Source organism: Lutjanus erythropterus, chromosome 13, assembly GCF_056507025.1.
Source record: "Lutjanus erythropterus isolate fLutEry1 chromosome 13, fLutEry1.hap2, whole genome shotgun sequence".
In the NCBI taxonomy this organism is placed as follows: domain Eukaryota; kingdom Metazoa; phylum Chordata; class Actinopteri; order Lutjaniformes; family Lutjanidae; genus Lutjanus; species Lutjanus erythropterus.
In genome coordinates this window covers 3,410,568-3,554,746 of record NC_139329.1, presented here as the reverse complement: position 1 = coordinate 3,554,746, position 144,179 = coordinate 3,410,568, and the positions used below count along the sequence as shown (strand labels likewise).

The window sequence follows — 144,179 nt, the reverse complement described above, 5'->3', positions numbered from 1 at the left end:
GATGGATTGTTGTTTGGACAAGATTTGCCATGTTGTCTGCTTAATGGACATATTTATGCACACAGTTTTGCTTATGTGGGTGGTGTATGTGCATTGTGATAAATGTGACACAAACAACAGCTGTGCCGCTGACTCAAGTTTATCTTGTTGTAGCAGAGTGACAAGATTTACTGAGGCCTTCCAATATAATGACAATCAAAAATATTTTATCACCTACCACCTGGAGGTGTGTAATATAGATAAGTGGGCAGTGTTGTTCTGCAACAATTACCATCGACACCAAAAACAGTTTAGTGGACATAGTTCACGTTGATGTTAAAGGGCCCTGATCATCAGGGTTATTTTGAGCTTGGGCTTGAAGAAAATTATAACAGAACATCTGCATTACAAACTCAGGGCATGAAGTTAGAAATACCTGAATACCAGGCAGGAATGTAACAGTGGATCATGGGAAGTGTAGGAACCAGCTTTTTTTGAGCTTGTGTCATATAAGGGCTATAAGGGTCTAACTCTTGGGATGCACACTGTGGGTTTAAGTCATTCTACTGGTCGCTTGCTTCAAGCGGCATCACAGCATCCGCTATCTATGTTTTCAAAGTCCCTGGGAAACGAGATCAACCTTCTATTTGCAACCTACACGCTGAAAATGGCTAATTAGCACCTGGGACGCTAATGGTATGAACTATGAGCTAACAGCTGCTAGCTTTTCTTTCTTAGTGATGTAGTCATTTTAATGCCAGGGCTTGCCTCCCAACGTGCACATGTTCCACCAAAACAAGTTCCCTCTCAATACTATTTTGCAGCAGTACCATTGTTGCATTCTGGGCGCCACCCAAGATGTTTGTGATTGGTTTAAAGAAATGCAAACAAAGCAGGATGTTTTTTTCCCCTATAGCAGAATGTGTATGTGTGGAGTTGGACCTTTCCCCAGCACTGAGTGCTGTGGAGAGAGGTCTGGTTACGTGAGACTAGTAAGAACTAGAGTTGTCACAATACCAGAATTTAAAACTTTGATACTAGCCAGATTTCAGTCTGGACGATAAAGGCTGAACTAGAGCTGCAATGATTAGTCAATTGGGGGAAAAAAGTGCATTGCCAACTGTTTTGATAATCAATTAATTGTTTAAATCATTTTTCAAGAAAATGTCAAACATCTGCTGCGTCCAGAGTTGCAGAGTCTTTGAGAATCTTTGGGTTTTGGACAGTTGATTGGACACAAGAAGCAATCTGGACCCTGGGAAATTGTGATCAGCATTCCTCACATTATTTTGGCATTTTATAAACTAAACAATCAATCGTGAAAGTAATCAGCAGATTAATCAATAATGAAAATAACTGTTAGTTGCAGTCCTGGACTGAACTGAACTGAGGTCTTGAATGATGCACCTCCATACATTTTTATAGCTTCTGTACTTTTAATATGAGAAATGAGAAAACTTACCATCTGTGTACATGTCAGATAAGAGATGGGCCAACTTGTAATGGTAACATTGTTTATAGAACGCAGACTGGGGAAACTTCTGTTATCACCATCAGGTCAGGGTGTCACAAAGTACCAAGAGAGCCCAGGGGTTTATCGAGGCAGGCGTACTCACGGAGTTTGCATCAGGGCTGAATTCCAAAGCTGTGTCATCCCCGCCTGCCTGTGTTTGGATGGATCGTCTCTGCAGCAGTAGCAGCTGGCACTGGGCCTCAGGACGAAGGACTCTCCTCCTCGTCTTCCCTTTTGTATTCCTCTCGCCTCTCTCAGGACTGAAGACTAATGGAAAGAAAAAGGGAGGGAGGGTAGTGGAGGAAAAGCCCAGAGACACTAGCAGGGCCGGCAGGGAGACTAGAGGGAAGAGAGACAAGTGGTTGGTTCATGCTTTCTGTGTGGTGAAAAATGAAAGAGCACAGTGCAAACGCAGACGTGCCATCTGTGTACGTTGGCAGTGCTGTTTCTTGGACAACCTGTGACTGAGTACCTGAAAACCTGAACAAATAGGTGCTGCTGAAAGTAATTTCAGCCCTACACTTCTCCCAGCAAATAAAAAAAAATCTTCCAGAATTGACCGTTCATTCAGCCTCAACCCCGTCAGTCACGGTTGATAGACCTGTCAAGCTTTCTCGCACACACCATTTTTACTTATTATTTGAAACTGTGGGTCTTGATTTCAGACAGTTGTAGACAAAAGCAGACTTTTAGACAGAACTGTTGTTTCTCTGGCTGAAAGTGACAACTGAGGCTGGGGGATTTCATCAGCTGTAGTTAGTTAGCTAAACAAGTTAATGTTAGCTCTGTGAGATGGTTGGAAATGTTGCCTCCGACTGGCTATTTAATGTTTAATGAGCTTCCCAGAATCTGAGGAGGAGGGGGCGGGGGAAAACCACTCACTTCAAGACTGTATATTAAATAGGACTTCAACCTATTTAATATACAGTCTATGGCTCCCACTTGCTCTTTGGACTGCTCCACTAATTTTTGCTTGTGCAGTTGCTCCATATTGCTCCTCAGCTTTTCAAAACCGCATAATGTACCTCTTTAATGTTTGAGTCTGCTGATCTCACAATGTCTGGCTGGAGAAATATTTACATAAGCAGCACAATTTGAGGGCAGTAAAAAGATGAAATGGGTCCAATGTAACAATAGAAAATCATAAAACAGTACTGGCACACCCACAGACAGAGTGGTCAGTTAGATTGGTCATACACACACATACATTGGTCAGCTGGTAGTAAATATACCAGCTCGCTAATGGTAATGCTAGCTCTGCTACCTCTACCGGTCGCACGACCTTCAACTTGGAGGTCGTGGAGTGTATCTGATGTGGCCTTTGTTCAGGAAAAGATACAAGGTCCAAACACAGGAGGGCAAAACAGGAGACAGCAGGATGACACGCGTGGGTAACAATAAACTGACAAAGAAACAGAGAAACACAGGGACTAAATTGACAAAGAGCTAATAAGACACAGGTGGACAGGACAGGTGAAACAAATAGCAATTAAAAGGGCGGGAAAAGGACAAAGACAGGAAGTAAAGACAAAACACATGAGGGAAGACTAGAACTACAAAATAAAACAGGAAATAACCAACAGAAATCTCAAACCATGACATCTAGTTACTTTTTGTTAGCCAGTCCTGGTTGGAGGATTGTTTAGGTGACTGAAGCCCAATGTTGGAACTACACAGTGGCCCCATTTTCCAGTGTGCACTGCTACTACATGCCCACGCATACATGGACGTGTGCAAGAGCACCATCAATTGCAGAGTTACTGCAAAAAAACATTCTAGTGTTACTATAACAGACAATCAACACTGTCAGAAACATTTCATAGATGCTAAATAACATCTAGCAAAAGGCTACTGTTTCAAACTCAATGGACCTAATCAGATAAAAGATAAAGTAAATAAAAAAAAAAATCACAAAATCAGTATCAGTAGTAGGACACAAGCAACATTTTTCTGATTATCCTATTCATGTCTTCAAGAGTCACACATCACATGGTAAAACCTATAACACTGAACATTTGTTAAACATTGTTTAGCAAACCTGTGCTTTTTAATTACAGAGAAATAAAAAGATGCCTTTTAAGACTTTAACAGCCTCGTATCAGGTATCAACATCACCATCTAATATTTGGAATGTAAACTAATGTGAAAAGTTCTTGAATCAAAATGAACTGAGACATTTGTTTTTACATGGACAAATGTTTGGAAATTGGAATACAGTTAGAAAATCAACATATGTTTTTACTTTATATATTTCAGGAACGTAAATGTACAGAAAATAAAATAGAACTTAAAAATGGAACCTCCCCTAAATATTGCAAAGTAGGATTTCAGGGGAGCTCGTGTCCTTTTCGGGGAGCTCAGCTCCCCCATAATGCGAACCGTGTTGAAGCCTTTTCTGTAATTTTTCAAGGTTCAGACGGTACACAATCTCATATAGGACACAACAAGTGTTGAGTGCCGTTTACATTTTCTACATAGTTTTTCTACAACAGTTTTAACTGTTTTTCATCTGAATTTTGTTAACATTTATTTCTGTTGGACATCAGGGATGTTAAGCAGTAAATGTCACAATTACTCAACAGTCATATAATATCACCAACTGGGATTTCATGCTCACAATGACATGCATTTTCTGCCTGTGTAGAAGACGGCATGAAAGCCGTGAACGAATGGAAATGATCAGTTTCGTTGTAAAGCGCATATAGGTCACGCAGCACTCACCTAAATGCAAATCACAGAGAAAATTACAGCGTGGAGCAAAGATTAAAAAGGGAGCGGGGAGGGAGAATCAGAAAAATCTTGTGTGTGACAGCAGGGGTCTGAATGATAAGAGCAAGGAAAAAGTGACGGAGAGAGAGGAGAGGTGGAGGTACGGAGACTCTGGGAGTAATGGAGGCTTAAATTTAAAACGGTATGACAGATATGACGAGGAAGTGTTAGCATGAGACTTGTGTGTGAGAGAAGTGCGTTAAAAACAAATAATTGAGATCCACAGAAACATGACAAGTGTGAAACTGATAGCATGGATCCATGCTCAGGCTAGAAGAGGTCACTCAGTACAGTGCAGATAGATGGTGAAGCACCTACTGTAATGCCACTACAACTGCCAGATGCAACCAGTAGCGATCTGCAAAGTTCCACCAACATTAGCATGACCTCCACATACATTGTCTCAGTTGTTTGTCTCCACCAACCAGTCAAGTTACAGTTTACGTCCATGTCTGTCCAGTCTCATATAATGTCTGTAGTGAAGATTTTAAAGGAATTTAATAAATGGTATTAAGTGTATTTTTTAACAAAGTGTTTTTGGAAGTTGTCACTATAAATGTGTGATTCCAGTGAATATTTTCCAGTGAGACACATGCTGTCTTCACTTAGAGGCTTAGTGGCTTAACGTCTTATTTTTTCAAATAAAACAAAGGTACAAGTTAGCAAAAAAACTATAAACAAAAACTACTGAAAAGGGAGGGGAGTTGCATGTGTGTGTGTATGTATATGCATCAAGACTTAAATCAGGTAGGGAAAATGAAGATTAATTATGCTGCAGAATGTGTAGGAGGATTTAGATGTCTTCACTATGTTAGTATGGTGATGGCAGGGCTCCATCTTTTAATATTTTTTTTTTTGAGTCTGAGGGAGTACGTTATCTGTTCCATCTGATAAATTTCCCATACCTTCTCAGTCCACGTATTATATGTTCAGGAGTCAGGTTTTAACCTTTTAATTGTGATGTATGTAATTGCTGCTGTTGTTAATAATTGTAAAAGTTTTTTTTTTTTTTTGCACTTCCATTAAGGCCCTTTGGTGTTATCTTTTGCAAGATAGGGGAGGGAGGTGACCAGGTGGCATCCTTATGAGATGCCCGAACCACCTCAACTGGCTCCTTACTATGTAAAGGAGCAGTGGTTCTACTCCGAGTCCCTCACAGAGCTTCACACCCTGTCCCTAAAGGAGATAGGGTGGGAAAAAATTAGGTAAACGTCCAAAATATGTGGGTATGGTTGCCAATTTGCATTCCACAATTTCTCCAACATTTATTTGAGTATGTTTAGATGCTATTTTTACAGAGGAGGACTGATAGAGAGCTGAACATTATGATGTCACAGTGAAGTTGACCTTTAACCTTTTGAATATAAACCTATTTTAACCTATTAGATATTTGTGTGTAATTTTGTCATAATTAGTGTATGAATTCTGGAGTTGCGGCCCAAAATGTGTTTAGTCCTCCTCCATATAGCCTAATATCATTAATGTCTCAAACACTTATCTAAACTATATATGGCAGCTGAGCAAACTCCAGTCTGGTTGTCTACAGAGAAAGACCTGACAAACCCTCATCTTGTACAGGCCTTTATTACTCAAACTGGTGGTGTGATCTCTCGCAATAATTGAGTCCTTGCCTTCTCGCAGGAGATGTAGGGAACCATCAACATCATCATGACACAGTTCAACCCTTAAAATATGCCAAAAACATTTTGGATGGGTGAAATTGGGAATCATGTATTTGGGAGACCAAATTATGTCTCTTGAGCGATTAATGAAAAAGTACAAACTCCCAAAATGAGGATTTTAGGAGGTATTTGCAGTTATGGAGTTGCATTTTGGCACACCTTAGACAACTACCACTTATATTTGGAACTGAAATACAGGACAGATTGGCACTCCAAAAGAAAAACATGTTTTTCTAACCTCTTGAGGGGCTCTCAGCCACCCACTGTTGAGTGCCTTACAAGATGCTGGGAGAGGGAAGAGATAGGGAAGAGATAACTAATGGAACATGGAGGGAAATTATTGGATCGTTGTTTAAAGTATCAAGAGAACAGCAGACACGTCTCATTAATTATAAAATGATCAATAATAGAATTTATTTTACCCCAAGCAAAATGGCACAGTTAGGACCTAGAAAATGACTTGTGCTGGAGATGTGACACCACTTGTTGCACCCTCTTATATATGTTGTACTCATGACCCACGATATATCTTCTATGATCTAAGATGATCTCCTCCATCAATACAGTGATATCCTCTGCACTCGTACAGAAACCAATGCTCTGTCTATCAGGAGTGCTGCTGAAAGGAAGTGGTCTTAATGCTTGTCACATCTCATGGTGCAGGATAGCACTGCATTCAGGATAGTGCTGTGACATTGGAAAACTACAGGAGATATATCAGTGAAGGACTGCTTTGATGAAAGAGCTAGAATTTCCTCCTATGAATGACTATGTTAAAAGCTGATGGGTAGGCAAGACATCTGCATGAAAATATTGGGGCCCTTATTCTACTGTAACTGGACGTACTGATGAGTTGCACCCCTTCTTATAATCTGAGGTGTTAGCTGGTCTACATAATATGATGTACAACTTGATATTTATAAAATGTACCATGTAGAATACACACATTGTATTGGTCTGGCATGTTTGTTGTGTTTTGTGAGGTCACAAAACACTTTTGACTTTTGATGACCAAAATTTAATTGGTTCATCTTTGAGTCCAAGTGAACGTTTTTGTCAAGTTGGAAGGAATTCACGCAAGGCGTTCTTGAGATATTGAGGTCACAAAAATGTACTGACCTGAAAACATAATACCTGTGGCCATGAACACATAAAGATATAAAAGTCGTGAAAAAGGTTTTTCAAGGATTTATAAGAATTCTGAATCACAAAAAAAGGCTGATTGATCCAGTAGTATACGAGATCAGCTCTGGACAAGTTGTAGGTCCACTCACTTATGCATGCATGTATTCACATACACACACACAAGCGATTAAAAATAAGGGGTGGGGCGGTGTAAGCGAAGCAAGAAAAGAAGGATAGACTTTTTGAGTAATTTATGATCTCTGCGGGAGCATACTTTACAACAATAACTCATCTTAAACTCATGTGATACACGGCTGACTAGAATTTCCATACAATGCTTATGAAAATCCCATTTGTTGGAGGATTTCAAATATAAAGCCTTTCCACATGGGGCGACCGAACAATGAGAGACAATAGAAGGAGAAGTAATGGCGAGATGGAAAAGGCCGAAAGTGATTTAAAAATGAAGGGATGAAGAAAAGGAAGAGGGATGGAAAAATGAAGCAGGGAGATGAGCACAGAAATAAGAGGTGATTGTTTTTAGTGATAGGCTGCTTCACCGCTACCTTTATTCAGCTGTCAGGGAAGAAATATTCTAAGTGCTCTTTAAGTGCACCCATTTTTTCCACATACAGGGTGTAACGACTCATAAATCCAAAATAGAAAGTTGAGAGAACAACTGAAGAGAGAAAGCCATGTCCTTTTACTTCAAAGTAATGACTCTGTGGTCAAGAATATAACTGAGCTGTGAGATTTAAGGTAGTACAGGAGCACCGAGATGGAGGAGGGAAGGAAATAAATGAATCAAATGACAAATACTAAAGGGAGGACTGGGATGAAAAAGAGGAAGAGAGGCAGTCAGACAAATTACAGTTGCATGAAAACTTTTGGGATTGATAGGAAGATGATTATTGATCATTGGTGATGAGAGAAGGCTGACTGTGGATTGAGAAGGGAATGAGAGGATGTGAGAGATGCACAGTAAAAAAAATTAGATAGCAATTTTTTTTAGGATTAAAAGAAGGCAAGAGCACATAATGCACATCTAATTTAATAGGTCCATGACTAACAGTGCTGATAGTCACACATATTTTTGGTTTTACACAGTCTGTTTTAAGGACTTAGTATCTCAGTATTGTTTTATGAATTATTTAAAACGTGTAACTGTTATTCAGTAAAAAGGGGCATCCATTCATTTGGCAGTAGCTGAACTTGTGGCCACATTTCTCTGCTTCTCTTCATTTGTTTCAGCTCTGTTGAACTCTCCCACTGTTAGGGAGTTACTTTACAATGAGAGCACGCAGGCTTGCAGGTGTCAGCAGGTGAACTCTGCTTAATGCCAAAAGTTGAATTAAGGTTGCAGAGCAGAGTGCTGCTGTCTAAGAGTGGACAACAACCCTTTAAACACTGCATGCACAACATGTTGTGAGACACAGTTTTTTAAATAATTATTATTGTCAGTGTTTGACATTAACCGTGGCCCAGGGGGCCACAAACGGTTGCTTTTAGGCCTTTTCTGCCAACATGGAACCAACTCCATTCCTGTTCAAGCACCTAATGGCCCTCTTCCATACACAGAGCTGGCTTGGGTAGATGCAGTTTGACTCAGCCCATCACAGCAGGGGTTTGCATTTCCATTACAACACAGCTGCCTGCTTGAAGGTGTGTCTTTTACCTGAAGACGACCTTGAGGAGGCTCGAGTCAAGTGGCTGTAAAGTGGTGGATAAACCATTCATAAATGTCTCTGGGCTAAACATGCTGTTTCTTTAAAATCTTCACAATAAGAGTCCCCTGGTGTTTCGTTCTTTAAAAGCTTTTATTATGAAGCAGCACAAACAAGAAATGTTTTCATTCTGGGGTGTCATCAGCAGAAACTTAACCCTGACACAGCTGAAAGCGAATATGAAATGGTAAAATAATGCAGATACCTGAAAGTACAAACAGCGACACAGGAGTTGGAAGCTACACAAGTACTGAGAGCTGAACATAGATAGACTTTTAAAAACATCTTTCTCTCTGCTCTCCTGCACACATGAGCTCAGTATCACATGCTTGTTTGAGGGGGAGAAAAGAAGGGTCATCTTAGTTTGGACGTGGACGGTGAAATGTCACTGCAGCCTGCTTGGAGATGGGTCGGGCTCGCTTTGGCCCCGCTTCAGAGCAGATCCATCTCAGGTGTGGCTCGGCGTAGCTCGGTGCAGCTCGGCATGATAAAAGTAGTAGTGGAAATGCAAATCAGCACAGCACGGTTTGATTTGGCATGGCCAAAAGTGCCAGTGGAAAAGCCCCATATTGTTTCAGAACCCGAAAAGGTGGTTTCCAGCTAGAACCAAAAAATAGCAGGCGTTCCTTGAGAACCAGACTAGCTACTGATATGTCAGGCTTACTCAAGTCTGGGTTTGCTAGGCTTGCTCAAACTGCTACTGTAGTGCTTACAGAAAACTAAAGCTGAAAAGACAGACAATGAAAACTTCAGGAGCAAATGGGAGCAGGAGTTTTAAGTGGCTGCCCTCAAGTGGCATCTTAGGATTTATTGAACTGCGCTGTGTGCTGCCAGTTTCCTCAGCTAGGCAACAAGTCTAGCTGGTTTGTGTCACAGTGAAGGAAGGCTGTATTAAGTCGTGTTACATTGATTTTTTTCTGTTGTTTTTACATAAGTTTACATTTGGGCCACCAAAAATGTACTTTGACCAAATTAAGTGGCTTGGTTGCCTGTGGGCTTTAGTCGTAAAACGAGGATAATATCACAGATCATATCACAATCGCAGTATCAGTCAAAATAACCCCATTTAGATATTCTTTGAAAGGTGTTCAGCCCTAGAGCCAGAGCACATTCCTCATGTGCTTTCATGGAGGTTTGCATTCAATACAAATTTTTTATTGCCATTGATGAATCACTGCCCAGGCCTACCTGTGTCTGTGCCCATTTTTTTGAAATGATCATTTGTCTTTCTGCATACCTTAATCTTTGTAACTCTGGTGTTTAGTGTCGTGTATTGTCTTAGGCACTCTGTTTTCTTTCAGTAAGGTAATAACTCAGTTTCCTCTGCCATCTCCCTGTTATGTTTGTGGTCAGCATTTCAGAACTAAGGCCTAAATTTGACTAGATTAGTCAGTTAGAGACTTAATTTGTCAACTGTCCTTTGTACTAGATGTTTAAAATGTTTTTCACCAGCTAATCACCAGAAAAGTGCTCACTGGGTTCTGGAAAACTACTGTACAAATTTGGTAGTTATGGAATATATAGGCATGGATAAGCCTGTTTGTGCCTGCTAATCTCCCCAGTGCCACTTCCCTTTAATTTTATAGTAAAGTGTTGAGCAGCAAATAATAAAAAAGGGATTGCAAGGAGTGACCGGCCGTACTTGTGTTTACTATGTGTTTATATGTCACACTTGGCCTGTATACCTGCTGCTCTCATTGTAGTGTCATCTCATTACTTCTTTTTACCAAGTTGAACTGAACTTTACGCAAAGCTCATATGTGCTGCAGGCTCAGTCCACCTATAAGATGGCAATACACAAATAAGTCAAACAGAAAGAGAGGCATGATGGAAGCAACGTGTTTGTACTTTAAAACATTATCCATTTTCTTTCCTTTGAACAGATTGCCCATCAGCTCTTTTGCTTTTAGCCGATCCATCCATCTATTATCTATATAACCATTTTTTATCATTTTAATAATAGTGCAACTGTATAATATTGCTTGAGTAATGGAAACTGATGAGCTGCAAAATAAAGAAAAGTCCATTAGTGGCTGGTTTGGTTCTAATTAGGCTCATTTGTTCGCTGAGTTTCGTTACCTTTGATGAGGCAAACCAAATGAGTCATGATGCAACCATTTATAACACTCCAACAACAAATCATTTGAAAGCAACACTTCACCTCCTAAAGCACGGGAAATTTAACATATTACTGTACTTGAATCAGCAGATAATAATTGGACCTAATTAAATTAGACAAATGGTAGAAAAGGCAGGCAAATGCCGTCAGACACAGTGCCACATATACTGCACAGGTCAGGAGAATGCTGCTGCAGCCATGAATGTTCTGTTAACTTTATTAATAGATCAGGTTCAGAGGATACTCCCAGACACACACACACACAAATCAAACCACCACTGCTGGCTTGGGGCTGGTGTCTGTTCCCAGAAAGGACTGAGCTTTGAGATGGTCAGATTTAAATGAAAGAATGTGGATTCAGCAGGGCCTCATCACTGCTGTGTGTGTGAGAGTGTCAGCCAATGAAATTCCAGTGGTGCGCCATGTGTGGTGGAGGTACTGTAAAATTAGAGTGAGATTGGGGCCCGAAGCTAAACATTCACATTTTTTGAATGAACATCTGTACCTGCAAACAAAGTGCATCCTGTGATGTTAGCCTATCCTAAGACCCTTTTACACCGCCCTTTTCAAGGCGGGAAGATGGCGCCTTTATTTCACGTCACCAGAAAAATCCTTACAGCAAAATCTCATAAATTTCACTAAATCACATATGAATTTCACATTATTTTTTTCGCATGTGAAATTCATGTTTCACATGTGTTTTTCACATGTTAAACATATTCTCTGCACATGGTAAACATGGTTTTTGAACATTTTCATGGTGTAATATGTGCAAGGGATCACAAAAGTCATGTTTCAAATCGTATCACTGTTTGAGTCACAGATCAGATCCTTTTTTTAGGTCAGCAAAAAAAGAAAAAAGAGCTGGGATTAGAGTTTAATTATTTTAAAAGTAGACTTGGTTTTGATCTAGCTCTGTCTGTAGTTATCACCAAAGTAATGTCATGTAATAATGATGATGATGATGATGATGATGATAATAAAATATATGTATTAGATATAATAAAAGCTACACTATCTGATTGGTTAGAAGTCACAAGTAATGGCCAATCAACACAGACACACTGTGTCACAGACAGACAGAGGCAAAGCTGCACTGGTGATTAAAGGGGAGTTGTGTAGAAGTTAAGACAGCAGATATCACCAAGGTTTCAATACATATCACAATATTATGATCTGTTTCTATGACGACAGCGTAGTTACACCAGTGAGAATGCCAGAAGTCATGGATTTCACTCGAGGCGGTGTGACGGCTTTTAAATCAGTCACTCTTTGCAAAGATGAGCTGCAGAGTAAAACACAGCAGCATCTGTCCAATCTCTTCACTCAGACAGCGACAGTTAAACTATGTCTCACACTATGATGGGGACATATAGTCCGTGGATCAGGTGCATGCTGAACCGTGGGGCGTGTCCATACAGGATACGGGACAATCGGGACAATCTGTTGCACCCCATGTGCAACACATGCCACATGTGGTAACGTGGAAAACATGGGAAAATAGTGTTTTTTTCTAGTAAGAGAATCTACATAAAAGGTACAGAGGCAGAATGGGCGGGGGGTCAATTTCTTTCGTCCTCTGATCCACCAAGGGAGGTAATAACAGAACCGTAACAATGCCGGTCCGATGTGATTCGTGTTAAAGGGTAAGCCAGGACAGGTCTGGATGCAGTGTGTCCATTGTTCTGGCATCAACACGGGACATGGTCGCAGAGGAAGCATCTTCTAGACAGCATGGGGTATTATTGTGGCCCAAATTAAAGCTTAGTGAGTTAATAGCTTCTGTTTTTGAGTCTTTCTGAGTTTGAATGAATTGGCTTCAGGCAGACAGCCACAGTGGTCTCTGTGCAACATATTTCCTGGCTGATAACATTGTTGCAAGTGCATAAAAGCACATAAGTTTGTTTGTTTGTATTAATTGATTTTTTAGGGCCAATTGGGGCAAAACAAAGTGTAAAAATAACAAACTGTAGGTAAAACTACTTCCTAATTGCCATATTGTGCATTATTCACATTTGTCTGAATTCTGAGTTTGTAAATTTATCCCCTGCCCTCAATTTATGCCCTCAAAAATGGAACAAAAAAGTACTGTCCATGTATTGTTCACCACTTTCTACTAACAATCCCACAAAGCAATGCTCCATATTGTATGAATGCAAAAATTAGTTAATCTACACCTCTGCACTGACTCAAAATGATGAGTGTCCAAAATCTCAGCCATTGACCATCATCTGATAGAGTTTATGTGACACATGTGCACATGCAGCAGACATGCTAACAGCATTAGTCTTCATTTGGAGTCAAGCATTCCAGCCATTTGACACATGAATTTAAATCCAATATTCACTCTTGTTTCCGTCCCATCAGGGCGTGCTCCATTAGCTGTGGAGGGCACCATAGTGTTCACCAGGCAGCTGCTAACTTTCTTCTGTCTGTCTTGCTGCTGAGCTGGTAGCTTCTAGCTGGTTTTCAGAGAAATTACAATGAAAACGGCTGCTTTCTATCACTGAAGTGACACTAATGAGAGCAATGAGACTGAACCAAAAGAATGAGCTGAAAGATGTTTAACTGCTCCACAGAGGAATTGCAGAGTTGATAAAATGTGGTTTTGTCACTACGTGTCACTACTCAGATGCTTCATGCAGCCCAAACGTTGGTGGCTTTTCCTTCAGTGTGAGCTAATGCTGGTGATGCCAGCCAAGGTCTGGTGTGTAAGATTTTGGTGGTTCTGTTGGCAGATTATGGCAGAAAGGGAAGATAATATTCATAAGTATGTCTTTAATCAATTGAAAATAAGAATATTTGTGTTTTCTTTACCTTAGAATGAGCCCTTCATATCCACAGAGGGAGTGTGTCCTCTCCATGGAGGCCGCCATGTTGCACCACCATAGCCTGATTGCTAAAGTATTACTCAATTACAAATAAAAGTACTGGTCTTAGAAATTACTTTTTAACTGTTGTTTAATGCATGTCCCTCTGTGTTCTGCTCAGTGGTCAGTCACTTCTACAAACTAGGGTTGCAAATTTTGTGCATTTCCATTAAGCATAATTAATTTAGAAGAAAGAAAACATTTGCTTTTCTCTCATTTTCAAAAATTTCTGGGGTAATTTTTTCTCATTTTAAGTTCAAGATTAAATTTCCTCATTCAACAAATGTCTCTGCCAGACGGCGTCAAATAAGGAGCAGTTACTGCCATGACTGTTGATTAAATATCCATGAATACATTTTTAATTGGTTAAATTCTTCTTCTTCTTGCTCCAAACGTGCTGCTTTAGCTTTTTGTTTTGTTTTTTGTTTGTATGTCATTGCTGCAGATTAAAGGTTTGGATATTAATTCAACTTGTACTCACAGTACTCGAATGTGTGATGCATAAGTACAGACTTGAAAATCTACTCATAAAAGTACAAGTACCCAAAAACTTACAACTACTACTAAAATGACTTAATTACAGTAATTTGAGTATTTGTAATTAGTTACTTCCACCCCTGCCTGATATTAGACTGCATTGTCAACTCGTTACACTAAACTATGCTACATTACATATTCAATCAAGTTAATGGGTGGGTTGATTCAAAGGTCTGGCCCAGGAAAGCACCGACAGACAACTTGCGCTGCCTCAGACAGTGAGATTGCTGAGCTTAATGTCCTGGCGAGTGGCCTCACAAGTCCAGAACTCTGGCTGTTAATCACTCTGTTGTTGGGCTGAACACTTAATTGAAATTTTGTGGAAATCGCAGTATGGTTGACTGCAACTTTCAAATTGCAGGAGGGGCAATATTGGATTTTTGGTTTGGAAAAAAACTGTGGTGCTGCAGAGATGTTCTGGTCTACACATCAGATTCTACAGAGTGAAGCATCTTTGTAGAGCTGCAACCAATGATTATTTTCATTATCAATTAATTTGTCGATCATTTTTATGATCAATGGATTACTTGTTTGGTCTGTAACATGTTAGAAAATGCTGATCATTGTTTCCCAAAGTCCAAGATGATGTCCTTAAATGTCCTGTTTTGTCCACAAGTCAAAGACATTCAGTTTACTGTCAGAGGGGAGTAAAGAAAGCAGAAAATACTCACATTTAAGAAGCTGAAATCAGAGAATTTGGACAATTTTCTTAAATAAAAAAGATACAGACTGGTTAATTGATTATCAAAATAGTTGCTAAGTAATTTAATAGTTGATAACTAATTAATTAATCAATTAATCAACAAGTCATTGCAGTTTGGTGCAAATTGGCTTAAAAATCAGACCTTTAGGGTTGGCCCTATGGCTCAGTTGGTAGAGCGTCCACCCCGTGTGCTGGGGCTGTTGGTCCTCTGCGGCGGCCGCTGGTTCGACTCCCGCCTGTGGCCCTTTGCTGCATGTCGTCGCCCGTCTCTTCACCCTGTTTCCTGTCTGCTCTTCAGCTGTCCTATCCAATAAAAAAAAAAAAATCAGACCATTAAAATGTTTTTCAATGAAAATCATCATTCTTGCCTACTCTGTTGTCAGTAAGAAGTTGAGTTTTGTTTCGCTAAAGGTGCTTGGTTCTGTTCAGGAATTGGTCAGTTGCCAGTTGACTCTAGGTCAAACATTTATTCTCACTTTCTTCTCTTTCTCTGTCTGTCTCAGTTATAGATAAAGTTTAAAAAAATCACTTTTATTGTGTTTTACAATAAAACATAGAAAACAAACTAACAAATATAGCCAGAATATAACACTATAAGAAATAAGACCAGCTTATAGGACACATAAACATACTGACACAATATAAGAGGCACACAAACATTCATTCACTGAAATCCTCCAGCTGAGAGATGTCTGATGTTTTAATTGGCTACTTGGGACCTTTTGGCCGGACCTTTGTCTCTCTCTCTATATATATGCATATATATATCTTTTTCTATGTTCTATCTTTTCTATCTCTATCCCTCCACCCCCACATGTAACATTCTTCCCTCTGTTTGACTCCTGATAAAAGACCAAACTGTCTGAGAACAAAGTTTCTTGATTCACACTCAGCACTGATAACACTCAGTAAGCAGAACACAATGAATTTCAATCACTCGATTCAAAATAGGTTGACATCTAAAATTAATTTCTCAGGGGAGTTTCTCTTTGACTTCCCCATTTAAATATGTCAAACGCAATATTATTTGAACCATTGTAATATTTTATCTGCAAAGCCATTTTCGCAGCACCAGAACTGACATCCATCATCACATGAACACATCAGACTGCCTTTGTTTTAAGACGAAGTAAATTGAATTTGTCTCTGCAGTATACAAGCAGATCTTTTAATAGAAGTTAGGGTTGCTTGTGGGAATTTTAAAGGGCTGTGCTCAGTGATTCCTGGGCGCTGTACGTTCAAAACTAAGCACTTGCCTGCCTGTGAGGGTGTTTGTGATGCTGAGGATGCTTCCAGAAACCTTACGGATAAAATGATAAGGAATTAATACCTCTCTGCCAAGTAATAACAATAATTAATTAATGTCAGCAGTTCAGAGGGCAACACTATTTTAGCTGTTGACTTTAATCTTCGAGAGCAATATTTTACCTAATGAACCATAGTGAATGTTCCCTTGACCCCCGTTAGAACATGTCATTGACAATGTCCTCTCCGTTCTTTAATTTCCTATGCCGGGAACATGCTGCTCCAGTGAATGAGCCTCTTCCGTTGTTCTTCAGTATGCAAATTCCCATCTGGTGTGATTATCTCTGTGACTCTTTGTCAGTTTTTTTAGACCTCTGGATGCTTTCATCTCCAACGCAAAAAAAAAAGTTTCCGACAACTTTTGTTAACCTCTAAAACCTGAATTAAACAACCCTACCAAACTGTATAATAAATTCTAATTATAAAGTATGCACGAAAAGTTTCTAAAGATTCTGAAAGTGTCAGGAAGAATATCAGAGAGTGTGCTGAAAATAATGCAGAGTTCATCCAGAATATTTATTTAGATCATTAAATTTAATATAAAGGCTTTCCTATTAAAAAAATAGTGTCTAGTGCTTCAATATTTATACATATGTATATATATATGTATATATATATATATATATATATATATATATATATATATATATATATATATATATATATATATATATATAAAATAAATAAATTATACACAATGCCAACACTCTGATTCCTTTTTTTCAAGATGTATTCTTTATAAATATATGTAATATATGATCTATAAATATATGTAATTTATGAAATGTTTTGATTCTGTTTTTAATTTCTAAACTTTCTCTCTGCCAGAAAACACCCCTGTCCCTGCAAAGAATTCACAATTTCAAACTGTGTCAAAAGCCTTCAGACTCTTAAACTAACAATAGTCACTAATAAAATGGTTATAAAAATGTGATTTAAAATCTATTTATTATGGAAATGTTGGCCCTTTAAAGTTGTGTCTAAAAAAAAACAAAAAAGAGCACGCACATCCAAAAATGTTAAGTACTGAGTGCTGGACAGAAATGCAACCAGAAACTGCTCCTTCTAGTGTTTTCAGTAGTAAATCACCACATGTGACCTGATGTGTCTGATGAAGGGCTGCATGTGTGTGCATGTGGTGATACACTATTAAAAATGCTGTAAGGAGCAGTTTCTCGTGTACGGACTTAATTTTATACCTGTAAAGTTGTGTCCCAGATTTTTATAAACTCCATCAGATTCCATGATTTAATCAGGCATGAAAAGGTTTAGCTATATGCTAAGGACCCCTGTCTCACTTCCTGGTTTGAAAAAGGTGGGAATACTGCTCAAGCACTGGTAAACTTTCCATTTTTTAACAAATTCATTATATAATATTCCTATCTGTCGTGTTTCAAACATAACATGTCAACTCTGTAGCTTCTAAATCAAAGCTAAATAAGAATTATTGCGTGTGTATTAACACTGAGCAATTTAAAAAAGGGTAGAGAGTAAGGGTAAAGAATCATATTGAGCAGCCTCATTGAAGAGCATAAGGCCATGTATGTGATACTGTCATACAATGTAGGGAAAAATCTAAATGCTGTTCTGGACAGTTTAGCTTTCCACAAAATTACTGTAGGACAGTTGTAACTGACTGCATTAGTCTGGCAGCTAAGTATGACAAATATAACATATGACATTTACAAAACTGTCATTATTATCTAAGGATTGGGTATCATTTTTGTTCATAATTTTTCAGGTCAGGAGACTTCATTCTGAACTGATCTTTCGCCACAGGAGCCAGGCTAATTATAGTCATGCTGACAGTACCAAACTGTGAAACAGCACTCGGCAGCTGCAGAAGTTCGAATTGTTCAAAACACTGCTGCTGCTGCTGCTGCTGCTGCCAGGATCTTGGCAAAGACAAAAAATAAGGGACCACATTACAGCCATCCTGTTTGACTTATACCGGCTCCTTGGGTCAGCTAGAATTTATTTGAAAGCTCTTTGAATTACCTGTAAAGATTGTAATGGGATAGTTCCTTCAATGATTTCTTACTGGCTGTGATTTGTACTTTTCTGCTCTCTGTCAGACTGTAAACCTGCAACCAGCCTGCACAAAATGATCATAGTGGAGCAGACACAGTTTAAACAGGATGTTAAAGACCTATAGTACCTTTCTGTTTTGTGCAATGTATTTGTATTTATTTGCACAATTTGGGAAGTTTGTTTTTGACAGCATGTTGGATATTCTACCAGAGGTATGTTTTACAAGATAATGAAAGTTTAAGTACTTTTATTTTGTTAAAATTATTTAGAACTTTTATTACAGCATTGAGTGCAGTAAAAGGCAGACAGCTTACCTTCTGTTTCATTAGGAACTTGTCCTTAAATAGGCTAAGCTGAAATCTTTAAGTCATTTTCTAAGCAAAATGAGGTAAATGTGATGATTCCATCTTATCTGATATGATGTTTTGCTGCTTTTATCTGTTTTAAATAATTGTAAACTGAAGAAGTTAGACATTTTAAGACATCACTTTTCACTCAAATAAACTATAGTTAGCATTTCCAGTGTTTTCAGATGTTTTCTAAACCAAACAACTTATCAAAAATTAATAGGCAGAAGAATCAGTAATAGAAATAAGTGTTATTTGCAGCCTTATAAATAGATGAGATAACACTCTCGACTCCGTTGGTGGATTTTAACTTTTAATACTGTTGAACTCCAACCTTACTCTCTTGATATTTATGTGGTACTTAGCATGTCCCTTTATTAAACAGCTGTTAAATTTCATACCCAAAATCCAAGAATTACATTTGGGATCTTTGTAAACAGGGATAGGGAATTGTTACGTTCCACTCTGCAATTAAATGAGATAACTGCATTTGCTAGATCAGTGTTTCTCAAACTTTTATCTGCCCCCAACCAGTACATTAATGTGCAAATGAAAAATTGATAAGTAAGTTAAACTGCCTAAAACTACCAGGGTGTAGACTCAAAGACAGATCTTGCTTACTATATTAATAGTAAACTCTAGACTGAGACATATTTCAGATGTCTTTTCTTCCCTGTTTAAAGTCTGTCAGTCTAGTAAAGGTTCTTCTCTCTGAACTGTGTAAATCTTAACACACTTGAATCTTGATTGCCTTGCAAGAGTGCATTTTCACTCCTGCCCCGTCCCAATCCCATGACAGAGTAAAAAATTAAAATCCTGTCCCCTCCCAGTCCCAGAGGAATGGCTTCCATCCCACAGTCACTCTCGTCACAGCCAAGCTCCTGCAAAAAAATAAAAAATAAAACCAGACCTACTGTTACTATGACTCCCCCTCATGTTGACCTTTTCTTTCCTGTCCTGTCCTGGGATTAAACTTGAAATTGACTCCCATCCAGAAAAAATGTCCGCATCTAATTGCAAGTACCTGATTGTTCATTTATGAACCAGATTCTTTCTTTTCTGCAAATCTTCAGGCTAAAATCCTCCCAGCTCTTGCGCCAGGATGTGTGTTTCTCTTCAGGTGTGTTGGCTAATGCAGTCTTGGTTGATCTACTTCAGGGGTGGGCGATTATTTTTCATGGGGGGTCACATGAGAATTGATCAGGCTGCTGTGGGTCAGACACAAATGATATAAGGTCCTAATAATGGAAAAATCTCTAATAATGGAATGATCAGAAGTGTTCTACATACAGTACCGTTGGTCTCCCTTTCTAAATTGCCAAGTGATGAAATGTGGAGTAATATTTTGTTTGCAGTGTCCAAACCTTGTTGTGTTGTGTTTTACAGTGCTGCTGCATACCGGTTGTAATGATAGTAGCAGCAAACATAGAAGAAGAACAACATAAACAACTTGGATGTACAGCACAGTGAATACAATTACAGTTTAATATAAAAGATAAAGTTCATTATCATTACCAATGAACACAGCACTGACCCCTTTCAAAATGGGTCTGATAATGGTTTAATAGTAAGCAAAATGCTGTTGACTGTCTTTGTTTTTTATTTTTTGGTATTTCCATGAAAGCCTTGCGGGCCACATGAAACCTTTCAGTGGGCCACACCCGGCACCACGGCCACATTTTGCCCAGCTCTGATCTGTAATGTGTGTCAAATGAGAGAATGTGCACTATCTATACAAACAGTAGGCTACAGACATCTCTTGGCATTTCATTCAGTTCTGTAAAGAAAACTAAAAGAAATAATTCTTAAAGTTTAGGCAGTTATTTATTTAAAACAAATCTCACAGCATAAGGACGTGGTGAAGACCTGACCACAGGCTATATTGACAGATCCTTCACTATCTGCTAAACAGTCACGTCCTGCTTTAGAAAAGTAGTTTAGTTTAGTTTTAGGTCTGAGTACACAGTTAAAACAACCAAAGAGCTGATAGCACAATGGCTAAATGTCAATCAAATTTAAAATTAAATTCTAAGAATAACTTAATAACCTTTGAAAGATACATAACATTATTCTTCTTATAAAGAGAGTTCAGTAGTAAGTTCAGTAAGTAAATTCTATATGGAGGATTTAGATTAATACTGATTATATCATAACCATCCAATGTGGACTGACCAAGAGCTCTGTGATTGTCAAATGATGGTTTATGCTCCTGTAGACGACACAAGTCCAAATTATATCAACCTTGTTCAGTCATGGAGAAGTACTACAATACTTATGTAACCTATGGTTACAAAAATGCAGATGAAAGGTTCAGATCTCAAATTGTACTCAGTACTCAATTAGCATGTTAAACAAACTAACTAGATTACACTGTGTAATGGGTAGTCAAGTACAAGTACAAGTAAGTGTACTCAGAAAAGTACAAACTCAAAAAACGACTAAATTACAGTAACTTGAGTATTTGTAATTTCACCCCTGGTCCCAGGTATCTCAGTATGATGGTACATTTACACCCTGATAGATGTTTGGAACAGAGATCCAAATGTTTGATTGCAGCAGATATGATCAGTTACTTCCTGGAAAATGACTTGAATGTTTTTCAAATGTGTCATTTCACCAGAGTCTAAGTAAATACACTGAAGACTGCAGCCTGGCCTGGAAACATTAGGATTAAGTAAAAATAAATAATCGTTCTTTAATAGAAATATTTTATCCAGAGAACAGTCAGAGGGGACATATGCACAGACGTATCCAGTTGGAGGCACATGAATTGTGAAGTTGTATAATGAAGCCTGAATTAAATTCAAAGGTCTAGCTTTTTATAGTAATTTTGTGTAATCAGAGTGGCTGTATGACACAATTAACTGAAGGCAGGAATGAAAGAATAATCTCTTTGCATAGGATACAGATAGTGGGTTTCCATGGCTACAGCCCAGTTGCAGAGCGAGGCTTTCTGCTCGCAGTTTATAAAAATGGAGACACTCGAATTCTGTGATAAATAAGCCACTATCTTCTTTTCAAATTGGCCGGTCTTTGACTGGGTCTTGGATTATTTTCTCATATTGCTTTATTTCATTTGGTGTTTTCATTGTCTTTCATTGCTGTGTCTCTTGATGTCGGTCATCACTTTCTCCCCGTGTCTCCAGATGACGAGTACCATCAGAGTCTAAGGTTTTTTGTGTCTCAGACACATCAAAGTAGAGACATAAGATCCAGGTTGTTGCTGAAAGTGGTTTTCTTAAAGACAAATCCAGGAAGGTCCTCAGGTCAAGACTTAAATATAGACAAGCTTTAAGACAGGAGGCTGTGAGAACTTCTTGGGTGTTAAAGGTGGTGAATGTGTTTTCTTTTTTACACATTTCGCCTTTCACAAAAATTGTACCTCCTACGATTTGAAAATTGCAGAAAGCCATATTGCAATTTTTAAAAAGTTTTGATTGATTGTGCAGCCTTCGATGAGATAGAGACTAAAGGCCAGGCCAAAAGATGTACTGAAGTGAATCTTGTGTGTGATCTTTTTCTCTAATCGGAGGCCAAGCTAACAAGCTTGCTAACTGACAGTAAGCAAGCAAGCAGTTAACAATGTTGTTACCTTGTTGTCTCTTTTCTTTAAAGTAAGAAGGGGGCTTTATTAGATTGAACAGGTGAAGTCATGGCAGGAAAGGTGGAGAGAGAGTGGAGAGCTGTCATGTGGCAAAGGGGCAAGGCTGGAGTTGGACCCACGGCTGCTGCAGCCTCAGTACATGGGGGACATGGTCTACCACAGTCTGAAGAGTTTGTGTCGGACTAAAGCTAGCATACAGTACAGTGCACGTAATTTACCACTGAGTTCTGGGAGTGGCCCCACGTCAATACATTTTAAGAACCAAATATTTTGCAAAGACACTTAAAAGAATTTTGCTGTGCCACTCTCTGGTGTGACCAGGGGACAGATACAGCCAGGGCAAATATGATTCAGCAGTGACAGTCCCCTAAACCAGCAAACATATGGAAGATGAAATTTAGCGAAGAAAAATACTACCTGTAGAAGACCAAGGTCAAGTTTTTGTGCATGTAATCTGTTTTTGTTAAATATTACAGCCACTAAGATAGATTCATGGCTTTGCAAAGAGTCAAATAGATTAGATTTACAGGGATTTATTGGCAGAAATGGAATGTAATAGTCATAACTATGTTTTCATTATTGTATAATCTCCTGAAAATAAGAATTGTGTGTTTTCGTCACCTTAGAATGAGCCTGTTATATCTACAGAGTATGCAGAGTCTCTTCTGGGCCACCATGTTGTACCACCATGTTTCTACAGTAGCCCAGAACAAACAAACCAAACACTGGCTCTTGGGCCTTTCATGTTTTTCACAAGTTTTGCAGCAACTGAAGGTTCTCCTGGAAGAAGAGGGTGAGGGAAGTTGCTTGCAATCTACAACCTCACCACTAGATGCCACGAAATCCTTCACACTGTTACTTTAATAATAAGATTTTTGTTAGCATACTTGGACCTGTGTTTTGGCTTTTTATATTTTGCACAGCAGTATTTTTTTCTCATCATTTGGGCTTGAAGTTTGTTGTTTGCTGAAGTGTCATGGCCTCCATGTGCAGCATGCATGAGAATACTCGAAAAGTAAGATAAAAAGGAAGAAGAAGAGAGGATTGCATAACAAAAATATCGTTCATTTTATAGAACTATACCGTGACCGACCATTGAATACTTGTTGAAGTTGGCAAAAAGTAGAGTCAAAGCAGAAGGATGGGTCAGGACGGGGTGTACTGGACACTGATAATCAAAATGGCTGTATTTTATATTTTCTGACTTGTGCCACCACCGCTGGTGATTGAAAGGGAAAGAGAGAGGGGTGATGGAGGGGAACGAAGAAAAACAATAACAAATGAGACGGCAAGGTTGGGAGAAAAATTTGGAAGAGCACAAGGAAAGAGAAATAGTGGAAAATTATGAGAACCTTTAAAAAAAAATCAGTAAGATCAACTGCTTTTGTCAGATGCTTCTACAGTGAGGGTGTGAGAGCGAACGAGATGGGAGAGATGGAGACTGTGGTGGAGGATGCGTCACACTGGTCGCTGTGCACTCATAATGTCTGCATCAATCATTCATCATCATAAACACACTCCAGTTACAGTCATGATTGGAGGAGATGGGGATGAATGAGTGGACTGGGAAATAATAGAAGCAAATAGCAACTGTGGGAGACAAAGGAAATAGGTGGCTGTTGTGTGTGTGTGTGTGGGGGGGGGGGTAGATTATCAGAGGGTGATTGGGAAAAGTAATTGAAAATGGTCGGCGCCACGATGACAGCTGCTAATGACAGATGTTTCTTCTGCAGAATTTTGCTGACGCTTTGTTTTAAACTGCGATAATGAGAGAAGAAGAGACGGAGAATGTAGATGGAGAAAAATAAGATGCGAGTCGACTGAGATGATTTGACTCATCCAGGCAGGTTAATGGCAGGCTGGCAACAATGTGCTCAGTGACAGCAACAGTTAAGACGAGTAATTAAAGTAAATGAAATATGGTAATTAAACCTTTAAGGGGAGTCATACCGGTGCAGTCATGTATATATGCACCCAGACTAAGGTTGCAGGATATGGTATAACAGTTGCGATTATGTTGACTGAAATTGCAAAAATGAGTGGGAATGATCATAGAATCGTGATGATGTGATATTTGATGGGGTCTGTACCAAAAGAACATGTCCTCTGTCATGTGGAGGACAGGATTTTTAGGCCAGTGCATCTCTGCAGCACTACAGAACTGCATTATAATGCTGTTTTCTCACACATTTTTCCTTTAACAAATTGTGATTTGGGACTGGTTCTGCAATATGGATATTGCACTAGGCCTTACTGAAATTCTGATTATATTGCAATTAATTGCACAGCCCTTAATCCAGACATACAGGCTGGCTAAAGCAGCTAATTGCTGCTAAAGTAGGAACAGGAACTAGTGTCTTCCAGGTCAGGGTCATTGCTTTGTTCCCAGGAGCCTAATGTTCCTCAGATTTAAATGGCACATAATGAGAACATGACAAGGGGTTCTATGTTCTAAGATCCTATGTTCCCAGCATCTTATGCTCCCCAGTTTTATATAGGACAGAATAGGGTTAGGGCAGTGTTTCCCAAACTGTGGGTTGGGCCCCCTTGGAGGGGTGCAGAGCCACTGCAGAGGGTCGTGGCTGATGAAGGAAGAAATATGGAGTGAAGTTAAATGAATATGACTTTATGTAGGGGAAATAATCAGGGAGTTTGCTGATGCTATCATGCCTACATTTATTTAATTAAAATTCAACTTGAAGCCTTTTTTAATTAGTTGCCTCCCCAGTGCTTGTTGATAACTGATAGTTGATAATAATTCTGGGGTGTTGACTTCTGAACGGGGGCATGCCAAAAAAGGTTGGGAACCACGGGGTTAGAGGATAGCATAGAAACTAGATTCTCAGACTGTGGTACGTGTGCCACAGGTGGTAAACAAGCTCCCTCTAGTGGTATTTGGAATAATGTAAGAAATATATTTTTAAAAATGAAAAAAATACAAAACAAAAAAACATAATACTCTCCAAATATTACAATTTTTTAAATGATTGTTCCGATATCAGCCTACTACATAGTCACAGTGATGCATGTGGCGTGTGCAGCCACATGTAAGCAGAGGTGAAATGAAGAGACTAAGAAAAATGGTTAAAAAGCTGCAGTTCTGTCTCAAAAAGGGAACTCTTATGAAGAAAAGTGCAAATCAGGACGAGAATATTTTCAGCAGCGCATGTTGAAAATGAATTGAACAACAGTGAACTAAACACACGTGCTAGTGGCTACTTATGACATGTCTACAGAACCTGCTAGCAACAAACAGTGCAAAATAATTAAGTTGTACTTGGGGAGGTGGTATGTGGTGTAGGAAGTTTGAAAAACACTGGCATAGAACATAAGAACCTGGGGACCATAGGACCCTGGAAAACATAGGACTTTGGGAACATGAGCCACATTGGTCTAAACTTTAATCAGTGTCCCTACTTGGGGGATAGAACTTAGCAAAAGTACAGGAACTTCGGGGGGTTGGGCATCTAGCGCTGAAAATTTCTGATTGGATGAGAACAGGAGTTTATTTCAGCTACCTTTTTAAAAAATCTGCCTCCACAAAACAGTTTTATTTCTTTTGTTAATTGTACTTTGACACATGAACTTGGAGTACCAGAAGAAAACATACAACAGGTAGACCGGCGTCAGGTGGTCCAGGCTTTATTGAGCGTTTATGTTGAGGACAAAGTCCTGTAGGTGTATGCAAGCTGAACGTTAGCTTTGTATGGCATTATCGTTGTTGTATAGTTGCATGCAAAAAGTTGAAAAGTTGTTCCTGGGACTAAAAGTTTTGCATTCTTTGGGTAGAAACGTGGCTGTCATGTCAGTGCTATGCTAAGCAGGCAGCCCTGCATTAAAACAGTGGAAGGGGCACTGGCGGGGTTGTGTTGATTCGGGTACCCCTGACATTTGAAATGCAATCCAGGACATTCAAAACACTGCACAGCCAGTTCTAATTGATTGTCATGGCAACAACAGTTTCATCTTTTGTGAGGTAAACAGTAGAAATATGTCGTCATGTGTTATTAGGATCATGTTGTTGTTTTTTTATGGGATTTCTTGACATTAAGAAAAATATACTTGATGATTCATCTTTTAAATGGTGTATGTGCAGGAACAATTTATATTTACATTTACATTCACAGTTTGAAGTGCCACCCCTCTCTGAAAGCATTTTATTATGTCAGAAAACTCTTTACACCCACAGCATTTATCATCTATTCATGGCATGCAGACCTGGAGCAGAAGTGTCAGTTTCCCAGAGCAGCTTTTCGGTGTCAATAATAATAATGCTGGTGCTCACTGTTCTGCAGCGGTGTGCAGAAACGCCTGCCACATACATTCCACTGTGGTGCATGTGGTTTGGGCTTTGGACTAACAAGGGCCCGAAAGCAGCTTGCATAGAGATGTACTTGCACTCGAGTTAGTCATTGTTTTGTTCAGTTATTAGAAACCCTCACCCACAGAATAAAGAGAGGAGGTGACTGAGGGCGGCGTTTACAAGATCACTCGACAGGAGGCAGCGTGAGAGAAAAGACTGAAATTTTCCCGCACCTGTTAAGAGCCTTTGTTACAGAGAGGCGGCTGGCAGAAGGGTACTGGGGGATAATTGCTAGCTGTAAAAATGTGATGGCATCAAACTTCCAGCAGTATGACAGGACAATAGGTACGCCTAAAGCAGAAAATGGAGAGAGCGAAGGTAGGGAAACGTGGGGGAAGTGATTGACAGTTTAAAGTGGTGAGTTCCTGTTAAAGTTGGACTGGAATCAATGCAAGAGAAATGTTACCATTCAGAAGGCAGGGAAGGGTACAAAAACTGGACAGAATACAAAACACAGGAGCCAAGTTTACATACTGAAGTGAAAACTGCTTCCAAGGTACATACTGTATACCTAGACTGGTGATGTATCTGGGCTGGTGAAAAAGATGTTACATTTTAGCTGCAGTATGTGAAGGACTCTGCTAACATCGGTGCAGTACAGTAACTGTGCTTTCTTGGATTTGCTCAGTGAAAACCTGATGAGATGAATCATTTGACATTACTTCATTGGACAGCTATGTGGACTCTGTGTGGACATTATGCATAACAGTGGTAAATACAGTGGAAAATACTGACAGCTGCTCCCATTAACAGCTGCCATAGAAGACAATTATCCACATTTGTCCTTCACTTCCTCAAAAATGAAAAATAAATTCAATAAAGAATGCTGTCGGTTGCATTGGGAGCATTTCTTATTAAAACCAAAGGGGCAGAGGCGAGCTTCATGCTCAAATTAATTGTATCCCTTGGCATCAATGACAAATGGAAGGAATACACAATCTGAAAAATGTGTAACTGGTGGAAAAACCAAAACCTTAAGTTCATTTTGTAAATCTGCAGCTTGTTAGGGCTCAGAAGACAGCTGTAGCAACGCCACAAGCTGTGTCAGCTACGTTTGCATGTGTGTTTGTGTTTATCAGGCTGCTGTTGCTGCACTTTTCCACCCAGAGGACATCCAGTGACAACAGTAAAGTTCTAAAAAAAAAGAAAACAGCAGGACTGCCAGGGCTGTGCCTCCAGGTGTAAATGTGTGCAACTCTCTGTCATGGATGGCATGATATATTCGGCAAATGTAGAAATATGTCATCCAGAGGAAAGCAAAGTCTGTCCTTGTTCTCTAGCATTGATTACATGGGTCAAGGTTGGGGACTCTGTGGTTTGTGTTGCCGTAACAACCCAGCATCGCTTGCTGGCTGCCATGGCGATGCATCAAAAATAGGATAGTGGAAAATAATCGCTGCTGGGTGGCTGGTTTAGGAACAAGAAAGAGAGACAGTCTCATGATGTAATTACTTATTAAATCTTTGTAGGTGATGGGGACAAAGAGCAGGATGTTACTGTGTTGAGAACAACACACAGGGTCCAAAAAAAGTCAAGTAGCTTTTGTCATTATTTACTAAAGATAAAGGTCAACTTTATTGTGATCATGTAATCATGCACAGTGAAAATATACAGTCAGATTCGGTCTCTGCTTTTAAAGATACTGTAAAGCAACAATAAATGTGTGTTCTGAGTTTGTCATCCCACAGAAACATTATTAACCACCCAGCCAAATTTGAATGCTTAAAAAATCACAAGTATATGAAATTAGGTCTCAAAATCATGAAAAAATGAGCAGTTTTCTCTGCTCTGAAATGCTGCATGTCTGCTCTGCTGTCTCAGTGTCAAACACCACTATGACCTGAAAATCCTCCATCTAGCGCCACCAGAGCCAGAGGACGGTGACAGGAGTCACCTGTACTGACTAGAGAACTGACCTAGCTTGCATGTTTTTGATGGTGAGGGGAAACTGGAGCATCAGGAGGAAGCCCACGCAAAATTGAGAAGAACAGAAAGGCCGTGTCCCAACCAGGATTCAAACAAACCACCTTCTTGTTGTGAGGCAAAAGGGCTAACCACTCTGCCATTGTGCAACTGATCCAAGGTTTTAGGCTTGCCTACAGGTTAAAAAAACAAGCTTGACACTGGAAGCTGGTTGGTTTAATCCCCAGACTGGCAGGATAAATCAAGGTAGCACTTGCCTCTCCTTCACTACCACCATTGAAGTGTCATTTTCCCCAGCTGCTTCAGAATACGACTGGTTGGGTTGGGTTTAGTTTGGCTCAACAGCAGCATGGCATGCTTTATTAGCGTCCTTTTGTTTATTTTGCAAATTACTTCATTTATGATAAAAGAAGTAATTTGGTCAAGTATATAAAGTAAAAAGTGTAACATTATCTGTGGATCTCACCTCACTGCCCAGCAGACAACTGTATAGTCTGAGCGAGCTAGCTGCAGGGTGCTAGCTGTAGTTACACAACACTGTAAATGAAATGATTTCCTGCAGTTTTCCACATCATAACACACATACACACAAAAAAACGGCAATGAGTATCACAGAGTAGAACCAACAGTACCAGCGTCCGACCCTCTGTTGTCCTTATTCAGTTGGCTTCAAATGAGGTTTAACGTTCGCACTGTTTCTTCTGACTGTCCCTCAGTATCGCAACATCAGTTCAACATCACCCCAACCTGTGGGGAGCAGCCACATTAGCCGTGCAACATGCTAATGCAGGGTTGAACAGGTTAACCAACAAATAAATAAACACTAAAACAGGATAAAACATGGCAAAACCTACAGCTTCCTAGTTTGAAGTCAGGTCAGAGACAGCCGGCATTGTTCCATCCTTGAGCTTGAACTGTTGTTGTTGCTTGTCGAGGACCTAAAAAAACATGAACATATCAGTAGTTGCGGTTGATTGTCATTCTGTGCGCGGTCTTGTCAATATATTACAAAATTGAATAAGACAAAGAAAAGCAGCACATCCTCACAGCTGAGGAGCTGAAAGTATGATTTATTTAGTCATTTTATGACTTCAAACCAACCATTGATCATCATCAAAAGAGATGATGATTATTTCTTAATAATTGATTGACTAGTTGCTTCAACTCTGCTTAATTCAGTCTATTTTCTTTTAATTAGCTCGAACAAGACAAAGGCAATACAACATCCTGTTATTTTCACATATGATTTATGCTACCTTTCTGATTTTTTCTTAGTGGTCTCCTGCATGAATTTGTGTTTTTTCTTCTGACTTTAAACAGCTTTATAGCAGGTCTACTTCAGTTTGCAGCATGATTTAATCAGCCGGTGGCTTGTTTTATTATTTTCATCTGAAATAATCAAGTCAAATGAGTCGAACAGTTTTACCAGAAATCTCCACATTGATTTTTCACATTATTCAATTGTTGACCTTTTTGTTGGGCTGATGACATTAAGTCATATTTCCTCTCATACAGCCTTCTTCTTGCAGAAGGAACACACGCTTGTAGTTCCAAAAATGTTTCCACTTCAATCAATATTCCAAGTTTAGCAATGGAAAATGCTTTGTGTTGTGCTCCATTACTTTCCAGATATGTGCATCAGAAAAGCCCAGCATCAGAGTCAGAAATCAGATGAACTTGAGCTGAGCTGATTAATAAATTCCTCGCTACATTGTAGCCTGATGATCATCTCGAACAGCAGCTACCAGATCTGGAAGGAGTTTGTATGGGAGGTGTATTTCTTTGCTTCGTATTCTGCTCTGACTCCTTCAATCTGTGTCCTGTCAGTCTGCTCCAGCATTTCCAATTCAGCATAGTGACATTTTGAAATTTATTCAGTACCAATCAACAGACACACAAACAGGACTGAGGAGAAGTTTGTTCCACGTTTGCCCTTGTCCCGTGTGATGGACAGCCAGAAAGACAAACTGAGCAAGAGGGAGTAGGGATGAAAAGAGGAATGAAAAAGAACAGATGGGAAAGGCGAAAAATGCTGCTGGAGACAAATAAAAACAGAAAAAAGCACAGTTTGAGGTGAGCTGAGTTAGACTGAGAGGGGAGAAGAGGAAATGAGAATTAAAAACAGGGGAAGCAGATCAAAGTGGGACAGGAGATGAGGATTAAAGATATCAATATGCTCAATGTGGCTAATGGCAGTAAATGACATTTTGTCTTTTATCTCTGTCTCTGTCTCCACAGGTTGTCCATGGGAACAGGAAGCCAGACCTCAGGCCAGATCAACACACACAGACATCTGATGATGAAATAAAACACTGGGAGCAGTGGTTTGTTCCTTAGGGGTCCACATTACACAGAAACACATCAAAATGAGTTGTTATTGCAGCAGAAAGGCAGCAGTGTAACTTAGATCTGTGTGTGAGTGTGTATGTGTGTGTCAGGTGAGTTAAGCAGGTGTTTATTGGGCATCAGATGAACATGGGCAGGACAGACAGCTGGCATAAAGTGGGCACTGCTGGGGTCTTACCCTTGGATTACAGTTTGGCAGATTAGAGCTAAGCAGCAGTCACCTCAAGCTCACCAGCTTCATGAAACGTACGCCGCCAGCCAACAGGGCGTGCACAAACACACACACACACACACACACACACACAGCAGCACAGCTGTAGAACACAATTAAATTAGTGCAGCTGGCAGACGTTGTGCAACCCTAGCTTAACACCATACACACATTAAATCACAGGCACAAAGACGTGCACACACACAAACACACACACACTCTGGGCAGCAGGACAGACGCTGCCCCCACCCTTCCTCCCGTCGTCCTCTCAAAGCCAGCTGGAGAGAAGATGAGATTTGGGGCTGATTGGTTTTGTCTTTTTTTCCATCGCACCCTCTGCACAACACTCCATGCACCTCTTTCACCATTCCTCGGTGCAGCTTCATTCATGGATCAACCGTCGTCATAAAAATCTCTCCATTGGAAGAACATCAGACAATCTGCTTGCAATGCTTTGATTACTTCCCCCAAAGTAATTTTTACTTTTATCTTTGTGTTTTCATCATTTTTTTCTTCTTTATGGCCACAGCGTGGAGCAATGAAAAGACTTCTTGATTAGTGTTTGGCTGTTATAGGGATTGCGGGAAATATATTAATCAGACTTGGCAGAAGAGCTCAACTGCAAAGCTGACATCTAGAAGGTGATAGTGGCAAGTGCTGTACTCTCATTGGAACTGCACCCTGAAATCTTGCACTGCTCTCTTAGTGTTTTCTACTCACCAAGATTTCACCTTTCCCCACAAAGAACTGAAACTTTTTGTCCTAACTCTGTGTCTTCAGAAAGTGTGGAGAGGGACAGCAGCAGAAGAGCGCCTTTAACTCGACACAACTGCTATTCAGCGAGAAGCTCTCAGAGCCTGAACAGGCAGACAATGGACTGAAAGGGGTGAAAGAGGAGAGGAGAGACCTTGAGACGGAGCGAGACGAGACGAGGTGAACCTCCAGAGAGAGGCAAAAAGAGGAGTAAAAAAAACAGAAGAGAGAATACTGATGGTGACAGCAGAGGAACCGAGCAGGGAAGGAGAAACGATAGGAACGGAATAGGTATTTTTTGGTCTAGGATGGCTAGAGACGTGATGGAACACCCTTCAGGCCAGACCTCCTCCAATCTACCACTCCTCCTCCTCCCTCTCCTCCTCCTCCCTTCTTCCCTCCCTCTCTCTGCTGCTCTCAACTAGTCTGCCAGCTTTCCTTTGGCTACGTCGCTTCAGTGCAACGAGAGAGGCAGGAGAAGAGAGAAAGCAGAGCGCTGGAGCCGAGCTCAACGCTCACACAGATGGCAGAGAGAGCGAAAAGGACCTGCTGCATCCATCCACACCACACACTGGATTTCACTGAAGATGGACACTGCAGTTAATCCAAAAGAAAAGAGGGAGGGAAAAGAGAGAGGTGGATATAAAAACAGTGGAAGCCAGAGGAGGGAAAGTTAGAAAGTAAAAAAAGAAGGGAATGAACAAAGGATAGAGACTGTGGTCAAGGCTGAATGAGAGATCACCTCTCATTGAAAGCAGAGGACTTCGGAAGCAGTCAGGCTACAGCTGTGTGTAATTCAGCAGCGACTTCAGTCTGTGTGTGTGTGTCGAGACATTTCTGTGTGTGAGACGAGCACATAGCTGTGAAGGAGAGAGAGAGAGAATCCAGCGGGAGACAAGAGAGAAAGCGTAGGAGCATCGCTGAGCGCACAGCTTGACTGTGAGACAAATTGACTCTGACACATTGTCTTCCATCAGTGTGTGTGTGTGCATGTGTGTGTTTTTACTCATCTGATGTACTGGGTGATCCTGTGCTAGTCAGGGGGTCGTCCCAATCACGCTGACCGGGCCTTGGTGGTCGTTGCGTGGAGACGGAGGAGGAGGTGGTAGTGGTGGGCTGGGGACAGTGGCAGGCCTAGGGGTGGGGGCATGGCCATGGGGGGGCCGCATCCCGTCCTCCACCCTGCACCGGGACAGGAGGTGGGGCTGGGGGTCCTGGGGCGGGGGCCCATCCAGGGGAGCTCCCAGACTCTCCGAGCTCAGGCCCTGGCTGAGCGGAGGGACGGCCGGGGCGGCGGGAGGCGGAGGTAGTACCGGGGCAGGAGGCGGGGCGGAGAAAGGAGGCAGGGTGAGATGTTCCCGCAGAGTCTGCGTCCTCCTTGGCTCGCTTACTCTCGTCTTCCTCACCTCGCTCTTCTTCTCTGTCTCGCTCCGTGGAGGTGTGGGCTTCAACTACCTGGAGCCGCCTGGGTGGGAGGAGTCGAGGCGAGTGAAGCTAGTGCCCAGCTATGTTGGCGCACACAGGCTGTCCCCACCTCATACCCCGCAGCAGAAGACATGTGCCTGCCCACGCTGTGTCGGAGACCCCGGTGTGTCTGATTGGTTTGACGAGAACTACGACCCAGATATCTCACCTGTTTGGACCAGAGACAACATCCAGCTGCCCTCCGATGTCTACTACTGGTGGGTGGTAAGTAACAATATGATTAACTTATATGCTAGAGTTGTGACATGATTAGTATACACTGAATTAAAGGGACAGTTAGTGCTGTTTAGCCATCTAGATTTTTTTGGTGTGAGTTGCAGAGTTTTGGAGATATCAGCTGGAGAGATGTCTGCCTTCTCTCTGATATCAGGTCATGATTTTTGGAAAGAGACTGGTTTGGAATTTTTCAAATGTATTTTTTTGGTGCTTCCCAGCACCACAAGCCAAGTGCCATTTAGTCCCGCTATATTAGAGAGAAGGCAAACATCTCTACAGCCGATATCTTCAAAATTCTGCAACTCACTCTAAAAAAATCTAGATGCATAAACAGCACTACAGACAAGGGAAAAAACATGAATTTTTGGTTCGGAGGTGAATTGTCCCTTTAAGTCATGTCTGTACATCTGTACAGGCACATCTGTAAAGTAAATATAAAGCTACAGCCAGCAGCCACTTAGCTTAGCATAAACTCTGGTATCAGGAGAAAACAACCAGCTAGTTGTTTTTTGCTATTTTTAAACAGATGAGATATAATGCATTAATTAGCAAGCTTTAGCGGTGCTGGTTGGCACATTTTTTTTACAACTTAAAACAGAGCCAGGCTAACTGCTTCCACCTGCCTCCAGTCTTTATGCTAAGCTAACCTAATTGACTCCTCACCCCAGTTCCATAAATAACATACAAAACATTTTGACCATCCAACTCTCTAACAGAAAACGAATAAGCAAATTCGCTATTCACTGAAGTTAAGGATGGCATTATTCAACAGCACACAGTACAATGCAACCAAACAGTTCATGTGCATGTTTAGTAAAATGTTACATTAAGTTTGTCACTCAGTGTGTCTAAACATATCTATACGCTCACATGTAAAAGTGTCTTTATTCTCTCGACAGAGGACATAATGTAACTCTGTGTAGATTTTTTTTAATGTCATGGTAGCACAACCCTGGGATCTTGGTGCTGTTACTTAGCTAATGTCCGTGTCTGGGGCTTCCAGGGCTTGGCATGTATGAATCCTCAAAAATGTGTGTTCAGCTGCCAGGCTAAAGGCAAAGTGTGCAAGTCAACCTGCCACCTGATGCCCGTCACTCAGCCAGCTTGCTCTGTGTGGTCCGTCACCCTTGTGCATCACAGTGTTGATGCTCTATTGGCAGCTCATCAGCAGACATTAAACACGCGGGCCATGACCTGAAACCAAAACGGTGCAGGGAAAAGACAAACACTCCAGTTCCATACTTTCCCCAAGTCGTCCCTCTTAATCAAAGTAACACCTGCTGTATGACTGGATGAGCCCGCCTCCTAGGCTGACAGCCATGCAGGACAACCAATAGAAAGACAGTGTGCTGTGATTGTTATATGATCATAGCATCTTTCATTGTAACATCAAGGGCTATGCGATATAGACAAAATTAAGTATCACAATATTTTTGACCAAATACCTCAGTGTCAATATTTATTGATATTGGGACGATATTGTAGAGATAACTCTTGATGTCAAGCCTTCCCTTCTTGCCCTGCATTTATGCAGTTGACGGTGATAACAGTGGCAGATTTAACACTGAAACTGGGAGTAATTGTTGAAACATGAAGTCTGTGATTCCTTGAAGAAGTAAGCAAAAGCAGCTTCTCATTTCTTAGCTGATGACTGTGGGTTTTCTCGGCTAAAATGATGACGCTCACAAACAGATTTCCTAAGTGTAGCTTTCTAATGTAAGGTAATGTAGACTCCTTGAGTTGGTGAGAAGTCCTTCTTCAGCTGACTTTTTTATGTTTCTGACACGTTTTAAAACAAGAACTCTATGAAAGTGTATATGTACCTTGCAGCTGCATACATAGTATAATGTTAATGCTAAAAGACTGAGCAAACTCAGCAAACCCTGGTTGGTGAAATATAGCAGGTATATCTATGTCATAGAGGATAGGAATACACTCATTAATGTGGGAAAAGGAAACACAGGGACTTGATTAGTGCAGCGGACCTTGAGACAGGTCACCCAGCGATTGCAGAAGAGAGCCGCGATAAGAGCTAAGCTAACTTGGCTTAAACCTGAGACAGTGAGCCAGAGTGAGATGCATCATCGTCGACCCACTTTAGTTCTGCATCAGCTCACATCCTCCTCCTCAAACCCCCACAGAACAAACGCAGATGCAGTGGTACCTAACAAGTTTGTCAGGAGGTAAAGTTACTGCAGCTAGTAAGCTAGCGTTAGTTACCCAGACCAGAGCTTATGTTCGAACAGATGAAGACAGAGTTTAATCCGTTCACCGCACGTGTGCTCTTGTTTATCACGTTTTTAAGAGACTACAAAAAAGACGCCACTGTCACATGTAACATGTAGAGAAATGCAAAGCTTGATGGGCCTGTGGCGCCCTAGTTGGTGATGGTTACTAAACTATGATTGGACAGTTGCTGTTTGGTGGCGGGGCTTAGCGAAGGGTCAGTTGCCCAGCCCTAGTGATAGCTTACATTTTTGTTTATAGAAAATAAGAGTAACAAACCCAATGATGATGATTTCTCTTGTTTGAATAAAGCTCCCAAACTGATCTCTTACAGGACACATTGCAAGACATTAGGACTGATGACATACAGTGAACCTGCAGACTGTTTTTCTCATTTAATATCCCTACATTTATTGACATTCGTTAAAAGCAAATAAATGCTATTCTAGTTCTATAACACTACATTATCAGTCATCATTTTTTAGTGGATGTAGCACCATCACAAATGTTCTATCTGTGTATATGGCACAGAGGGGGGAAGCCAGTTACATGGGAGATATAAGTTTATTGGGACACCAACATAAGGGAAGTAATCTCTGTCCATCCTCTTCATCTTCTCTTGTCATTGAGCCAACCAATCCCCTCTTACAAGTAGTACATGCTCCTCATGTGTCCCTGCCAGTCATGTGTCATGGTAGAAAATTACATGGTTGATTACTGTGATTTTCTTAAACCACCACTGAGTAATGTCAGAAAAACTGAAATGAATAAATCTTTGAGAGCGAGAGAGATAGACAAGATGCATATAATCAAGGAATCCTTAAATTAACACCTCTTCTCAGTGTGTGTGTGTGTGTGTGTGTGTGTGTGTGTGTGTGTGTGTGTGTTTCTGCAGCTTCTGTCTGTCCACATGAATTTCCTAATTGAGTAAATGTGTTTGTGTAACACTGTTTCCAGCGTTGTACGGTGTCCTTCAATAGCTGGTCTAGAGTCCTATTTCAGAGCTGCAGCCTCAGTCCGGCTCTGAAATGGCAGAAAACTGCAAACACAGGCCAACAGCTGCCAAGTCATTAGGTCACACTGCAACAGGGAGGTGATGAACTGGGAGAGAAAAAGGAGGAGAAATAAATGAGAGAAAGAAAAGTCAGAGACAGGGACAGTGGATAGGGAAGAATTAGAGGTGATCACATGGAACAAAGGCACAGAAAAGGGAAACATGGACAGTAGAAAAATGGGAGTGGTGCAATTACAGAAGAGAGGGGAGTGAGAGATGAAACAGATTTGTAAATAAACCAGAGAAATCGGGAGGGGAAGGAGGACAGAAAAAGAGAATGGAAGAAAGGAAAAATATGGAACATGTGGGATAAAACAATGAAACGAAGTAGAGAACAAAGAGAAGAAAAGTCTATTTGATCAGTGTTTCTTTGTTTTCTTGTCAGGGTTGCCTTGCTGTTATTCTGTATTGGACAGAACATTGCATTGCTTGCAAATATATCGTACAAAACTTCTGAAATCTCAACCAGATTTCTTCTTTCCTGTTAATCCTTGCAAATGATGGCCATTAATGCATTATATCAGTATGAAGATTTTACAGTTGTTAGTGGGTTTGACTCAAGCATTTATCAACCTTTGCTCACACTAGTGTGACAACCTTGCAGACATGGTTTTTAACTGGGAGATTGGTGGAGAAATTCTGGAATATCATGGAAAGATGGCATGGTGTTCCTCCATGGTGAGTGTGTCTCAGAATCATAGAGTACTGTAGAAGTCAGGGTGTCTTGCACAATTTCATGGAATTATGGAAAGGTCTCGGACAAATGGACACCACCACCAACCGTGACTGTCAGAGCTGGGACTTCAGTTCAGCCAGGACTTAGCAAAAATGGAGGAAAATTTTGCTAGAGTAAACGGCAGGCAGCAGGTAGTTGTGTTTCATAGTAAGGGCTGTAATAATCTATATGAATCACTCGGAGTTTCTTTTTATCATTCTTATTCTATGTTTCAGTACCACACACTTAGCAGAGATGTATTATGTCTGTCTACCAACACAGTTGTCTGTGGCGTTCTGCTGGAAGTTGCTTTAAAAAAGAAGATTCAAGCATCGAAAATTGTTTTCTAACAGACTCGGGCATGAACACAATTTTGGTCCTTCAAAATCCATCCTTTGCAGATCCTCCACTACGCTGCAAAAGTCCACTTTATAAAAGGCAACACTATCAAGTCAGCCGCCTAGCTACAGTGTCAGTCTTGACTACTTCGTCTAGGACAAGATATCACTGGTCTTCTAGAAGGCCGACGGGGATTATTTTTTGTCCCACCCACTGTAAATCAAAATGTGATTGATAATTCATCTGTCACTTCCATGACAAACACACAGGCTGTGGCCTTCTGTCCCAGTGATGAAGCCCTAACCAATGAGTGAGCCAGCTCTAACCTTTCTCTACCTAGAACCAACAACAAAAAAGTCTGATTGGATAACTCTATTTAGCTAGAATTAGAAGAGAACAGCCTAATAATTACAGTAAATTAAATAAATCAAATATGATGTATTTAAATATAACATTTGAAATTCTGATCTTAGGCCTTCTCTGAAGCCCTAGAAGACCCTCAGGGTACATGTCAACTTTGAAAGGAATAAATATACAGTAAATTGTCATTTTTTAGGGAACCAGGCCTTTATTTGTTTTTTAGTCTTATATAAGAGACAGGCCTTTGTTTCTTTATGTCCCTGTTCCCTAGTTAATACAAACTCCATGTATGTATGTTTCCTCTAGAATTATCATGTTAAAGGGACAGTTCACCCCAAAATCAAGTATTTCGCCACTGGCCTGTGGTGCTGTTAATCCATCCAAATTTTAAATGTTAGTTGCAGAGTTTTGGAGATGACAGATGTAGAGATGTATGCCTTCTCTCCAATATAATGGGACTAAATGGCACTTGGCTTGTGGTGCCATTTAGAAAGGTGCTCTGGTGCCAGAGAAATACAACTTAAAAATTTAAAGCTAGTGACTTTTTCCAAAAATCATGACCCAGTTACTCAAGATGATTCACAGACCTTGATGTGAGCAGTTTCATGTAGATTCTAAAGATGTTCCAGTCGATTTTACAGCAGAAAGAAAGTAGGAACTACTTTAAGATAATCTATTAGTATTAGTATTAATCAGAACTAGTTTCAGTAGATAGATCTACAAGAAAGAAAGTAGATCCTACATGAAACTGCTCACAACAAGGTCTGTGGATTATCTTGAGTAACCGGGTCCTGACCTGACATTTAGAAAGAGACATTGGTTTTGTGTTCAAATGTTTTTTGTGACATTTAGTGCCATTATATTGGAGAGAAGTCAGACATCTCTGTGGTTTATATCTCTTTTTTTATAACTCTGTAACTCACACCAAAAAAAAGTCTAGATGGATAAATAGCACTACAGGCCACAGGAAAATGTGTATTTTTGATTTTGGGGTGAACTGTCCCCTTTAAAAGCCATGCAACCTTCATTTTATAGGTAGATTTTTAATATGAAAAATCATCAGGAAGTCTTGAGTTTTCTTAAAAGTAGCTCAGTATCGATCAGGAGTACAGCAAAGAAGAAACATCTGGAATTAGTGAGAGTATGAAAACTCCAAGCAGCAGAGCGGTGCATGTCACATGACTCCACTGATGGAAATACTGCTTTTGAAATGAACATTATAGTAAATTTACTGTGTTAGTTGTTGTGGTAGGTTGCAGGTAATTTCAAGCCCTTGTCTGTGACCCAGCCTGCATTAGTGCTGGCCATGCCCCCCAACTATTATTTATATGAGAATTAATAGCGGATAGTCTACTCCAAAGACTGGCCCTATAATTTCTTCTTTGACATTGCAGTCAGCATATGTCGACTACGGAGGATCAATAAAACCATTTTAAGTAAACTTGAGTTAATGGATGGCTGGGTGGAGATGGAAAAAAAACAGAGAGGGATGGTCAGAGACCTCAGGAGGAATAATGCACTGGCCTCTGTGTGGTTCTAACCAATATTTGCTTTTAGGACACCATAATGTGAAGATTCAGGGGAGCTGGAGCTCTCTCTGTTGGGAGTCAGAGGGCAGAATAAGAGGTTGTTTCCTGGTAAAGAGTTTTTGTGGCAGACATCACTGATGCACAGTGAGCTGTAGCCGTCTAAGTGCTCCCCAGTCAATTACTTGCTTCTTTCTCTTCTGAGGGAAATTCTTCAGTCCAGAATAGTTTAATATGGGGAGTCGATATAACCAAACAAAATGGTGAAATAACATCTCTGCCTTTGTCTTTTCTTTTCATCGCTTGACTTGCTTTTAATCCCGCATCCAATCAACTAGTGTTAGGAAGGAAGGAAAACGAAATGATTACTTGTATGCATGATTGGAGTATATGCTCTTCAATCAAACTTAATGTGCTATTGTGCACTCCTGCCTCAGGAGAGGAAGGACTCAAGCATTAAATGAAAGAAGCATTTTAAAGAAGATGTGCAGCAAATGATGTTTTTGTTTGGTGAAACATTTCCCCATTTAAAAATCCTGTGTGTAAGATCTGACAAAATTCAATATAATATTCTACAGTAACCAGAACAGACAAACCAAACACTGGCTCTAGATAGCAGCATTATGCATTTTGTGAGAGTGAGATGAGGAGTCTGCAATCTGTAAGTTCACCGCTAGATGCCACAACATACTTTTTTTTAGGGTTGCACCATACAATTTCTTTTTAAACAATTAATGTAACAATTGTTTTTCAATTAGTTGATTAAAGTAACAAGTAACTTATCAATTAATCAAAAAAATTATTATATAACAATTTACTCAAAATAAATATCAAAACCCTTTCTCATTATTATTTCAGTATGTTATTCAATTATAATGCTGAAAAACGGATATTTTACAATCAGTCTAATATCCACCTATTTGATAGACCCTACTTGTCAGATGCTGGTCAGAAAATACTGGACCTCAAATTACAAAGGACTGCTCTGACGCATATTAATTTAATCACTGTATCAACCCTTTCCCTGATCTGGACAATCAGTATTTTTATCATCCCCGCCAGGGAATCATGCAGTGCCTTCATAATGTGAAGGCATCGAATAATGTGTTTTATTGTCATCCCGTTCTTGTGAACACGATATCTCAAAAACGCCTCCAGGGAATTTCTTCAAACTTGGAACAAATGATCTGAGGATGAGCTGATTGGATTTTAGTGGTCAAAGGTCAAGGTCACGGTGACCTCACTAAACACATTTTCAGATTTCATATACTAATTATGACAAAATTACACACAGATATCCAATAGGTTAAAATGGTGAGGTGATGACATTTTATATCCAAAAGGTCAAAGGTCAACTTCACTGTGACATCATAATGTTCAGCTCTCTATCAGTCCTCTGTCCTCCTCTGTAAAGATAGTCTCTAAGTGAAGACAGCATGTTTCTACCTGGAAATTATTCACTGGAATCACATATGTACAGTGAGAACTTCCATTTGCCAAAAACACACTTATTAAACATTAAATTCCTTCAGAGTTACAGATCAATATAGTGTTACATTCCATATTAAAGTCTTGACTACAGACATTATATAAGTGTGGACAGACAGGGATATAAACTGTAACTTGACTGGTTGGTGGAGACAAACAACTGTGAAACTTCTATTTTTTGACTACTCTGTTTTATACGACCATTGACAGCTGACTCTTAACTCTTCTTAACTGGCCACTAGGGGCCGCAAGTGATCAACAACTGCTTCAGATTGAAATTGCGTTTCAGCCAGAGACAACATTTGTGGAGTTCATGTTAATGTTGACAGAACTTTGCAAATCTCTGCTATATCTGTCAGTTGAGGTGGCATTGCAGTAGGTGCTTCACCATCTGTTGCCTGCTTTAGATCTGTGACCTCTTCTAGTTATGACATGGATTTATTTCATCAGTGGAGTAATATGTAGTAAGACAATCGTTGGCAATGTATTGTTGCAGTGTGGGGTGAGTAAAATAATTGAACCCAATCACAGAATATCCATTTCTCACTCATACATGGCCATTAAAGTAAAGTATAAAATGGCAGAATAACACTGTTAGATGACACATGGTGTAACATTACATTAGTGGCAGCAGTGCAGATGTTACTAACATGGAGCCAATGAAGAAACAATAAGAAAACAAATTATAAGAGGCTATTACTAACAGAAGCACGCTCCAGATTTTACCTCGTGTTCGTGCAGAGCACTTGTACTGCTGTGATAACGTCTTTAAGTTTGCACAGCGTATAGAGAACCATACTGTTGCATCTCTGTCTAAAACACTCCCACTGTTTAGATGATCGTAGCAAACTTTATCAGCTGCAGCTTGTTCTGCAGGTGCTTTTACCAGGAGCAGCAAATTCATTGCGACATGTCAACGCATGATATGCAAAGTAATCTATTTCCCTAATCGATAATGTTATTGAATTGCCCCAGCCCTGCTAATTTCATGTTTGCAATTTGTATAATATTCACATCTAACCTCCTGTTCAGGTTATTTAAGCCTGGCTGCAGATGTACCTGGCAGTTACTGGCTGTAAATATTTAGTTAGAACTAATCTCTGTGCAAGAAATTGTTTGTGTGGTGCAACCCTTTTAAATTTAGTAATGCATAAATCACCACTTAGTAACACTTGTTAACTAAGCGGAGATAAACGTTACAGTTAGGCTAAGTTTGGTGTTAGCACAGCTTGGCTTGGCTTGGCTCCTGGAGGTAACAGTTTTCTGCTAATGTGAAATATTAGTTTAAGTAAAAAAGATAATTTGTACTTACTTGAAAGTAGGTGCCAGGCAGCTTATACCTCAGGAGTCAGAGGACAGCTGAGAGGAAGCAAGCAAGACGGCAGTTGGCATGGCTGCCAAAAAACATCTGCCAAAAATTAGTAGCCCCTGAACAACAGCGGCGCAGCGTGCCAAGCTGGCTCTGGCATCATGCAGGGAGTCAGAGACAGAAGAAGGCAAAGGATGGAGGGATCAAGGAGAATGGCAAAACAGAGAGGGAAGGAGAAATGTGGAGAGGTAACAGCATGAGAAACAAAGTCAGGGAGAGTAAAGGAAAGATTTAGTAGTCTCTGATCAGCACTGATGAGCTGCATGGTGCACGGGCGTCCCAGAGAGACGAAGATATGAAGAAAGACAAGAGAAGGAGGAGAAACAAAGAGGGAGCGAGGGAAATTAAAGAGAAGGAATTAGACATGAGGGCAAGGAGACTGCTGGAGAGGATGTGTGAATGAAATCGTAAGTGAATGAGATCTGTGTTGGGAAAAGCGAATTAAGGCCGATGGTGGGTGAAAAGGAAGTGGAGACAAAGGAGTGTGAAAATGAAGATTGGTGTGTGGGAGACAGAGAAAGGAAAAGATGGCTCTGGAGTGGAACTGCCATGTAGCGGCTGCCAATATCCTGATGAAACTTTTGTGTGTGTGCAGTTTTGTTTTGGGGGATGTTGTTTTGTGTGTGCAGGTGCTCACTTTCTCTTTATATGCATGAATGCACATTTTCCTGTGTGGTTTGGCAGATGCTAAAAGATCTTTTTTTTTTCATCGAACAACTTCTCTTTGTCAGCCGCTGCTAGTATGTGTCATTCTCTTTACATCCCACAAGGAAGTAGTTCAAAACCATGATCCAAATAAAATAAAAGAGCCATGCATCACATTTAAATGAACAGACAAAGTAGAAATATGTTTTTACTCCAGCCTGCAAACGTGTGGCTTCAGAATATCCAATGCTTCTAAGAACACAAGTCCTGCCTTAGATTTCAAAGGATAGTTTCACCATAGAAACACTATTTTCTCTTGTTCATACTGGACATTAAAGCAGCAGACTAAATACTGAAGTAAAAGTACAAAGTATTTGTTGCAAAAACTTCTCAGAGTATTAGTTACTTTTAACTGTTGACATCTCAGTCGCCTCTCCAAACTAGGGTTGCAAATTTTGTGCATCATCTGAAAATCAATTAATCATTATTAATTTATAAGACTCAAAACACACATTTATTTCCTCATGTTCTTTTTCTTTTTCTCATTTTAGGCAAATTTAATTTTCCTTTTTTGACAAATGACTCCACCAGACAGAACATGTCAAATGAGTTGCAATTGCACATCTATTGATTAAAAATCCATGTGTAATTAATTAATTGTTTGTATGTCATTGATTTCATTGGTTCATTTGTGATCAGATCACCTGATTGGCTACAAAAATGCAGATGAAAGGTTTGGATATTAATTCAAACTGTACTCAGTACTCCACTATGATTTTAAAAGTAACTAAGTAGATTACATCTTGCAGTGCATACTTAAGTGCAGACTTGAAAATCTACCCTTAAAAGTACCCCCCAAAAAACTACTTAATTACAGTAATTTGAGTATTTGTAAGTAGTTACTTCTCCCCCTGAACATATCTTTTAATTTTAGTCAAAAAAAAAACATCCAAAATATTCCAAACAGGTCCTAGTAATTGCCATAATTAAGGCAACAGGAATAAATATTCATATATATCATTTATGTGCAGTGTTTATTTTGCCGCTGGCGTTTCCTCAGAGGTCTAATGGGATGTGCTCAGCTTAATGCTTATCATCATGAAGTTGTGGAAGCTCCGATAACTGGAAATACTGCAAATGTTTAGCATTTTTTAACACTGCTGCCAGACAGTCCAGGCCGTAGATTCTCAAACTGTGGTACGTGTACCACTGGTGGTACATGAGCCGGCTCTCGTGGTGTGCAGAGGAATGTCAGAAATATTTTTTTAATAATTAATACTCAAAATAATACTCAATAATTACTACAAAAAACAAAACAAAATAACATGGTCACAATCATTCATGTAGCACGTGCTTATACGTCATTCATGATTACCGGTAGTTACAAGCTAAACTGTGATGGCAAGATAGGAAGCGGAGGTAAAATGAGAAACACTGCAATCAGGCCTCCAAACAGGAAAAATAAAGTGCAGATCAGAAGGAGAATATTTCAACCAGCCGTGTTGAAAAATAAGTGGATGATAGGGAAGCAAGGACAAGTGCTAGTGACTACTTAAAAAAGTGTCAGTGAAGTGTCCATAGCACCTGCTAGTTTAAAAACAGTAAGGCCGTACTTGGACAGCTTAGTCATTTGTGAGGTGGTGTAAAAACAGATTGAGAAACACTGGTCCAGACCAGTCAGCTTGCAAGGTCACAGGGAACTGTCCCGGTGCTCCCGACGGCTAGTCCAGATCTGTTGAAGGGGGATTAACTTCTCAAAAATATGTTCCAGAGTTTATCTGACATTGATATGAGGCATCAGCAGTCTGAGTTTATCAAATCAAATGGGTGTCTTCCAAAGTTACACTCTTTTTAGTATTAAAGCATTATTTAATCAGGGTTTGAAAAGTTAAATAGAACCCATACTCAAAAGTATTCCAATTTTAATTTTGTAAGCTTATTTAGCAGGTTATTACTTATATTTATTTATACAAAATAAACACAAAACAGCAACTCTAAAAGACACAAAAATGAAATGAGCTGTAACACGTCTTGCCTGCATTTGGTGCATCTGTTAAAAAGAGCAAGAGTCTACATGTGACACGTGCAGGTAATTATAATATCATGTCCAGATTTGTTTAGTCTTATTTAAGGTACTGTGTGAAGCAATCTACACTTTGACTTGAACAGCCTGTGGACTGATTTAAATGGAAAGAACATTTTTTTTCCAACATAAATTTTTCTGTCTTACCTCACTTAAAGATTCTTATTTTCAGGTGATTGCACATTAATTAAAACATCCATATAAACGTTAGGTTCAATTTCTGCCATATTTTGCCAGTAAACCCTGTAAATTTTACACACCGGACCTTTAAGCTTTTTAATTCACTTTAATTAAGTGACCTGGCTTATTAACATTTTAATAGATTGTGTTCAAGTTGAACAACGTTTACGGTGTTTAATGTTTTCAAACAAGAAATCCAACAGTGCATTAAGGCCGTACTCGAGGGAGCTGAAGAGGAAGTCCTGAATTAAAGTTTTCACAGTGTTATTTATCCATGAAGTCTTTGACAGTCGGGTACTTACAGGGCAGAAACACCTACACTATCATCAGGTTTGGGGAGTAAAAAATTACATGTAACGGGATTATGTAATCTGGATACAAGAAAAGGTAACTGTACTCCATTACAGTTACAGACAATAACGGTGTAATCAGATTACAGAAGTATTTAGTAAAAATGGGGAGTATTAGTAAGATTACAGTTTTAAAATAAAGAATGATATCCTACCATGCACAGTGCACACACAGCTGCCAATTCATTACTTCACTGGTGCCTTTAAATCAATCGATCGATCAATAAATTGCACTCAATAAAGGAAAGAACAGCTGGACAAACTAATAAACCTAACAACCAACATAAAACACTGAGAAGCACCAATAAATCTATTATTAATCAACTATTAAATTAATTTGCTTCTATTTTTAGTCATTTTTTTAATTTAAAATAATTCTGATTTCAATTTCTTAAATGTGAGTTGTGGACAAAACAAGACATTTGAGAACATCATCTTGGACTTTGGGAAACACTGATCAACATTTTTCACACATTTCATGAACCAAACAACTAATTGATTAATTGAGAAAATAATCAAACGTTAATCGATTATGACATTAACATTACTTGCAGCCCTAAAAATACTATAATAGGCTTAGCAATTTCACCATATTTTATATTGAAGTAATCCAAAAGGAATGGGAAGTAATCTAGTTACATTACTTTAATATTGTGATACTTTTATTACATTACAGATTACAGTTTTGAACAGGTAATTAGTAACTGCATCGGTGGCCTCGTAACTCAGGTATTAGAGTGTTTGGAGGCTGTCAGTCCTCTGTAGTGGCTTTGGGTTACCCTCCTAACCTTGTATATCGTCGTCGTCTGTGGGACTTCTGGACATCTCCCTGTTGTCTGTCATGGACAGTGTAAAAGAAAACTTCCCTGGAAAGATACAAAGACACTTAAAGTAACATATGTTTAGGTGTAATAAACGGTTTACGTGCAGACAAGCAGATACAAGCGGTCTTAAAAAAAGCAAAAGCATTTGGTGGGAGGGAGAAGTTTACAAGGTGTTTGGATTCTCCCACACTGCTTGCTTTCTTTTTGACATTTTGCAGCTCTTCCTCCGCAGCCATCTGTTTTTGTTTTTCTCCCGTCTGCTTGTTTTTGACATGTGGACAGCGATGTCTCTGCTCCTCTGACCACAGCCCATCCAGTCTGACTGCGTCCTGTCATTCTGACACATGGCTGTTACCTTAACACACACACACACACACACACAGATGCAAACACCTGCTTATCTGCACACGAATGCTGATGACTGCATGCATACACACGTACATGGGTCCACAGAAAGTAACTAAATATACACACACGTCACAACCAATTTGTCTGCAGAGGAGAAAGGACACATCCTGACCGTAGTTTTTCTTTCTCTCTAGATGTTGCAGCCACAGTTCAAGCCCCACAGCATCCAGCAGGTGCTGCTCAGGCTGTTCCAGGTATTTTATATTATTAATTCATCTTTCCATTAACCTGCCTCTCTCAAATCAGCCAAGTCATTACTTCACACTGCTGGGCAAAGACTGAGGGGAACAGATTGTCTTTATTAGACATTAGGTCTGTCAGTGACCCAGCTCATTCCTTTTTAATGCATCTGTATATCTTTATTTTCAATCTGACTCAATGCAGTGTATTCACATAATGTTTAGATATCTCAGTCTAGCTCCCCGAGGGCAGAACAGGCCTCATGTATTTTTCATGGAGGGTCTCATAAAGTATTCAGACCCAGTATTGAGAGCAGGATGTATTTTTACAATCAGGTATGCGATGGAGGTTAGGTCAGTTTATGTCTCTTGCTGTTCTAGTGTCCTGTTTCATTTCCTGTGCACCTAGAATCCAGTTAGCTCCATTCAGTCATGGCTCCGTGTGTCACAGGTGATTCCTGGGAGGTCGCCGTACGGCTCGTGGGATCCGGGACGCTGCCTGCGCTGCGCCGTGGTGGGGAACTCCGGAAACCTCCGTGGGGCCGGGTACGGTGCGACCATTGACGGACACAACTACATCATGAGGTAAGAGGGATGGACCCGTTAGATTGATGAGACCAGAGACTAGATGCAGACAGCTGGCTCCCCATTATTATTGCAATGTACAACTACACAAAAAGTTTCCTAATACAGAGGCAAATTATACACCCTTGAAGTTTGTGACCTCTCTGGTTTAAATGGGTGTGTTGCTGCTTTGATGTAATAATAATAAAGTTTCAAATGAATTCTTAAATTATTTAGTTAAGAGTGATGAGTGAAATAACTAATTACAAATACTCAAGTTACTGTAATTAAGTAGATTTTTTAGGTACTTGTACTTTTACTCATACTTTAGTATGCATTACACTATGTAAATTACTAGTTACTTTTAAGATCATAATTGACTACTGAGCAGTGGTGGATGCTTAATGCATGTCCCTCTCTGTTCTGCTCAGTGTCACTCACCTCTACAAACTAGGGTCATAAATTTTGTGCATTTTCAAATAATTACTCGTTTATAAGATACAAAACAGTTGTTTTTCTCTCATTTTCAGTTTTTTTTGGCTGTTATTTGTCATTTTTCTCATTTTAAGTCAAAGTTTCCTTATTCGACAAATGGCTGCCATGACTATTGATTAAATATCCAGAAATACATATTAAATACATACATATTAATCATTCATTGATTGATCACTGTTAAGAATGTATCTAATTAAAAATGTGTTCATGGATATTAAATAGTTATGGCAGTAATTGCACCTTATTTGACATTGTTTTGTCTGATGGAGCCATTTGTTGAATAAGGAAACTTAAAGTTGGACTTTAAATGAGAAAAAACATGACAAAAAATCCCTGAAATTTTTGAAAATGAGAGAAAAACAAGTGTTTTTATCTTCTAAATTAATAATGCTTAATCGAAAAAGACAAAATTCACAACCCTACTTTTTAGAGGTGACTGATCACTGAGCAGAACAGGGAAGGACATGCATTGGACATCAGAGGTTAAAAGTAACTAATACTCAACTAATAGTAGTTTCGAGACTTACTCAAGTATATTTCTAACACTAGTACTTTTACTTGTGATTGATTGATATTTTAGCATTGTAACAGTACTTGTACTCTTCCACCACTGGTGCTAAGAGTGAGAACGTGTTATAGGGGCTACTTTGTGCCGTGACATTTTGTTTGAAAACTACGATAGAGTGAAACTGAAAGATGTGGAGGCGAGATGACAACTGAAACAGAGAGACAAATAAAATGAGGAGGAGGAGGAGGAGGAGGGAGAGACAGCTGGAGATAGTTCATGTCAGGAGAGCACTATAAAATCACACTGCATGTATGTGCCATCAGATTATCTGAAGTGTGGTTATATTAAGTTCTTCTCCATACTCGGTGTGTTACTTACAGTAGATGACGGCCGGCATGCCCCCAGTTTAGAGAAGCAGCCAGATTACCAGTGTTGGAAGCTAAGCATTGTACTTAAAATAATTAATATCAGTTCAAGTCAGATAAATTTAGAATATTTTCACTGCTTTACTTTGCTGTCAGACACATTTTTCTGACAGGAAACCACTGTTATATAAGCCAAATGTCACTTTCTCTGAAGCAACCAAACTCCGTAAGGAAAAACAGTTATTTTACCTCACAGAAGACAGGAGTTGCCAATGTATCGCTGCCTCCATCTGTTAAGTTTGTGTGTGTTATTGTGTGACATAAGTGTTTTAAAAGGTTTGCTCGGATTCACACACAAAGTCACACAATGACACAAACAAACTACCATATTTTCCATATTATACCATATATACCATACCATATTTATGTTAACATAACATATTAACAGTTATTCAGATACTCTATAGCATAAAGAACAAAACAGGGAGGATGAATAGGAGGAATAAAAATAAAGTCGCGAGTCCAGATACCATTAAGCAAGTTTACCAAACTCTCAATCTCACTCCAAACTTTCTTTCTGCTGCTCGATTACCGTTTTCGGCTGCATATTTCGCTACTTGCAGCTTGTAATCTGTAGAATATGATTTTCTTTTTGGGGGCCATTTGTGTTCAGTCTTTCTCAGTTGTCTTTAAGTTAATGTTTAAATTAATTTTCAGTGGTACAGGAGTAGCAGATAGCGGTAGTTGTCACAAGCCTAGAGTGCCCTCTCTCTGCTGTAGGTAATGTTTACTCCTTGGTCATGTAGGTCAGTGTGAAATAACATTTAAGAACATGTGAAATTATATATTTTAATATATACAAGTCGCACCTGAGTATAAGTCGCAGGACCAGCCAAACTATGAAAAAAAGTGCGATTTATAATCTGGACAATACGATAACTGATCGAGGCAGTGATAGACCAACAACTCCTGTGTTCTGTGAGGTAAAATGACTGATTTTGCCAAGGGAGTCTGGTGGCTTTAGAGAGAGTGATATTTGGCTTCAATAACTTCAGTTTCCTGTCAGTCTGTCAGCAAGGTAAAGCTGTAAAAATATATTAAATAAAATTCACATCTAAACTATTTGGCTAAAATAAATTTTACTGTCCACAGCAGTACATTACGTAGCTTCCTGAACTCGTAAGAACCTCATACAACCCCTCTTTAAATAATCCGAACTGACTCTTTAAACTTACATTATGCAAGATTGTGTGTCCAAAAGGCAGAGGAAGCAGACGGCAGATGTGTGTTTCTGATACTGTACTATATTTAATCTCACTGTCTTCTATTCAGTGTAGAGGTCACTTGACTCACGTGAGGTCACCACAGAGCGCTTTACGTCCCAAGAAGATGAGACACATAGATTGTGTCTGTCACATGCACACCCATGCCGACAGGCACACAAATCCTTTTGTCTCGATCTGTTCCCCTGCTCGTTTTCGTGCAGCAGCGATGAATCACAGAGCCTGATTGTTGTCAGTTGGCATGAACACACAGCTATATGTTGTTTCCTGCAAGTGCATGTGTGTGTGTGTGTGTGCGTGTGTGTGTGTGAGTGTGTGTGTGTGTGGCCACGTGCTAATGGTATGAAAGCCTCTGCAGGAATGACTAGTATTTTGTGTTTCTGTGTGCTAAAGACATTAGCATCCATCAGCGTTGCTCTCTCAGCAGACCTGTGTGGGCAGCCTCCAGCTCCCATCTCCTGTTCTGCGTTCTTGTTGGTTCGATCCTCATTTGTTTTTAAAATCAGCTTGGACCGCAGCAGCGCCGCTCACCTCCACCACCCACCTCCTTGTCTGTCTGCCTCATCACTCCCCCTATCTGAACAAACATCTGTTTCACTGACATACGGGCAGGCGCTCTCAGTGGCCAATTTCTTCTTTCAGGTGGACCTTCCTGTTTACATAAACAGCTCACTCCTCCAGACAGTGAGTCACATCTACTGTAAATACAGCAGAAGCACCCAGACAGAGCAGAGTGGTTCAGTTACTGTCTGTCTGGAGTTTACACTGGACAAAATATACTCCACCTATTCTTGAGAAGTGGGACAAATCATATCCTTACAAAAAAAAAACATTAAAAATTATTAATATTAACACTGCAATTCTAATTTTTGGTGAAAATTTATTCCTTAAGGATTTTATAATAATGAAGTATATGTAATTCATGAAATGTTTTGGTTTGCTTTAATTTTTTAATTTCTAAGCTTGCTCTGTCCCAGAAAACACCTTTGCCCCAGGCAAGAATTCACAACTCTGCACAATTTAAAATTTGTTAAAAGCCTTCAAAAGCTAAAACTTACAATACCTGCTGATAACATGGGTGTTAAAAAAAGTGCTATTATAATCGGCTTTGTGTTAAAATAGTTTTTTGTATAAAAATAAATGGCCCTTTAAAGATTTGTCCCAGATTTTTATTTTAAAAAACTGATTTAATCAGGCATAAAAGGGTTTAGCTATTCCCTAAGGACCCCTGTCTTACTTCCTGATTTAAAAAATGCGTGAATTCTGCTCAAGAATTAAAAATGTTTAAAAAAGTGTATTTTGATTAGCATTAAGAGAACTCTGAGAGACTTTAAAAAGTAAAATTCATTTGATAAAAAATGTAATCACTAGGAGTTTGGCCCCTTACAAGGTTTGACAGCCAAGAGTTTGATCTTTTAAAATATATTTTCCAGCATAATTGAAGAGCAAAAATCAAAACCCCCTTAAAATACAGTTTTGTCCAATTCTCAAGAATTATATCATATAATAAAATGTTCTGTGGGGAAGTCTTCATACTCAGACTTGTTAAAGCAAAACGCTAGTGAACAAACGACACAGAACAATGTGGTGTGTAAGAACATACAAGTTGTTGAGAGTTGAAGCAGACAGTCGTCAGCAGCTACAGCTCTGCACAGCACAAGATGAAGAAACTAAAGAGGGAAAGTGTGACAAATATTCCAGTTTTCTCTTATATCTTGTTGGTTGGTTTAAACCACATGAATCTGCAGGTCACGACTGAGTGTTGTTGTGTAATACTGTTGGGAGTCGGGGTTTATCAGGCTCCTTAAAATCCATGGAGTGTCACTTAAAGCAAGTAACCTTTGAAAGAAGAAATAGAACAACCCTCTTATAGATGAAAAGTTGAATTCATGAGCAACTGAGAGGTCACTCAGTAGAGAGCAGATGTGCACCAGGCAACAGATGGTGAAGCACCTCCTGCAACTCCACCACAACTGCCAGACTGCAACCTTTGGAGATTTAAATTTGAATACATTTTTTATTTTTGCATAGTATAATCTCAGTTCTCTTTAATATGCATAGAGAGTAATGGTATTGGAACTGAGTGTCCCGGTCCGCCTAGCTGTATAAACTGAATGAGAAAAACAATAATTGGGATGATAAGTCCAGACTTTTCAATTAAAATATTGTGTTATTAGTATTAGGCCTGGATCAGCTGTCTTGGAAGGATGAAAACACAAGTGTGGTGGGGGGTACATGATGAGCAGCATGACCAGAAAACTAAAAATAAGATACACATTTCCTGCTTATATCAAACCTCTCCACAAATTTTACTCTGTAACATTTAGTTTTATACAATGCACAACTATGTATTAAGCAACTCAAAAAAATGAAACGCATGTATATATGTTGGTAATCATGAATAATTAAGTGCTGCTCAAGTAGCAGATGGACTTTTTTCTGATACTAGACCATTCAGTAACACTGCAATAAAAATTTTACAGCCTTTGAATGTGTTTGCAGTCACAAAATAGTACCTCACCCCAGTTACCCAGGGTGCAATACTTGAATATTTGGGGGAATTCTACAGATTTGGCTGCTTCCATGTGTTGTGCTGCTACAGAAGCTTAATGGACCTGTGAGCAACACGGACAGATGGAAGAAGTTCATGAACAGTGTGTATACCTGTTGATAAATAGCCATGCTGTACTAAAAGCGTGACTGACAGTGAAATTGTTTTCAGGTCCAAAGCTCTGATGGACCTACTGTATGCTGTCTGTCCAACATTAAGTAGGCAGATGAAGAACAGAGTGGAGGATTTAGCAGCTAAGATGCTAATGTCAGTTTTGTGTTTGCAGCTTGTTGCACTGCCTCAAGTGGATTAAAAAAATAAATAAATAAATAAATAAATGCAGGTTTAACACGTTGAAATAGAACTAGTGACCTTCTAATTTTCTAAAATGTTGAACTACCCCATTTAAAAGCCCTTAAAGGGATAGTTCAAAATAAAAATTCAATCATTATCTACTCACCCTCATGCTGATTGATGGTCAAGTTTAGTTTTTTAGTTCACAAAACACTGCTGGAGTTTGACAGGAAAACAGTGTTGCAGAATCTCCCACAGTTTTAGTGAATGGTGACCAGTTTCCAAACAGAATAAATAACCAAAACAAACATAAAATGCCTCCATACTGCTCCTCTGGTGTAATCCAAGTCTCCTAAAGCTCTGACATGCCAATCTGACTTGAAATATGTCATTTACACCATGTTTTCAGCTGAAATCTTTACTGTACATCCTTAGCTTTGAGCCATGTTCACGAGCGTGTGCACTCCATCTGAACTGTGTGTGTGTGTGGTGTGGCAGTGTGCATGTGCAAAAGTGAACACCATATCAGGGCTTTAGGAGACTTGGATTACACCAGACGAGCAGTATGGTAGCATTTTATGGGTTTTTTGGTTGTTTTTTTACGTTTGAAAACTGCTCACCATTCACTGACATTGTTTTTTAGACTCTGCAACACTGTTTTCCTGTTAAACTCCAGCAGTGTTTTGTGAACTAAAAAACTAAACCTGACCTTCATTTAGCATGAGGGTGAGTAGACTGAATTTTCACTTTTGGGTGAACTATTCCTTTAAGTTAGAGGAACTGCTATCAAGCCAGCATGAAATCTCTGAGATCCCTGTGAAACAGTTTTAGCATCTATTTGAACGCAGTTAAAACTGGAGGCCTCACACATTGCCACCCAACAAGGTGTGACTTGAGGGCACAGAGTGCATCTCTTACGTTGTCCCTCTCTCGCTCCCAGGATAAACCTGGCCCCCACGGTGGGCTACGAGGAAGACGCCGGCAGCCACACCACTCACCACTTCATGTACCCGGAGAGTGCCAAGAACCTGGCAGCCAACGTCAGCTTCGTCCTGGTTCCCTTCAAGACGCTGGATCTTGTCTGGATCACCAGTGCTCTGTCCACAGGCCAGATACGATTGTGAGAAGATGCACACACACACACACACACACACACACACACACACACACACACACACACACACGCACACACACACGCACACACACACATACACACACACATACACACACACATTTACTTAGGACACTTTTGGGAAAGTTTCATAGACCGATACTATTTACATAATTAGCTAATTAGCATACATATGCAGCTTTTTAAAACTTGACTAAACTCACTAAAATAGCTTTGACTCCTTTCATATCGCTAATAGACAAGTTTGCTTCATTTTTTTCTGATGTGCACAAGAAAGCTGAGAGAGCAGTTAGAAAAACATTTTTAAAGTGTCTGTGTGTTCAGCTCCTAGGACTTTTGTAGCTTCTAACTGAATCTCTGTGGTTTGATGTTTAGTTTCTCTCCTGCGTCGCTGTACATTCAGGTTTCTATTTTATTTTACTGTTTTGTGTTCACCAGCCATGTAGGAGTTGTCTTAACTTCCTGCTACTGTTGCGTGATAATCTGAAATTTCAGTATTTTTTCTATCCTTTCTATTAAAGCCAGTGTTAGAATTTCCCAAAATTTGGTACTTGTTATTGATCAGTGTTGGAGTGATCGCACAGAAACTGAAGTGAATTTCCACCTTGCACAGCATCGCTCCCCAGAGCTCAACAGCTCTCTGCAGGTGAGCGCTGGCTCTGTCCCTCCGCTCTGCAATCTACAAAGCAACACTTGCAAACTTTTTACATAAATTGAATATTTTCAACTCATGCTTTCAACTTAATACAGTAAGTATTAAGCAGAAGTTATTTGGGGGTTTTGTTTCTGAACTACAGTGGCTCTGTAGGGTCAGACAGAAAGGTGCTGCTGTTTTAATTTCAGAACTATTCATAGAATGATACTTGTGCATTGTGTAGAGTAGGTCTATGATACACATATAAGAATATATTAACATGTCATCCAATAAATATAGCCATAGATGTGCAATTTGCCCTCGTGTATCAAATTAAAATGAAATACTTCAGATTTCTTTGTAAATATGTTTTGTACACTCTCAAATATTGAATATTGTGATACTAAACTGGGTATTGATATTGGCATTGAAGTCAAAATTTTAGTATCAAGACAACACAAAAAATCCCAACATTTTGTGATTTTGGTGCTGAAAAGCTTTTAGATAACAAAACAAGGGATGACTTTTATTGTTCAACTCAAAGTGTGTTAGTTAAATACAGACCTTCATGTGGGTTGCCCTGTTGTTAATGGAGATGTAAATCTCTGCCGTGCTGGGCTGACGCGCTGAGTCATGTTATGTCGGCACATGTTCATGGAAAAGAGGCAAAAGAGAGGCAGAAGTTACAGACAGAGGCAACAAGTCTTCAATGCATTCTGCAGAAAAGAAGCAGAAATTAGAGTGTCAGCGTTGTTGTTATTGTCCCGTTGTCTTGATGTTCTGTGGTCTTGTTACTGTTGTTAGTGCTGAAGCTGTTAAAACATGAATATGTTCTGTCTTATAATAGTGTTTTTAGCAGAGATAATATTCTGTTACCTGTCCAGGGACTACAGATGAAAATGAGCTCAGAGCTGACTCTGGTACAGCTAAGCAGCTGTGCATTGTCCCTGTGAAATAAACAAATTAAAATAAAAACCTAGGTGTCATGTTTTCATCACAGCCAGAGCTGGAGCCGATAGATTCATGTGACCCAGGAGTGAACGCTGTTTCCTTACTTACTTACTGTAAGGCCCCTCACTTCAAATGGAGCACAGGCCACTGACGACACCTCTCAGCTCTGGGCTGCACTTTCTATCTCTTTCCAGGTGGTTCCCTGCCTCTTGAGCTCTGCCTCAGTGTCCTGCCTCCAGCTGTTTTTGTGCCGTCCTCTTTTAGGTTTCCCTCAGGGGCTTCAGGTTCAGGACCTGGCGTATAGCTCTAGATGCCAGTTTCCTCAATGTGTGGCCGATCCATCCCCCACTTATGCCTCAGGATCAGTTTCCCTACTGACTCCGGTCTCCCTCTCTGCACAGTTACGTGTTGCTGATTTTGCTCGGCCACCTGATATTTAAAATGTGCCTCAAACAGCTGTTGGTGAAGGTCTGGATCTTCTCCAACGTCCTTTTCATCAGTTTCCACATCTCTGATCCTTAGAGAAGGATAGATTTCACACTGGAGTTAAAGCTTCGCACTTTTGTTGTTGTGGCTATTTCCTTAGAGGACAAGATGTTGTTGAGAGTGATGAAGGCGTCGACGTTGCTGTTTGTGCCTCCTTGCTTATCCACAATGCTGCTGAGGAAGGTGAAAGAGCTGACTTCCTATATGGGTTCACCACCTACTACGACTGTGTTTTTGATCTTCATTAGTTTGGTCTTCGTCATGTTTATCCTCAGCCCTGTCCCAAGGGCTGTGGTTGCCAGTTTGGATGTCTTACATCTGGTTATAATTGTGTGACAGGAAGGCCAGATCATCGGCAAAGTCTAGGTCATCAAGTTGTGTCCAGAGGGTCCACTGTGTACCATTTTCAGCTCTTGTTGGAGTGGGTAGCCTTTCCTGCTGAAGACAAAAGCCAGATGTTAGTGGTTGTTCGTGGGTTGCTTTGTCCGGTGTAAAAATAGCTTTACATTAATTTCCCAGGGACTTAACCCAACTATGATCACTACTTGCGTAACCCCAACCCTAACCTTAACCACTGACCCAAAATTCAGCTTTTTCCCATTTGGGGAAATAGATTTTCTTCCCACTTGCACAAGCAGTCCCCAATGAACTGGTCTTTCGTCTGAAATGTGCCGCAGAAAGTAGGTTAAGTCAGACACACACACATACACAGATATACATAAGCACGGATTAACACTTATGTGTGCTCACACATGAAATGGATTCTGGACATATTGTGCTAAAATGTTGGCATCCACTATTTGACTTTAAGGCACACATTAGTATAGTTTGGGGGCAAAAATACACTTCATTTACTCTCTCTCTCTCTCTCTCTCTCTCTCTCTCTCACACTCTCACACACTCACACACTCACACACACACACACACACACACACACACACACACACACACACACACACACACAGAGTAGATATGTGTGGAGCCAGAGTCTCTCTGGGCTGGAACAATCTGTCAGTTGTCAATCACCCAGGATTCATAGCTGCAGCAATCACATAAAGTGCTGATTGAATGTGTTTAATCAATTTTTCTCTCTCTCTCTGTCTGTCAGTACGTATGCTCCAGTGAAGCAGTTCCTCCGTGTAGATAAAGACAAGGTGTGTATTTTCAACGTTCACTGCACGCACTTTTGGCCGTTCCCTCACTCACAGTAATATGCCAGCACACACACGGACACACTCCGCTTTGCTGCAATTAATATTATCCCCTCCCCATTCTTGATGAAGGATTACAGTTAGATTAAAAACCTTTCCTTTGTTTTTAATAATCTTCTGCTCGCTCTTTAATCCCTGAAAATAAATAAATTCAAACTAATCCCTGCAATGTGACGACTGCGAATGTCTTTGCCTGGTCAGAGACTCAGTTTTTACAGTGTCTTTGGATTCGGCCCAGAAATATAGATTTATAAGATTTACTCCTCCACTGCGGTGCTTGAAGCAGCCTAAAGCCCTGTTTGTTGGGACTGAACATCACCTGGAGGTACATGATAAACGTGTAATTACTATTCATTTGGTTAACAGTGCTTTTAATCTTTCAGAGCAACCACAACCACGGGGAGTATTAAAAATTAACTTGGCAAAATCTTTTCTTGTTGGGTCAGACCTTTTGAATATGCAGTGTGGCTATGCATGAGCTCTCCTGTTTTAGTGAACAAATCATCTGAGTGAAAGATTTCAGTCTGAATTCGCAGAAACATAGATTTAACTATTCATAAACTTTGGAAGAAGTTTTGTACATCGTTTTAAATATAGATAAGCAGAAAAATACTACTTACCTTCCATGCAGGAGCTTGATTTGATTCTCTCTCTGTTCACCTCCCAGGTCCAGATCTTTAACCCAGCATTCTTTAAATACATCCACGACCACTGGACCAGACATCACGGGCGATACCCCTCCACTGGCATGCTGGTGCTGTTCTTTGCCCTGCATGTCTGTGATGAGGTCAGTTTACTCCCTCCTCCTCTCTCTTCTTGCACATAACACACACACACACACACACACACACTTTACAACATGCTGAAATTACTCTCACTTTATATTCATCCTGAAGAGATACACATTTCTAATCACTCACTTGCTGAACTGTCACACAATGTTTGGCACTTCTCCTGTGGATGTCCAGTCAGTGTTGATGATAAAGTAATGAATTTCTCTGTCTTAGTCTCAATTTATCATTCTTAAGGATTTTTTTTAAGAAAACAGGCATAATTCTCTAATCTCAGCTTCTTGAATATGAATGCTTTTGTTTCTTTACTCCTCTCTGACAGTAAACTGAATGTCTTTGGGTTGTGGACAAAACAAGACATTTTAGGACGTCATCTTTGGTTTTTGGGAACAATGATTTCAATAATAACTTTATTGACCAAACATTTGATCAAGTAATTGTGAAAATAAACAGATTTATTGACGTTTTTCTTTAAAAAGAAAAGTCTGGACAGACCCTGAAAGAAGACATATGTCATTCATGTAACTGTCATAATGTAATTGTAATTGTCTATGTTACGACCCAAATTCTATAAAAGTTGGGACGTTGTGTAAAACATACATAAAAAGAGAATGCAATGATTTGCAAAATGAACCTCTTAAATAAACAACAAAGACTTAATGATTTAAATTTAATGTTCAAACTGATAAACTTTTATTGTTTTTAATATACACTCATTTTGAATTTGATGCCTGCATCATGTCCTAAAAAATTGGGACAGGAGCATGTTTACCACTGTGATACATCGGCTTTTCTTTTAACAACACTCAGCCAGCATTTGGGAACTGAGAACACTAATTGTTGAAGTTGTGAAAGTGAAATTCTTTCTCATTCTTTGATATATGGCTTCAGGTGCTCAACAGTCCAGCACTTCATAATGCACCACACATTTTCAATAGGAGACAGGTCTGGACTGCAGGCAGGTCAGTCTAGAACCTGAACTCTTTTACTACAAAGACATGCTTGAGGGACGTCTCTGAAAAAGACATCGTCTGGATGGCAGCATATGTTGCTCCAAATCCTGTATGTACCTTCAGCATTAATGGGACCTTCACAGATGTGACAGTTACCCATGATGCCATGGGCACTAACACACCCCCATACCATTACAACTGCTGTCTTTTGAAGTTAGCACTGGTAACAATCTGGATGGTCATTCTGCTCTTTAGCCTGGAGGACTCTACATCTATGATTTTCAAAATCAGTGTGAAATGTGGACTGGTCAGACCACAGCACACTTTTCCACTTTACGTCAGTCAGATGAGCTCAGGCCCAGAGAAGTCTGCAGTCTTGCATTTGTAGATGCAGCACCAAACTGTTTACTGACAACAGTACGTTTTTGGGAATCCATGTAATATCTTTTAGACAATGATGTGGGTTTTTAATGCAGTTTTTAATGCAGTGATGCCTGAGTGGTGAAAGGGTTAGGGCTCGGGGGGTCACAGACATTCAATGTTGGTTTTCAGTCCTGCCCATTTCATGCAAAGATTCCTCTGGATTCTCTGAATATTTTAAGGATATTATGGATTGTAATCTCTAAAGTCCTTTTGCGTTGAGAAACCTTGACTGTTTGCCCACACAGTTTACCAGGAGGTGGTGAATCACATCCATGCTTACGAATGACTGAATTTTTTCAAGATGCTCCTTTAATACTCAATCATGATACTGTTACCAATTCAATTCATGTTACCAATTCACCTGTGTGTTTTTTGAGCATTTCACAACTTTGCTTATCAGTCTGAACATTAAATATCTTGTCTTTGTACTGTATTCAATTGAATACAAGTCATAGTATATTTGCAAATTGTTGCATTGTGTTTTTATTTATGTTGTACACAACATTCCAACTCTTTTGGAATTGGGGATGTAAAAAAAAAAGTATTCAGACACTTGCTTTCCAACACCCGCTCTCTGACTCTCCTCTAGGTGAATGTTTTTGGTTTCGGGGCAGACAGTCGGGGAAACTGGCACCACTACTGGGAGCAGAACCGGTACTCAGGAGAGTTCAGGAAGACGGGCGTCCACGATGCCGACTATGAAGCCCAGATCATCCAACGGCTGGCCAAGGCCGGCAAAATCACTGTATTCCCTGGGAAATAACCAGCAAATCACCCCGTGTATCTAATGTTCCAACGCTGGTACGGCAACAGACACTAAAGAGGCTGCTTACAATGTGTTAGATGTTCTAGCTTCCACCTACCAGCAACAGAGAGTGAGACAAAATAGTCATGAAATAGTACCAAATAATGTTATTCCATTCACTTTCCCTTATGTTCGGGAGGTTGCCCACCAGTCAATGCTCTGATTGGAGAACATGGTGTAGACTCGTAGGAACCAGCAACATCCAGATCCTAAAGTAGTTCTGTTCACTTGGGCCTGACCTACACATGGGAGTTAAGCCTTAAATTTGACAATAAAGTTACCATCTCTTTTCAAGGTTCTACCTAAAACAGCCAGTGTGAGGACTGAAAGACTGAAAGACAAGGTCACATATCTCTTTTTCGAAGGGCAGCTTCAAAAACACGAGTGAGGGCTGGACTGCAGGAAAGCTCAACCTGTCACCACATATACCGACTATGACTGTGTACCGTGCAGAGACAGCCGGAGAGGGGAGATCTGACATGCAGATTTCGCACTGCTGGACTCAATCCAGGATGAGTGTCTAATCCTCATCCACGAACAGAAACACAGCATGCTGCAGTACGCACTGAGACGGCCACAGAAACGGCACCATCAGCATCTAGGAGACTGTTGTTCCACAGCCATGTAGAGTAACACAGTGTGTAAAAACTGTACTGCAGGCCTACAGAGAAGACAGACACGAGGGAAGCAGACTGAGGAGCTATCAGAGGCAAATGTGCTGCTGAACATGTTGAGACTGGAGGACTAATTTTCCATCCATGACTCCCTTGAGGGAGATTTTTTCTTCTCAAATCCTATATGAGGCAAAATCTGGCCTGCCAGTGTACACTGTCATAACTCCACTTTATGTGAGGACTGCCTCGCAGGACGGTGTTACAAGGACCTTATCTGGGTTGTAAAAGGGTTGGTTATAAGACGATTGGTGGTTGCTCTGAGTTTATGTTGTCTGACTTTCCTTTAAACCTCCTCCAGGTCCTCGCTGGGCTCAGCGGGTCCTCGACACCTTTGCAGCAGACTCACAAGAAACAAGATTGAGACTTTTGCCCTTTGGCCATTCTGACTCAGAAGGATCACTGCAGCACTAGCATGAGCTTCAGCTTCTGCAGAGCCAGCCAGCCTGGCGACTCCACTATAGTGCTTCTTCACATCCGGACGCAGGCAGAAATGTTCTGGGAGAGCGTTGGTTTGACTGCATGAGACTCTAATGAGGCCAAAAGTCCATCTCCTGGGATTTCATGTTTGGATGGAGGCACGCTGGTTTTCTGGACCGGAGTTTAATCCCCATGTGGTCTGTCAGGGCCTATTTTTGGGGAGGGGAGAGCTGGGGCATGAAGAACTTGACAAAGCCAGCATGAGAAACACATCATTTGTGGATGAAAAAAGAAAAGAAGCTTCTACACAAAGTGTACTGGCTTCACCACTTTGCTTTTGAAAGAACTGTGACAAAAAAAAAAAAAAAGGACGCTCGCTCCGTCTCTCTTTTCTCTCACAGACATACAGCTCCGACCTGACTCCTGTATCCCAGAGGAGCTGGAGACTGTCAGAGGCATTTTGCCCCACATTAAAGCCCACATGATGGGGTGAAAGAAAACCCCCACAGGATCTGGGAAATCTTTAACCTGTCAGCAGCTCGGCTTCAGTAACCACTAGCCCTGGTCCCTGCTCGGCCAATCCAAACTTCAGCCGTGTCTGGAGGGGGTGGAGCCACCGGACGCCTTAGACTTTACCTCCATAAACTGCACTTGCTCTTCTGATTTTCACGATGATGGCATATCCCCCTGCAGACTGCAGATCTCATTTGTTAGTTTTATGTACCGTTGAGCTTTGAGTTTACACTTTGGCTGGATTTATTCTATTGGCTCAGATTAGATTTTCCTCTCCACCCAGGTAGCACATTAGTGTTTTTTATCATAATTTGGCAGCATCAAATAATACCCATTTACACATTTATAGCCTCCAAACAAATATCAGTCATGGAAGCACTGTTAGACTGTATCGACAAACAGAAACATGAGGGAGAAACAGAGAATGTGTGCCACAGAGAGGAAGGAAAATAAAACTATTTGGTTTGAGCTGAGGCTGTAAATCCATCCAAAGAGATGTTTATCAAGAAGCAGCTGGTGGCTGACGAGCAGAGTACTGAAGGTTCCTATGCAGCTCTGGACAATATGGAGAAGTGGTGATTGTATCAGTCTTTCAAGATGCCATAAGTAATATTCTTACTGCCCCTTTACACCAACAAATGTTAGTATTAATGCCTCAACAGTTACAGAAGTGATAAAAGAGTCAGATCATTTATAGTAAAGCCGCTGAAAACAAATTTTCCATATTTCTATATAAGCAACATTCAACATTAAAGGTACCCTGTGGAGTTTTTGACCACCAGCAGTGCTTTCGAGCAATGTCCTTTATCTGTGGGTGCTCATTTAGTTTGTTCTCGTACAAGAACACAAACACAGCGCTCACTTCTGCTGCTGGTTTCACATGATTCTGCTGATCTACAGGTGGGCCAGTGGATAAGGTATAAATCATCTGCAGCACACGCTGTGTAATGAACTCACTTTGATTCATTTGTTTTTCTTTCTTAAACCAGGAAACAGAAAAGCGACTGTGATACATTTTTGTTTCTTCTTTTTATCTTAACAAACACAAATGAACATCATATCTGTATCTGTTCTTCTCATTCTCACTCCAATCAGCTTGTTCCATTATTGAACTTGTATCATGAAAATTGAAAAAGTAAGATGAGAGCAGACCTTCAAACTAAAAGTTGAGCATTTTGAACAGTTTTGAAGCATGTGAAGTATTGCTAAAGATATATCTATACATTCATGCCTAAAATAAAAACTATTGTAAGATAGTAACAATTCATCAAGGCAGCCAGCAGCTGGAACACAAGGCAATATGATAATTGTCTTTAAATCAGAGCAGGTAATACTGTCAAAGCTCACAGGTTGCAACACTATACAGCACAACGTTCATCAAAGTAACAGATGGATTAATCAATAAATAAGTTGATGAATATAATGAATCGTTACATTCACACATGAATCACAGCACTCTTGGCGCTCATTGACATTTTATTCACGATCAGTCATGGGAAAGTGGCAACTTTTACTCTGAAGGTCAGCTGCCTCTGTTTCCTGCTCTGAGCTAACTTATTCTGTTTTCACTGCACAGCTTCACTAATGGAATGAGCAGCATGCAGTCGCTTTTTTGTCCAAGGAAGAAAAACAACACAGACAATGTTCATTTGTATTTGTTAAGATAAAAAGAAAAAAACAAAAGAATTAAACGACTGAAGAGAAGTGACTGGCATTTTTCATTATAAAGTGGGAACAACTGCAGATGAATTATACTTTGTACGTAGACCCAGCTGGTGAAAATGTGCCAAGAAACGCAGAAATGCACCAACAAAGGCAGGGAAGAATTACAAGTAGCAAGTAAACACTGGATACATCTCAAGTCTCTTCAATTGCATCCATGTTTCCTTGGCTTGCAGCCTTTCCTTGCGTCTTAGTCCCATCAAGGATGCATGGAAGGACATCAGAAACAAACAACACTCATGACGCTCATCTTGTTACATTAATTATCATCACTGGTTGCAGTCTTTAAAGCAGGCATGTCTGAATTACATTGCAAAGAAGAAAATAACAGCAACTTACACCGATGCTGTTTCTGTGACATCTTATTCAAATGAGCCAGATGTACAGTAGGAGTCTGGACTGCTCTTTTGGTTCCTCGCTCACCTCCTCAGAGATCCCCTTCTTGCTTGTCAGAGCAGAAATAAGAACTTTGGGACGGCCTGGAAGATGGCGGATCAGAATGACCTTTGGTTCAGGCGAGGATCAAGAAGTGAAGAAATATCAAATCAGAGACTTGGGATGTGCCAATTGATGTAAACAATGCAGGTTATAAAATATTCAGAAAGCAGGCACTGCAAATTTTATGAGGAGGGAAATGCATCAACACAAGGAGACACACAATGCATTTTGGTGAGAAACACTGAATGTAAACAGAAACTCCACAGGGCACATTAAGTTTGGATAAAAAACATCCATAGCTATTATTTATTTAAGAGTTTAACTAAGTCAGCTAATCGGTTTCATCAGGACTGTGTGGGACACCCAAACACCTCACTGAATCCCTACCATCTCTCACTAAAATAACCAAAACTGTTGCAGAAAAAGTGTTTTGATGGAGGATCAAATGCCTCACAGTGAGAAGCAGGTTGAGAAAACATGTTGAAACTATTAGAGCGCTACACTAGTTACAGCTAAGAGTTCAGCAGAAGTTTTTTCCTCAGAAGGAGTCGGTGTATTGTTTTAGTGACTCATAATGTGCTATACAGTGAGCTAAAAAAAACACCTCTGCCACCTCCAAAATGGTAAAGAACGCTAAATTTGTGAGAAGAAGCTGTGTAGGAACCGTGAGTGCAAGCTGCTGCAGCAGATGGTTCTTTTATATGAAATAACACCTGTGGTGCGTGTGAGAGCAGAGCCTCACAGTCTGCTGTGAAAAGTTAAAGGATTTAACCACGTGACATTATGAAACTCATTCTTATCAAGTGGTTTTTTTTTTCTTATTTTAACCATTGCTCTTGCTGTTTGGGGTCGACACACGCAAATACACACACGCACACACAGAAAATGAGGAGGGTTGGGGTGTCATACCGCCCCCAGCAGGCGATGTGAAAAACTGTGCCTCCTATGTTGATATCAGTTCTGTTGGTGTATTGTTGTATTATCTCTGGATGATATTGTGTAACCATGTGACTCATTGTACCACTATTGTACTTTTATCTGCTTTCAATGTTTTTATCCTACTTTGCACACAATAGGTTTTTATAGGGCGCTTAAGTTTTGAGCTGGGCTCATTTTAAAGGGACAGTTCAGATTTTTTGAAGTGGGGTTGCATGAGGTACTTTTAATAGTCAGTGTACTACCTACAGTAGATGGCGGTCGGCACGCCTCCAGTTTTGTGAAGTACAAGTATATCAAGTGTTATTAAGTGTACATTATATGTAGAGTTTTCCCACCACTTTACTTTGCTGTCAGACAGCCTTTTCTGATGGTAAATTGAAGTTATATTAGCTAAATAGCTCTCTCTGAACCAACCAAACTCCATTGGTGAAATCAGTAATTTTACCTCACAGGAACTGGGAGTTGCTGGTCTACCACTGTCTACCGTTTGTGTTATTGTGTGACTTTGGTGTTTTAAAAGGTTGGGTCAAATTCACTGAAGGCACACAAATACTCAAACAAACTAACCAATGAGGTAGTGGTAGACCAGCAACTCCTGTGTTCTGTGAGCCAAAATGACATGTTTTTGCAAAGGGAGTCTGGTTGAGTGAGAGATATTTGGCTCATCTAACGGTGGTGACCATTTGGAAACAGAACGTATATCATATAGTGGATGGAGCTTCCAGGTCTGAAAAGTGAAGTAAACATGAAAGTGCCTTCAACCTGCATTTTTTTTCTAATGACCAGCAGAGGGCATGTCCACTGGTTGCAAAAAGCAGTCCAATTGTATGTACTCTTATGGCAAAATGAGCTGACTTCCAGTAGTTTCCTAATGAGTTTATAGTCTCAGTTGCTAGTTTTAAGTCTTCCTCTCTACAGCATGATGCTCATTTTGTAAGGCAAGGTACCATTTAGAATAAAAGTAGACAATTAAGCAGGGTGTGCTGTAGGGCGGGGCCACCATGTGACTGACAAGTCAATTTTCTCTGAGTCTGTTCAATGTAACACAGGGCTCAAAAAATGTCGCCTCAAACTGTCAAAAGTAATAATTTGATCAAATATGGAAATACTGCATCACCTGTTTCTTGTCTAAAATACTTCTGGAAACATTTTAGTGATGGTTTAGCTGCACTATGAGAAACTTTGTGGCCCGACAGGCTGCCGTTATGTCTTGCTGTATGGATGAGCCAAAAGCAGCTCCACATTCTCATCTGTGCTGTGCATGAAAAGATGGCAACCTTCATGGTGTCAAACTCAAGGCTTCTGAACAGACGAACACAAACCGATGGGTGACGTCACGGCTGGTTCACACTGGGTTGGGAAAAGGTGTCTGACAGCAAAGTAAAGCCGTGAAAACATTGTAAATATAGCGTACTCTTAACATGATAATGATATTTTTAGGTGTCAGGCTTGAAGAGTAAAGGATTACATGCACACAAAAAAGGTAAATGTATTCCATTACAGTTAAAGATTAAAAAAATGTAATCAGATTACAGATACATTTAGTAAAAATGAGGATTATTCACAGGATTACAATTTAAAATAAGGAACAATATACTGCCATGCACAGTGCACACATTCAATCATTATCATGACATCTAGTGAAAAAATGACTCACTGGGTGGAAATTTAAACATTTTTGTCTTTAAATCATTCAATCAGTCAATCAAAGAATTGCACTCATCAAAGGAAGGAACAGCTGGAGTTGCAACGATTAAGATCGTATTAATCAACTATTAAGTTCATCTACATCTAGTTTGATAATCAATCATTTTGAGTCATTTTTTACTTAAAAAAAAAGACTAAATTCTCTGATTTCAGCTTCTTAAATGTAAATATTTTCTGGTTTCTTTACTCCTCTGACAGTAAACTGAATATCTTTGAGTTGTGGACAAAACAAGACATTTGAGGACGTCATCTTGAGCTAGGACCAAACAACTAATTGATCAATTGAGAAAATAATCGACTGATCAATCAATGATGAAAATAATCATTAGTTGCAGCCCTAAAAACATTAATTAGGCTAAACACGAGGTGATCAAAAAGTAAGTCATTATCAGTAGCTCATTCTTTCTGTACCTCATACAAACCCACTTAAAATAATCTGAACTATTCCTTTAAAGGTCGGTGTGGCTGAATCTGGACGTATTGTTTGTGTTTTCTCTATCTGTCTCAAACACACATTCATGCTTTTGTGCCTTGTCCTGCTGCTAGACGTCTCTCGCCTACAGCTGCTCCATCGGTGACTAACACCTGCTACCTTTGCATTTTTTTTAGTCTCACACACGTCTTCTTGGCTGAGAGCTGTGCCTTTTGAGCTGCACACACACCCACATGAAAACACACACTCTGCCTTCTGCTCGGGGTACAGACGCGTCCCGCTCTTCACTTCTTACTGCTTTGTACGCTGACATTGTTTTCTAAAGACTGCTGCAGGCTAAAGGAGACGAAGTAAACTGACGCAGCTGTGAATCCGTATTAGACTACTTTTTGAACATATAGCGAACACTTCTGAGGCTTTTCTGCTTTTACTCGACTACACATAGTGATGAAGAGCAGACAGAGAGGGTCATCTGCTGGATCCAAGCCTAAATGCTGCAGCTACCTGTCTCCTCTTCCTTTCCAACTGCAAACAACAGATGGTGAAGATGACAAAGCGTTTAAAGGTTTCCACATATCAGTGTGCGCCGCTGCCATCATGACTCAGTGTTTTCTGGGAGTTGCTCGGGCTGCCGTGGTCCTGTGTTATTGATGTTTCTTTCCCCAAGATGCTCCTTCCAGCTTCAAAATGAATGTGTAAATTGTTTTGGAGATAATGTCAGAGCATCTCTGGGCTCTCCGGCAGCAGGGTAACACATGACTATCACATCCTGACAGCCGAGTGGCGGGTTAGAAAAGTCCTCACTGTGCCCCCAAACAGGCGAGACCCTGTTCCAGTGTTGAAACTGTTATCAGCTGCCTCAATTTCTCACAGTTGTAGACCAGAACATTGTGATCAGATAGAGGGTGGAGCAGGGTGATCCCCCTCTGCTGTGTGGCAGCCTAAATTAGAGTTGTTGTTTTTTTTAGTTTTTTTCCCATCAACAGTACATGACACAGATCTGAGCGTGTTCCCTGTAGCATTTCTAACCTAAAGTAGGTCTTTTCTCCTGTCGCTGACCCAATACACCCGTTCTTCTTCTTCTAGAGCTGATTTCTTAAAATAACTGGGAGCAGCGGCAGCAGTTTTCAGGTCAGCGTCTGAAGGAATGAAGAGCTGCGTGGGTTGAGAGCATTTTTAGGAAGCGTGGTCCGTGACTGTGACGGTCAGGGGTCCAGGAAGCAGCAGCGTGTTTTCTCAAGAGAAATCTGAACCTGTGGTTCCGTCTAGAGCTGCAGCAGTTAGTTGATTAGGTGGGAAGAATATTAGCAGCCAGCTGTTTTAATCATTTCAGTTTTTACTTGCTGGTTCCAACTTCTTAAAGGGATAGTTTGGATTATTTGAAATGTGGTTGTATGAGGTACTTATTGATAGTGAGTGTATTACCTGCAGTAGATGCCGGTTGACTCACCCCCAAGTTAGAGAAGAAGAGAGGAATACTAGTAAAGTTAGGAAATGCACTGCTGTCGACAGGGTCAGCAACAAAAGGTATTTTAGTCACTCAAAAATGGTCCACCTAAAAAAAAATCAGTTTAAGTATATACTGTATTTAGAATACTTTTGCCATATTATTTTCTAATAGGAAACCGCTGTTATATAAACCAGATATTGCTCTCTCTAAACCAACCAAACTCCATAGGCAAAATCAGTCATTTTATCTCACAGAACACAGGAGTGATGTACCGCTGCCTTGATCGGTTCGTTTGTTTGTGTCATTGTGTGACTTTGGTGTTTTACAGTGTTAGTTAGGATTCACTGAGGTCACTCACACGAGTAAACTAACAGATCCAAGCAGCCGTAGGCCAGAAACTCCTGTCGCCTGCAAGGTAAAATCAGTGATTTCACCAATGGAGTTTGGTTGGTTTATATAACGGTAGTTTCCCGTCAGAAAAGTCTATCTGACTGCAAGGTAAAGTGATGAGAACATTCTGAATATAACATATACTTGCACAGATATTGATTGATATGTGTATAAAACACATTTTGTTGCTGACCCTGTTCACAGCAGCACATTGCTTAGTTTCCTACACCAGGACTCCTGCTGCTTCGACCTCCATCTACTGTAGGTAACACACTGACTGTGGAGAAGTACCTCATACAACCAGACTTCAAAAAATCCTAACTGTCCCTTTAAATGGGAGGATTTGTGGCTTTCTGGTCATTTATGACAGTAGATGAAGAGTCTTGGGTTTTGGACGTCACTTTGAGCTCTGGGAAATTTGACATTTTATAGAGAAAACAATTAATCTGTTAATCGCAAAAACACTTGTTTGTTGCAGCCTTGGTGCCATCCTCTGATAACAGTGACAGCACGCGTTGAGTCTCCGTCACAACTTTTAAACTGGTCTAATTTCTTTATAACATTTTATTTTCTTTTTGAAATTCTGGGCCAGGCTCTCCAAAACATCCCCGCGCTCTTTGTTCTACGTTGCTGTCAGTGGGATCCAGGTTCCTCTCATCCAGGACTATTTTTACACCATTTTGTCTCACACATTACGTGCTGAGGCGCATTTCAGTAAAGCCACAAACCACCCAATTACTGTTTGCCTGAAAACGTGTTATGGAGCCTTGTGCGACTGCAGAAAACAGCAGACACAAACAACTGGAGCCTACCACGAATCCTACTTTTTTTTTTTTACTGGATAGAAAAAAAGAGGCACATTAAAGTCATTCCACTAAATTTTGTGTGGGGTAATTAAACAGATTGAGCGCGCAAATGAACCTGTTCAGCTCACAGACAGTGATGTTTTCACATGTATTGATTTTAAAGGGATTGTTTGACATTTTGGAAAATACACTTTTTGCTCAGAGTCAGTTGGGAAGATTGATAACAGAGACAGAGAGTGGGATCAATCTTCTCATCTAACTCTCAGCAAGAAAGCAAAATAAGCGTTCATCCCAAAATGTCAAACTATATATCCCTGCTCGTTTTTTTCCCTAGCTGTCGTACTTTAGGCTTTATTGCTCTGAAATATTCATCAGAACCTCATTACTGAGCTACAGTTCACACAAAATCAGAAAATTGGATCAATTTGTGGCCGTCTGGCAGGGGAAAAACAATCTAGGCAGCATCTCCAGCTGTAACACCAGAGAATCGGTGCCAGAAGAAAAGAAATCACAGCTCTCGTGGCTTGAGAAAAACTTTAATACCGCTCACATCTCCTCAACCTGTTTTTCTTTCCAGTTGCTATAACTGAGGTGGCCGCAGCTCAGTCGTTTCAGAGGTAATAGAGGATATTTCTGCGAGAAAGAGCAAATACATCCTGATCAAAACACCGCCGGTCCGGGCTGCTGGCGTGGTGACACGGCCTGCGACTGTTGCCAGCTCGCTGTGGCGTGTGAGGCGGAGGTGAGGACAGCCTCGGGCAGCTCTTTGCTCATCATCTCACTGGTCTGCGCCGAACAGAAATGGCTCTTTAGCAGCAGCCGCTGAGCTGCACGCTGCACATGTCAGACTGTCTCTGTGGATTCTAACGCTAACACTCGTACCTCTGTCAGCTACCGTGCCAACACCCAGCAATCAAATATGAAGCATCAAGCAGGATTACAGGCCGCTTAGTCAATACATCCCATAACAGCAAAACGTACAGGTGGCTCATGTGAAACAGATGCTGCAGGAAACAGAGGAGTCCAGGAATTCAGTTTGGATGGTTTCCTGCTCTCTGGATCTGTCATCGTCTAGTCATGGCTTTAAAGGGATAGTTCAGATGTTTTTAAGTGGGGTTAAGTGAGCTACTTACCTGTAGTCAGTGTGTCACTTTCAGAAGAGGGCGGTCGACATGCTCCCAGCAGCAGGATACCTGTGTAGGAAGCTATTTAAAATATTTTTTACCTTGCCATTTCTAACAGGAAACTGCCGTTATATAAGCAACCAGACTCCAAAGACAAAAGCAGTAATTTTACCTTGCAGTACATGGGGGTTGCAGGTCTACTGCTGCCTCGATCTGTTCGTTTGTTCGTGTTATTGTGTGACTTTGGTGTTTTACAGGGTTTGTTCAGATTCACCAGTCACACAATGATTAACAACAAACTAACAAATCGAGGCAGCGGTAGACGAGCAACTTCTGTGTTCTACAAGATTAAATGAATAATTTCACCAGTGGAGTCTGATTAGATTTGAGAGAGTGGTATTAATTTATATAACAGCAGTTCCCTGTCAGAAAAGGCTGTCTGACAGCAAAGGTAAAGTGAGAATGAGAGTCAACAATCAACTATCTTTCTGGTGCATTTACAAGCAGCAACTGACAAATCCTACTGATTCTACCTTTAAGCTTACATTTGTAGGAGCTATACAAAGACAAAGACAACTGGACTGTGGAGAAGCAGCTCACGCAACCACACGTCAAATTATCTGAACTATTACTTTCATGTCGCATACTTAAGTAGGACTACCGTTCAAACAAGGTAGTACATGTGTATTTACTACATTCAAACATATGTATGATATGTGATCTGACTCTTTGTATCTTATGCTATTGTACAAATAAAAGCTTCATGAAACATGAATTTAAAGTGTGATGTGTTTAAGTATCTGTTACATAATTTGGTCTAGAAAGCAGAAAAATATTAAAACTAGCTTCAAGTTAGCACTGGGGAGTACGCTGCTGAGTAATCAAGATTTTAAAATGTGCTAAGTTTGTTTGACTTGTTCTAAACTACCCACTGAGCAGTTTACTCATTTATCAGTAATAATATTCCATTTTCAATTCCATATACTAGCATACTTTTCCTGGCGTAAGACTTTGAGTGCAGGATTTCTGCCTGTGGTTTAATTTGTGTTGTGGTGTTGGATCATCAATCCTCCCTCCTCTGCTGCCAGGTGCCATTTAACTTGAACTGCCAGACAAGGATGATTAAAGCCAAAGTCATTTATTAGCCTGGAAAGTGGCAACTAAATTTATTTCCTTCAGCTGCAAAACAAACATTTTAAGCAGCTACAATCGATAGTTTTTGGAAAAACTAGGGTTCTATAATGCATATGACTTACTGATACCATGTTCAGGCTCAGGGTTTTGGTTTTACGGTTTTTCACTGTTTTACGGCTTCATTCTTGGCAAAAGAGCTCTGAAACACCACTGTATGTACAAACTATTATGATAGCATCGTGAGGCATTGAGCCAGGGGGCTATCCTTCTCTTAAACTAGACTAAAATTGAACGCCACAGTGAGGGACTGTACTGCAGGGCATTTAAATAGGTTAGTGTTTGCAATGGATCAGTTTAAAAGGTGATATGTTAGTGTTTACAGCTCGCTTCTTTTGCCCCCAAAGTGGCCAAAAAATGTTAGTGGATGTAAAGAACAGTTTATCAGTACTGTTACTGTAGAGACAACATCAGGCCTGAATGATGCACCTATACTCCCTCTCTTTAAATGTTCTATTTTGGTTTGAAACATTCAAAAATGAACTGAAATGATCAACATAATGTGAGGAAATAAAATGGCATGTTAGCACCTGGTCAGTAACAGTGATTTCCCTATTGCCCGCTTCTTTTGGACCATGGGCCTAAAACCTCTTCTTCTTGGCAGTACCAAGCACCTGTGCTAGTGGTGGAACCAACACTTGGCGCTCCAGACCTCCAGCTGCACGGCTAACTGAGCTATCTAGCCTACAGCACCTAGCTAGCCATTACTCTGGTGTTATGTTGCCCCGTTTGTTCAGAGTGTGTTGGTTTACATACTGCACCTTTAAACCAACAGTGTTAATAATGAACAGTGTGGTGTAACTGATCACATATGAACTAAGGCAATACTTAATGTTCAGAGTAAACTGTGTCTGTATCTGTATCTTTGAAATGAATCACCAATACAAATATATCACATCTGAATAAAACAAGGTAGGCACATAGCAATTACCGGTCATATTTATTCCATTCCCACTATCTGACATTTCTTTGACATGAAACAGCTACAATGATTAAAGACACTTTGAACAGTCTGCATTCAATCAGAATTAAATGTCAGTGAAAAGTTACAGATTAATTATTGGACAGGTTCATGATCATTTTATACACATAATGAATTATTAATTTACTAAATTAAACCTGTTGACTTAGGTAATGGCTTGTTATTTAAGCAAGACTATGATACAGCTACTGCGTGTATAACTGAAGTCCAACCAATCACAGGAGAGAACTCAGGCTTTCGCTCACATAGATGGACGGCGCCACTGCTCAGAGATCAGATCAAACTATTGATACGCTGTGTGTTCTGTAGCTAAAATCATTCAAGAGCCTCGCTGGCTTTTCACTTTTCTTTCTGAGGGCTGAGCTCAGGTGGAACAGCGAGCCTCAAGTTTAAACTGCTGAAGTTGAAAGCAGCCCTGAACAGGAGGGAGAGCCGAAGTGCTTTGGGGGGTCGTCTTTAAATAAACAGGACTACAGTGAGATGAAACGAACACAGAGGAAGGATAAGAGTTCATCAAGAGCCAACTTCATGCTCAAAACACCAGTCTAGAGTTTTTGTTGCTTCGTCTGAGCTGTACAGTACTTGTAGGAGGCTAAATCAATCAGAAGTACATCCCTTTTCTGTTCCTCTGTACACAAGCATGCAAAATAAGTGGCCACTAAAATAAATTCTTTAAATCATCTCTTTCAACTGGATGAGAGGACCTTTCTATTTATTCAAGCTATTTCCACAGAGATGACTTTTACTGGGGACAGTCAGCCACCATTGTCCCAGTAAATATATAAGTGGCTCATTTACAGCTGGCTGAGAGTCAGTGGTCGTCTGTCAACATGGCAGGAGAGAGAAACCCGAGTTTAGTTTGTGTTTTGACCCAAAGGGGGAAGAAAAGAGGAGAGGAAGTTTGGCGTTTGGTGTCTTTAACTCAGTTAAGACTCAGGACCAGTAACGTGCACTGGCACCTCATTTTTTTCCACTTCACTCCCTGACGTATGTATGCAACCTCGTCTCCTCCTCTCTCCACCTCCTACACAGACCCCGCTCTCTTAGTTCTCTCCCAGTTTGAGCCGTGCAAATGTGTTGGCCATCTGTAGCGCCTCCTGCAGGCACTGTGTGTTCCTGCCTGTCGCCTGGGCCGACATGTCCTTGCCGCCTCCTTTGCCGTCCAGCAGGGGGCACAGCTCCTGAACCCACTCACTGGCCTTCAGACCGCGATTGGCCACCTCCTGGAGAAGAGAGGAGGGGTGAGAAAGGTTCTCAGCATGCTGTACCGGCCAATCCCAACGTCCACATTCACAGACTCTCAGACTCTGAGGTAGGTTTCTAGTTAAGTCCACACGGTTTAGAGCTGTACAAATGCATGTCAATGCCACATTAGCCAAGCTAAGGATCTACAGTGAAGATTCAGGCTAAAAACATGGTGTCAGTGACATCTTTCTAGTCAACTTGGCATATTGGGGCTGTAGGAGACTTGGATTACACCAGATGAGCAGTATATAAACCCGACCTTCAATCAGCATGAGGGTGAAATAATGACTGAATTTTCATTTTTGGGTGAACTATCCCTTTAAACACAGGGCGACCACGGCAACTCTACAAGGATTGTAGATGATGGAACTCCTGCATTCTAAAAAATTTCATTATTATATATTAATTTTTTTTTTTTTTCCACAAACAGAAATTTTGTAAATCAGTAGTAGATAGTTTTTGATTATGGTGTGATTTTTGCAGTGATCTGTACTGAACTAAGATGTTTCCCTCTGTCTGTAGAATATGATGTGAGGCCAGGACACCTTTGTAAAATGCTGCCCATTGCACATTATTTGGTCTATGAATTGTCTGCATTTGTGTCTTAAAAATTGATTTGTATGTGCTGCTATTGTTACCTGAATGTTTTTCTTTTAGGAAGTTTCATATTATGTTGATTTTAGAGGCTTCTTGTAGACAAAAACAGTTGTTTCCACCATAAAACTGAACGTCAAAAAAAAAAATACTGACAGAAAAATCTCCTGCTGCTTCTTTTTAACTGGCGAACATTTGACTTCCTGTGACTCTGCCTGGGAAAATGTGAACGCAGGCTGATTAAGGAGAATCAAAGCCGCTGGCAGACATTAAGAACATTTATACAGAAATAGCCTATCTTCCCGTGGATGGTCTAGTTAACTTATGTAGGTCATTTAGAGGCAATAGCATTAAATTAATAATTTAATTAATGATAACCAATTAAAAACTCCTTGTAGTAGCTTTAATTAACAAAAAAGTCAAACATGGGAGGAGCACAAGAACAAATAAGTTTACATCTAAGTGTATAATGCTGTTTTGACATAAAGGAGTAACTGACTGACACACTGTCTCATTCACATTTATACCCTTTCAGGCCCTTTCAGCCTCTCACACACACACACACACACACACTTACCCAGTCTGTGAGTGTTCAGGGCTTAAAGCTTTAAGGGGGGACACTGGGATTGAGTGAATGATCGGCTGCGTTACCTGTGGGACTTGACACAGGCAGGTGATCTTGCCGGCGTCGGGGTCTACAGTGAAGAGCATGGCGGCGGTCTGAGGGGAGCTCGTCTTCAGCAGCTTCAGAGACTCGTTCAGTGCCTGAGAGAAGTGAAGGATAAATGTGAGGAGGAAATAAAAGGAGGACAGAAAGAGAAGTGGAGTAGAAACAGGGCGGGAAGAAAGACAAAAAGTCTCCTAATCAGCACTATTGATGTCTCAAGGTCAGAATTAATGGGCCACAGAGCTGATTTGGTCCCATGGCAATAACACAAAGAGATAAGCAATGAGACTGCCTGAGAAAATGTGCAATACTGCAGAGATAAAGTGAATTTTAATACTATTATTTATTTTGGTTCATGATGCAGATGAAGTCTTGGGGTTTGGTTACAGATTTCCTCCTTGTGGGTGTGAAGGGGCTCATTTTAGGCTGATATGTCAATTCAGGTAAAATAAAATGAGAAGGAATGGTGTCGTACAAATTCTGTTACGTAATTTTGTGACATTTAATTTCCGAAGTTGTTAAAAGTCTCTCTCACCTTAGCTGAGGCTCCGGTCTCCATCTCCATGATGAGCAGCGGTTGGTTGGGGTTGCTTTGAATCACCTCATTGGTCTTTTCCAGGACTCTCTTCTGGATGTCAGCCTTGTAGGAGCGGTCCAGGTCGTCCATGATCTTCTTCAGGCCCTTCAGGGTTTCCCTCATCTCATCCTTCTGCCACTGGGAGATCACAGCTGTGCCTATGGACTGCAGAGAGGACAGACATGTTGGTACCACAGCACAGAGTTGCAAATTTAACTTTCTACCTCAGTGTCCCACAACTGTTCCAAATTCTAGTTTCAACTGCCCCGGACTGTACAGCTACTGTCCTAAATTAAAAGTTTATTTTTCCCATTCTACAAACTAAATATAGTTTTATTAACTTTGTTTCAGTACCTTGCATCACTTCAGTGACTCACCCTGGTCAACAACTTAAGTTCTGTTAGTTGCTGCACTTTTATCAGAATTTTAAAAAAGAAATCACAAAGGTTTCTGAACACACAGCCACTTTTCAGTATTCTTTTAGTCATCGGTTGAATTACTGTTTCTTGTTTATCACTAACATTTGATCAAAATGCATCAATGCATAGAAATGGATTAAAGCATTAAAAAAACTCCAGGACAAACTACAGACTCCCCATGGACAAACTATAAAACAGAGAAGCAGAGAAGGCCTGCCACACATTAACCCTCGACACCTGTGAAACAAATAACACCATAACACACAACCACTACTGCTGTTTTCTTCTGCAGTAATATACTCAAGACCAACAGAGTTCGATGAGAAAACAGTGCTTTTCTATATTATTTCTATTTTATTTCTGTAGTTTGTTTGTTTGTAATTTTTAGACTTGCACCGATTTCAACTTTCTTAGCCGATTCTGATTTCCGATTATTGAGGGGTCTGACCTACCGATTCCGATTTTGGCCGGTTCCGATTTTCAGTCTTTCTAAGAACTGTAATTGACAGCATTCACAAACATTTTTGCAACTTTTCTTGTAAATATGTTCATAATAAGACACTGACTATTAAATATTAATTTAATACTTTCTCCAAAATCATCCAGATTACAACCAGGCCTTGTTATAATTTTTATATTAAGATTATGAATTGGGTGAACGTGATCTCGCGATATCTCGCGGGATTTCGTGGGACGCGATTTCACGTGATCTTTTGTGGAAGCGGATGTAAACAAACCGGAGACTAACGCGGTGCAACAGTTTGAAGTAAAACTTTGCCGTGAGAAAAACAAACACAGAAGTTAAAGGAGTCTGGATGAGAAAATGTCTGAGGAGATGCATCAACACAGGATGTTTATTCTTCAGCCAGAACAGGAGGTGAGATTTGAACTGTCCCTCTGTGAACAGCAGTCTGCTGCTAGCTTGCTAGCATTAGCCTGAAGTGTGAGAGAGTTTACGGCTGTTTTGCGACATTGTCAGCTGCTCTGTTTCGTTGTAGACTGTCTGTCTTCTCTTTATCTTGTTCTTGGAATCTGTCTCTGACACCATCTTCAAGCAGACGTGTGTCAGAGTGTGTAGCTGTTATCAGCGCTGTGTTGACGTCACGGTCAGTTTGTCTGCTGCGCGCATGACGTGATCATCGTGAAGAACATGTGTGTGACAATGACGGGCACAGAACCGGATTTGTGACGCTGACCGGCCGGTCACCGGTCAAGGCCAGTCACGTGAAAACCGGCCCGATTCCGAGCACTGCCGATTAATCGGTGCAAGTCTAGTAATTTTAAAGCTTTTTTCGATCTGTGAAATATAGTCAGGTTTACATAATGTCTGAATAAAAATATTTAATTTCAGAGTGGGTGAAACCTTTTTATTAGACAAAATCTGTTCACATAATGTGCTATTGCATCCACCTGGTTACAAGTTCATTGTCCATGTTTAAAGGAAATAATATTCAATCAAATTAGAGTAATTATAACCCCCCAAAACTGTGAAAACATGATGGTACTCGTTCTTTTACAGTATTGTAGGTCACAGAGATGCAGTTCTTGTGAACATGACGGGGATACAAACACTTCAAGTGCTGTAGTCTGTTGTTAAATTCCAGAGGAAGGAGAACAACACCTACCAGCACTGAGCAACTACATGTACAACATAGCGATATGCAGCAAGGCTCCACTTCAACTTGTCCAAAAGAAAAAGCAGCTATGTGCAGATCAACTTAGTTAACCCACAGGGTGGGCAGGTTTGGATTAACTTTCTAGAAAATATCATAGGTTACGACAAGTAGGTCAAGTGACAAAGCAGCAGTCAGAGTAAGTTTAAATGACTCACAGAAAGACTGTGTGCATTTGTCCTCCATCTACCTTCCTCTCTCTGTCTCCCTCTCAGTCAAACACACACACACATCCTGGCTGCAGCAGTGCACACAGCAGCGCATCCAATGCGCTCTGTCAGCTCAGCTGATCGATGCTCAAAGAACCCCAAAATAGGTTAAATCTCTAAACTGTGGACTCTGTTCTTTCCTCCACTGCAGCTGAACACCAGGCTAAAAAATCAGTATAAACCTAGAGATGTGCACTGCAATTCTGTTAAAATAAACTGTTATAATATGAAGGGAAAAAGAGTGAGAGAATGAAAGGAAAAAAGCAACAGACTTCATATCTGAACAGAAATCACTGTCGCACTACATTCCAGACATGACAACATGCTCTCCTGACACTGATTTGTGGCAGTCAGTAAATCTCCCCCTCAGTCTTTTGTCCTGAGTTTTTATTTTAGGTGGCAAAGACGAGCAACACTGGCTGAATTTTATTCTCATTTTCATCTTTTACTGTGGTTCAATATTAGGTACCAAAACCCTTGGAAATTCACCAGTATCGGTATCAGACACTAAATATCTGGGATGGTGACGTCTGCAGTCCTCACTGGAATCCAAAAGGCAGAAATCCGTCGTAGTGACGGAAAACTTTAATCAATCCAAACTGCAGTGGGAATGCAAACCAGTTTCTGATGGTATGTGGTGATGAAAAATGGCATATACACACTCTCATGGTGTTTAAGATAAAAGTGTATTATGAGTGTGTAAGTGTACATGTGACACAGCATAGAACTCACATTTTTCAAATCTGAACAACTAACCATTAAAATGATATATATTCCATAATACATTAACATAATAATTTCATTTTCTGTGATAAATTTCCCAACTATCCTAGACATCATATCTTTGTGTCCCTAGTGCAGTTTTTATTGTTGGGACAACAGGACATCCTTAGTTTGGAGAGCTGCTGGACGTTCTTTGCAGCACAAAAATGCCATTTACCTCGGTCATGTCGGCGATCTCTTTCTGAATGTCCTTGTTCGGGGCCGTCTGCTGCTTCACCTTGTCTCCCAGCGCGGACAGAGACTGATGCAGGGAATCAGCTTTCCTCTGGGCCTGGCGAATGTGAGACGCAGAGGTGTGAGACGAGAGCAACGAGCACAGAGAGTGAAGACGTAGCAGAGTGGTGTAGGCAAGAGGGAAGAGGAGAAGATACAGAGCAGGATCAAACAGCAATTGTTGTCTAAAAATAGTAAAGATTAATTTGTCCTCAGGGCCTGGATGAAGGGAAAAAATGCAAAATGCTCCATTCTGCCTCCAAGTTCACAACAAGTCAAAAACAAGCTTGATTAAAGTTTCATCACCAGGGAGCTTTTCTCACCAGGGACTCAAATTAGTCACGCAGTCCCTCAATCCGAGACAGTCTCATTTAATCAGTTTGGCTTTTCTGTCATGAGTGGCGAGAAAATGATTGACGATTTGACCATCAACACGCTACAACAAGTCATCATTTAATTTCAGACAGAGACATGCACCGCAGGAATATTAAATCAATCTACTTTCTCTGAAGTGTTGGCTAAACTCTGTTCTATGCGAGTGTGGGTGGAAGTGTGTATATGAGCATAATGCTGTAAAGTACGTGTGTGTGCGTGTGTGTGTGTCCCGACCTTCTGGGCCTCTGTTCCTGTCACAGCAACAATGCGGCGGATGCCCTTAGCGATGGCCTCCTCTGAGACGATGACAAACGGTGCAGCGTGACCCGAGTTCTGCAGATGGCTGCAGATAACAGAAACCAAGAGTAGATTAGCAGCAGTGTTACACAACTGTGGGAGGCGAGGCGGTGGAGAGGGAGAGCACTGAGGAGAAGGAGGAACACGAGCAGGAGAGAAAACATTACAGAACAACAGCAGCAGGTACGAGGGAGGCTTTGAAGCGGCTGCACATGAGAACAACATCAAAGACAACATCAGTTTGCTAAAGTGGGAGATTTTAAAACCTCAAGCAGCATCAAATGGTGGCACAGGCTTCACGTTAATGTCTCCTCCAGTGCTGAAATCACTACTTCTACACCTGTACACATAAAATACAGCCTGGAAATCATTTTGACTCTGACAGTAACCAAATGAAATGAAGAGTCTTGCTATAATCTACATAAGAACGGGGACATCTTAGCATTCAGGTGAATTTTACAGCCAGGAGCAGACACTGCAAAAGTCAGTGAGGCACATCTAATTGCTGGATTGAGCTCTTCAAAATGTTCCAGGCCTTCTCTGTGCAGGGACACGGCCGTCTCACCGTAAAGACCCACAAATCCAATTAATGCTTTCCAGTTTACACACCACCACTGGGCAGGTCTGACATCTGTGAAAACTGCCGGCTTCATGCAGATGCAGACGTTTATTCAGAGACAACTCTACTTCTCCATGTTAACGTGTGCACTTGACTCCAGCAGAAGCGTATGCAGCAATCAGCAGCGACACTTCAGACAGAATGAACACACACAAACATTTACAGAAGCACAACCTGCAAAAACTACAGTTATGTGTCATGACAGTTACTGTATGGAGCATGTGTGTGCAGAAGCTGTGAGGCTGAATCAGAACGAAGGTGTGTTGCATAAAGTTACAACAGAACTACACGAGCTACAATTGTAGAACAAAACAAACGGCAAACTGTAACAGAAAGGTTGTAATACAGTAATAAAGGCACAAATGAAGAAACATTATAGAAGTAATTTTACTTTGTGAGTATAAAAACATTTAACCATTTCTACTGTGTCTGCATGTCCATCCACTATTAATATTTATATTGACAAACAATTTAATACATTTTAATATGTGATTTAAAGGGCAAGCACTTTCTTATACCATTCTATAGCTTCCCAGTGGTGTTCCTGATGTATCCAAATCAGAACGATCAATTTTGGTTTAAGTACCTAGGTTTTAACATCAAAATGCTATTTTCCCACGCCCCTCTAAAAATATTTTGCCAAATGACCTGACATAGGTTTTTGCATGATGATGTTGATACATATAAGGGCAGGTTTCCACTTGAATAACCTGGAAAAGAAGGCAGATAGAGTCGCCTTTAAAAGGTAACCACTACAGTCAAAAGCTAACATGGCACCACCAGAGATAGAGTTTAGCTGCTGCCTCATTACAGACTAGACCAGAAAAGAACAAATCTTTATTGGCACTGGAGTGAAAATTTGTCTTTGGTGCCCCCAAAAACAAGAAGCAACACAGTAGTTAGTTAAGACCAAATGCATATCAAACATTAACCATTAAACACTAAAAGCAGCTCATGTCATGAACACTGATGGCACCTGGAAGGGAGGACTTCTTAAATATAAATTTTTAGTTGCCAGAGAGACTCTGTAGCGCCTCCCAGAACTTCAACACTCAAACTGACTGAAGAGATGATTGGATTTCTGTCTGGATGCTCCTCGCCTTCTACCTCGTCCTGGGGTTTGCTTATTATTTTATTGGCCATTTTGTGGAAAACCTAAGATTTCAGTTCACCAAAAGGGAGATTTTTTTTTTTTAAATCAGTAAGTTTTAGCTTTAGCTAAGGCTAACCACAACTATATGTTTTACCATTTAATTTAGTGTTTCTCTTTGGCATAACAGAATTATATACCGTGTATGCTTAAAAAATATCAAAAACTCATATTCTTATCTTAAAATCAATTGTGAACAAATATGTATTTCCAGGAGAGAGTAGAAACGAAACATAAATCCCACAACTCATTAATGGCCTAATAGTGATATACACTTTGATACTGGAGATGCTACTGTTATCTTTTCTGAAACATGGTTGTCTCTGATTTAGACAGATAAGACAGAATGACAAATATGAATTTCAGTCGACATACTGTGTGGTCACCATGCACATGAAGTGAAGTGGCTGGTTTACATCCCCTGTCACAGGTCAGCAGAAGTGCATGAGAAATGATGTAAAGCGTTTACTCACGTTCCACCACAGAACTCAATGGAGGTGAGAGAACCAGCAGCACTGTCGGGGTCCTTCAGCAGCTCCTCAACGGGGATACCAATAGACACGACTCGGACAGGGTCAGGGTAGGTCTCGTCGAACACGGCACGCAGACCCTGAATGGCCTTGGCTTGTGCTAGTGGAGCTTCCATGGCGTAGACCATCTGGAGAGAGCAAAGTGGGAGGAAAATATCTGTCAAGTGACGGATTAGATGGAGTTAATACTAAGAATGAAACTTAAATCAGGCTTGAAGCTTGGTACAAACCCTCCATTATTTCTTCAGCAGGAGACATTACCCAACAACTGAGCTACATCAACATCATTCAGAGAGAAAAACATATCTAAATACTTCTACTATCTGGTGTGAGGCTACGTCAGTGTTCCTCCACTGACCTTAGCGTCTCTTATCAAAGCACAAGCGATCTCCTCAGTCCGCCGGACATCCCCTGTGCTCAGGGCACCTTTAGCAGTGAAGTCAAAGCGCAGGCGGTCGGGAGCGACCAGGGAACCCCTCTGGTCTGCCTCACCCAAAACCCCCCGCAGAGCAAAGTTTAAGATGTGCGTGGCGGTGTGGTTGCTCATGATGGGCCTGCGACGAGCCTGAAAGAGAATATGAACGGATATTTGTCATACAGACAAATCAGAGCATCAGCAAGAGGCAATAAAACTGACAGAGCTCAGATACAGACCCTGAAAATGAGTGATAAAACTTATTTTCATGCCATTTAACCGACTAATAATGAACGGTGTGTATTCTGCATATGTTCTCACCTCATCCACACGTAAAGTAACTTGGTCTCCAACCCTCAGCGTGCCATAGACTGTCCCCACATGGAGAACATAACCTCCTCGGACCTGTGTGTTCTTCACTGTGAACTCCATCCTCTGCAGAGAAAGAAAGAAGCAGAGAGAAAACACGGTTAGACGTGTTTTTTGCTCCGCTGAAAACCTAGGACAAATCCTGTTGGTTTAATTAGAAAGCTGGCAGAGGCATGTGTATGTGTGTGCTTTGCTGTAGCATTTAGAGATTAAATAAACATTTTTTTAAACTCGTCATTCAAAGAAATGGTGTCTGACACAGAAGAGAACTTTTAACCAGTTTCCACCTGGTATTAACTCGAGTCCTAGGTGGTCTGATCACAAGTGGACAGGTATAAGCACAGGTGTGAACGCACCAAAGACACACTGAGAATGGATTGAGATCTGATCGCTCAAACTACATTCAGAGGCATTTTACAATGCACTGCTTAAACAAATGTTAGAAATAATCTACATGGACTGGGGGCCAGGCCTCACTGATTAAAATTACTATACAAAAGCACAACTTATTGACTTTATTCACAGATTTGGGTGAAATGGGATCATATTTTGTGAAGAAATGCTTTCTGGTTTTCCCTCTGATGTCTTCCAACTGCTCAGCTTTGACTCTGGGTCAGAGCTTCTGCTAGCTCAGCTGCCGTTAGCAGACAACAGAACAGAGCTCAGCAACCACCCAGTGAACACGGCCAAACCAGGACTGAACACACAGTACCAAGGTCATTTACTGAGTTTCCTGATGCTTTCCTGAGCATCCTGATCGCTTAATTTGTTGCTAAAATAGCTAACCACAAACAGCTGTTAGCTCTGCTAGCCATGTAGCTAAGACAGCTGACTCAGAGTGTCAGAAGCCAAACCTGGTGAGAAAACCATGACTGCAGTCCCTGTCATCAAATCTCCACTGGTTTTGGAGGCTGTGTTTAGTTCCAGTCTCACTGTGTTCACTGCTTCCACTCTGCAACGTATACAGGCTGCTGCACTGTAGCAGCATAGCTGTGAGGGCATAGCTTTAACACTCATTCAGTGCTATTGTCTACTGTGATGAGTCCCTACATAGCTGTCCATTTTTACAGGACACACAAAAATATGCAGCAGCAAATAGCACATTTCATGTGGACTTTAATACCAGGCCACAACTTCATAAGGCCTTCACAGCCTCAGCAAAAACTGAACATATCAAGACGTATAAAAGACTGACATCTGAATGAATTTTTTGCAAACTGTGATATGAATGTGCCATTCAGGTTCTTGCTCATGAGACAGATGAGAACAAGTTATCATCTTTCATCTATTCTGCTGTCAAAATTGTGATATATCATTTGGCAGCCTTTGTCTCGTAGCAGAGGTTTTTTTTTCCTGGCAGGCATTCTTTGCACCAGCTATCAGAGCCACCAGTCCTTTAAACAAATGTTAAACACAAGCTGTCACTGATAGTGTGACTGCCATTTCTCCACAGTTAAAAGTCAACCAAAGATGATTTCAATTTAGCTTTGGTAGCGAGCTGGATTTTTGTCCTACCCGCAATGTGACCACTGTGTAGTTTGGGCAAAAAAACAACACACACACGGAAAATTACCTTAATGAGGGCTTTTTAATGCCTCAGACCTCATGGGGTTTTTACAAAATACTCTCAAACAGCATCAGTGGAGCTCATTACAAACCACTGAGAGGCCTTCACATCCACTTTTTCATCATTTTTGTCACACTTACATCTCCTGTGTTGTCATCCTCTCGAAGCATGTAGCCCTCGTCAAATGTCTGTCCGCCCTGCTCGGCATAGAAGGACGTCTGATCCAGCAGCACACCGCACTCCTGACCTGTGGTCACTTCATCACAGAAGGCACGGTCACGGCGCAGGGCCAGCACTGTGGCTGAGGCCTGCTCAAACTCTAGACACGCAAACAGGATAACGGTTAGTGATGGACGTCCTGAAAATACCATTTGCTGAAGCTGAACTCAAGGTCCCATTGTGAGGATGTAAATCACTCACCATATTTGCCATTTTCATCTGAGGTGTATTTGTATTTGGGAGAGTCATCTGTGGCTGGGACATTTTTGTTTCTCAGCTCTTCAATGGCGTAGATGTCCAACATGATGTGGTCCTCATCTCCTGCACCCTTACCCTGGGACTTTAACTACACACACACACACACACACACACACAAACCTGTGTTATTCAAGCAAACTATCTACAACACTGGACAATTCAATACAACACATGATCAGTTCAGTGTAGGGTTGAAAATTTTGTGCATTTTCCATTACTGATGGTTGAACACATTCACAATCAATTAATAATGAATGAGATATAATAAATGTCTTTTTTCTCAGTTTAAGTCGTATTCGAACAATTATAGTGGCACATTAGTTCTGTGAAACATTAACTCATGAAACACAAACACTTTAACCAAACAAAATAATAAAACAAAAACGCTCTCGCTTCAAACAGCTGCTGTTGTCCTTCTGTCTTTATTAAACAAATGGCTCCATGAACTAAACACTGTTAAATTGGACTCAATTACTGTCATTTCTAGACTAACAAGGCAGACCAAACCATGAGAAAACCTGTGAGCTCTGAAGTAATGCTACACAAGACATACATTGTTGGTTAATATACTTTTATCTGTTGAATTCTTAGCCAAGATGAATCCTTTAATGACTAATTTTTAACAGCCCTAGCTCAGAGGAACAAACTTACACATTTTTTAAAGAGAAATTATTGAAACATTAATTGAAACAGTGATATATCTACTATATTATTGATAACCAAAGCAAATCATAGCTTTGTTTACCTTATCTGCAATTTAATGTTGTAACTGGAAAAATATGACATTAGTCTAAACCTGACTGAAGGCTTGCTGCAGTAGTAGGTGTTACCGGTGTTTAGGCATACACTGATTACATTACTTGCCCACTGCTCCCACCGTCTAAGAGTCTCATCAATATTTTGTTGGATGAGTGACCCAACAATTCTAAAGTGAAAATTTCCGTACAGCAGTAGTAGGAGTCAGATTTCAAATGCAACCTCGGTGGCTAATCACACTCTGACATGAGGCTGCTTGACAAATGAATATGGTTATATAGACTGCTAGAGGGACAATAGTAGAGAGCTCCAGCACTGGCAAACAGTTATGGGGTGAACACAGACATAAAAGTGAGTATTCTGTTGGCTGGTGCTACTTTGTCTAAACTAACGTGTGCTTAACGTTAGCGTTACTTCACAACTCATCAGTGGAAGTCAGCTACAGTTGTTTTGATGAGTGAGGGGGATGTTTGATAGACCTGGCAACTCCAAACTTAATCTTCAACCTTCTTAGCATTTTTTTCTGTTCAAAGTAAGGTGAAGATCTGATGATCTAACTGTAAAGATCAAGATAAGTATTTATCCAATCAACACAAATCTATTATCTAATTGTCTGGTTTTCTTAAAATTCATGTTTCCCATGAATCAGCTTTGTTTCAGTGCACACAAGGCAACGATACTGCAGCCTACATATATGACAATAAATGTGTGTAAACTAAGGCTGAACAATTTTGTTGTGATTTTTTTGCAGGAATCTACTGAATCTGATGTGAAGGAAAGGACATCGCTGCCTAACCACATTCAATCACTTAAAAGTTTTTTGACACACATTTTGCCTTTCACAAATATTGCATCTCCTACAAGTAGGAGGCCATACTGCATACTGCAATTTTGATAAAAAATTTTGATTCATTGTGCAGCCCTGTTGTGAACATTCACAAAAACTTTGTCTCCAACTTGTCTCAGTTGTGCTGTGGAGTCAGTTTATGTTATTAGCTGCACCTGAACAATCTAATGTAATTTAACACAAAAGACCTGGATTACATCATATCTCTGTAAAGCTTATAATATCTGAATAAACTCTGAGCTTTGAATCCATACCTCTCAAAAACTAAACTTTACATTAAGTTAGGATTTACTGCAGGCCTCTTGTGTTGTAGTACCTTAGATTGTGCCTAATAAACTGAGTGTACATGACAGGATAAGGAGGAAATAAAAAGGCATAGTGGGTCAAACTCCCCCATCTGGCAGGGAGCAGAACTGCAGAGCTGGATATAAACTCGCTGTGATCTGTCAGACAGCAGTGTGACAGCAGTATGAAGCCGCAGTAAACTTGGAAAGGAATCAGTCATATTGCAAAATCAAACACCAAGGGATTAGCACAGTGCTGTAAAGTAAATGAGGGGTTATTTAAACAGCAGGTGCATGACTCCTGATTCTGACTTACAGTGCAATACTAGGGAATGCTGACACAAGGCAGAATCATGTACCCATGGGAGTGGACACAGTGAAAACACTGTTCAGTGGAGTTTCTCCTCACAGGACAGTCAAGGCCCAATTCAAACGATCAGTAAATATCAGAAGCTCTCCTCACCTGTGCTGCCTTCTTCTCCTCTTCGAAGGCGGCCATGTCCACAGACAGGCCTTTCTCCTCAGCAATGAGGGAGGTCAGGTCCAGAGGGAAGCCGTATGTGTCATACAACAACCATGCGGTGTCACCTGGATGTACAGACAGAGGGAGACACAAGCGGATTGATATTCAGCAGAGGTGTCTGAGGCCACAATCTGACTCAGCGTCAGTGTGCGCACATACAAGGAATGTGACTCTGTTTTCAGATTGCTCTCAATGTTGTACAGTTCAAATTTACAGGAAAAAAACACAAAGTACTGCTTGTCTGGTTTAAACCAAGTCTCCTAAAGCTTTGACATGCCATTTGCACACCGTCACACCACACACACCCGGTTCAGACAGCATGCATGTGCACGTGAACATGGCTCCAAGCTAAGTATTTACAGTGAAGATTTTGGCTAAACACATGGTGGAAATGACGTCTTTCAAGTAAACTTGGATTAAACCAGACGAGCAGTATGGAGGCATTTTGTTTTTTTCTGTTGTTTTTTTCCCCAATTGGCATGCAGCTGAAAAGATAACAAAGGAATATTCATTTTTGGATGAACTGTCCCTTTAAGCTTGATTTCTGCTCCCTTCATGTATTAAAACAGACACGTACTATTTAAATGATATAACAGTCACTGTACACATACTTCCATGTGTCCTTTAGACTGGCATACATGTGAAGCAATACATCCACTAGAGGTCGCCACTCAGAATTAACCATTTCTGACAACAGCAAACATGGTGATGCTGGAGGAGTAAAATACATCACAACATATGGACGGAATTTCTTTTTCATTGCCTATTTGACGATGAACGTCATTTACAATACTACTGGTTCGATAAGACTTGTTAATCATGTCCTGTGGTCGTGTCTTGCTTGAACTACTGGCTATGCTGCTACACTGCCCCCAGACTACCAAAGGTACAGTTCTAATCGGTCCATATCTGTATTCTCTGCCATCACCCAGAGACTAATGCTAACAGAGCAAAACGGCAATCAACAGTAATAAACGAGACTAGTTGATCAATACACACTGCAGCATTACACAACTTAAACCAACTCTGTGGCGAAGAAAATAACTGCACAGTTCTGTTTTCTGCACAGGCTCCATGTCATGGGCAGCTATGACCTTCCTTCCCCAGAGCTGACGATACAGGCTGCCCTCCACTGCTGGAGACATAACATTATCTATCTAAAAATCCCCACATTATGTTATTATGTGGACTGACAAGCAGCAAAGGGCTGCAGGCCTGAGTCGAGCCCATGGCTGCTGCAGAGTACTCATAGCCGCTGTACATGGTGCGGACACTCTACCAACTGGCTACCCAGGTGCCCCCATTATGTTATTCTTAAGTGGGCGGGAGACTGGAGGGTGCTTTCAAATTAATTAATCTATTAACTCAGACTATTTATCTTTATTGCCAGTTATGTTTCATGTTGTATTTCAGTGGAATAAAGACACCAGTAAATGGTCTGCCATAGGGATGTGCACAATTAATTATCTGACTGTTGTGTCTCAGATGTTATGCAGCCAACCACCACGAGCCGGGGCTGCTCCGGCATCCAGGCACCAATGCCTGGATTTAAACCATCGAGGTGGAAAGCAGGACAAAGATGAGATCTAAACCAGCTTGGTATGGCAGTATTTTGATGTAGAAAATGAAAATGAGGTTGTATGTGGACTGAATAAACTGATGTATAACCACTTGACCAGAGCAACGTCTAACCACATTCATGCAAAGGGAGCAGGGTGCTGGTGCTAGCACTGCCAACATTAGCCACACTCAGCAAACCAGGATGACAGTGCTTCCCGCCTGAGTGTTTTCTTTTATACCAGTCAATTAGTAATGTCTGTTTAATTGAGCAAGACACTGCTTCTATTTGTGCAATCAAGAACTGACTCTGAATCGAACATCAAACAATCAGAATCAAATATGATTCCCAAACACATGTTGAAAAACACTGCATTTTAACTACAAAACATAGAATTTATAGGTAATGCTCAAAGACTCCTCAAGTCATCAAAAATCAACAAGAGACTGATCCATAATAGCAACAAACGCATTCTAATTAAAAGAAAAAAAGCAGACCAGCAGAGGGAGAGAAGAAGTGACAGAAGAGAGAAAGTGTTGTGGGTGGTGAGCTGAGATAAAGTAGAAGAGGACAAAAGAGGGCAAATGAAACAACACAGACACAAGAATGTACTGAATTCAGTTCACTGAACTTGTTATAATGATATCTATGTTTTGAAGCAGTTTATTTTCTGAAGATATCTAAAAATAAGCCTCACTCTCCTCACTAAAATCATCAGCAAAGGAAAGGTAGCAAGTATGCATGCACACGGTAACACTTTTACCTGGGATGGTCTTGCAGTCTGCCAGACTCATGATCTTCCTATCGAGGATACGGCGTCCTCTGCTGAGGGTTTTGAGGAACTGCACCTCCTCCTCATTAATGATGTCCTTCACCATTTCTGGGTCTTTCCTCAATTCAGGAAAGGCATCACCCTGGTTAGAGAGAGAGGGGAAGAAGATGGGGAATGAATGTGGAGCGGGAGAGCAATGGAGGACGAGAGGCAGAATAATGAGATGGGAGAAGAGAAGAGATAAAAGAGGAAAGGTGGAGAGGAGATGGTAAAAGAAACACAAATGTCACCATTTATAGCTTTAACCATGAACTGGACGTGAGAAGTTACTATTGAGTTTAACAGTGATAGATATGCACCTTTTTACAGTGAATAAAGGAGAATACAGTGTAACTGGACACTTCTCAAATAAAATTTAAAGCATTTTAAAGGAAAACTTCAATATCTTTCCATCTGGACCCCATTTATCCATGTTACTGTGTCTAAATGATGAAAGGGGGCAACAAGCTTAGATTGTTAGTTTAAGTGTCTGACAACATTAGGATCCCTACAGACCACTTTGTTAAACCAGACACAGAAGATTATTGGTTTCAACAAACCAAACCCAAACAGACTCAATTTACAGAAACAGCAATTGTATCATTGTGAAAATCAGGTTCATTCAAACTAAACAGAAACAAAATAAAACTCACCAAAACTTTCTTGGTTTGTCTTTACAACAATCACAAACTCTGGTTTCTCTGAAAGATTTCATTTCTCCCTCCTGCCTCTCTGGTGTCCAACCTCCCTCTTGCTCCTATTCCAATATTTTCAGATGAAGTGTGAAATGTGTTTTACAATGATGAAATTACTATTTCTGTAAAGGGCGTCTGGTGGCTTTGGCTAGTAGGATATAACAGCCGTTTCTGGTTGAACAAAGTAGATCTCACTTTTTAACAAAATGGTCTATCACTGTAGGGATCCTTTCCATAATGTCATAATCTGAGCCTGTCATTTCCAACTGCCCATAAGGATTACCCTGCAGCCCGTTTTACAGCTGCTGGCTGCAGTGGTCTTACACAGTACTGGATCACCTTCAAAAACCGGTGCCCTCATTAGTCGCTTAGACACAAAAACATGGGAAAATAGGGTCCTGCTTGAAAAATACCAAAGTAAACATTAAAAAGCTTCTTGAAATCTCACCAGGGAATCGACCACCACATCCACCAGAGAGGCAAAAAAGCCTTTCTGAGCTCCCAGCTTCTCATGGGAATAACGGACAGCGCGACGTAGGATCCTCCTCAACACGTAGCTAAACATGATGGAAACAAAACATTACAATGAAGTTTTAAAATAAACTGTAAAAACTGCATGTTGTACTAACTGTGGTGTGTTTGTCAGTAATGAAACACCAAATTACCAACTATTCCAAATTTGGAAATACAAAGTACCTCAAGAACTAGCACCCTAGTTTGTCAAGCGTGTACAATATTTTGTAAATTCTTAAACTCAAAACTGTAAATTAAAACTGTGTTGCACACAAAGTTTTGCAATTCCTTTCTTTTATGCTGCAAAATGTTCATGTCTCACCCTCGTCCTGTGTTGTCAGGCCGGCCGCCGTCTGATAGGGCGATGGTGATGGTGCGGGCGTGGTCAGCCAGCACACGGTAGGCCATGTCAATCCCATCAGTGTCCTCTGCACCTACTTTACCGGAGTATGGTCGAGCACCTGTACCCTGAAACAAAATTATGTTTAAACTGCAAGTTAGACCAGTGGTTCCCGACCTTTCTTTTCAGATGTGCACCCACAGCTGTTCATCCTCACCACCAACCATGAACTCATGCTCCAAATGTGTTCACCTACCAGTATTAATTACACAAACACAGATATAACACATTATAAAAGACATGATGATACTGGGATTGTTTTTGTTAAGGCTCAATCTTGGTCCAAAGCAGCAGAAAAGAGACATGTATCCATTACTTATTACTATCTACTCAGTAGATAGTTATAAGTAGTAGTAGTTTTAAACAACACAACAACATGAAACAACACAACGGTGCACCGGTCACTAGGAGATTCTGCTCGTGTATAATCACACACAGAGCTGATAACCTCATGGATTTATAATGCAAAGCTTTTTATGTGTTCCTGGATAAATGGGCAGTCGCCACCTCTGCTACAGAAAAGTTAAAAAGATCGCCCTGTCTGATGATGTGTGTGGATGATTTCTCTCCTCCTGACTATCTGTGTATCTGCTCAGTGTACACAGCTCTGTATCAGTGCTGCGAAAAGCATCCGCTTGTCTCCCTCCCTGACTCTGCTTAAAACAGCTGACAAATATGTTGAATAAGTTCGGAATTTAACACAAACAGCAGTGAACATGTAATCGAACTGGCTGAAAAGGAAGGGTTTCCTTTATTTACAACAATACAAAATGCAACACGCCACCACAGCACGCATCTCAATAATCATTTCATTACGATTATCTTGTTTTAATGATCGTGGGAAGAAAAATCGCAATTGAAATTAAAATTTGATTACCCGCCCAGCCCTACTGCCTTGGCTGTTAATGTACTGGATATTGTGACGATAAATATTCTGAAGCCCAACACATTTTCTAATCATTATCGTAATTGTAATAAATGTTTTTATTTTCCTATTCTTACCATTTTGCACTATACTATTTTATTTAATCTGTTTTGTTATCTGACTCTCGAACCTGTCTGTTTTATGTTGCTGCCTGTGAAGCACTTTGTAATGTGAATTTTGAAAAGTGCTCTATAAAGAAAGATGATTATTATTATTATTACAATCGTGTTTATCTATTCCTCCTCAATACAAATGCTTGGATATATTTATCTTCCTTTTTTCCCCCCACACGCAATTACTGAATTACATTACTTCTTACCTTCCCTCAGGAGGGCACACTGCTGACATACAAGTCCAATATGAAAGTCACTTTCAACAGATCATTTCTCTACAAACTCTACAAAAATCTACTATGTGCACTGCTAGTGGCAGAAACCAGACATTCGATAAAATCAACACCAAACCCTACGTATTAGATGTGAGCAAAACCAAATTTCTGCCAAAAGCGTTACTTGTGCAGTTGCTCACTTCCTCTGCTGAGGAGCCAGCTGCTTCAGTCTCCAAGCAAATAAATAAGTGTGACCTCATTCGCTCTGTGAAATTCTGTGTACCAGTGTACCAGCTGCTAACATTCAGTTATACAAATCTGGGGCATTTCAGGACCTTCTGAATGGCTTCGAAGTACGGGATGAAGAGGTCAGTGTCATAGTTTGACATCTTGTTCTGCAGAACAGACACCAGGCGCTCCAGACCCATCCCTGTGTCGATGCTCTTCTTAGGCAGTGGCTTCAGCTCCGTCTCAGACTCCCTAAGCAGGGTGGGACAGGGAACAGCAGTTACAAACACTGATTTATGAATGTTAATGAGGATTAAGCATGTTTGACACAGTAGTCATAGCAGGACAGCTGATTTTCTTACTGTGTGCATGTGTTTTACAAAATAACCTGCTGTTTTGACAAGAAAACTGGTTCACCACACAGTTTTGTTCAGTTCACATCAAACTTTGGATCATTTTAGATCGTCCTGTTTAGGTTTACACAGCCAAGTGATCAGATGTCTTTGGCAGAAACCTACTTACATTTACCTTTATCATCTAAAATGAAATAGGTCTCTGTTGAGATGGACATTAATAAAATCAGATCAGTTGTAAACAACATGTAATCAACTGCAAAAGTTCTTTAGACTTCACGAACAATAGAAGGAACCGTAAAAAGGTGTGGAGGGGGTGGGTGTGTGCCTCTGATTTAGTAGCTGCACTGCATACAGGTGCTTATAAATGTGTGTCCAAACTCCAACATCATTTGTATGCAGTGTTTTGTGTTCTGTTCACAGCACTGTTCAGACGCAGCAGTGGAAAAAAAAGTGTCTATGGAGAAATCTAGAAGAAAACTATTTAGGAGCCTTATTAGATTCATGAGCAGAAACAATCATCTGCATGGAGACGCTTTGTTGCATCTGACAACCAGAGGAGCAATAAATTCAGAGACTGCAGATTAAACGCTGCTGTTAGGGAGCTTTTATACCTAATCTGTTCAGTTCAGATTCAAATGATTCATAAACCACAGTAACACATATGATCACCTGCTGATTCAGAAAATATTAAGGAGTTAAAACAGAGGTCTGCTGTGCTTTTATTTTTCATGTATTTCAGCAGCTCCTGAAATAAGTCAGAGTTACAGAGTAACCACGCAGCAATATTACAGTGGAAAGACGCCATCTTTTCGTCCTGCTTCTACCTGGTCTTCATTATTCATACGATGAGGCTGACTTCACTAATACAGCTTATCATAGCTTATTTCTTCATGTGATGCCAGAAAACATAAATATAAACATAACAGGCAGAAAAACACTGCATGACTTTCTGTCAGTCAGCAGAATCTGAGCTGATGATGCAGGAAGATAAAAACTGCCCAGTGAATCAGTTCACTGTCTGTCCACATGACCTCATGTTTCAGCTCTTGATTCATTTGTTTTTACTCAGATTCATGATTATGACATGTTAGCAGGTGTAAACAAACTCAATGAACCAAAAAGACTTAACATTTATATCACATCACAAGGCATCACAGTAAATTATGTTAGATTTTAGATTTTAGAACTTTAGAACTGTGAATAATCAAGGGCTGCATCTAACAACAATTTTTTATTAATCAATTAATTTATCTAAAATAAATCTCAAAACCTTGTCTCATAAATATTTCAATATTTTATTCAATATTAATCCTGAAAAATAGACACATAACGCACACTATAATAAAGATATGAGTGGTCTATTTTTAAATTGAGTTTATGCTGTAAAAGAATGTAATCCAATTTGTGAGGTAAATATGCCATCCCTTTAAAGACTTTAAGCATATTCTGATCATTGTGTGTGTGTGTGTGTGTGTGTGTGTGTGTGTGTGTGTGTGTGTGTGTGTGTGTGTGCGTGTGTGTTCTTCCATTACCTGTTGAACTGGATGAACACCAGGTTCCAGATCTCCAGGACGTTGGGATCGTCCATGTTCACCAGGTGAGCGGCGTCCCTCCCTCCGATGCGGTCGTAGTGGATCTCGCTGCAGGGACCACAGGGACCGGTGTCTCCCATCTCCCAGAAGTTATCCTTCATGCTGCCTGGCAGGATGCGAGACTCCTCCACCCTGAGAGAAACACACATGAGCAGAGGAGCTAATACAATCAGTTCTGTTAGTGAGTAGATAATGAAGTTGTGTGAAAATTAAGACACAAATACAAAGACTGAAAGCTCTAAGAGCAATAGAAATACTCTTTTTTCTGTGAGTGCCTTTTCAATAGTTTGACTTTTTTATTATACTATATCTACACTATATTGCTTTACTATACTATATTTATTGTTATTAGAGCCAGCATGATAAATTGGTCGGTTGATATCAGCCTGTCATAACTATATCAGTATCGACGGATATGCTGTCTTATATGTGCTGATAAGAGATTTATTTTGAGCATAAAGCAGATTGTTTAATCTATTTGTGCTATTTTTAATTTATAGTTATTTATAATTTTTAAAAATTACAGTGAAAGTTTACTGTTCCAGTGACCTGATGTCATTCTGGACAATAGTTTATTATTAAACTGTAAAGCACGCATTACATTTCTTTGTCATGAGTATTTGATACACATATTTGAGAGATCATTGCAATACCAGCCAATATATTTTATTTTCATATATACGTAATATCATTATAATCATCAGTCCCAACTGTTATATTATACTACATTTCACCTTTCACAAACACCAAGTATCATTACTTATTATATACTTAGACAGAATTGCTGACTTGTTATTAATCAATCCACAATGTCACTGTTGCCTTGTTTCCAATTGCTCTTGTATAGGTTTAATTTAAATTTTTATTTGTAATTGTATTACATACAATTCTAATATCAATTATTGATTTTCTCCATTAATCTGTACTTATTTCTGTCGCTGTCCTGAATTTCTCCTCTGAGGATCGATGAAAGTTTCTTACCTTGTTGCTAAAACGTAATTATAGGAAGGTCAAAAAATGAAGACAGAAAAATATAAAAGATGTAATAAAAATAAACTGAGATGTGCATTCGCTGAAAATCAGACGTTTGAAAAAGCAAATAAATAACATGAAAACATCTCAGCAGGTTTATAACTTGTAAATTTCTCTGTTGGAGCTGCTTTAGCAGTGATGTGTTTTTATGTAAGTAGAGACAGAAAGCTGAATGAGGAACATATTAACTGAGCTCTGAATAAATAAATAAAATGTAGATAACTGCAGTGAGAAATCCATTCATTCACTCATTCATTCATGCATTCATTCATTCATGTTTTGGGCCTGAAAAGAGGAGGAGAAATGAGGAGAGAGAATCTTCTAGGCTGTTGTTGCATGCAGTGGAGGCTCGGTGGGACTGGGGGAGGAGAAGAGAAGCAGCTCCTCGGGGAATGATCACACATCATGCAATTACTTTCAACAGGGGCAGATAAACAGTAGCTGTTTTGCAGCTTTCATGCAGAGATACAAATACAAGATCTGTAAAAAAACAGCTGTAAATGTTTTGTAGAGGATGTATCAAATACTCCCAGGGGATTTAAAAAAAAAACACTCACAGTTGTGGGGGGGGTGATTATTTAAAGTTACTTAAAAAGTCCTTAAACAAAATGTCTTCATTTGACTTGTTTGACTAATACATCTCATTCCCAAGCTTGGCTCACCCAAGATCAATCCAGATCTGTTTGCACTCCAGGTCGGGCTCCAGGCCTGCCTCATCGTTACCGCCAAAGTAGGTGACATACAGACGTTCAATAGGAATACCAAACTCCTTGGTCAGCAGCTCTAGTGCCATCTGACAGGCCAGGTGCTGCAGAGGAAGATGAAACAAATACAGAAGCATAAGAAAAAGTACTAAAGAAAGCACACATTTGGGATAAAGACGTGCAGGCCGGAGAAAAAATTGTGTTTTGGACATTTTTTATCTAAAAAGGTATCAAAATGGATGCAGATTAATTTAATAGTTGATTACTAATAGACTAATTTTTAGGCTCCTACTCCTGGTTTTTATGAAGAATTATTTTCATTTTCATTCTGCATCATGTCAGCAGAAAAAAACTCATTTCAGACTCACATTCGACAAGGTTTCAGCTCACAAATGCATTTACTCAGCCACAGTCAGGACACGATAATCATGCTTTCTGCATAAATCATATCATTCTGAATCTAGTTTCCCACTTTATCTTCATATCAAGATTAAGGGCTCTACAGTGGATAAAGTTGTGAGTAGAACTACATATAACTCTGCCAGGACAATATATCTGCATTGTTGTACATGTTGGCTGATAAACTGCAGTACAGGAATGCCGAACTAGGTTTGAGGTCATTGAGAAACAGTTTCAACATTTCATACTTTGTCCAGAGAACACTAACAACTTGTACACATCTTTTTCACAATTCAAAATAAATCTAAAGGATCTGTATCAGGATTGGGCTTGTTGCAGTGGTAGGTGTTACTGGTGTTCCGCAGTATTAGGACATTGATTGCATTACTTGCCCACCGCCCCCACTGTCTAAGCATGTTATCAATACTTAGTTAACTATGGATGCTACAGTTATAAACTCAAAGTTTCTGTGATTCCGTACTTTTCTTCTTTCCTCACCGTGGCATCCCTAATCAAGATTATTTTTATGTTGTGTGTTTGTTAAAACAATTACTATCTGTGATATACATTTACCAGACTTTTTTCTTTTTTTTTTTAAATCTGCCACAAACTCTAGTATCAGTCAGGTAATAATCAGAATACAGTTGAGAAGAATGACAATACCTTAAAGTAGTCCCCAAAGGACCAGGACCCCAGCATCTCGAAGAAGGTGTGGTGGTACACATCTTTACCCACATCGTCCAGGTCGTTGTGTTTGCCTCCTGCGCGGATACACTTTTGGGTGTTGGCAGCACGACGAAGCCTGGCCATAGGGTGGGACGGATCGATGGTGTTGAGGAAGATGGGCTTGAACTATAAGCACAGGAAGTGAGAGAGAGTCAAAATGTTGTAAATCACTGGGTGTGCATAAAAAGAGCAAGTCATGTTTGGAAGACCTGGAGACTCATGGATTGTGTACCTGGTTCATGCCGGCATTGGCAAAAAGCAGCGTGGGGTCATCCAGTGGGATGGTGGATGACGAGTGGACATACTGGTGCTCATAGCGACGGAAGAAGTCAATGAACTTCTCGCGGATTTGAGCTGCACTCAAAGAGGAGTCCATTCTGAATCAGCTCTCTAGAAAAAAAAACACAAAGAAATTAACAGGCTAACCATCAAGCATGTTTATGTAGGCAGCTCTCACGGGTGGCCACCATTTTCAATTTTATATCCAACTAAATTGTTCTGGGTCTCTGACTGCAGAACTGGTCTGAACATTTGGCAACTTGCACTCCCAGCAGCTAGACCCAGTTAGAGGAAAAATAAAATGGATGTTCATACTAAAACACTGGCTATGGAATAACATTTCTTGAAAAGTGCTCCCGGTTACAGCCAGAACTTATTGTGTTATTATATCAAGATTATCTGCTAGAGGGAGCACAATCTCACAAGATCTTAAATGGAACAAGATTTTATGTGAGCTCACTTGAAAGCAGATGTTAACAAATGAGAGCCTGATGCAGTGCAACTGCTTGCTGTAGTAAGGAGAAGTTAAACAAGTCTGGATGAGAAAATATTTGAGGAGACACAGCAACGCGGATTGTTTATTCTTCAGTGAGATTTTAACTGTCAGTCCGTGAACAGCAGTCTGCATTTGCCTGAAGAGCTAGAAAGTTTACTGTTGTTGGGCGACACTGTCAGCAGTCTGTCTTCTCTTAATCCTGTTCTTGGAATCTGTCGCTAACGCCAACTTCATGCAAGCATGGGTCTGAGTGTGTGTGGCTGTAACCAGCACTGTAGCGGCTGTGACTTTACTATCTGTGTCACTGTGTGTTTGACATGACCATCGTCCGGGCCATGTGTGTAAAACTGACCGCTGCAGAATCAGAAATGTGCGCTGACCTCTGGTCGGCAGATCAGTGCTTTCCTGGAAAACATTTGGTCTGATTAAAAAGAACTGTTCTATTTATTGATTAAAAACTTGTGTCTGAAATGCTAAAATTCCTTCTTCTGTCATTGTGTGGCACCTGAACATTGCACAGCTTGTCTGTCATCATAGAGAAAACATTTATGTGGAGCTCTTTCCTGTAAAAATCCATCTCCCAGGCTTTCTAACAAGGTTAATAGACACTACAAAACTACCTAACTGCCTGCTGCTATTTCTGTGAAACAGTTTTTCAATTCAGTTTCAAATTAAGTTTACTTTAAGAGTTGTTTGGTCATATAGTACCATTATGACAATAGTTACAACCAGTTAGACCAGCTTAACCTCTCCAGCAAGACATGCATTTGTCAACAGCAAGGCTGTAATTCACAATTATTTTCACAGTCGATTATTTTCTTGATTAAATATGTCTGAATATGGTGAAATATGTTGATCACTGCTTCCCAAAGTCCAGAGTAATGTCCTGAAATGTCTTGTTTTGCCCCAAACCCCAAAATATGCATGTTACTGTCATAGAAGAGTAAAGACAACAGAAAATATTCACATTTAAGAAGCTGGAATCAAAGAATTTTGACTTTTTTTCTTTAAAAAATTACTCAAACCAATTAATCACTTTTCAAAATAGTTCAATTAATTTAATAATCAATCAATTGTTGCAGCTCTACTATATTGTCATTCATTATCTGTTTACACCACTCTCCACTTATGGTTGACTATAAGTGGAAAGTGCTTACATAATAGTGTTACAAACCAATAATTTCATGTTCCTATACTTCTTCTAATGCAACATCTTCAAACATCTTTGGTTTTACAACCAGAAATCAAAACATATTCAATTTACAAAGCTATAAAACAGAGAATCAACTGAGGAAAACTGGAAACAGGGAATATTTTACATTTTTGCTTAACAAATGACTTAATAAATCAGCTATCAAAATTATGGGCAATTATTTACCTGCCAAATGACTGTCTTTTTTCCAAACGACCCCCCCCTGCCCCCTGCCCCCCCCCCCCCGTCCCCTTCTAGCCCACAGTCAAGACAGTTGGCATGGTATGTGCCTTAACAAGTTACTCTATCATCTCGCTATCACAAATTGGCCTCTGGCTCTTCTCATATACCAACTGTACCTTAAAAATCCTGTCAGGCGAGCAAGGTGATTTATGCTGCAAGGTGTGCTAGCAAACTGAGATTCTGACAGAGCCGTTTTAGATCTGAATGTGTTCCAACAAAGCACTGTGGTATTACTGAAGATTCACCAATGAATCATTTCAGTTATGGATGATTTCATTTCTAATCCAAAATACATCTAAACAACATCTAGTGCTCCAGTGGTTGCTCCCGCAGGATATACGGAGTGTAGTTGGGTGGGGTGGAGCTTCAGTAGTGTTTAACTGCTTAGAGCCACCATGAAATAACTAACTTTTAATTTAGGGTTCTTCCATTCTCCTTGTGTAGGGCTGGAGCTTTTTCCCCTTAACTTGTAAGGAGAGCTCTGGCTGGGTGGGACACCGCAGCCAATGTGGGCCTGTAATTTTCATTCAGACAAAGCATGACATACAGGTCTATGCAAATAAACTGGATCATTTAAATTTTGAACTCTTCAAGCTATTTTCAATTCAAAATGGAGACAGACAACTACATTTGTGCTAGCAACTAAAGATCATGACCAGAAATAAAAAAAATTAAACACCAAATATCACTAGTCAGAAATTTAATCCTTCACTTGAAAGTAAAGCTAAATTAAAACCTTTAAATATCCTTTAAGAGTCTGAATTCAATTAATCGAAATCAAAATATTTTTGGACTTTCAGTCTTTTTTTCAGTCATACACCCACAGTATCACAAAGAACAGTATGCTGTCCATAATTAAAAGGCAGCTAGTTGAATTCCCAAGAGCAGACAGATTCGCAAACTAGCTGGCAAAGGAAACCACACAGCTGGTATCTTCATCTCTCTAGGGTCAGCAAGCGGACGGTAAACAGCCGCTGTCCCCATCCTGACTACCAAACCATTGGTAGTCAGGATGGGGTGATGGGATGGAAATTTTAGTCTGTGCGAAGAACAGACTGAAAAAAATAGTGGGTTATAAAAAAAGGTGAGGCACCTAAGACTTCACTAAGGGCAATGGTGAAACAGAAAACAGGAAGACAACAATAGACACCACAACAACAAAAGGGAAAAAGTACACACTTTTAAGTTGGGCTGCAACTAAGTGCTATTTTCATTATTTATTAATCTGTTGATTACTTTACAACTAATCATTTATTGTATAAAATGTCAAAAAAAATGTGCAGAATGATGATCACACTTGCCCACAGCCTAAGGTGAATCATTCAAAATGCATATTTTGTCCATTATAAACCCAAAGACGCTTCATTTACGATCATAAATGACAAAGGAAAGCAGCAAATCCCTTCATGTCAGAAGCTGGAAGCAGCAAATGGCTGACATTTTTGTTTGAAAAATGGATGACACGATTAATCGATTATCTTGTTAGCTGACAACTATTTTGGCAACACTTTTATTTCAGGTGACTAATTACTGCAGCTATACTTTAAGCATGCAAATAAAGACAGAAATAAGGATCAACACTAATTTTGTTGTCCTTACTTGTAATCACTACACTGGCAGAGAGCTCAGATGGGTGGAAAAAGCTGCAAGTTATGTCCACAGCTCGAAGTCAGTAAGTGAAGCAGCACTGTAGTCTATTTCCAAATCTTAGCTTGGTGGATTTTTACCAAGGTGGGGAGCGGCGGGGGGGGGGCTAAAATGAGTTATATCCGAAGGTCTCACATTAAGTCTCAGAGGGTTAATTTCGCTCTCTCATGCTGACTAAAACCAGCTGTCCCATGGCACCTTCACACCTCTGCTGTAAACAAGCGCCCAGAGATTGGTGGCAGAAAATAATGTATCATAAAATAGTGTCAGTCATATCAGACAACACCTTTCTTCCAAGCTGCTTCTAAGAACCGGCAAGTGCATACTAAACCGTCAGCTGATTGTAAACTGCTATGCAGGGCAGAGGCATTAGGTTAGCTTGACAAGCTGACGTTAGCAAGCTAAATCTTAGCCAAACAGGCTACCTCTTTACAAGGCTTCAGCTCACACCACTGACCAAACACCTAGGTTACTGAATGACACGGTAAACATTATTTATTATAACAGCGCCTGAACAAGCGGTAATACTCACAGAAGTCGCTATTCTTGCAGAATGAATCAAGTACTGCTCCCAAACACACTGCTTTGGCCCACGCTGCTCGACCAGAAAGACAGCACAGAGGCAGAGAACACGCCCACGGCAGTCGCCCATTGGTCCGCCCTTACCGATACGTTAGCAGATGTCAAACTGTATTGGACAAGCCTACTGTCAATCTTAGTCGAGCCCGCCACATCGATGGTATGAACTTCCCTTGTCTGGCTGATGCAATGGAAAAGACGCCGGTGTCAATAGATAGTTATTTTCTCCAACAAACGTAGTTTTTGCACAAATTCATAAATAAAAGGCTTAAGTAAATGTTTTGACAATGATGATTTCTAGTTGTTATATATTTTTTAGTTCGGGTGTCTATGTTCTGCTCAGTCATCATGAGATGCATCACCAAATTTGTGATGATTTGTGATTTTGTGACATAATAATCATGACAAATGTTTTTATATTTTTTCTGACTACATAGTCACTTCTGTGAGTATTAACTCACTGTTTGTTTACAGTGATGTAAAGTTACATCAGTGACAGGAACTAGTTAGTTTCCCTAAGTGCCACGCAATAGCGGAATCATTTCTCTGCGTGCTCTGTTTCTTGGGGGACAGGTTTTTGTGGTGGACCAGTTCAATTCACTTGTCTAACTGCACCATGCCGACCGACACCAAACGCGTACGCGGCCCAGAGGTGTCTCAAAGCCCGTTTCTGTTTTCGTGCAAACCGGCGGTTGTTCTCCCCTCGCATGGCCCCAGAGCGGACGGTCGGCAGCGGGATCAAGTGGACGTGCGGCCCGTGTTTGTCCGCTGCGGGCTGGTGAGCCAGGCTAAAGGCTCCGCGTACATCGAGGCTGGAAACACCAAGCTGATGTGCTGCGTTTACGGCCCCAGAGAAACAGAGCGGAAAGATGAGACCGATATGAAAAGTGGAAGGTATTTAGTGATTTTAAAGTGTGTTCATTTATTTTACTTGACTTATTTATTGGTCACAGTAAACACACAAATGTAATGACTGTGTAATACTTACAAATGAGAAGTTGAATCAATGAGACAGACAGATAAGGCTTGCTATAGAGATTTGAGCTGCAATGATTAATCAAATCGATTAATAATCAATTATTACAGTACTTGCCAACTATTTTGTTAATCATTTATCGGTTTGAGTATTTTACTAAGAAAAACAGTCAATTCTCTGATTATAGTTTCTTAAATTAGTTACTTTAATTAATTCATTGATATTTTGTGGTTTCTTTACTCCTCTGACATTATACTTGATACCTTTGGGTTGTGGAGAAAACAAGACATATGAGAACCAAACAACTAATCGATCAATTGAGACAATATTTAACAGATTAATCAACTGTGAAAATAATCGTTGCAGCCCTGTTAAAGATGCAAAAGACAGAAACATGTGACATTAAACAAAATAACAGAAGCTCATTGCAAACCAGATCAAATAATATAATATGCTGACCAAAGTTCCTTTTGGGTTTGCTGATATGTTATTTTATGGAATGCGAAAAAGAGCTTCTGGCTACATTATTTCCTCAAGACAGGTTGCGGTACACTGCTCCTCCTGTTGTAGTCATGTGCAGTATGTGTCATTGTTGTCTGAGAACATAAATATTCATTGGCATGACCACTGAGGATAAATGTTCAACAAGTTTCATGTGAGGTGTTGTAGCATTAATATACTGTGAGGAGTATCATGAGCGCTGTATGTATGGGTGAAATATTACTAGAATTTCCTTTAATTAGGGTACAGTTCACCCCAAAATCTAAAATACATTTTTCCTCTTAACTGTAGTGTTATTCATCTATCTAGACATTTTTGTGTGAGGTGCAGAGTTTTGGAGATACCAGCTGAAGAGATGTCTGCCTTCTCTCAAATATAATGTGACTAGATGGCACTCAGCTGGAGCTCAAAGCGGCAAAAAAAAAGAAAACACATTTGAAAAACTCAACAGCAACACTTAGCAGAAATCATGATGTAGATAATCCACAGACCTTGTTGTGGGTTCATGCAGGAACTATTTTCTATCTACTGAATACCAACATATCATCACACAGAAGAAAGTGTGCATGTATTCATGGATGAGAGGTTAAAGCTCAGCCAAGGAGGATGCTATTATTGTTTACATCCTGCCCTGTCAATGACGAGATGCATGCGTCCCTCTGCACAGTGATACGGTTGGTGGGTGTCGTTCGGTAGAAAGAAAATGGTTCCTACACGAAACTGCTCACAGTAACATCAGTGGATTATCTTGAGTAACCGGCTCAGTATTTCAAGAAAGACATCTCTAAGGCCTATATCTCCAAAACTCTCTTGATGGATAAATAGAGGAAATATGCATTTCCTCATTTCCAGTACTGTCCCAAGATATGAAAAGACAGACTGAAACATGTACCATAAAAAGTCATCATCAAAATAAAAAATAAATCATCAGTGCAAACTAGCCCAAGCAAAAATCATCGGTATATGGTCCATATAATACACCTGAACAAAATAGATTAATGGGTAAAATTTTAAACTTTGTTTGATTAAAGTTGTAAAGCAAAGTTGTGACATTTGGACAAATTTGCAGGGTCATGCAGAATTCACAGGAATTGGTTGAATTTGCCTTAGTTGTTGAAATTGCATTATTGTAACTTCCTAGAGGAACTGATAAGCCCTGACTGACAAAAAATAGCTTCCAGCTACATTATTTACTCAAGACATATAATAACTCATCACTTTTATCAAAAACAGATTTAAAAAGATATGTTTTTTTCTTTTAATAGTGGTCATAACATCCACATCACTATTTCATATTGTGTGTTTGAAGTGGACACTGATGCGTGTCCATGATACTTTACAAAGACAATAAAACGCTGTCTTTCTCTGTCTGTCCAGGTTGACCACTGACATGCGTTTCGCTCCATTTTCCTGCCCAGAGAGGGGCTCCTGGATTCAGGGGAGCCATGACAAGGATCTCTCCTTAATGCTGCACGAGAGTCTGCAGCCGGCCGTGTGCCTCCACAAATATCCCCGCTCTCAGATCGAGGTCAACGTAATGGTTCTTGAGAACAGCGGTTCGGTTCTGGCCCATGCCGTCACGTGCGCTTCTCTCGCTCTCGCTGATGCGGGGATCGAAATGTACGACCTGGTGCTCGGTTGTTCCATTCGCCAGGACGGCACCTCTTTCGTGGTCGATCCTTCTTACTTGGAGGAAAACAGCTGCAGCTCGGTCGGTGGCGACAACCAGGGCTGTCTGACCGTGGCGTTCCTCCCGAGCCTGAACCAGATCTCTGGGCTGCAGTCAGACGGAGAAATGGCTGAGGAGACACTGACAGCTGGGGTTCGGACCTGCATCGAGGGATGCTATAAACTCTACCCGGTCATCCAACAAGCCCTGGCCAGGGCTGTACGCAGGGCTGCCCCCCCACCATCAGAGAGCTGAGACACTCACTCACCATTAACTGCTCACTTCAGTTTTTCTACTTCACAATACCTATTTTTCTCTGTTTGCTATTATGTTCTTTAAATGAAAATTGCCAAGACTGATTTATCTGCATTTTCTTATTAAATAATTTAACAATATACTTTGGACTTGAAGCTTCAAATTTTCCTGACATTGGAAATAAGATTCCTAAACTGATACCATTATTGGAAAATGCCCCAGAAATGTTTGAAATGTGCTATCAGGTATCGGCAAGTATGCAAGTGCATGCACCAGTGTGATACCACCTGAAGCAGGCCATACACCAATGACAGCAATCATATTACACTGATATGGGTTTGGTACAGATTTGAAAAATAGTAATAGTATATTTTTATTGTACTAGTGCAACTTGCAAAGTTCAGTTATCTGAATCTGGAAGGAAAATGTTGATGATGTGTGATGATATCTGTGTGTTGTTTGTATCGGCCAGTAAAGGCTTTAAAATTAAATATTGTGTCAGCCTGAAATGCTGATATTTCTGCCAGTGGACAGGCCAATAAGATGGCGCTTTAAAGGGCAAGTTGACCCCAAAATCAAAAATAGAAAATTTTCCCCTACCCTGTAGAACTACTTCCATCCATCATTCCATCTAGATTTTTTTTATATCGGCCATAGAGATGTCTGCTTTCTCTCTAAAGAGAGGGGACTAAATGGCACTTGGATGCTCAAAGAGCTGGAAAAACATTCAAAAATTCAATACCAGTGTCTCTTTAAAAATCATGACCTTGTTGTGAGCAGTTTCATGTAGGAACTACTTTCTTTCTGCAGTAGAATCCACTAGAACTACTAGAAAACTAGTGTAAAACTATTAAAAAAAAAACAACAAAGTGAAGTAAAACAAACTGAAAAAAGAGGGAAAAAAATGCGTGAGGACATATTGGGAACAGACTGAAATAAACTGCACGTTTAGAACACAAAAGACTTCACATTCATCAGGCTCTAACCATTTTGCAGTTTTGGTTTTCTTACTTGCAGCCAAAATTACTTTAAATACTTATTTATATCTTACTAAAGTTGTGATTTCAGGTAATTGGCTTCAATATAATACATGATGTTAAAGTCCTTAAGAAAGAAAACAGAAGTTTTTTTTCTTTTAAACACATGATACATGTTGGAAGATGAACAAAGATGTTGAAAACGTAAAAACACTGAGAACTCATTAAACCGTTGTTCACCATTTCTGTGTTCAGGAGTTTTTGGGCAGACCTGAAACATGTCTTGGTGATGTGATGGAACCATGGTCCCCCCAGCTCTATATAAGCCCCATGAACAGACACATGAATGTCACTGCCTCACCCTCCCTAACAGTCAGTTACAAATGTACCTTTAGTGATTCTCTCAGTCCAAATCAGCCCAGCAGTTCACTTCAGCTCACTTCAGTTCAAACAAGCCGACACAGAAGAAAAGAAGTACTATCCTGTCACTGTCCTCTGGCTCTGGTGGCTCAAACATGACTTGGCACATGCAGCAAAGCTACTAGACGGAGTTGTGCTATGAATTACACGTATGTTATTTGTTAGTTTAAAAGATAAATTTCCAAGAAAACAGTTCCAGTTCGTATCGGACTGTGAAGATACGTAGTTAGAAAGACTACACACCCAGAAGTCTCGTAAGTGATGTCATGATTTTCTTTTTGGAGGGAGAACGTCCCAGCAATCATAGCAGTCCTCCATGTTAGCTTAGCTGCTGGAGCTACGATGCCTGTGTGTTTTTGTAACAGGGTGTAGTCGTTCTTTCTTTCCACAGCTGATAAAAGGACCAGAAGTCACTGGATAAAACCGGTAAGATAACATCACAAGGGGCAGTGAGATCGGTGTTGGTGTATACTGTGCGAGACAAAAGATGTAATTCACTGAGTGGTTTCACACAAAACTAAACTACAACAAACCTATGACAAGCTGAGACTTTCTTGACTTGTGAAATTATATTTGAAACACAGCACATGCGTAATTCGTGGCACAGTTCAAACAGAATCAAAAAATAGTTTGTTCCCTGCCACACACTTCTGCTCATATTTTTATTCTGAATTTATGTCCCATGGGGCGCACAGCAAGGCACTCTTTTTCTGCCACATTCCACCAATAGATCCCAGTAAATCATACACACTAGACCTTAAAGAGAGGGCCTGTTCTACTCTGTCTCCTTATTAAAGTTGGTGTGACAAAGTCTGCTCCAGGCACTACAAAATAAGCCCACTAAAACACCATGAATTGATGCATCTTGATGTTCAAAGGTTTGCACTGACTCTGTTTAGGGAGCTTTGTTGCATCCTCATGTCCACCACAGCAGGAGAATCACACAAACAATCAAGTGATTCTTTACATCATGACTTTTTCCGAAACATATGGCCACACTTAACAAAGGCAGTGTAGATCATGTAATGACCAAACTAGAGGGAAAGGAGCCTGGAAGTATGAGATATCTTGTGTACATGTAGGACTTTTGGCCTCAAGGTGGCAGTAGAGGAAAAATCCTGGGCCCCCCACTACAATATGTTTGAAAATCAAGCTCTTGGGATCATGAATATCCAAAATACATTCCCTGGTATTTTGTACTGACTGACAATTATGTTTCAGGCTCTTAATAAATCACCCACTGCCTGGACAGACATACACTGGTGTGTATGAGGGGACTGATCTTTTCATTAGAATATTTTAGGACAATTGCACAATACTTTATTCTCTTAAATGAACCTTTATTCAGCATCAGTCAGCGGACTTGCTCAATATGAACTGCACTTCGCCTGGAGATTAGATGAGATCAGGCGGCCACAGCAGGAGGGGGTGACAAAAAGCTGCAGTGCAGTTTCCAGCAGACTTCACTAACAGACACTAACAGATCACCTGTAGGCTACCTGTAATCTGCAGATATATATGACCTTTATTATTATTATCAGCTACACAATATCTGCTTGTTAACAGGTGGAAACTTTGTTGCATAATAGAAGATTAATATATTTAGCATTAAATCTCTCATCTCAAATGTGCCTAATGTCCAGACTCTGGAATTTCTTTACTCCCCAGTTTCTTTCTTAAATGAACCAACTATACGCAATGAAGCCGCTATAACTGATATATGTAACACATATTTAGAAAACTAAGCAGTTGATCTCACTGGCTTTATGCTCATGACATTGGAGCATGACGCTATGAGAGGTGAAAGCAACAAAAAAGAACTGATAAAAGTTCGGAATGAAAAATAAATATTGGGAACAATAAATTATCAGTTGTTATTGGTTTATTCATATATTGGTCTATGTCAGTATCAGTGCATATTACCCAATACATATCAGCTATAATATCTGATTGGACAGATATGTCAAAGAATTTAACTTAAATTCTAAGGTGAAATTCTCCATAAAAGCCAAGTTTGTTTTTTGTGTTTTTTGATTAACTTTACTTGAAAAACTGAATGAAGATGTTCTTTTCTTGTTGTAACAGTGATGTTAGTAGGTTTGTGGAATATTAAATCATCCATCTTTGTTCACAACATCTTACCCTCAGATGTGCACAAACTACAGGCTGTATAAACTTATTTTTAAAATATAAAAGTGTGGAATCATTGGTTATCTTATTGGTATTGGCTATGGGAGGCAGGTGAATATCGGTCACCTGTATCAATTAAAAAAAATCATTTTGTGCATCCCTATGAAAAATAAAGGTGATGAAGAAGCATATTGTGGTGTCTGATTGTTTTGACTGACTATCCAGTCTAATAATTGTGGATTTTGACTGATCATAATTTATTTTTGATTTAATGTGTAGCTATTTCAATCCAGTGTAAAATCAGTAGAAGAAGTGCAGAAGTAAAAATGAAAGCAGAAGCTAACCTTGAGTCAAGACAGGGTGTGTCAAGCTGTGAAAGTACAAATTGTGAAACATTAGGCGTCATTAAGCAGAATAAATTTTGAGTGTACCACAACACATTAGTGTTAAAAGGTCAGTAGTGTGGAATGACTGCTATCTAAAGTTCAACTATCCAAGGAAGTATTGGGAACCAATAGTTACAACTTTTTCACTTCCGATACGATACCGATTCTTGAGTATTGGCCGATACCGATATCGATCTGATACAATATCAGCACGAATCATACAACTTTTATTACTTATTTTGTAGTGTGGAATGTTAGAAAAGGCTTGATCAAGTGATGTTACTCAAACAGAGAACAATAGTCAGCAACCAGAGTCACCTATGGATAGAAGTGCTGGAGCGGAAAATGGACTGCTTATCGGAGCGCTTATATCGGAGATTTTAGATGCAGTCCAATAAAATCCAATAATCGTTTTTTTGGCTGATATCAGATCAATATCTGATATCAATATTGGATCGGGACAACCCTACCAATAGTGTCCGAGAATGTGAACACCAGGGAGATTTAGGAACTAATGGTGGAAAATACCTGATGTTTGAATGAGAAAAATTAAGCTCCACTAGGAGTATAAAAGCAGGCATCACACAGATTTCTATTCAGTGTGTTTTTTCCATGGAATAGCCATTGGTTTCCTTGTACCTCCACTGATGCATTGTAAATCTAGATTTGCCTTGACCCAGTACAGTTTCAGAAGTATTTTTGATCATTTGGATAATGGACCAGTTGCACAACAAGACATCCTGACCTGTCAGAACAAGAAAGACACAGGCGGACTTAAACGCATAGTTCACTGAAAAATGAAAATTCAGTCCTTATCTACTCACCCTCATGCTGATTTAAGGGGTTAGTTTTTTGATCCATGAAACACTGCTGGATTTTCACAGGAATAAAAACAGCATTGTAGAATCTACAAAACAATGGAAGTGAATGGTGACCAGTTTTCAAACATAAAATAACAACAGAATAAATACATACTGCTCATCTGGTGTAATCCAAGTCTCCTGAAGTCCCAATATGTCATTTGCACACTGTCACAACACACACACACACACACATAGTTTGGACAGTGTGCATGTGCACATGAACATGGCTGCAAGCTAAGGATCTACAGTGAAGATTTGGGCTAAAAACATGGTGTATATAACATTTTTTTAGTCATCTTGGTATGTTGGGGCTTTAGACAAGCAGTATGGAGGCATTTTATGCCTTTTTTTCTAGTTTCCTTTTTTTTAAAAAAAAGAAAAAGAAAAAAGAAAACTGGTCACCATTCACTTGCATTGTTTGCGAGATTCTGCTACAGTGTTTTTCTGTGAAACTCCAGTAGTGTTTTGTGGACTAAAAATCTAAACCCGACCTTCAGTTGGAGAATAGATAATAATAATGACTGAATTTTCATTTGCACATGAATGTAACTCCAAGCTAAGGATCTACAGTGAAGATTCAAGCTGACAACATGGTGTAAATAACTTTTTTTTTTTGCTCAACCTGACATGTTGGGGCTTTAGGAGACTTGGATTACACTGTTGTTTTTTAATGTTTGAAAACTGGTCACCATTCACTTCGAATGTTTGGGAGATTCTGCAACACTTTTTTCCTGTGAAACTCCAGCAGTGTTTTGTGGACTAAAAAAAAACTAAACCTGACTTTCAACTGGCACAGGCGTGAGTAGATAATGACTGAATTTTCATTTCTGGATGAACTATCCCTTTAATACGCCTGCAAGTGTCCTGCTATGACTTGTCAAAATGGTTGCTGTGCAACTAGTCCATCTGAAGTAAGTGATGCCCTGGAGAATTCATAATCATTTTCATCACTTTCACTTTTTTCAATTACTTTTTGTTGCTCCCACCCTTCAGGCCACGTTTTGATAAATGAATAATGAATATAAGCCGTTGAACATCCATTTTTACCCCTCTGTGTTTCAGGTCACACACATTTTTGCAATTTTTCCACCCCATACATGACACAGGAGAAAATGTCTATTGTTATTTCATATTGTGCTAAAAGAAACCTGTATATATGTATAAATTCAAAGTAAATGGTATTTTGAGGTTAAAGTCAAAGTTTTATTTGGCTTTATTCTAATTGAATCAATTTAATTCCATTGAATTTTGAACTTGCTTGTCTTTGAAGTGTAGGAGGCAACCCACACCGAACAGGAAGAGAGTGCCAACCATCAGTCATGCTGCCCTTAATAATGAGGAAATTACAGTGATGGTAAGAGAAAAGTTTTTTGGACTTAAACACTTTTTTGAAAAGTGACTGAAAGGGTTTATGGGTTGTTGTACCTGTGAGTGACCAACTGGTGAGACAGTAGTCATATGTGAGAGTATCATGGAGCGTAAAGACATTAGGCCAGCACTTTGATTTGCCTGAAATGAATTAAATTTAACAGTGTTGGACACTTTTTTTTTTTTACCTGACTTTTGAAGGAAAGGTACTTGAACTCATTTACAGTCTTAAAGGGATAGATCACCCAAAATTGAAAATTGAGTCATTATTGCCCTTGTTCCAATTGAGGGTTAGGTTTATTTTGTTAATCTACAAAACACTGCTGGAGTTTCACAGGAAAACAGCGTTGCAGAATCTCCCAAGCAATGGAAGTGAATGGTGACGTAAAAACGTAAATGGAAAAAAAAAAATGGAAAAAAACAAAAATCTAAAAATGTCTAAAGTCCTGACATATCATTTGCACACCGTGACACCACACACACCGAATTTAGACCAGGTGTTCATGTGCACATGAACATGGCTGCAAGCTATGAATCTACAGTGAAGATTTAGGCTAAAAACACGGTTGGGGCTTTAGGAGACTTGGATTACTCCAGATGAGTAGTATGGAGGCATTTTATGTTTTTATTCTGTCCTTGTTTTACATTTGAAAACTGGTCCAGTCGTTTTTTGTGGCCTAAAAAAATAAATCCAACCTTCAATCAGCCTGAAGGTGAGTAGATAATGACAGAATTTTTATTTTTGGGTGAACTATCCCTTTAAACACCAACCTTCTTAGATACATTTTAGAGTGTTTTGTGAGGTGTTGCAATGTGCGTGCCCTGTTCCTTATTTTAAAATACGCGGTGAGATTCTAATGAAGTGCCCTGAACATTAGTCCATGCCCATCAGTGTGACCGTCTGTTAACACGTCGGTGTGATCAGAAGGCTGAGGTCAGTCAGAGACCTCGTTTTCCCGAAACATGACCATCCCAGCATTCCACAGCTTGGCATCACACAAATACGAACACTGTTTTCCAGTCAGACAGATACACTGTCACCAAGACACATATTTACTCTGCAAAATGTTTGTGCTTCTGCTTAATGTCACAGCCCCGTCAGTCAGGGCAAGGCTCTGTAACGGGAAGCGCCTCTGCTGGCGTTGTGAGTCCAAATGCATAAAGGAAGTATGGCACACATAGAACACACCATACAGCCTGTGAGAACAGCTGTATAATGTCTTCTGTCTGAGAAATCTATTTAAGAGACTTCATGCATGTACCTTAGGATGGGCTTGTAGAATACATGTCAGAGGTCATGAACACTGAAAGATGCTGGTGTTCACCACGCAGAGCAGAACATTAGGGAACTTGATCCACACTAGAGACTACAAAACCCAACTCTGCTGCCTCAGTGTTGATCCTTTTGAAACTTCTCTCTGCAAGAACGTCAGTCTACAAGTATTATTATGAATTGCTGGAGCACCATATCAGATGTACAGGCTTAGATGGGTGGGATGGGAAGTGTCAGTCAGTGACAGTGTCAAGCAAGACAGACTAGAAATCGTTATGGAACTACATGGCTCAAAACACCAAAAAAAAAGATAGCAATGTCCAGAAATCTAAAGATAATCTACTGACCTGGTTGTGACCAGTTTCTTGCAGGAGCTACTTCCCTTAAACCACATGCGAACCATATCACTGCACAGACAAAAGTGTGTATCTACTCATCGGCAAGAGGCTCCTGTTTGTGACAGCACGGGATGTACATATTAATTGCGTACTTCTCAGCTGAGCTGTAATTTGTCACCCATGACAAGACATATCATTTGTTCTGTGTAGCTAAAGTTGGTGGTTGGTCTGTGAGCTAATGGCAGCGCTTGATCTGTGTAGGTCAGTGGCAGTGTTGGGACTAACGCGTTACTGTAACGCCATTATTTTTTGAAGTAACTAGTAATCTAACGCATTACTTTTTAAATTCAGTAACTCAGTTAACGTTACTACATGATGCGTTACTCCGTTATTTTATGTCATTTTTTGTGTAGTCTCGGCTAGAGACTGAGCTGCAGCCAGAGCTGTGTAGTCCTGAATCTTCCTGTGTGTGTGTGTGTGTGTGTGTGTGTGTGTGTGTGTGTGTGTGTGTGTGTGTGTGTCAGCGGGGAGACGGGAGAAGACACGCTGTGTGTGCGTGTCTGTTTACAAGACTGGTATCATCATGGCGTCAGCGGCGGAGCCCAAGTCAAGTTTCTTTACATGGAGATATTCTCACTACTTGACCTTTGTCGAGCACAAAGACAAGAACGTTTTAGTTAAATGTAAGTTGTGTCTTGGATCAAACATCTTACCTACTGCCCAAAATAGCACTTCAAACCTGTTGAAACACCTACAGAAACAACATGCTGCGACGAAGCTAGTAGCTAAGAGTACAGATACAGACTGTGATGCCTCCACCACCTGATCAACAGCGGCTGGATTTGAACTGAGGGACTGACTGCTCCTGCTAACCAGGAAAGAGTTGATAAAGCCATTACAGGGTATGTTGTAGAAGACATGCAGCCAATTTCTATTGTATTAATCTCCAGTGCAAAAACAGTACTGAAATGAAGGCTATAAGGGCATTAATGGGAAACCTTTTTTTTCATAGTAACTAAAAAGTTACTTTTCACAGTACTGCATTACTTTTTGGTGTAAGTAATCAGTAAACTTACTTGTAAGTAAACTACTTTACTTTTGAAATAAAGTAGCTAGTAACAGTAACAGTAACTAGTTACTGGTTTTCAGTAACTAGCACAACACTGGTCAGTGGTTCCCAAACTTCTTCTGGCATGCACCCCCTTCAAAGCCAAATACATTTTTTTACCAGTCAGTAAAAATAACAGGGGATGGAACTGATAAAAAAAAAAGGATTCAAAAGTTGAATTTTAGTGAAATACATTTAGCAGGATAGAATCAGCAAACTTGGTCATTTATTTCCCCTTCATAGATCATACTGATTAAACTTTGTTTCACTCTTTATTTCTCTCCTGGTCTTCCGCACCTCTTCTGCAGTGGTTCTACTACAGAGGAGAGGCAGAGGATCAGCAGGGGTGTGACCAAGTCATTGTTTTGCAAGTCAAAAGTAAGTGTCAAGTCTTTGCACCCAAGTCCCAAGCCCTTGAGTCCAAAACAAGTCATAATGGAACTGGAGCCTCATTGATTTACAAAATGACTTAACTGTTAAGGTTGGTAAAGCATTAGCTCACTAGCATCATTTGTTTAACCTCAAATGTCGAATAGAATTGGAAGTCATTAGCTCTTCATCTGTAATTTTCATCGTTGCATGTTTTGTATCCTGAACTTTGTTTTTTGTTGTCCACCTCAGTGGTGTGTGTAGGGGTAGGAAAAAGTTGAGATCATCACTTTATGAGAAAAAGAAAAGAAAAGTGAGTGAATGTGTCAGTGTATGTCACCATTATAGCAGAGTAGTGACAATCCTCCAGGCTACGTAATGTCTGGATCATCATCTGTGCTGTGTATTGCACTGTGTCCATTGTGTGTGTATTCTCGGACCTCATTATCTTGCTGCTCTGAGACAGACAATACAGCTGCCATCAGCAGCTATCCATGGATTTGTGGGCGCTGATGTTACTGCATGCAGGAAATTGTTGAGTTACTCCAACAGACCATGTCTCTCAGTCTCCAGTCACACAGTCCAGCTTAAAGATCGTGTGAAGCAACAATAAATGTGTGTTCTGAGTTGGTCACACCACAGAAACGTGTTATTAACCATCCAGGCAGTATATAAAATTAGATCTCAAAATCATGAAAAAATAAGCAGTTTTCTCTGTTCTGAAACGCAGTGTCCACTCCACTGTCCATCCATCCATCCATTTTCTGTAACCGCTTATTCCCAAAGAGTCACGGGGCAGTGGAGCCTATCCCAGCTGACACTGGGCAAGAGGCGGGGTTCACCCTGGACAAGTCGCCAGTTCATCACAGGGCTGACATATAGAGACAGACAACCACTCACACTCACATTCACACCTATGGGAAATTTAGAGTCACCAATTAACCTAGCATGCATGTCTTTGGACTGTGGGAGGAAGCCGGAGAACCCAGAGAGAACCCACGCAGACACGGGGAGAACATGCAAAGGCCCTGCTCCAGCAAGCCGGGGATCAAACTCAGGACCTTCTTGCTGTGAGGCGGCAGTGCTAACCACTGCACCACCGTGCCGCCCCCACTCCAGTGTCTCAGTATCAAACACCACTATGACCTGAAAACCACCTGAAACATGGACGCCCTGTTGAGCAGCTTTATTGGACATGTCCAGACAAAACCGGAGCCAGAGGACGGTGACAAGATGTTTTTTTTCTGCTGTGTTTTGTTGTTGGAACTGGAGTGAGCTGAAGTGACCGTTAGGGAAGGTGAGAGCTTATACAGCGTTGGGGGACCATGGCTCTGGCACGTCACCGAGCCGTATTTCAGGTCAACAGTTTACCAGTCTAACGCCACAGTTCGGTGCTACATAGTTTTCAGTGTTTTCACATTTTCAGCAACTGCAAAAAGTTCCTTTTTGCTTTACAGCAACTTTAATTTCATCACCAGATGGTTGGCCTGTTACCAGGTTTAATTGCCAAGTGTGTGATCTTTTAAAATATATTTTCCCAGCATAATTGAACAGTAAAAATCACCCCCCCCCCCCCCCCCCTCCTCTAAATACAGTTTTGTCCCAACTCTAAAACAGAGGAGACCATTTAATTTAGTCAGTTTGATCCAAATATTCTCTCTGATGTGCATGTTAGTGCTTTAACACACAGTTTGTTGCTTTCTCAGCATTAAAATCAACTTCCAAGTCATAACTGAGTTTAGCGTTTTTGTCAGTTGTGTCTCATAGTTGAGGCTCAGGTCCAAGCTGTTTGATGACGCCTGAAGCTTCTTGATGTCAATCCATCCTCTACCTGAAGTTTCTGCCAATTCTTTCCTGTTTAAGAGGGGAAAAAATTATGTTTTTGCTGGAGTGACTAGATATGTCGTGTCATTAGTGTCAGGGAGGTTAGCCTGAAGCGGGGTTGAGGAGAAATTTAAGGAGGAGGTGCAGGTGGCGGATGTTTGTTGTGACATTATTGTGACATTGAAATGATTTAAGAAGAAATGTAATGACAAAGTTAGGAAAGTTTACTTGATGTGAACTCATGTACATCCTGTTCTTGGCTAAAATGTGTCACGTAGAAAGTTGTGAAAGAACTGAGGAGAAACTGCCTCCCCAAAAGGTTAACATTAATCCAACACCTTTATAAGTTCCATTTTGCAAAGTTATTGTGTATTTTTATCAAAAGAAATCAATAAATTACTTGGTCAAATATTGTGTTTGATCTTATTGTGATATGGCTAAAGTGTTGCCTTTTCCTGGTTTTAGAGGCTGCATTACATTAAAGTGAAGTCATTTTATGGACTGTTCTACCTGTTCTATTATTTACCTTTACCCATTTTGTCATTATATTCACATTACTAAGAATCATACTGATTATTTATCAAAAATCTCATTGTGTTAATATGTGAAAAGCATATTGTGAAATACCGATTGTGAAATATATTATTTCATAAATATTGTGAAAGCACCGATAGTAATCCCCACAATACAAATACGACAAAGCCGAACACAAAGCCTGGGAGTGTGTCGCTATTAATTCCTCACAGCTTCTCACTGATCAGTTCGAATTGTACGGAGCCCCTAAAGTGTCATGAAGAAAAAAACTATATCGTGCGCACGAGATACTAAAACATGCGCACGAGATATTAAAACGTGCGCACGAGATACTAAATCGAGCGCACGAGATATTAAAACGTGTGCACGTTTAAGCTAAATCGTGCACACAAGATACTAAAACGTGCGCTCGAGATACAATTATTTCCCAGCTTTGACTTGTCCATGCATACGGCTTGTCCATGCATACGGCTCTCGGTAGTGACCACTTCAGATGTTCACAGATACTTAAACGTGCGCACGATTTATTATCTCGTGCACACGTTTTCATATCTCGTGTGCTTGTTTTACTATCTCGTGCGCACGATATATATATATTTTTTTTCTGCATGACGCTTTAGGGGCTCCGTAGAATTGCATTGTTAATAAAGCTGATGCAAAGGTCACCACAGGCTCAGGCACATCTGTCTCCCAAACTTCAATAACCTGACAGAATAATCAGGAAAATCACCTGTCAAGTCTAGACTAGTCTAGACTTGTAAGGTTATATCAGTGGTGGACAAAGTACTCAACTGCAGTACTTGAGTCGAAGTATAGATACTCCTGGTCAAATATTACTCAACTACAAGTGAAAGTTGCTCAGTCAAAATTTTACTCAATTTAAAGTACTAGAGTATTTGCTTTTAAAAATACTCAAGTATTCAAAAGTACAAATTATACAAAGTACATTGTATATAAAGTACATATTCTAATATCAATACATGCTGTATTGTTTACACAATGCATTTACAGAAGCTTGTAACTCTCTGAAACCATCTAATGATGCACTGACCTGCTTGTAGAATCACTCTTCTACACAAAGTCTATAGAAACACCTATAAAAACTTCAACATAGAAATACAATCAAAAACAGCTGTTGTCATTTTCTGATGTAACTGTATTAAAATCACTGCATAAAATTAGATTGAAGCCGACTGTAAGGAGTCTGTTAAATATCTGAGATTTCTTTCTGTCTTCAGGGGCAGTATATACATGAATTATGAGGTATTTTTCACCCCAATAAAAACAATCAAACATTAAAAGCTTACCTAGAATTATTTCTTTTTTAAATTATAATAACATTTTGAGATTTAATGTTGTCTTTGTTCTGCTGTCACCATTACTGAGTTTTGTTAGAATGACAAGAGGGAGAGCTTGCTTGTTCTTCTCACAGAGCACCTGGATGATGTATTTTTACTTTTACATCAGTCCCAGTTGAGAGCGGGTACTGTGATTGGTTTCCTTCTGTGTGGCCAACTGCATTTTAGAAAAGAAAAAACAGCTGACTCTGCTTAGACTAAAACTATTGGGTGACAACAACCTTCCTAGAAATGTAGTGGAGTCAAAAGTACAATATTTGTCTTTGAAATGTAGTGTAGTGAAAGTTTCCAAAAAAACAAAAACCAAAAAAACAAATACTCAAGTAAAGTACAGATACTCAAAATATGTACTTAAATACAATACATGTACATGTACTTCATTACTGTCCACCACTGGGTTTTATAATGAAGTACTTATACTTGGTTTTCTGTATAATATCAAAACTGATCATAGTCCTTTTTTATAAATGAGGCCTCTGGGCTGGATGATGCATTCTGACACTTCATTGTAAATTAAAACCAACTGATTAGCCTGTAAATGTGTAATTTGTTGCAGGGAAAGCTGCAGCAAATTTTGGTGTACCTCAACTAGGTAATAATCCTTTCAATTTACCTCAATTAAATGGAGAGCTAAAAACATAGTTTTAGTTTTTCTTCTTCGCTTTCTCAAATGAGAATTATATTTGTCAGAACACTAATTTCACTTCTCAGAACAATTAGTTTGTTGTTGACAACAGAGTGGAATTTCCCAGCCGAATTTGAGCCGAAATGATTGAGAAAAACTGCAAGATTTGTCAAAACTATATTTGGGGGTATAATATGGAGCTATATTGGGGTCAAAAGTTTTGTACTTGAAAAAATAAACTTTGAAACTGAAAATTTAAGTTTTGGATCTTGAATTTTGAAAAAAATACATCAATGTATTCAAAATAAAAATAAGTGCACAAAATTTTTTTCAGGTTAAATATGCATGTTGTCACATGCAAATGCTCATTTTGAACATTTCTCACCTATGTGCTGCTGTACTGTCTAAAACAGCTTTCACATCTCACATCTCTGAAAATGTTGGAGTAAATTTCAAAAAAGGTGATATTTGGATAAACTTACCCTGCATTAAAAAATATAAAACTTATATAAAGTGACATATTAGCAGCAGTATTTGTGTAAAACCTAAAGTTTTACACAAATACTGCTGTACTACCATATACCCTGGTATAGGGTATGAAGGAGGAGGGTATGAAGGAGGATATGAAGGTATGAAGAACACAAGAGACATGTAACTTGGTCAGATATTGTGTTTGATCTTATTGTGATATGGCTAAAGTGTTGCCTTTTCCTGGTTTTAGAGGCTGCATTACATTAAAGTGAAGTCATTTTATGGACTGTTCTACCTGTTCTATTATTTACCTTTACCCATTTTGTCATTATATTCACATTACTAAGAATCATACTGATTATTTATCAAAAATCTCATTGTGTTAATATGTGAAAAGCATATTGTGAAATACCGATTGTGAAATATATTATTTCATAAATATTGTGAAAGCACCGATAGTAATCCCCACAATACAAATACGACAAAGCCGAACACAAAGCCTGGGAGTGTGTCGCTATTAATTCCTCACAGCTTCTCACTGATCAGTTTGAATTGTACCGAGCCCCTAAAGTGTCATGAAGAAAAAAACTATATTGTGCGCACGAGATACTAAAACATGCACACGAGATATTAAAACGTGCGCACGAGATACTAAATCGAGCGCACGAGATATTAAAACGTGTGCACATTTAAGCTAAATCGTGCACACAAGATACTAAAACGTGCGCTCAAGATACAATTATTTCCCAGCTTTGACTTGTCCATGCATACGGCTCTCGGTAGTGACCACTTCAGATGTTCACAGATACTTAAACGTGCGCACGATTTATTATCTCGTGCACACGTTTTTATATCTCGTGTGCTTGTTTTACTTTTGGACAAATCTCAAAACCTCTATCGGTATCTTGATGGGCTTCATGCTTCATAATTATAATGAGACATAAAACATAGACATAACATAGCCATAGAAGATGTAGAAATTTTCAGTCCATCGGACACCCTGTTAGCTCAGCACGCCCTGCATGCACAGAGGTGGTACATGTTCATAGGATCATCATTTCCATGCTTCCCATTCATTGTCTATATAAGCAGCTGCGCAATCCATACCAGAAGCGTCGCCTTGCATAAAGTTGAAGTTCAGGCTACTATACGCAAACCAGGGGCATCAAGTGTGATTCGCCTAAACTTTTACATTTATTTTACTTCTAAAATGAAAAGTGATTCAGCAACTGTGTGGTTTATATCTCAGCCTAAAATGTTGAAAACCTGAATCACATTTTGGTGAACTGTTTTCATAAAAAGTTTCCAAAAGAGCCGCCATGTTAGTTTGATTTAAAATCCAGGATAAGACTGCATTTATCCAGTCAGGTGCAGATAGGAAGCGTTTGTGCAGTTGTGTATTGGTTTCCAAGGAGACTACCCATCAGTCAACTACTGTGATACGGCCTTGTGGCACGCCCATCAGGCATCCAAAGCTGGGAAGTGGCACAACTCCTTGCGTCTAAGCATCCGCCATGGGTTCGCTTCCAGCCTGTGGCCACAGCCACTGATTATGACTGTGCTAATGCAAGATGGAAATCATCCTCTAAAAACAAGAAAGTTGAGAAAACTCAAAATTTCAAGGCAACGTACTGACCCCAACTAAAAGTTTTGAAAAAGCTTTACCAACTACTGATCTGTTGTTGAGATAATTTATTTTTCTTAATTATCTTAACTAAAGATAAACTAATGTCAGCAAAACTTTTTAAAGTTTATTTCTTAACTTGAGGCTCGAAACTCAAAAATCTATTGCAGTCTGTTGCCTTTAAGTTTTAAGACTTTTCAACTATTTTTTTACAGTGAGATGTGTGTGATGATTGATTAAACATTGAGCTTAAAATCAATTTACTGGCCACCAGGTAGCAGAGCCAAAGCTCTAATGTTAATATTTATTTATCTTAAGATTCTATATAAAATATTCTATTCAATAAATTTTATTTTTTTGTTTCTCATTCAGTTCTGTATAGATCTACTCATTCTTTGACTAACAGAAGCACTGGGGTGTCAGGTGTGACTGTGTGGTGATGGCAAACGGTTTATATGACTCACACGTCAGTTAGAAAGGCTCTTTAGCATGATTTTGCTTCGGGCCCCGGGGAGGTCAAGACCAGCTCTGCCTCCATCCCGTCTGAAACAGCTGAGCAGTGATATGGAAGTGCTGTGGGAAGTTTGTCAGTTGCTCAAAGTGCTCTGTAACAAAAGGTCAGTGGATGTTAACACACTGACACACTAACACACTGCACCTTAACACACACATACACACTGACAAGGACCCCAGTGTCTCAGAGGTGAGAGACTCACTTTAAGCAATCACTGACACACACACGCATGCATGCATACACCCGCACAGGAAATAGGTTTTTGGTAAGTGATGTCACTGAGAGGTCACAGAGGGAGGTGAGGTGGAGTGTTGGGGTGAGTGTGTGTCAGCGAGGTGGGAGGGTCAGTCTTGTCCTGTATAAATGCATGACTGTGATGGACACAGCGCGAAAAGAAGAGTGTGAAGACACTTGAGGACACTCAACGTTTTAACAGACTACACAGAAGAAGAACTGCGATGACCAACCGCGCAGGTAAGTCATCTCATCTACACTGTAAAGCCTAATAAGTTAGCAATACTCAAAAAAATTGCCACAATTTTCTTTTAAGTTTAGGAGCTCAAAAGTTGGAGCTTATCTAAACTTAAATATGCTAAATATAATAAATATGTGTTATAGAGTATGGACTCTTTGATTGCAGTTAAATTAAAATTACTGATCAAACCAAATCAAATATTTTCAGTAAATGCAACTCGGAATTTTCATTCACCCACCTTGTTGCAATAAGTTAAACAGAACTGAATTAATTAGTTTGGTGCAGTGTATAATATATGAGTATATAGTATTAATATATATAATAAGTATATTATTTCACTTTCAGTAAACTTAAAGTAGAAATACATCAAAAAAATGCTTCTTTTCTTTTTCATTTCGTGTTTTAGGGACCTTTATTTAAAATGATTAATTTTAGAGATTATTTATTAGTTTAATAAAAAATTAAAGAAAATTCTACTGGCACTCTTTTTTTTGAAGTTATTAGAACCTTTAAACAAACTGTACTGTCTTCTCTCTGCAGTCAATATCACAAACTTTATGGAAGATTATGATGCGAGTGAAAAATGTGCTGATGTGTAATTCAACACTTGGGTGTGATATGTCCCATCCTGATTCCTGCAGTGTGTACAAGCCGAGCTCAGACAGGGATCAGATCAGCCAGTCTGTTTTATAAACCATTAAGTTCAAATCTCTGAACAGTTAGTTATTCACAACAGATTTGAATTTATCTTTCATTCAAGCATACGGCACGTTTTAGCACGCGTGCAAAACAATTTGTACAACTGTCATCACTTGCACATGGCTCTGAGCTGAGTTCAGTGACAATTGTCAAACGTTGGATGCAAAATGATCCATTACAGTTTTTTCTCAACCCCTTTTTCTCATTTTTAAAACTTAACTCTTATCAAAACTGTCTGTGCAGTTGTCACAACTGTTTCACGGAACTTGACAGCCTTATTGCATTTGTGGAAAAGGTAGTAACTCACCCAAAATATTTAATTCATGCTTCAAAACCAAGTTATTGTATCATTAAATTGGTCACTGCCGTCAAAATGAAGGCTCTGTCACCGTGTGAGCCGTACTGCTCAAAACATTTAGATGTTTTTTCACCATGAAAGTCAACAATGGAACAACATTGTACAAATTTTCACTTTTTCTCATTTTCTTCGGCTCAATTCTCAAATGAGAGTTCAAATCTCTGAACAACTAGTTTGTTGTTCACAACAGAGTGGAACTTTTCATTTCAGTATTTCAGTCATTCAAGCATGTCTTATCATATGTTCAAAAGTACAGTTGTCAACAATTTTGCACAGTAATCATTTGCATATCTCGCTGATCAAACCTGATGAGTTGATTCTCAGTGAAACTGTCAAACTCTTCACAACTTTTAAAGATTCTTTCATTGTTCGAGCCGTCACATGAAAAATGATCAATTCGGTCACCAAAATCTATCAGACAGACATGTACAGTATATTCCATAAATATCTATGACATATAATGTTTGTGATGGCAAATGAGCTGCCAGGTGATTATCTGTTCACAGTGAAGAACAGTAGTCTAGAGATGGCAGTAATTGCAGCTCATTTGATGTCTGGTGGAGCCATTTGTTGAAAAAGTAAACTCAAACTTAAAATGAGAAAAAAAAATGTTATAAATGATTCATGATTAATTGATTGTTAGTGTAACCCTAGTTTGTGACCACTGAGCAGAACAGAGCAGGAGTGAGGAGTCATTCAGACTAAAGATTTAGAGAAACAGAAAAAGTCAATTCTGTTCAATGCTGTCCTATAAAGGAAAACGACAGTAACAGTTCTTGTGACATCTTGTGACACCCTTTGTCATGTGAACAAATATCTTCTCTCAAATGTGTTGCATTCTGGAGAAAACTGGGGGTCGAAATTACAGTAACTGCAAAAAGCCAAAGTGAACAGCAAACAACTGTAACTTCAGTCATGGTATTCTAACATGTAAAATATCTGCAAGAAAATGAATATGTCAGTTATGTACATTATAATACTATATATCACAACAAAAATTAAAATAAGACCACAGACTAACCACTGCAATGACTATGTGAAAATGTATTGCATTAAAGTGAAGCAATCAGTGTCATATTTTTTCTGTTGAAGCATATTGCTAATATTTTATTAGAATATAAATATTATTAGCTTCAAATACTCAGAAACATCCTAAAATAATTAAAATAATTTGATTTTAAAATTTACTTGGAACATTATAAGTATACCGTAATATAATAATTAATGTTGTAAATAATAATAATAACAATAGCGTTAAGAAGCATCATTTTTTATCATTATCAAATTAAGGATTTGATCATATTTGTCATTATTCTGCTTTTTAAAGCTAAAGTGATCAGATAAAATGGAAGTTGCTGCCTTTTGCTTTGGTATGACACAATATTTTTTGCTATGCTCTGCAAAGGCAGAATACAGGAACTTCCAAATAAGGTCAAAGGTCAAATCAGAGGTCAGGATTAATATGTAGAAACAATAACCTGATATAAAGCTATAAGACTGCCTGCAATTATTTTGGCTCGACAACAAGAAAATCATTTTTCTCAGGTCTGCACTCTGTAATACTGTAGTACAACAGAAGAAGGATGTGCACGTGTAGAAATGTGTGACATACACTGTAAACGGGGAATTCACCTTTGATCTTTCATTTTAAGTCATATTCAGAAGATTTGCCACAAAATGACCTCCATGTGACACCTGGCAGCTCATGTTCCAATTCAGCAGACACCACAAACATACCATGTCACAGTTATTTATGCCTACATGTGTGTCTGACAGATTTTGATAACCAAGTGGATCATTTTGCACGCGACAGCTCAAACAATGACAGCATGTTTAGAAGCTGTGAAGATGATTTAACTGAAATTCAAATCATGGGTTTTGACTACAGTTATACTACAGTACAGTGAGTAGGATAGTTTTATGGTTTAAACCCAGTTCATATCACTCAACTTACATTTATTGCATTTAAAGGAAAAGTTGGATATTTTTGGAAAGACACTTGAAGCTATATCCAGGAGACAATTAGCTTAGCTTAGCGCTACCATGTCTCTGTCCAAAGGTAACAAAAAATGCCTGCCTGACACAAACGGATAACTTGAAGCCTGGCTAGATGTATTTGCGCGTGATCTCGATTGTTGAACTTTGTCTCTGTTTGCTCTGTCAGGCTTGATTATTGACGTGGATCTGAGAAGCCATGAAAACAACTTGGCTCACCGCACCAGGGAGATCGATCGGGAGCGCCTGATTGTCCGCAGGGGTCAGCCCTTCTACATAACTCTGCAGTTCTCTGACTCTCTGCCCCCAAAACACCACCTTGAACTGGTCCTGCACCTTGGTGAGTACAACATTACAAAAAAGCAAATAAACACAAAAAATACTTCAAGACATAGTAAAAAGCTGCAGTCAGCATCATTCTTCTACACCAGTGGTTCTCAACGATTAGACCCTTTGGAAGACTGGTTCTGTAGGACAACCCTGTTCTAAGACATCAGGCTGATTTCCACTAATTTTCTTTGTGATGCTGGCTCAGATAAACAACATTAGGATGACTCGAAGGTGCCATTATCCATTTTCTAAATAATATAAACATTTTCTCAATGTTTCTTCAGGTAAGAGAGATGAAGTGGTGATCAAGGTTCAGAAGGATCGTGGGGCTGGAGACAAGTGGTGGTTCACCCAGCAGGGGGCGCAGGATGAAATGCTGCTGACGCTGCACAGTCCAGCTGATGCTATCATTGGCCAATATCACCTAGCTGTGCTGGTGACATCACCAGATGGACATATTGTGGAGAAGGCCGACAAAATTAAGTTCCACCTGCTCTTCAACCCATGGTGCAAAGGTAAAACTGATCATAACTTCAGCTGAAAACACAAATGTCCTGTTCGTACTAGTTTGTAGTAGTCTCACTAACAGGCTTGGGAGGGTTACTTTAAAAATGTATTTTGATGCAGTTACTAATTACCTGTTAATGTTATTTTCATCATCACTTAAAGTGATAGTTCACCCAAAAATGAAATTTCACTCAGTATCTCCTCACCCCTGTGCTGATGTGAGGATGGGTGAAGATCTCCAGCTCACAAAACACTCCTGGAGCTTCAGCGGAAACCAGCGTTGCAGCCAAATCCAGTACAATTGAAGTGAATGGTGACCAGTTTTAAAATGTAAAAAAACACAAAATGTCTCCATACTGTTTGTGCGGTGTAATCCAAGTGTCCATAAGCTGCAACATTAAAATTTGACCCAAAAAGACATCATTTACACCATGTTTTTATCCTAAATGTCAACTGTAGCCTCTCAGACCTGATCCTCGTGCACACACCTGAAGCAGGTACACAAGCTCTCACCCAAGCAGCAACACACGAGATATATGAGATCTCATGATACCTTCACATCTGTGTTTACATGCTACCTGGAAGAGACTCAGACAACAGAGAGAGATCTGCTCTGAAATTGTGACTTGTTATACCTACGGTTGACTTCGCAAACTTTCAGAAAATGTCTGAGGACTTTGAAATAGAAGAGGGACATAATTTCTTTGCTGCAGTCACGCTGCTTGGGTGAGAGCTTGTGTACCTGCTTCAGGCGTGTGCACGAGGATCAGGTCTAAGAGGCTACAGTTGACATTTAGGATAAAAACATGGTGTAAATGATGTATTTTTGGGTCAGATTTTTATGTTAGCTTATGGACGCTTGGATTACACCACACAAGCAGTATGGAGACATTTTCTGGGTTTTTTTTTGTGTTCTTTTTTCACATTTTAAAACTGGTCACCATTCACTTCAACTGTACTGGATTTGGCTGCAACGCTGTTTTCCACTGAAGCTCCGGGAGTGTTTTATGAGCTGGAGATCTTCACCCATCCTCACATCAGCACAGGGGTGAGGAGATATTGAGTGAAATTTCATTTTGGTGAACTATCGCTTTAATGAGTCGATTATATTTACTGTCAGTGAGGAGTAAAGACAAAATTTCCTTGTAAATGTTGAATCCCTCCAAAAGACAGATATTTTCTGCAAGAGTGAATGGAGCTGAGCAGTTGGATGCGGTCACTCCATCTGCCTTTTTTTTAAATTAGATAAGACTACATAAGAAAGTCAAGAGCTAAACTGCTTCATGCAGAGGATGGATTTAGATGTCTATCTGAAGTCGGATTATCTGTTACATCTAAACCATAGTCAAAGTCTGTCTTTGTGAAACCGGACCCAGAATTAATGTTGTTGTTCCTGCTTGTTGTATGTGTACTCATGGTCTTCTCTCTCAATTTCTCTCACTCTGCGTGTGTGTATGTGAACCAGATGATGTGGTGTACCTCCCTGATGAAAGCCTGCTCCAGGAGTACATCATGAATGAACATGGAGTGATTTTCATGGGGAGCTGGGATCATATTAATAGTATTCCCTGGAATTATGGACAGGTAACACACACACATTGTGTGAGTGCTTGAGTGAGCTGAGTATGTCTGTCGGTAGTCTGTGTGAATTGTCACAGCAGTGTGACGGCGGAGCCTGCATCGGGACATCTGTTTGTTGGACAGAGGAAACTTGTGGACGAGAGGTGTCAGAATGTAACCAAACCACACAAACAAGGGCTTGTCTCTTCACAGCTCGCTGGGAACGCAGAGAGGAAGACAAACAGATAGATGGCAGATACACAGACAGGAGCTGTTGCAACAGGCACACACACACAGACCGACTAATGATTTGAAATCTGGGTAATACTTCAGATTACAGCCCGCTACAGTCCCATAACTACAGTATAAATTCTCTCTAAATTCATCACAAACATCCAGTTGATCATACTTACCCTGTAATAAAAGAATAGGTGCCCAGTAGTTAAAAAATAATTACTTAATAGTTTCTTTGTAAAATCCTAAATGTCACCTCCTTATTCCATCTTTTTCTCCAGTACCTATATGTATTGGTAATTACTGTGCTGGTACAGCGTTATTAAAACACATTACTCTGTAACCCTGGAGTAATTACACAGTACGCTGCGGGCTGTAATCTGAAGCAATACCGATACCAATACCGTTTAAAAAAATGTTAAGAAGTCAACATTTTCCTTTCTTTGTCTCTCTCTCTCATGTTTTCTCCTGATCTCCCTGTTACTGTGTCTCTTAGTTTGAGGACTATGTGATGGACATCTGCTTTGAAATCTTGGACAACTCCGAGCAGGCCCTGAAAAACTCAGAAATGGACATTGAGAAGAGATTCGACCCTGTTTATGTCAGCAGGATCATCAGTGCGATGGTGACGATCTCTTCTACTCTTCTACTGAAACAATACTGACAGTTAAAGGGATAGTTCAGATTATTTGAAATGGGGTTGAATGAGGTACTTATCCACAGTCAGTGTATTACCTACAGTAGTTAAAGATGTCCCCTCGACCTGTTTTCTCCACCTGCGCAGGTGAACGCTAATGGTGACAGGGGTGTTCTGGCCGGTCGCTGGGAGGAGCCATACACTAACGGAATCGCACCGTATCGATGGACTGGCAGCGTGCCAATCCTCCAACAGTGGAGCAAGGCCGGGGCGAAAGCGGTCAGATATGGCCAGTGCTGGGTGTTTGCTGCTGTCGCCTGTACAGGTGAGACTAAGTATAATGGTGCTGAAGATAAGGAAAAAAAAAAAAAAAGTGTTTTCAGGAGTACTTCATTCTCACTGTATAAAGCATGTTTTAAAGGAATAGTTCAGCATTTTAGGAAATATGCCTATTTGCATTCTTGCTGAACAGTTAATTTTGACAGCAAATTTTAAATTTCTTTAGCATGTCAATTGATTTTTTATTTTACAATCTAAGATTAGCAACACTGGTTTATCCACTTCTCTAATCAGGACAGGACTGCTGTGGTTTGTTTAAACTTGTATTGTATTTCAAGTTTAGTGAAAGCACACCAGCTCAGATTAGCTGATCAATTAGCTTGAAAAATCCAAAACATTTAAGTGTGTTTAATTCTTTTGGATGACCGGTCTGGGAATGTCGCTGATACCGACTGTGGCGTCACACAGTCTACACGTCTGGGTAAACAGGACCCCACCTGTGGCCTGTACCATGAAGCTGGATTTATGGTTATTTTCTGGATTAACTCTGGGTTTTCGGTCCTACCTCAGTGGTTCACTTCTTTACAATCAGTTGTCTTTGCCAAACAGCACTAATCATCACCAAGATCCCATGGAGCTTGGTGCACGGATCATGAGAGGGAGGAGGGAAAAGTATTATTCCAATGTGTTTTTATAAACCGATTTCACCCCACAAGCAGAAGCATTAAAGCCTTGTACTTGTTGTACTTAAAAAGATATTAAAGTAAGCCTTGAAACCTTGAATTAGGGTTGGGGGATGATTTTTTTCATCCCAGGGAAAATAATACAATATAAATATAAAACCTGGGTCCATGTATCAAAATTTCATACACAGAGAGAGTCATAACTGAGCTTGTTGAGGTGTCCTGTCAACAGTTTTACAGACATCTCATGTATAATTGTGGCTCATGGGAGAAAATGGTTTTTGTACTGGTGGGGAATTTTTCACTGCAATACTGTGAGTGGCCACTGGGAAAAATTGGTGGCAAGGCTAAGTGGCAACGTCCATTCTATTCAGATTATAAGGCTATGGTTCTGACTGACTGGTGCATTATCCTAAATGTGTCTAACCTCCACACAAAGAGACTGGATCTCTCCCCGACTTGTCCATCCTTAACATTTTCATCTCTTCTATTTGTTGATGTGAAGTGCTTCAGATTTCATTGTAGTTTTTGTCCCATAAGTTACTCTTTATTTAGTTAATGTCTCATTCTTGTCAATGAAAAAAATATCATGAAAATAATTTTTCAATAAAATAAACACTGCCGCTGACAGATGAGATGAGAAGACTGTCTGTACAATAAAACCTTAGCTTAGCATAAAGTGTGTGTATGCAGATCAAAGACAGCTTGCGGAGCTGCATTTCAAAAAGGAAAGGAGGGACGGAGAGTAAAGTAGTTAGGAGCAAAGGAATGATGTGTCATGTTATCTTCACAGTGCTGCGCAGTCTGGGAATCCCGACACGCCTCATCACAAACTTCGCTTCAGCCCACGATGTCGACGGAAACCTCTCTGTAGACTTCCTGGTGAATGAGAAACTGGAGAGCCTTGATGAAAGAGGCAGACATGATAGTAGCTGGTAGGAACACACACACACACACACACACACACACACACACACACACACACACACATTGTCTCCTTGGGATTATATGGTTCAATCTGTCATTTTGATCAAAATTCAGTTATTCTGTGATTGTTGATTGGCATGAGCCAATAAGATAAGATAAGATATTCCTTTATTAGTCCCACAGTGGGGAAATTTTCAGTGTTACAGCAGCAAAGTGTATAGCAAAAATAGTAGAAACAACAGCAAAAGAGAGACAATAAATAGCAGCAAGCAATAATCAGCACTTTAAAGATACACAAGAGGACCAATCAGGTTCTGCTTCTTTTTCATGCTGCCGCCTTGCTCCAGGGTTGCCAGGTCTGCATTTTTTCCATGGAATTGGCTACTTTTGAAATATTTCCTATATACCTATTTTGCATGCCTCTTGAGTGAATGGTGAATTTGAACATTTATCTGTCAGTAGCTGGTAAATGTTCACATTTTTTAAGTTAATTCCCCACCCTGGCTGCCAGACTAACATTAGAAAGCTAGTGTTAGCTGACTAGTGTGGTGGCTAACAATGAAAATAAACACCTCATTAAGATCTAAAATGATTTAAAACTTGAAAACATGTTACCTTTGCACTGTCAGTCAAAGGTTTTTAAAGTTAATTAAATCATCTACATTTGAATTGATAGGGTCTTAATCACAATTTAAGTATTAATTCCATTCATTAATCCATTTTTTTCTTTGCAGACAGTGTATCAGAATCAACATTTTTGATATAAAACTAAATCTCATGAAAAAGTCAATCATCTTTTCATACATGCAGACACTATGTTACAACACTGATTTTTATAAGAATAAACTGTTTTTGTTCCTTGAAAATTGTTGCCTCTTTTCATGTTTTACAGATAGAACCTTATATTTCCAAGCAGAACATGAGTTCTTAGGATTAGAAGGTTCCATCTGCATTTGACCTGTTCCAAAAATCCCATTCACAAATTTGATAGGATTTTGATATTTTACATTTAGAGTACATTTAGGGTTCATGTATGAAAAAGATTTGTTCCACATATCATTTTTGTCATTTTAAATGCAAAAACTTTCAAGCTCAATATCTCAAAACTACTCAGAATACAGAGAGAACCTTAAGATTCCAAAGGGATAACATGTATTTTGTAGATGATTTGTAAGAGGGGACTATATCATAATATACAAAAAATCCTCATGATTTTAGGAACTTCCACTGTTGGGTCGAGTCCTGGATGAGGAGAGAGGATCTCCCAGAAGGAAATGAAGGCTGGCAGGTTTTGGACCCCACCCCTCAAGAACTGAGTGATGGTACATTACTAAATTTGAACCAAATCTCTGTGAGACACCTTCCTCTCTGTACCAGAATTAGAATCAGAAAGATCTTTATTGTCGTTACACTCAGGTACAATGAAATTATGAATGGCTTCTCTTCCCATCAGCCTGATAGTCAAACCGAGTTACCATCATTAATGCAACACACACTTGTTTCCGGTTAATGTTTGCCCTCCAGGTGAGTATTGCTGCGGTCCGTGTCCAGTGACAGCAATCAAGGAGGGAAATCTGGGAGTCAAGTACGACGCTTCATTTATATTCGCTGAGGTGAACGCTGACATCATCTACTGGATGGTTCAAGCGGATGGCGAGCGGTGGAAGGTGATTGACCTTTGTGTGGAATGTGTCTTATGTTTGCTCCAGGTAAAACGCAGTGAAGACAACGATGATTGTTATTGTTGTTATAGATCCTGGAGGACCAAGCAGGTGTGGGGAAGAACATCAGCACCAAAAGTGTTTACAGCAACGACAGAGAAGACGTCACTCTACACTATAAATATCCTGAAGGTTAGTTGAAAAGTTGTACACTGAGGAGTTGGCCGAACAGGGTCAGTGACAGCAGCAGTTGCAGAAATCATACAGCTGATTGAGGATACTGATGGCCTCCATAAACCTGCAGCACTCTCTAACGCTGTAATGCTCATCCACTCCAGCCCCCCCACCATACACACATTTTTGGTATTTTTAGGGGGGCGCTGTAAGGGCAGATAGTAGTATACACCATAGGGGGTGCATACCTCACCTGAAATCTGGAACCTGAAGATTATTATTGGACCTGTAGACCTGCCTCTCAGCCTTGTCGCTAATTTTTCCCAGTGGCCACTTGCGGTATTGCAGTGAAAAATTCCCCACAAGCCCAAATAGCATTTTCCCTCATAAGCCACCATTATAAACAAGATTAAAAAAAAGCTGTTGAAAGGACATTTAGAACTGCAAATGAGGTCTGTTATGAGTCTCTCTATGATGATTTTTTGATCCAAGGAATTTTTATATTTGTATTGTGATCTATCATCACAATATAAAGTCTATGGGCCAAGTGGCTGGAAGTAAACCTCAAAACTATTTTGACATACCAGGTGAGCAACTCTCATTGAACTGACTGGGCACCATCTTTGAATTCACTATCTCATTCCATATAGTATATTTATGGTTGGGCTGGGGTTGTGAATGCCCCCACAGAACTGAAGACATTGACTTGTGATATCTGCTCACAGTCTGTTCACACTCATGCTCAGGACTGGCTGTCACATCTTCTCCACAGGCTCCCAGAAGGAGAGGGAAGTGTACGAGAATGCAGGACGGAGGGTCACAGAGCCAGCCAATTACGGAGAAGAACCAGTAAGACTGCAGCTGTCGATCAAGGATGCAAAGCCTGTATTTGGGACAGACTTTGATGTGACTGTTGAGGTATGGACTGTATTTATAAATGTCTGGATGGATGGATATTTATGGATATTTAGTGAAACAACATCAGAGTGACCACTAGCAGCAGTCTGTCCATTCATCCAGTCATGACTCCATTCTGTCCGCAGGTGAAGAATGAAGGAGGCAGAGACGCTTACGCTCAGCTGACCGTGCTGGTCATGGGTGTAACTTACAACTCTCGTCACCGGAGGGAGTGCGAGAGAAAAACAATCAACGTGACTGTTCCCGCTCACAAAGGTTAGTAGCTCAAACGATCACATGCCGAGTAAAAAACAGTGCTGCTGTGTCCTACCTGCATACTTTGCCCTTTTGTCCCTTTTTTGCAGCAGAGCTTGTGCACTATGATGTTTAATACTTTGTGTGTGTTTGTGTATTCAGTCCACAAGGAGATTCTGCGTCTGCACTATGACGACTATGTCAACTGTGTCTCTGAGCATCATCTGATCAGAGTGAAAGCGCTCCTAGATGTTCCAGGGGAGAACAAACACATCATGAGTGTCGCCAACATCCCACTGAGCGTGCCTGAACTCCTCATAGAGGTGAATTCCCGAATGCTTTGATCGAAAAAGGCATTTGTCCTGTAAAATCCACTGGTCTGTCTTGTGGATTTTTGTGTTCTGAGATTGGAAAATGTGAATTGCACCTTTATATAGTCTCAAAAACTACAAAGCTGTCTCCTCTGTCTCCAGGTACCTGGGAAGGCTGTTGTGAGGAAAGATGTGACAGCCTACATTTCCTTCACCAATCCTCTACCAGTTCCTCTAAAGGATGGTGTTTTCACTGTGGAGGGGGCCGGCCTACTGTCAGCCACTCAGATCCCTTTGAAGTAAGTCACGAGTCGATGCACAGGGAATAGAGAAACTCCTTATATCACTGCAGACTTCAATATCACACATACTAGAATAAAAGTTGGTGGGTGTCTCAGTATCCAAACATCAGACTTGGCACTATGGCCCTGTTTACACCTGGTATTAACATGCATCTTGTGAAGTGATCACAGCTCTGTGCACATCAGTTCACACCTGGCATTACAACTTGTGTCTCAGTGACTGCTTGTGATTGGATCATGCTTGCCTGCTCTTATCATCACATCATTTCCATTTGTTAAGACCAAATGTGTCGTTGAAGCAGCAATTCACTTCCTGTACCTAGGTTGCCAGAAATTAAAAGAAGTTTGCAAAGACCTTGGCGATTATTTAAGTTATTTAAATTTGTCTTTACTCATGAATTCTTTGACATACATGTTAATACCAGGTGTAAACAGGGCCTAACTGTTAGCCTGGTCCAAAGGTGAGATGTAACTAAGTACAAATACTTCATTACTGTATTTAAGTAGATTTTTCAGGTATGTGTACTTTACTTTACTTTTTACTTTTACTGCCTACATTTTAACACAAACATCTGTACTTTCTACTCCTCACATTTTCAAAACAGGCTCATTACTTTAGTTTTAATGCACAAAAAAAAACACCTAAAAAATATGTAGAACATGTAAGACAAAAACAACATCAAAGGCATAACAAGATAAAAATGATGTAACAAGATGAAAACGATGTTAAAAGTATAACAAGACAAATACAATGTAAAAAGACATAATAAGATAAAATTATGTAAAAGATGTAACAACAAAAATTAAGTAAATGATGTAACAAGACACATATAATATAACAATACATAAAAAGACAAAAATTACATAAAAGAAGTAACAAGACAAAAATGATGTAACAAGACATGGCAATACAAACACAATGGTTGTTACTTTAGTTTTAAAGCAAGACGCAAGACACATTAAAAAAAGTAACAAGACAAAAACGACATAAAAGATGTAGCAAGATGAAAATTATGTTAAAGATGTAGCAAGATGAAAATTATGTTAAAGATGTAACAAGACAAAAATGGTGTAACAAGACAGAACTATAAGAACAGAATGTAACAAGACAAAAATTATATAAAAGACAAAACAAGCCTCTAATGACGTAACAAGAGAAAATCAATGAAAAGATGGAACTAGATGAGAAAACATAAAAGATGTAACAGGACAAAACCACGTAAAAGACATAAAAAGACAAAAAATATGTAAAAGACTTAACAGGACATAAAAAGACAAAAGCAACGTAAAACGTAAAACATGATGTAACAAGACGAGACAGACAGTGGGCGACTCGACCGTTGAGGTTCATTTAGGTTTGCACAGAAATGTCAATTTTCTCACCTTTTTGACCGACACTTTGGTTCACGACAGGACCTCAACAATGTATTCATCACTCTCTTTCTTTTTCTCTTCAGCGGTGATGTAGTTCCAGGAGGGAAAGTGTCCATCAAGTGCTCCTTCTCACCCACGCGGACCGGGGTGAGGAAGCTCCTGGTGGACTTCGACTCAGACAGACTGAAGGACGTGAAGGGAGTCGCCACTGTGGTTGTCCACAAGAAGAACAACCCATTCATCCCTGAGATTACTAGATATCTCTAAAAATGTTTGGAGTGAATGGAACCCAACATATCTTAGATTGTGGGATACTGTGACATCTGCTGAATGTGAGAGGAGGAGCTGCCTTGTTCGAATTAAAACAAAACAAAATAAGTGCCAAAATGAGAGCAGACGCTAAGTGTCGAAATGTTCTGTATATGCAGATAAGTTCTGTTAAAATTATAGCTGTTTTTTCTATGATGACCACGTCCCTATCCACAAAGAAATGCTTGACACGTATTATCACCTTAAAGCCACTGTATGTCAGATGATTTCTGGCTTTGCATGATGCCTCGCACATATGTGCTTCTTCTTCATGTTCCTTCATTGTACCATTTAATGTCTCGTATTTCTGACCTAACATGTTGCCCTTTATCTTCGTTCCTTTTCTCTGCTCCAAATCACCACTGTCTTGAGTCCCTGCTTATTCAAGGAAATAAAGCCCTGATTCATGAGGTGCAGGGTTGAAAATGTACTATATTCTTTGTTATGTGTGTTTGTTGTATCTGATGACACAAAATCTGTTGTTGTATGTTTTGATACTACATTACCTTTCCAATCACATTTTAGTCTTATGCTATTTAATCCTGATATTTATGGATTTGTATAATGATTCTGCGCTCAAGCTGATGTGAGACATATGTCAGTATGATTTCAATAAACCTTTTTTTTTCACAAGTATTCATTTGATCTGATGTGTTCTTAACATTATTGTCTGATATAGCTATGGGTTGGCTATTGCCAACATTATTTCAGATTGTTCAAAGCAAAGTATTCTGCATATGAGGGGCTCACACTGTCAGTTAAACAACTGGTATTAAGGACAAATTAGTTTAAAAATGTCTATAAATATGAGATTTATTATGAATGCCAGTCCTCAAGACATTAGCTTACATTCATCAACAGAGACTGAATGGAACTGTCAGAGCTATAAAGTCACAAACTGACTCAGAACAGTGCCAAGTGAAGACCTTAAAGGGATAGTTCTCCCAGAAATGAAAATTCAGTCATTATCTACTCACCCTCATGCCAGTTGAGGGTCGGGTTTAGTTTCTTAGTTCACAAAACACTGCTGGAGTTTGACAGGAAAACAGTGTTGCAGAATCTCCCAAACAATGGAAGTGAGTGGTGACCAGTTTTTTTTGGTTTTTGGGTGAACTATCCTCTTAAGCACAAATGAAGCTCATTTGATATGCATGTGTATCCTATGTACTGTATTGTATTGTATTGCTGTATTGTACTGCAATATACTGTAAATTTGTGAATATTTTCACAAAATATTTTTTGAAGGGGACAGTTTACCCAAAAATCAAAAACACATATTTTTCCCCTGACCTGTAGTGCTGTTTGACCAGCTAGATTTTTTGTTGTGGGTTGCAGAGTTTTGGAGATATCAGCCATAGAGATGTCTGCCTTCTCTCCATAACGTATGGACTGGGTCTAAACGGCACTCGGCTTGTGGTGCTCAAAGCGCCAAAAAATGCATTTGAAAAATTGAATACAGGTGTCTCTTTCCAAAAATCATAACCCGGTTATTCAGAATAATCCACAGACCTTGTTGTGAGCAGTTTCATGCAGGAACTACTTTAGTGCTGGCACATGCTAAAGTAGTTCCAGCACATTCTGCTACATAAAGAAAGTAGTTCCTATGAAAATGCTCACGACAAAGTCTGTAGATTATCTTGAATAACTGTGTCATGATTTTTGTAAAGAGACATTGGGACATTGTGCAACTCGGCCAGGAGAAAAAATATGCTTTTTTTTTGTGGTGAACTGTCCCTTTAAGCCAATCATCCACCACAGTCTGGTTCAGGTGTGGACTTTCTTAAAACTTTTCTGTCAGAAGGTTCTTTCTGGCAGACATCTTTCCTTTCTGACAGAAAGATTTCCGCCAAATTGAAATGTGAGTCATCTGTGAAACTAAATGTGTTTGAACCTTAATGTAACTGTGGTAGGCCCATATCCAGGCAGCCAATAAGAAAGAAATTATTTAAATTCTTTTTTTTTTTTTTTTGTTGATGTTGTTATTTTAATTTTATTTCGTTTTGGCCAGTCTGATCACTTCCGAGCTTGTAGCAGGAATCAGGATGAGTCATATCACACCCAAGTATCAGCTCATACATCAGCACAGGACTGGCCCTCCCACCTCTCTGACACACACTCACCCAAAAACACTCACTCTACCTCATCTCACCTCAACTCTCCTCGGTGACCTCTGACATCACCAACCAAAAACCTTTATTCATCTGTGTGTGTGTGTGTGTGTGTGTGTGTGTGTGTGTGTGTGTGTGTGTGTGTCTAGAGCTGTACTTATACATACAGTAAAGTAATCTAAATCATATGTATTATGTAGGTACATTACTGTAATTTACATTATGTGATTTAAATATAATTATAGATTCATGTGGTGGACTTGAATGCTCTGTAACCAGCACATTAGAATTCAGGAAGTAGACACCACCCTGCAATGTCAGCGGGAATTACATTCCTGCAAAATGTGACCTCTTCAGATCACCAGTGGGTGGAGAACGGCTGCACAGTGAGCAACAAACTGCACAAGTGGGACGTCACACATTCAGCCTTTAGTACATGTGTTTGTGACACTGATCATGATAGTGTGTGTGTGTGTGTGTGTGTGTGTGTGTGTGTGTGTGTGTGTGTGTGTGTGTGTGTGTGTGTATGAGAGAGAGGGGGGGGGACTCCTTCAACAGTAGAAAGATGAAGAAATAGTTAATCACCATGTATTAAAGGAGTGAATAACCATGCAAAAGGGAGTAGAGTACAAAAAATCCTGATATACAGAATATAATATAGAATATATTATACACATTCATGAGAATTGGGACAAAGCCATATTTTGAGTGGGTTTGAGGGGGTCTTGGCTCTTAAACATTTTAACGGGCCAGCCTCCTCATGATTACAGTTTTCATTAAGTGTAAATGTCAACTGTGAACATTTTTTCTATTTCACAGTATAGTCATAGCGAGCAGCCATTTTATTTTTTAATGTTCCTCTCTTAATGCTAATCAAAATACTCATTTAAAACCATAATTCTTATTTAGCTTTGATTTAGAAGGACTACAGACTTTATGTGTTATGGTTTGAGACACATCTGACAGTAATATTATTTCATGAATTTACCAGTGCTTGAGCAGCATTCCTGCCTTTTTTAAACCAGGAAGTGAGACAGGGGTCCTTATGGTATAGCAAAACCTTTTTATGCCTGATTAAACCATGTCTTTGTAAGAATCTGACAGAGTTGATGCAAATCTGAGATACAACTTTAAAGGGTCAACATTTTCATCAAAAAAACAATTTCAAAATAAAAGTGATTAGAACAGCACAATTTACTACCCACATTAACATTAGCAGTTTTAGATTTGACTTTTAACAGATTTTATATATATATATAATTGTTTCTAGTTACACTTTCAAAATAAAGCTTGCTGAGAAACATTTCAGGTGCATTTATCACCAGCAGAGGGAGCTACAGAGCCGTGTGTAAAGCTGAGCAGTTGATGCTGAGCCACCAAACAGAAACACTATTCTGGTTAGGTGAAGGTGTTGTTAGTATACAAGAAAACAAAGAACAAATTAAATCTGTACATTCTGACATCATTCGGGGTTCATTTCAGGTTGTCCTGCTGCTCCGCTCACATCGTAGCCTCCTCTGGTGGCCTGAGTTAGATTCCCATCTCTGACAAATGACCTCTGGGCTCAGTAAAACAATCTTGGACCTCACACATTTAAGCAAAGCTCCATTTGTGTGGAGGGTTTTTAGGGTCAAACTAAATACATGAATAATTGTGTAATTAAATGTTTTAATAAATGAATATATGAATAAATTAAAAAATTATCATGTTTTTAATGTATAATTGTCAACATAAATAAATCACACATGAAATGAGACAAAAAATGCATACATGTTGAATGTATGTGTTTTTATTTAGTGTATTTATTTACACAGTATATTTACTACACATTTATACGTGTATTTATTCAGTCTTAATTTATTCTTTTATTCTAATTAATTATTCTATTTTTCCATAGTGCAACTTTTTGTTATGTCAACTTCATCCATCAACAGTCAGGTGGGTTAAAGTGTCTGACTGATGAATGGACACCAGTCAATCAAGCTCTCTTTAAATCCCCAGTGGATGCTGCCAAAAGCAGCAGATTCAAGTTCAACCACCAGTCGCAGGGCAGACTCCACCCCCTGTGATGGACAAGGCTGAAAGATTTACTTATTTTGCTAATCAATACCAAATTTAAACATTAGTATGATTGTGTTTTGATAGGTTTTAGTGCTGATTTATGCTTATAATTTGTTTGAGAACGTCCCACTATGCACTCAACCAACATATGTTAGATTTCTTGTACCTCCAGGATTTCGTAGAATGTTGCAAACTAGAATATGTGATTGCATGGCAGGTTTTCTGAAAAACTGTGATGCGTGTTGTAATGTTTTTCAGTGTTTTTGTGCGATGAAATGAAGTGAAAATTGAAAAAAAATTGTGTGCAATTCATTAAAAGTCAAAGGCTACTTAATCCAGGGAGAATAAAGCTGCATTGTCTTCTGAGACTTCTAAGTAACCTTACCAAAAAGACTCTTCATTAAAAAAAAGAAGAATTCTAACAAAATATGGTTTATTTGTAAATGAAGATATGAACCTGGGAAGCATTCCACAAGAAGCAAAATCTTTTTGGAGCTCAACCTCAGTCAAATCAGCGAGAATAAAATAAAAGTGCACAGGGCACTGATAATATCAGTGACAGTAACAAAACTTGCGTTCTTTATTCATGACAAAATTAAGGAAAAAAAAGAAATATTGAGTTGGTTCATTGACACGTACATGTATGATGTTTGCACAAGGGACTGCTGTGATTGGTGGAACTTGCAGGAAGGAACAAGGAATCACTTGTGGTGATTGGACAAAATTTGCAAGTTCCTGCAGAATTCATGGGGACTGCAACATAACAACTTCCTGGTGCGACTGTAAAGTGTATGACAATGGATTTAAATGACTGCAGTCGTTCTGTAATTTCTGGTGTCACTGAAGGAGAGGAGTTGCATGTCTCTTATTTAATGGATAATTATTCAATTTTACTGTTAAGTTTTCTTGTAAAAGGATCAAAAAGAACACATGGCACACACAGCTGAAACATATTCACAGACAATTTATTTTTGATTGAAATTATTTCACATCATAGTTGTTATTTTTCCTGTTGAAGATCTTTTGTATTTTTATTACAACAGCCACAGAGCAGCAGCAGCAGCAATAATTATAACCCAGCAGGAGAAGCAGATCAATGCAGAGAAAGACTGAAAAATAGAGAGAAACATGATGGGCGCCCCTTTTCCAGCTGCCAAAAAAGATTTTACTACAAGGAATTATGGGAAATAGAGTTGTTTTTTTTCAGTCTGTCAGATTTGTCAGGCTGTGCCACATCTGACCCTGTTCCTTCCATAACAACTGTTAAGACTCGAGCACGGCTGTACACAACTTGGACATGGTAGAAATTCTTTACAGTCTGTGTAGAATAAAAAACATGAGCGATCATAGATGAGAGGGAGGGATCAGGATGGGAACGGAAAGCAAAGCACAGTGAGCTCCACAGGATACGGAGACATGACAGAACAGAAGAGAACAGAAGAGGCGTCTCTATTCAACCATTACATGTTCCACAGTAATACAAAAACCTTACATCATAACCTCAACATGCTGGCACCCAGACTGGGCAAACTGGCAGCTTAAAATGGCCTAAAAAACTGCAGGATGAGTTCAGTGACAAGATTTCCCCTTTTCTTTAAAAGACTAGTTTGACATTTTGAGAAATATGCATATTTGCTTACATGCACAGTTAAGATTGATATGACTCTCATGGCTTGTATTAAGCTACAGCTAGCAACCAGTTAGCTTAGCTTAGCATAAAGACTGGAAACAGGAGCAAATATCTAGCCCAGCTCTGTCCACATGAAATAAAATCTTCCTCCCAGCACTTCTAAAGCTAACTAAAAATCTGACACTCGCTGGACATAGACTGTAAAACATGGACAGTGTGGTGGCTCAGGCTGTTGCCATCTTGGCAGTGCCTGACTGGGCTAACTCCCTCCTTATCCAAAAATGGGCAAAGAGGAGGAGCGTAGGTGGAGCTGGCTACCTAGTGGCTGGCCATCTGTGACGGCACGCCCTTAATTATACAAAACTTTAAGCCTTAATATAATTTAACGTGAGTTTTATAAAAATTCTGGGAATGGAGAAAATTGCACCAAGCTGTAATCATGCCTCGTGCTATGCTTGTGTGGGCTCACGTAGATGGTGTACAACCTACAGGCCAGCACAGAGACGTTTATTCTAAACGTGTTGTTCATTACAGAAGGCGAACAGACAAAATATTCAACTGGAGGAATGTCATTTTCCAACATGGCTGCCCCTGCTGACCGAAGGTCATTGCTGACCAAGAATTGATCTGCTTATAACTGTCAAAAATTACAAAGTTGACGCAAGATGAGATGATACCTTGAAAGTGCTTAAAATTTAGTCTTAAAAAGCAGTAGGATTCCTGAGGAGAGATTGGTGCATATTTCATTCTAACAATGATTTTTAAGGATGGGATTTAATATACAGAATATCACAGGTGTTTTATGATCTATTTTGGTTGAACACATTCAGTTTTAACAGTCTATACTGTGTCTAAGAGTGCAGACATCTACAAATCTTTCTGTAGCTGTGTCTGTTCCTGCTCGCCCAGTCTTCCTCCATGTTGAAATGAGAGGTGCAGCTCGCACTGAGGGCCAACTACTTGGAAAAAGTTCAGAGGTGCATGAACAAGTGATACGACACCTTTTGGAGCCCTCGCGACTGAACCGACATGATGCGATGTTGCACGCCAGTACAGCGAGCGAAAATCCAGCTTTAGCCCTCTGCTAACTTGAATGGGGATAAAATTATTTTTTCGAGCATTCCTCTACACTTTTCAAATCTTATTAGTCCTGATAGTGGAACGAGTCATTTCGTGGTTGTTGTGATGCTCAAAAAAACGTATCCACTGTTTTATAGCCGCTTGTGCATCACATGACAGTGTCAGTGCACGGTTTGGCCACTGTCAAATTGGCTTGAAAGCTTGGCGCTCTTCCTGGGGGCTTGGTCTATGGGGATGGACTCGATTTGGGAGCCAGAGTGTCCATTCAAGGAACCGCAGTTTTTGGCACTTCTGCATTGGCTTTATTTTTCAGTGCCGGAGGTCAATGCTTGGACCGGACTTTTCCTTGGCGCGGTACAGTGACTTCCTGCAGTCTTGTCATCATTATGAAGTTGCCAGGCAACCAACAGAGACTTTTCCCACTGTTTTTTTTTTTTTTTTTAAAGCAAACAAAATCTAATAAGGACAGAGTTGGGCTACTGTTTCCTCCAGTTTTCAAGGTTGATGCTAAGCATAAGCTAACCGGATGCTGACTGTAGCTGCATATTAAATGGACAGATGTGACAGTTTTTATATACGGAGGCCCATTTCTGCTAATGTGCTAAAAAAAAAAAGAAACTTTCCAAAATTATGACTTAGTATAAAAGCCATTATTTATACTAACACATTATTTTGGGATACTAAGTCATTTTATTGAGATTATAGTGAGTCTTTTTTTTTTTTTTGAGAAAAATCCTCATTATAATGACTTGTGGGATCTTTTATTCGTCACACTGGCAATTTTCTCGTGCTACTCTCATCCAAACAGCAAGTAAAGCTATCTTCCAAAATCTCAGACTATTCCTTTAAAACATTCAGACAAAACATTTGGGATA

General features: G+C 39.8%; 4 protein-coding genes across 4 annotated transcripts; 3 read left to right on the top strand and 1 right to left on the bottom strand.

Moving 5' to 3' along the window:
• Positions 1–33,052: 33,052 nt before the first annotated feature.
• On the top strand, positions 33,053–63,119 carry st3gal2 (ST3 beta-galactoside alpha-2,3-sialyltransferase 2). The gene is made up of 8 exons (XM_084734013.1): positions 33,053–33,123; positions 33,167–33,593; positions 47,307–47,366; positions 47,803–47,936; positions 54,352–54,531; positions 57,723–57,768; positions 58,493–58,612; positions 60,582–63,119. Exons 1-8 carry the CDS (start codon positions 33,053–33,055, stop codon positions 60,753–60,755), a joined length of 1,212 nt encoding a protein of 403 aa, XP_084590139.1. The 3' UTR covers positions 60,756–63,119.
• Positions 63,120–73,524: 10,405 nt separating this feature from the next.
• aars1 (alanyl-tRNA synthetase 1) lies at positions 73,525–102,972 on the bottom strand. Its single transcript, XM_084733276.1, has 20 exons — positions 102,829–102,972; positions 98,672–98,829; positions 98,377–98,565; positions 97,273–97,418; positions 95,519–95,710; positions 93,738–93,882; positions 92,072–92,217; positions 91,685–91,793; positions 90,494–90,644; positions 88,113–88,237; positions 85,706–85,850; positions 85,426–85,604; positions 83,671–83,784; positions 83,293–83,499; positions 82,878–83,062; positions 80,573–80,681; positions 79,908–80,021; positions 76,625–76,831; positions 76,074–76,187; positions 73,525–74,806 (listed from the first exon to the last, which is right to left on the bottom strand). The coding sequence occupies exons 2-20, from the start codon at positions 98,813–98,815 to the stop codon at positions 74,627–74,629; spliced, it is 2,901 nt and encodes a 966-aa protein (XP_084589402.1). The 5' UTR covers positions 98,816–98,829; positions 102,829–102,972; the 3' UTR covers positions 73,525–74,626.
• A 453-nt stretch (positions 102,973–103,425) lies between these two features.
• Positions 103,426–106,781, top strand: exosc6 (exosome component 6). Its single transcript, XM_084733278.1, has 2 exons — positions 103,426–103,769; positions 105,730–106,781. Exons 1-2 carry the CDS (start codon positions 103,492–103,494, stop codon positions 106,274–106,276), a joined length of 825 nt encoding a protein of 274 aa, XP_084589404.1. The 5' UTR covers positions 103,426–103,491; the 3' UTR covers positions 106,277–106,781.
• A 16,081-nt stretch (positions 106,782–122,862) lies between these two features.
• tgm2l (transglutaminase 2, like) lies at positions 122,863–136,932 on the top strand. Its single transcript, XM_084734686.1, has 15 exons — positions 122,863–122,932; positions 126,155–126,325; positions 126,600–126,830; positions 128,288–128,406; positions 129,113–129,241; positions 129,401–129,578; positions 131,009–131,150; positions 132,361–132,464; positions 132,667–132,809; positions 132,896–132,995; positions 133,750–133,895; positions 134,021–134,150; positions 134,292–134,452; positions 134,603–134,739; positions 136,200–136,932. Exons 1-15 carry the CDS (start codon positions 122,917–122,919, stop codon positions 136,381–136,383), a joined length of 2,091 nt encoding a protein of 696 aa, XP_084590812.1. The 5' UTR covers positions 122,863–122,916; the 3' UTR covers positions 136,384–136,932.
• Positions 136,933–144,179: the final 7,247 nt, after the last annotated feature.

What these genes read in the sequence shown, in the direction of transcription:
- st3gal2 (XM_084734013.1), top strand. Translation starts at nt 33,053, where the DNA reads ATGGCCATGGGGGGGCCGCATCCCGTCCTCCACCCTGCACCGGGACAG. An exon ending in TCCACAGGCCAGATACGATT is followed by an intron (nt 54,532 to 57,722) that starts GTGAGAAGATGC and finishes TCTGTCTGTCAG; the next exon opens with TACGTATGCTCCAGTGAAGC. An exon ending in CCCTGCATGTCTGTGATGAG is followed by an intron (nt 58,613 to 60,581) that starts GTCAGTTTACTC and finishes ACTCTCCTCTAG; the next exon opens with GTGAATGTTTTTGGTTTCGG.
- aars1 (XM_084733276.1), bottom strand. Translation starts at nt 98,815, where the DNA reads ATGGACTCCTCTTTGAGTGCAGCTCAAATCCGCGAGAAGTTCATTGAC. An exon ending in CAGGAACAGAGGCCCAGAAG is followed by an intron (nt 80,022 to 80,572) that starts GTCGGGACACAC and finishes CACATTCGCCAG; the next exon opens with GCCCAGAGGAAAGCTGATTC. An exon ending in GCCTGTGTCAAGTCCCACAG is followed by an intron (nt 74,807 to 76,073) that starts GTAACGCAGCCG and finishes TCTCTTCTCCAG; the next exon opens with GAGGTGGCCAATCGCGGTCT.
- exosc6 (XM_084733278.1), top strand. Translation starts at nt 103,492, where the DNA reads ATGCCGACCGACACCAAACGCGTACGCGGCCCAGAGGTGTCTCAAAGC. An exon ending in ACCGATATGAAAAGTGGAAG is followed by an intron (nt 103,770 to 105,729) that starts GTATTTAGTGAT and finishes CTGTCTGTCCAG; the next exon opens with GTTGACCACTGACATGCGTT.
- tgm2l (XM_084734686.1), top strand. An exon ending in GCAGGATCATCAGTGCGATG is followed by an intron (nt 129,242 to 129,400) that starts GTGACGATCTCT and finishes CCACCTGCGCAG; the next exon opens with GTGAACGCTAATGGTGACAG. An exon ending in GACTGTTCCCGCTCACAAAG is followed by an intron (nt 134,151 to 134,291) that starts GTTAGTAGCTCA and finishes TTGTGTATTCAG; the next exon opens with TCCACAAGGAGATTCTGCGT.